The sequence below is a fragment of the Cavia porcellus genome, unplaced genomic scaffold (assembly GCF_034190915.1).
Source record: "Cavia porcellus strain 051 isolate PalLab524CR breed Dunkin Hartley unplaced genomic scaffold, mCavPor4.1 scaffold_3, whole genome shotgun sequence".
In the NCBI taxonomy this organism is placed as follows: domain Eukaryota; kingdom Metazoa; phylum Chordata; class Mammalia; order Rodentia; family Caviidae; genus Cavia; species Cavia porcellus.
Genome location: NW_026947486.1, coordinates 54,620,155 through 54,764,333, shown reverse-complemented (window position 1 = coordinate 54,764,333; position 144,179 = coordinate 54,620,155). Strand labels below are relative to the sequence as shown.

At 36.5% G+C, this 144,179-nt stretch overlaps 1 pseudogene; it reads right to left on the bottom strand.

The window, feature by feature from the left end:
* Positions 1-66,526: 66,526 nt before the first annotated feature.
* On the bottom strand, positions 66,527-68,443 carry LOC100719231 (eukaryotic translation initiation factor 4B-like; annotated as a pseudogene).
* Positions 68,444-144,179: the final 75,736 nt, after the last annotated feature.

The following is a 144,179-nucleotide window of genomic DNA, read 5'->3' as shown; positions in this document are numbered from 1 at the left end:
AAGGCAGAGACTTAGGTATTCAGGCATGAGACAAAGATCTAATTATAGGCATTTAGGCCACATACTAGAATCTCATATACAAAAAATAATACAATGAAGCATAAGGACATCAACAAAACAGCTTAATCTTGAGCATGTGAGCTATTGTCTGGCCAAGGGCACCTGATTTTTCTCCTCACTATAATTGATCTCAGAGTCTGAGGTAACCCTGAACTGAAATTCAAGAGTTAAAAGTCCCAGAAAAATGTAGTTGCAAGGAACTCAGTACATCATTCCTCCCTGTGGGATAGCAAATGTTACAGCCATCTGTTCATTTCATTTGTATTTAGGTTAATCAGATCTAGCAGTAAAATATTCCCAAAATTCTTCCAGAAAAGCATTATTCTTGTGGTTTCAAACTGTGTACTTTATTGGTCTGTAATTGAGCTTGTCTTAACATGGTACACTTATACATGATCCTGCCAGTCTGATTGTCTGTCATTCCACAGTAGGGTAGTGATTTCATGGAATATCAGCATCTGCAACAATACTGGAGTTTTTAATCATATAAAAGAATTTAGGCACTTCCTTTTTCCCTGGATGAATTTAAGAGGAAGAAGGAAAGCCATTAGGAAGTACCTAAATCAGTTAGGGAAGGAAAACTAATTACATAAAACTTGACTTCTGCAATATATGTTACCTTGTGGCTATGCTGAAGCAATATATTCCCTTAGCCCTTCTCCTGCACACCACCTGGAAATTTCATTTGCTATAGACTGAAGCAGACTGCTTAAAGTCATTGACAACAAGAAGTCTATGACATTTTTGGATTTGGTCTTTAGTTACTGTGTATTTGATTGTAGTTCTCAGATATTTAGTGTAGAATCTGGGAGATGCTTCAAATGTGTTTTAATAATAAACAAAAGTAAATTGAACTTACGAGTGGTTTATTGTGTGCCATGCTTACTCAGTGTTTTACAGATAATATAGCAAAATTAATGATATAGAATATAATGAGATTTATAATTTAATATCTGAACAAAAGAGTTAAGGAATAAGCGTCCAAAAGAAAATTCAGACATCATTTTTCCCAGTGTTGTGGGTTGATATATATATCCCCTTCAAAAAGATTTTTTAAGTCCTCATCTCTGGTACTTATGAATTTGACCTTATTTGGAAATAGTCACTGAAGATATAATCAGGTTAAAATTACGCCATACTGAATGCTGGTGAAATCTAGCCCAATGTCACTGTTGTCATTAGGCAGAGGGAAGATGGCAGCCATGGGAAGACAGAGGCATGGATTAGAGTGAGTCTGTCACAAGTCAAGGAAAGCTAGGGCTATAAGAGGTTGGATGAAGGAAAGAAAGATCCACCTCTTGATCCTGTGGATGAAGCATAGGTCTGCCAACACCTTGATTTTAGAATTTTAGCCTCCCGAATAGGATTTTGTGGCTTCAAGACACCTAAGTAGCCCTAGGAAATTAATAAACCAAGTTTTGTGTCTCTTGTCAGGATTATACTCAAATTATATTTTAGTGTCTGCTTACCAATTTTAAAAATTACTCACTACTGATCAGTTCTGGAGTTTGATTTTTGGGAGAGAATGCCACAGAGACCTCAACTACTATATTAAATTTATCCCTTTTCAGGAAAACTGTGTTTTAGTAGCTAGAAGCTATTAACAATGTTTCCTAGGTGAATGAATGAATTTTTGGAGCTGCTGAATTTGTAACTGTGTGAGAGTGTATTTATTTATGTTAGAAAGATTTCAGATGCTGAAAGAAGGAAGTTACACTCTTAAATGTCTCTGGTTATATTCACTATTAACTTCAATGAACTAAATGTTTATGACCTCATATTCATGTGTTGAATATCTGATTTTTATAATTAGATTTCATATGTTGAAATCTAAACTCATATGTTTAAAATCTAAACTCAGGTTAACAAAGGTGGGATGGAGCTCTTATGAGTAAAGTTAGCACCCTTAAAAAACAAGGAATAGATATAAACAACTTATGTAAAAACATAGCAAGATAATAGTGGTTTACAAACCAGAATGAGCATCCTCACCAAAACTAAACTTAATATGACAGCACCCTGATCTTAGACTTTCACAATTCAGCATTGTGAGATAAAATTTTACATGGCTTAAACTGCCTAATATATGATATTCCATGAAAAAAGCCTGAGCTGTGACAGTAGCTGTTTCAAAATGGCTGAATAAAGTGCATAGAATGAGTCAGATGGTTTGCTTCTTAGCCAGGTTTCAAATTCATTTGTGGTGATCTGTGTCATATCATACTTCTAGCAAAGGTTTCATTTATAAGATGTTATACATTTTTGTACAGATTGTGTTTAAATCTTTGCAATAATAAGCAAACATCTTTGTATCTGTCTATAATAGATTTAATAGCATGTGCATATCAGTAATCAATTTCTCGTCATTCTTTTCAAAGTTTGTTATGGGAAAAGTTTTAACAGCATTAGAAAAAATAGTTGAGTTTACATTACAAATGCTAGGCCTGTTTAGGATAATAGTAAGAAAAAAAGTAAGTAGTTAGTAATATCACTTTTCTTGGAAAATGCAGAGACAGAAATTTAAAGCATCATCCTAAAGAAATAATGCCTTGCTATATGCTGACTTTTAGCCTTATGCTCTAAAGTAGCAAGTATTTTAGTGTAAAACATATAAGAAGTGCAATAGTTAATTTGGATATGAACTTGAGTGGACTAAGAAATGCCTAGAAGGTTAGGTGGAGCACAGTTCTAGATGTGTCTGTGGATGACTGACACATAGATCTCAAACTGAAAAGTGAAGGCTCACCCTGGATGTGGGTTTGTAGTGTAGATGGAATAAAAAAGGAAAAAAATATTTTTCCTTCTTTAGAGGAACTCCATTCCTTGTCATTGTTTTTGGGTATTTCTTCAGCTTCCACAGCAGACTCTTCAGTCCTCCAGCATAGACCCTTTTGCTTTCTAACAGGGACATGCATTGGACTCTGCAGTGAGCTCCAGGCCTTTGACTTTTGACTGGATTCTTTGGCTCTCCAGTGTACAGACAGCTATTTAACATTTGTCCATTCTTCCATTCCTGACTCTGCAGGGAGCCTCTGTAAGCTTACTTTATGAATCATAGCTATGACTTGTGTCTAGATGTCCCCTCAAAGTTTCATACTGTCATAAGTGGGCTTTTTCAGAAGTGGCTGGATCTAGAGTCTGTGACTCAGGGATTGATTCATGGTGTGGTGCTAGGCTTAAGAGTATCAGTGCTATCAGCACTAAGTAGTCTGAATAAGATATAAGGGATAAAAAAAACTGCGATCATCCCTAGCTTGCTACTTTCTGCCTTTCTGCCTGTCACGAAGAGGAAAAGCTGTCCCAAGATTTTATATATATATATATATATATATTTCTCCTTCTATGAGTATTCACTCCTTACATTATCACACAGATCTACAAAGGTGACCCATTTACTCATTCAGAATCAATAAAGAGAAGTTTCAGAAAGTCAAAGTTTGAAACTTTTTTGTAGATTTTTCAGAAAGACATTATAATTATTTGGAAATTGTGCAAATATCTCATTTACATTCATCTTTATAACATATCAGTGTATCCAAAAAACAAGCAGGAATTAAAGTACATAACTTATCAGGATTTAGAAGAAATAAGTGAAAGCCTTTATGTATCTTGGATGCCTGCAAATGTGGCACCCAGTGACTCAAGATATCTATATTTTTTGTTGAGCATTATTGGTAATTAGATCACAAACTCAATATTTTCAAACAGCAATGACAAAGTAATATTAGTAGATGTTATTACAATGTTATATTTTTGTATTTTGTTTTTATAAGGTTAAGTGAATTACTGTGTCATGTTAGAAAAGATATCAACTTAATTTGTTTACACTTAGAAAAAAGTGAAAATCAAGTGAATTGAGGCATTCAGAAGCCCAGGAGTGGGTTTAAGATTGTCTGGAAGCTAGAAATAAGTAGTGGAAGTGGGACAAAAATTTCAGCGCACAGGGTTGGACAGTATGTCTAAATAATGGTACATATTCTGTCTCTCTCTTGTCATTACTTAAATCCAGCAAGTAGACAGAAGCTATATAGACAACTGTCCAGTTGTCTAAAAACTTACCGCACATTTTTAATGTGAGGATCCTGGTTCTTGGTGAATACATATAAGTGTTGATTATAGAAGGAGCATATACACACATGTTCTTTGGTCTAGTGTATTTCAACTAATTTAATTAAAATATAAAGTTTAGTTTTGCCATATATTTTATTATTGAAGAAATTAAAAAATATGTCAGAGATATTATCTTCCCAAGAAAGACTTAATTTTAACTCTTGTTTTGTCAATGCTGAAATCAATGAGTTGGCTTACAATTATAGAGTATCAAACTTGAAAAGGAACAGAGTAACAATCAATTTTGCCCTTTATTTTATACTTACATTAATTATTTTGATAAATTATTGAGTGTCTATCATGTATTAGGATTAATAATAGATATTAGAGAAAAATGGTGAAAAGATATAATTGTTGTCCCCCAGAATCTCATAGTCTAGGACTGTACTCCTTAGAATTTAATGTACATAAGATCAGTTGAAGTATTATTTTACAGTGTAGATTCAAATTTAATAGGTACAAGATGAGCCTGAGATTCTGCATTTCTAATAAGATTCTAATTGATGCCTATGTTGGTGGTCCACTTTGAGAAGCAAGGATTGAGAGGACAAACATGAGAAAAATCTTATACGATATAAAGACAATGTTGATTTCTGACTCAGACCGGTGCTTCTTGTATTTGTATTGCTTTGAACATTAGATTTTAATATTTGACTTAGATGTCACCCACATATTTGATGTTCTAATAAGTTTTAGACTTAATTGTTAATTTAATGATAAGAGTTTCAAATTTCTGCTTTCATTGCATCTCACAGATTCCAGTAAGTTGTATCTGTATTTTAATTTTCTTGTAGTTCTTGTGTAATTTCTTCTTTAATTTTCCATATTAACCACTGGTTGCTCCCAATTGTATTATTCAATTTCCATGTGTTTTTGGAATTTTTGCAGTTTCTTTTATCATTAATTTCTAGTTTCATAGTGCTATGATCTGATAACATATATGGGATAATTTCAATTCTTTTGCATTTGTTTAAATATGTACTATAGGCTAGTATATAGTCTATTTTAGAGAATGTGCCATGTACTGCTGAGAAGAATGTATAGTCTTAGGCTGTTGGATGGAAAAGTCTGTATATGTCTATCAAGTCCATCTATTCACAGGTGTGATTCAATTATGTTGTTTCTTTGCTGATTTTCTGTGTAGTTGATCTGTTTCTTGGTGTCAATGTTGTGTTAAGGTCTCCTGTTATAATTGTGTTATATCTAATTTGATTTTTCACTTCTATTAATAGTTGCTTTGTATAACTGGGTCCTCTGGAATTTGGTGCATATATATTTAAGATTGTTATCACTTTCTCTTGAAGTGTTCCCCTAAGTAGTATGTAATGAGCTTCTTTTGTCTCTTTTGATCATTCTTGGTTTGAAGTTCACATTGTCTGCAAACAGAATAGCTACCCCCACTTTTGTGTTGGGTTCCTCTTGCATGAAGTCTTTTCCCATCCTTTGACTTTCAGTCTGTGGATTTTCTTTCGAGTTAGATAGGTTTCTTGTAGACAGCATATGATTGAGAGTTGCTTCTTCATCCATTCTGTCAGTCTGTTTCTTTTAATTGGTGCATTGAGTCCATTTGCATCAATGGTTATAACTGTTACATATTGATTTATTGTTGACATGTTATCTTTCTGTCATTGCATCTTTCTCTTTCCATTCTGTTTAATTGTGTGCCTTGCTTAGTTTTTTTACCCTATGTGTATCTAAATTGTTTTTCAGTATTCTTTGCAGGATTGACTTGGTGATTATGAAGTTTTTCAGCTGTTCTTTGTCATGGAATTATCTTATTTCTCCACTGATTTTGAAGGACCGTTTTTCAGGGTGCACCATTCTAGGTTGGAAATCATTTTCCTGTAGGATTTGAAATACTTCACTCCATGCTCTTCTTGACTTCATTGTTTGTGTTGAGAAGTCTGCTATGATTTTGATAGATTTTCCTTTATAGGTGATCTGTCTTTTCTCTCTGACACCTTTTAATATCCTATTCTTACATTGGATTTCTGGGATGGTGACTATAGATGTCTGGGTATAGTTTTATTTTGTTTATGGCTATTTGGAGTTCTGTATGCTTCAATAATCTGAATGTCAGTTTCCATTCTCATGTTTGGGAAATCTTTAGCTATTACTTCTGTAAATAGCCTCTTGATAACATTTGTGTTGTCCCTTTCTTTTTCATTTATCCCTATCAATCTTATGTTGTTTTTCTTTGCATCATCTTGCAGCTGTTGAATTGTCATTTCCTGATGCCTTGTTATTTTTAAAAGATCTTTCCTTTCCTCTTCCCTAGCTGCAATCTTGTCTTCAAGGCCTGGAATTCTATCTTCACTTTCATTGAGGTGGTTTTGACAACTTTCAATGGAATTTTTGATTTCCTGCATATCTCTTTGACTGTGCTTCATGTATTCTGTTTGTTTCTTATATTGTTCATCCAGGGATTCTATCTTTTTATTTTGTTGCTCTAATGTTTTTTTTTAAATTTTATTTAAAAGAAAAAAGAGAAAAACACAAAACAAAACAAAGTGGTGTAAGGGTACACGTGATACAGAACTACAAAAAAAAAACCAGTAAGAAATCACCAGTTAATAGAATACATATTATCATCTTAGAAATAGCTGCTCAAATCACAGTATCAAAGAATACAAAGTGGACATTCAAACAGTGAGACTGCAAACAGCTGTGTTCAATGATCCAACCAAAAACATTAATATGGTCAGCTATTTAACACCCCTAAACACACTTGCTGTTGTATCCTTTAGAGCTCTTTTTTTCCCCTCTCTTTTTTACAACAAAATTTACACATTTTGGGTTTTATTATTCCTTAGTTCTTATTACTTTTTTTTTGGGGGGGGGAGAGAATAAAGTCAAATATGGCAAAACAAAGCTGCTCTAATGTTTTAACTGTGTCTTTTTTAGATGTGTTCAGCATCTCTTTTTTATTACTTTTATCATTTCTTCTTTTTCTGGGAGATTTTTTCTAGCTTTAATTCCTTAAAACTTTCCAGAGTTGCTTCTTTATTTTAGTTGCTATTATTTCAGGGTATCACATATATTTTCTTCTATGTACATGGCTCCTAGGCTTTCTCAGGGTGGGCTGGAAGTTTGAGATTGCCTTTTGTTTTTTGTTTTGTCATTTTCCTATATTTCTGTGTTTTAATTATTGTTCACAGGCTTCCCTTGGGCCTATTGGAAATTGTCTCCTATACCTTCTGCTCCTGGGACTGAATGGAGGTATCTGATCATGTTCCAGTCAGGCCCACATTACCTCGTTTGCCACCTCCAGTGTTCCAGGAAGTGGTGTGGACACCTAACTACTGTGAATGATGGCCCAAAGTTCTCCCTGGGCAAGGACCAACGTACTGGAACTCACTTCATTTGCTCTCAACTCCCTGATTCAAGAAGGCCACTGGGTGTAATCTATTCGGGCCACAAAACCTCTCAAGTCTAGTCTAGTGTGCTGGAAGCTGGGTGTGACCTTAATCACTGGGAGCAATGATCTTAAATTCTGTCAGGGTTCATGATGTTGATCAGGAATTCACCCCTGCTGGAGGCCCAGTTCCCTCCTCAGGCAGCACAGTTCCCTGAATTGAATCTTTATGTTTTGTTGATTTCAGGTAGCATGGATCTGTGCAAGCTCTCTAATGTCCAGTTATATGAATTCTTGACAGCAAAACAATGTTTAAAGTTCATAGAAGTTACTAACACTATTTTGCCATACATTAGAAAAATAGTGACAGCTTTTCACTGTAATTTTAGATTTATAATTCCTCATAGAATTGATTCACTGAATAGTCTATACATTATTTCCTCAGTATGTCTAAAGTTACTACTAAAGATTTCATTATGGAAAGACAATCAAGATTTTACATTTTATTTTGAAAGTTTTCTACATATATCTCAGGGTATTTCCATTTTTAGCATATTTTGCCTATGGATGACTTAGAAAATTACAGTAAAGACAAGTGAGAGAAGAAAAATCAATTGGTCAATACAAGTCACAGCAAAATTAACCCACTGATAATAGTTAAATTCCTGGGTGAATTTTTTTCTGAATTTATTGTGAACTTGACTTAAATGCATATCAGTCTATAACTGTATCAGTTATTTGGAATTTCCTCTATCTCCCTGGATATTGCACTCATATTTTCCATTTTCTTTTCAAAATGTATTTTAAAATCTTTGCATAAACCTCCTGATTTATGAACAGATGTTAATCTCAGATTTATATGTGCTAAAGTTTCCACTTTAAATCTATGGGGATCAATATAATGAGTATTTTGACAATATAACAGTACACTTAGTTTTTACAGAATGTGCTGATCATGTATGGCCCAATTATTCCGTTCCTTTAGCTATTCCTCTACTTGGATGGCTAGTGTTTTTCTATAGACTAGTGCATTTCCTCATTCTAAGAGACAGACTATGAAACAGAAATCTCACAGATCCTTCCACCCTTTGCTTGGTTCTTTAAGTTTTGGCACCTCCGTTTCTATCTCTGGTGGCTGTTGAGGAATTTGTAAAAAACTCTACCCTCATAGACCCTGAGATAATTCTGGCAAGATTTACTAACTAATTTTTCAATAAGAGTAAGGAACGCTGCTAGGATAAAATTGGAGCAGACAGATTTAGATATTCTTAGTGTATCTCTAAGTATCTCAGGCTTTCAGAGTTGTTAAGCAGTCTGGTGTGATATAAAGTTCTCAGAAACACACACACACACATACACATGCACACACACATGCACACACACACATGCGTGCGTACACACACACACACACACACACACACACCACTACAGTGAATCCTGAGCCACATTTCTTTTTTAGATTGAAAAAATGGTCTTGCTAAGTCACTAAGTTGCCCAAACTGGACATAAACTTTCAAACCTTCTGTCTCAGATACCCAGAGTGTTGTGACTTATGTGTATATCACCACAGACACTAAAGACATTTTTCTTTTAAAGTAAAAACTTCTCAAAACCTTTAATATGTTCATCTTCATTGAATTTTTCTAAGAGAATATATCATGAGCTGGGTCATAGATGTATTTGACCACAGGAATCTTTGTACTATAGGACCCTCAGCATACAAATCTCTGAAGAGTATACCTCGGCAAGCACTAACAGAACATTCTGAAGGTAGCAAGAAAATACTATACTTGCATGACTCACCAGAGACAGGTGTCATTCTACTGAAATAGCTGGACTGTGTTGTGCACCAAAATCAACTGAAGAGAAAGCCTCTTCAGGATTCAGGACCAATATCTAGAGTGGTAAACAGTAAAGAAGGAGCCTCTCTGAGAGTTGCTGTCTAGCTGCTAGAATATAGCAAAGTGAGGAAGACAAGAATGAAGTGGATCCCCTGGAACCAGGAAAAATCTGAATTATGAATTGAAGCCACAGAGAGAGTGAAGATAGAAACTGCAATGATGAAGAAGAAGGTAATCAATGGTGCCTTTTCCTGAGACAGGACTCACTGCATAAGAGGAGCAGTTCAAACTTGTAGACATACTGTGATGAATGGTGGCCCTAGAGACCTCTATGGAGAGATGTGCAGTGTAGGGGAGCAGCAGACATGGAGGACTGCACTAGCTCGTGGTGAGTGTTGAGGGCTCTTCCCACGTGAGACAGCAATTGGCCTGGAGCCATTGTGGAGACAGACCAGGTGAGCTCAGAATTCAGAACTGCTCCTGGCTCCATCTAGCATCTTCCAACTAGGATCAGACCCACAGAAGTTGCTGCAATGGTCCAGTGAATCTGGTCTTGGCCACGAAGTGCAGGCTCACTAAAGTTATCCACTATTCCACCAAAAAGCTACTGTTGCCTTGCTGGGATAGATTGGCATGCATGAGCACTCTGTCTCTACATGTTTTCTACCAGTCAAACTAGAGATAATCCTGGAAATGGGCTTTTTTGTCTTTATTTTTTCCTTTCTCATGATATGTTTGTTTCTTCCTTCTTGTTTTTTTTCTTCCTCCTTCATTGTCTGATACTGTTTTTATATTAGTGTTAATGAGCTTCCTAACTCTTTGTGGTTGTGGCTGTGGTTGCTCTGTTCTTCTTTTTATCTCTTCCATCTCTCTTTGCCTATCCCAGAAGGCTGGTTTAGACTACTGCACCAGTTTCCCCAGGTTGACACGATTCCCCTTTGTCCTCCAATCTTACTTATAGTCTCTTCCTTTTCTTCTACTTCTCTGTCTTTTCCTTCACTGATTTTAAATTGTAACACCTAAGGGCAAAACTGACATAGTACGGATTTGTAAACTGCATATAATTTTCTGGTTTGTTTTAAATTTTGTCATATAACCATAAATCTAGTTCAAACATTTAAAAGTGACAAACTAAGAGTTAGTTCAGTTTGTCATATTCTAAGCTGTGTTTGATGCTATTGGTACCACTATAGCCAAAATTGACATAATTGTTCCAAACAGTTTTTGGTCTTAATTTTCCATGACTGAGATTGACTAATGGTAACTGAAAATACTGTGAAACAGTGCCAGAGGACTTGGGACTGGGCCAAACATGAAAAGCTTCTCATCTCCAACAAATCAAAGAGGTAAGACCCTCCAACATAATCAAAACCCAAAAACTACCCCTGGAAGATACCTCACATCAGTAGTCATTAAATAAGGGCATTCAATGCTAGAAATAAAGCAACCCACCATAGGAAACTTACAAGGATCACCTCAGAAATTAAATTTAAAAAAATAAAATGAGAAAAATGTTAATCAAAATGCCACCTCAGACATCCAGTTCACCTCAGAGAAACCCAGGCGAAATTGAGGTGGGACTATTTGAAAGCTTCTCTTAAGTGTAAACAATAAAACAAGTGAATGAGGCTCTGCAAAACATCAAATTAGAAATAATCCCTCAGATAATTATGGAGATGATGTCCAAAATAAAGATCAAGTTTAATGATGCTAGAGCTGATAGAAAAAAATATAGTATTTTAAGAAAACTATGGAAGCCATGAATACTCAGCATAAGAAAGAAATAGACTCCATAAGGCAGAACAAGGAGATGTTTAAGAGAATAAGAATTCCTTGAAAATATTCACAGCAAATTAGGCCTATGTAAGCACAAGTTCTCAGATATAAAAGACAGGCTTGCAGTTAATGATCAGGAAAAGAAAGATTTCCAAAAGTCAGCAAGGGACCATGAGAAATCAACCCAGAAGCTGTTAGATGAGACAAAGAATATCTTAGGATTGGTAGGAATCACTGAAAAATCAGGGTATACAACGGAATTTATTGCAGAAAACTTCCTTGGTAGAGAAAAAGAAACTGACTTACAGGTAAGTGAGGCATATAAAACCTCAATTAGCCATGATAAAAAATAATCTACAGCCAGTAGTATCAAAGTCAAGGTTCTAGAAATTCAGCTTAAGAACAGAATCTTAAAAGCCATTAGGGAAAAAAAATCCCCTATAAAGGAAAGGCCATCAGAATCACAGCTGACTTCTCAGCACAAACTCTCAAATCAAGGAGAGATTAGATTGAAGTATTACAAGTTCTAAAGGAAAACAGTCTTCAACTCAGGATATACCCCCAAAAAACTATACTTAAAAATTGATGGAGAAATAAGATACTTCCATGACAAAGAACATCTGAGGAAATTTATAGTCACCAAACCAGAAATTCATAATATTCTGAAGGTTATTCTAAAAAGAGATAATAAGGACTACAACTCTATGAACTCCAACAGAAGGAACCAACCAGGCAAAGCAATTAGATGGAGGAGAAAAAAAAGGAGGAGCAAACCACAGGAAGATAACATGGCAAGGATAAGTCAACATATATCAGTTATAACCATCAATGTTAATGGTCTCATTGCTCCAATCAAGAGACACAGACTAGCAAAATGGATAAAGAAGCAGGATCCAACAATATGCTACACACTGGAATCAGCTAAAGATGTTTGTAAAAATGCAGGCTTCTAGAATACATGTAATCTCAGCACTCTAGGAGGCTGAGGCAGGAGGAACACAAAAACAAGTCTAACCATAGCAGTTTAGCAAGAGTTTGTCTCAAATTTAAATATAAAAATAGGTGGCAATGAGGACGTTGTTCAGTGCAAAGGCTTTAGATTCAATCCATATTATATCTGGAGGAGGCAGGGGACCAGATTTCTAGACTTTGATTTCACATGTTGAAATGGGGACATTATGAAAATCTTTTGATGCAAGGGCAATTATGTAGGGATGAAACTTTACATTCACTTAAGTCTCCTTTAATACTCACTTGCCAACCACGAAGTCTTTGAGTTACTATTGCTGTAATATATTGATGCAACTTGCATTTTTTATTATGTGGCACATAACCAAAGGAAAAGACAATGTCCTTCTCTTGATGAATCTAAACTTGAACTTTCTGTCTTGGCAACGACTATTATTCTCTACATATTCCAGTGGTATGTTGTACTCCAGGGCACTTCTTATGCTGTTCCCCTTGCCTAATGAATCATTTTCCTAGTTTCTCACCCTGACTAATTTGTTTTCTGTTGGGTATGAACACGTATGAATTATTTGAAATGGGAATATGATATGTAGACAGTTAAATGGATAATGGTTGAGACTGGTAAGCTATGAGTATTTGTGGATAATTGTTGGGGGAATGAATGGTATTTTTACTCTGAAATAAATGCCAAAGATAATATAAAATTCCAGGGCAGGGTTATAAGGACTTAGATGGTTCAGAAAGTTACAGAAATACAGTAATTCAGGAAGGGGTTATTATGAAGCAGGTGAAATTGTATCCCGTTTTCAAGACATTATTTTTTCCTCATTAAATTAGACTAATCATTAAAATTGATTTGTTGGTTGGTTGGTAATAATCATTCCTTTTTATTCTTTGCCTACATGAGTCCTTCAGTATGCATTGGTAATGATTATTGATTACTGACTGGGTGGGAAAGTCTGTTCTACCAGGTAGAATTACAACTTTGGATATCAATCAGAATATTTATTGCTAATTATTCTTAAAATAAAAGTAAATACTACTGGAATCACTGACTTCTTTTAAACTTTTATCTAAAGGAAACAGCATGACTTGCCATTTCCCTAATTCACATTCGGTGCTTTGTTTTTTGGTATGAGGCCTAACACCTGCCTTAGCTGTCACATAGTAGACAGATTACCATCATCATGTTTGATAGTTGTGAATAATTCTATTTAAGATTTTAGATGTATTAGACTTTTCTTTCTTCTAATTTGAAATCTATTTCTGTAGAAAAGAAAATCTATTGAAGTTAGTTATGATTCATTTTCTTAGTTACTTTTCTCATTGCTGAGACAAAATACTCAACACATAAAGTGAAGGGGTAAAAATATATTTTGGCTCACAATTTGTAGAGATTTCAGTCCAAAATCAGCTGGCTCCAAGAAGGATGGTATGGCAGAGGGGGCATTGAAGATAGGAGATAGGAGGCAGCAAAAGCAGCAAGCAGCAAGCAACAGCGGCATCCTTCTTTCTGTCCCTTGTATCCTATCCATGCTGCAAGCTCTTAGGGCAGTCAACTCACATCCAGGTGGGACTTCCTATTATCTACCCCTAGAATTATGCCAAACCAATCAGTGGAATAATTTAATAATCACACATACTTAATACCAACATCACACACTCTATATTGAGCCACCTCTGAAAATCTCCACCTCTTACCTAATGAGGCTTTGGGGAACATTTAGACATAAGCCACAACATTCATGAATGTCAGAATTTGTTTTGTAAGGGTTTGTGAAAACAGAAGAAATAGAGAAAATAGGAAAGAAAGCTACCATAAAATACACAACAAGTAATTAATTTGCTATAGACATAAGAAAACCTACAGAGAAAATGAGAAATAATATTGTACATGAAATGTATTGGTGTTGCTATTGCTAAATGTTTGATAGTGAAGAAAGTCATTTTAACTTGATCTAAGCTTAAACTTCCAATTGAATTTATAACATGGGAAAATTAATAGGCAGTTCCTGGCAGTTCAAAAACAGTATTTTGGCTCAGAGTCTAATTTTCTCTCTAAATTTGGAAAACCTGGCTCTGGATAGAGACGAAGCAAAGAAAAATCATGTTGCAATACCAAAGACAGCAGATTTATGTCTCTTATTTCAAGCAAACACAGATTGTTATTGTTTATCAGAAAGCTATTTCTTTGGACATAATCCTATCTTATAGTGACTACAAAGTCGACTCTAATTATTAGATGGTTGATGGAAACAGCTGCATGATATTTTCCTGTGTGAAAAAGCAAAAATATAATAAGGAATAACTTTTCAAAGACTTTCAAAGAAAAGTAGTATGCTTACAGAATCCAGAGATTAATATTCTTGGTTAATAGACCCAGAAGGGCTGTGCAAGAATTTTTTTTTCTTTTTTAGTAATAGGAACCTGTGACTTTTGACTAGGGCTACCTATGACTTATGTGTTCAAAGTTGGTACCTCCTTCAACAGATATAAAGTATCATCAGTTTTCTTTTTCTTTTTTTTTTTTATTTAAGAGGAAAAAGAGAAAAACACAAAACAAAACAAAGCAGTGTAAGGTTACATATAATACAGAACTACAAAAAAAAGCATAACAGTAAGAAATCACCTGTTAATAGATTACATATTATCATCTTGGAAATAGTTGCTCAAATCACAGTATCAAAGAATACAAAGTAGACATTCAAACAGAGAGACTACAAACAGCTGTGTTCAATGATCCAAAAACATTAATATAGTCAGCTATTCAACATCCCTATACACACTTGCTGTTATATCCGTTAGAGCTCTTTTTTCCCCTTCCTCTCTTTTTAAAACAAAATTTACACATTTTAGATTTTATTACTCCTTAGTTCTTATTACTTTTTTGGGGGGGGAGAATAAAGTCAAATATGGCAGAACAAAGCTGTCAGTGAAAACCAAGGATAGACTTAGCACATGATGTAGAACAGAGTATACGGTTATTAACAATAGTTATCAACGTTGTCTCTTGTTTCCTTAAAAAGATTTGTCTATCTCATTAGATATTATAAAGTTGCACAAAACAGTAGAGAACAAGACCAAAAAAACTTAGACATTGTAAACATTACAGACTTCCAAAGGAGACAATAGTCAAACCAGAATGGGCATCTTAGTGAATCTTACTGCCTTCAAAGTAGTTGCCTATACCCTCAGACCTGATACTATCCCACAGAATGGAACAGAGTCTAATCAGTCAAAACAAGATCGTGGGAGCATTACAGGACTTCAAAACAAGTTAATAGGAAATCGAAAAGAGTTACTATTATATATCCTAATTTTTTAAACTTTTCCCTTAATTAAAATAAACATAAGAAATAACTAAATAATTTTTTTAAAGAATAATAGTTACCATAGTGTCTGTCTTTTTCCTTGAGATATTTGGATAAAACTTCATATACTATAGCTTCAAATATTTCCATATCAAGAAGCCCGGAATAAAACCTTTCTAATTAATAAGTGAAAATTTTATAAGGCTTCAAGGCCACATAATGGGGAATCATGATTGCCACATATTTTCATATATTTGAATCATTACTTACATTAGGGAAACTATTCGGTATTCATACATGCGAGATTGATTTATTTCACTTATGAGTATGGTCTCAAGCTGCGCCCATTTATTGATAAATATCTCAATGTGATCCTTCTTTATAGCTGAATAATATTCCACTGTATAGAAATACCACAACTTTTTTATCCATTCCTCAGTTGATGGACACTTGGGTTGTTTCCAAGATCTGGCGATTACAAATTGTGCTGCTATAAACATAGGTGCACATAAATCACTGTGGTATGATGCTTTCAGTTTTTCTGGGAATATGCCTAGAAGTGGAATAGCTGGAATAAATGGGATTTCCAATCCCAACTTTTTGAGAAACCTCCAGACAGACCTCCACAAAGGCTGTACCAGTCTACACTCCCACCAACAGTGCAGGAGAGTTCCTTTTTCCCCACATCCTCTCCAGCATTTGTTGTTGTTGGTTTTCTTGATCCTGGCCATTCTTTCAGGAGTGAGATGGAATCTCAGTGTGGTTTTAATTTGCATTTCTCTGATGACCAATGATGATGAGCATGTTTTCATATATTTATTTGCCATTTGCATTTCTTCATCTGAGAATTGCGTATTCATCTCAGATGCCCATTTTTGGATTGGATCTTTGAATTTTGGAGGTCTGAGTTTTTTTAATTCTTTATATGTTTTAGACAAGAGGCCCTTGTCTGAGAGAGAGTTCACTAAAATCTTTTCCCAGTTTGTGGGTTTTCTTTTCACTATGCTGGAGATTTCTTTTGACATGCAGAAACTTTTTAATAAGAAGTGGTCCCAGTTATTGATTCTGGGAAGTATTTCCCGTGCGGTTTGAGTCCTGTTCATGAATTCTCTACCTACTCCTATGTCTCCAAGGTTTCTACCCACTTTGTCTTCCAATAGATTTAGTGTTTCTGTTTTAATATTCAGATCTTTGACCCATTTAGATTTTAATTTAGTACATGGTGATAGACATGGGTCTAGCTTTAGTTTTCGGCAAATGGAGAGCCAGTTTTTCCAGCACCATTTATTAAAGAGACTGTCGTTCTTCCAGTGAACTTGCTTGGCTCCTTTATCAAAGATAAGGTGGTTGAGTGTGTTTGTAGTTGTGGTTGTATCTTCTAATCTATTCCATTGATCTTCACCTCTGTTTTGATTCCAATACCATGTTGATTTTACTACTGTTGCTTTGTAGTATAATTTCAAGTCAGGGATTGTGATGCCTCCTGCTTTGCCTTTGCTGCTTAGAATTGCCTTTGCAATTCTAGGTCTCTTCTGGTTCCAGATGAAATTTAGGAGTGATTTCTCTAGATCTATAAGGTATGTTGATGGTATTTCTATTGGGATTGCATTGAATCTGTATAAGAGTTTTGGGAGAATGGCCATCTTCACAATGTTTGTTCTTCCTATCCATGAGCAAGGGATGTCTTTCCATTTTCTGAGATCATCTTCAATTTCCTTTTTCAGTGTATTATAGTTTTCACTGTATAAGTCTTTCACTTCTTTCGTAAGAGTAATTCCTAAATATTTCATTTTTTTGCTTGCTAATGTGAATAGTCCAGTTTCTCTTATTTCCCTCTCTGTAATTTTGTTGTTCGTGTATAGGAATGCTATTGATTTCTGAATATTGATTTTGTATCCAGCCACATTACTGAATTTATTTATTGTATCTAAGAGTATTTCAATGGAGTTTAGGGGGTCTTCTATGTAGAGTATCATGTCATCTGCAAACAATGATAACTTAACTTCTTCTTTTCCTATCTTTACCCCTTTTATTTCTCTTTCTTGCCTAATTGCTCTGGCTAGTACTTCCAGTACTATATTAAATAGGAGTGGTGATAAAGGACATCCTTGTCTTGTGCCTGATTTTAAAGTAAAGGCTTTCAATTTTTGGCCATTTAGAATGATGCTGGCTGTTGGTTTGTCATAAATGGCCTTTATTATATTGAGGTAAAGACCATCTATTCCAATTTTCTGTAGAGTTTTTATCATGAATAAATGTTGGACCTTATCGAAGGCTTTTTCTGCATCTATAGAAATGATCATGTGATTCTTATTTTTGGCTTTATTGATATGGTGGATTACATTTATTGATTTGCGTATGTTGAACCATCCTTGCATTCCTGGGATGAATCCCACTTGGTCATGGTGTATAATCTTCTTGATGATTTGCTGGATCCTATTTGCCAATATTTTATTGAGGATTTTTGCATCTGTGTTCATTAGGGAGATCGGTCTATAGTTCTCTTTTTTAGTTGGGTCTTTCTCAGGTTTTGGTACTAGAGTAATATTTGCTTCCAGGAACGACTTAGGAAGGATTGCTTCCCTTTCAATTTCATTGAACAGTTTGAGGAGTGTCGGCATTAGGTCTTCTTTGTATTTCTTGTAGAATTCTGCAGTGAATCCATCTGGGCCTGGGCTCTTCTTGGTGGGTAAGGACTTAATTACATTTTCAATTTCAGTAACAGAGATTGGGTTATTCAACAGTTTTACATCCTCTTGATCTAGCTTTGGCACTTCATATGCTTCTAAGAATCTGTCTATTTCTTCTGTGTTATCAAACTTTTGAGAGTAGAGGTTTTCGAAGTAGGTGTTGATGATCTTCTGTATTTCTATTGGGTCTGTAGTGATTTCTCCGTTTTCATTTCTTATTGCATGAATTTGAGCTTTTTCTTCCCTTTTTTTAATAAAGTTGGCTAGGGGCTTATTGATTTTATTTATTCTTTCAAAGAACCAACTCTTTGATTTGTTGATTCTTTGGATTGTTTTCTTAGTCTCTATTGCATTGATTTCTGCTCTGATTTTTATAATTTCCTCTCTTCTTTTGGCTTTGGGCTTGACTTGCTCTTCTTTTTCTAGCTGTTTGAGGTGTAGCATCAAGTTATTTATTTGTATTCGTTCTGTTTTCCTGATGTGGGAACTCAGTGCAATAAATTTTCCTCTCAGGACGGCTTTCATTGCATCCCACAGGTTCCGGTAAGTTGTATCTGTATTTTCATTTTCTTTTAGGTATTGTTTGATTTCTTCTTTAATTTCCTCTGTGACCCACTGATTACTCAAGAGTGTGTTATTCAGTTTCCATGTGTTTTTGGGATTTTTGCAGTATCTTTTATCATTAATTTCTAATTTCAGAGCGCTATGATCCGATAACATGCAAGGGATGATTTCAGCTCTTTTGCACTTGTTTAAATATTTTCTGTGAGCTAATATATGGTCTATTTTAGAAAATGATCCATGTACTGCTGAGAAGAATGTGTATTCTGATGTTGTTGGGTGGAACATCCTGTATATGTCTATCAAACCCATTTGTTCACAGGTATGATTCAGTTCTGTTATTTCTTTGCTCATTTTCTGTCTGGTTGATCTGTCCCTTGGTGTCAATGGCGTATTAAGGTGTCCTGTTACAATTGTGTTACTGATAATTTGAGTTTTCATTTCTGTTAATAATTGTTTTATATAACTTGGTGCTCTGGAGTTTGGTGCGTATATATTTAAGATAGTTATCTCTTCCTCTTGGAGTTTTCCCCTTACAAGTATGTAGTGACCTTCTTTGTCCTTTATGGTCATTGTTGGTTTAAAGTTCACGTTGTCTGCAAACAGAATGGCTACTCCTGCCTTTTTCTGGATTCCTGCTGCATGAAGAATTGTTTTCCATCCTTTGACTTTCAGTCTGTGAGTATCCTTCTGGGTTAGATGGGTTTCCTGTAAACAGCATATGGTTGGATTTTGTTTCTTGATCCATTCTGCTAGTCTGTTTCTTTTGATTGGTGCATTGAGACCATTTACATTAATGGTTATTACTGTTAAATGCTGGTTAATTGTAGGAATGTTATCTCTCTGCTGTTGCATCTTTATCTTTCTGTTCTGTTTAATTATTTGCTTTGCTTAGTGGTTTTTTCCTTTGTGTATCTAAACTGTCTTTCAATATTTTTTGCAGGGTCGGTTTGGTGTTCATGAAGTTCTTCAGCTGTTCTTTGTCATGGAAGTATCGTATTGCACCATCTATTTTGAATGATAGTTTTGCAGGATATATCAGTCTTGGTTGGAAATCATTTTGCTTTAGGATCTGGAATATTTCACTCCATGCTCTTCTTGACTTTATCGTTTGTGCTGAGAAGTCTGCTGTGATTCTGATAGGTTTTCCTTTATAAGTGATCTGTCTTTTCTCTCTGACAGCTTTTAGTAATCTATTCTTGTGTTGGATTTCTGGGATGGTGATTATTATATGTCTGGGTGTAGTTTTATTTTGGTTATGAGTGTTTGGAGTTCTATATGCTTCACTGATCTTGATGTCAGTTTCTGATCTCATGCTTGGGAAATTTTCAGCTATTACTTCTCTAAATATCCGCTTGACATCCTTTATGTTGTCTCCCTCTCTTTCATTAATCCCTATCATTCTTATGTTATTCTTCTTTGCATCGTCTTGCAGTTGTTGAATTGTTGTTTCCTGATTCCTTGTTATTTTCAAAAGATCTTTCCTTTCCTGTTCACTAGCTGCAATCATGTCTTCAAGGTCTGAAATTCTATCTTCACTTTCATTAAGGCGGTTTTTACAACTTTCAGTGGAGTTTTTTATTTCCTGTATATCTCTGTGCATCTGCATTATGTATTCTGTTTGTTTCTTATATTGCTCATCTAGGGATTCTATCTTTTTGTTTAGTTCCTCCAATTTTTTATCTGTGTTTTCTTTAGATATATTTAGAATCTCTTTCATTTCTTTTATCATTTCTTCTTTTATCTGGGAGATTATTTCGAGTTTGAATTTCTTTAAAGCTTCCTGGAGTTGTTTGTCAACTTCAGTAGCTATTATGTCCGATATATGAGGTGGATGGGATATATTTTCTTCTATATACATTGCTCCTAGGGTTTCCTGAGATGGGCTGGAGGTTTGAGGTTGTAATTTGGTCTTTCGTTTTGTCATTTTGTATATTTCTGTGTTTCAAGTGTTATTTGAAAGCTTCCTCAGGATCTGTTGAAAATCCCCTTCTATGCTTGGAGCTACTGAGCCTCTGACACCGCACTACCACAAGCCATTGGGCCTGCAGAACCAGTGTCCCTCCTCTGCCTGCTCAGAACTCCGCAGTTCCAGACAAGCTGGGCCTCAGGGACACTGTGCGCCCACCTGCCCCTTGGAAGATCCACAGCTCTTCAATTGCAGCCGGGTTAGGGTGCTCTCCACAGGCCACAGTGCCTCAGGAGCCTGTGATCCCTCCCTGCTTGCAGAGATATCCACAGTCCTCTAGGCAAAGGAAGGGACTTCTGCAGGCACTCCAGATCCGCCCAGCTCCTCCTCTGCAGGCAGATGGCTAGGCGCGGCTGGGCTCGGGGGTTAGTGTAGGCCCGCCCATCCGTCAGGAGCTCAGCAGACTTCCAAGTGTAGCTGGGGGGGGGGGATGGGGAGGCAGCTGTAGTGTCCTCTAACCCACTGCTCCACTTCACTGCACCCAAAAGCCTGGGGGGTCCGGAACAGTCTGAGATTTGGGCAGACTGTGCTGGGCACTCACCACAGGCTGAGGTGCCTCAGGAAGCTGCGATGCCTCCCTGCTTGCAGAAGTATTCAGTCCTTCAGACAAAGGAACGGGCTTCTGCAGGGACTCCGGATCCGCCCAGCTCCTCCTCTGCAGGAGATGGCTAGGTGCGGCTGGGCTCGGGGGTTAGTGTAGGCCCGCCCATCCGTCAGGAGCTCAGCAGACTTCCAAGTGTAGCCGGGGGGGATGGGGAGGCAGCTGTAGTGGCCTCTAACCCACTGTTCCACTTCTCTGCACCCAGAAGCCTGGGGGGTCCGGAACAGTCTGAGATTTGGGCAGACTGTGCTGGGCACTCACCACAGGCTGAGGTGCCTCATTAAGCTGCGATGCCTCTCTCAGTTTTCTTTTTCTAAAGAGTGCCTTAAGAAATCACATTTGTATCCCAGTAACCTTAATGTATAAACTAACTTTCACTGCCTTGTATCCTCAGATGAAATGTTTTCATCAATTTATTCTGTCATTTAGTAGAACAATTCAGGATAGAGCACACTGTTTAGTGGTAGATGATACAAATTATGTTCTGGAGAAGGAGATGCCTCACAATGAAGTATAGCTTTTGTCTTCTCTGAAGTGGTAATGCATTTCTTCTCTCTCTCTTTTTTCTTACAAAAAATCCAGATTCAGTTGTTTTCATCTAGTTCCCAAGTCATGTGAAGTGAAAATATTACTTTTGCAAAAACCATTGAACCACTTTTTTTCAAGTAAGAGAAAAGAAAATTAAATAGACATCTACTTCAATAAATTTTCCCTATGTTCTATCATTTGATTTCCCTTTTGTATTCTGTGGCATTTTATGTGCAATGTGTAAAATATCATTATGCTTATTATTTATTTCTTTATTCTTTTTATTTACTCATATCTCTCTTAGGTGCCATTCTAAATAATAAACTTATAAAGAACAGGGATTCTTTTATATTTTGTATCTTCTGTGGCCCCTGGAAAACTGCTGTATATATACTATATTTGCTTAATAGAAAAGATGAGAATAATATGCTTATAAATGCTCATGGGTAGCACCTATATTTGCAGAGGATACTTGAATAACTATTTGACATCTAATAGAAAGAAAGAAGTCCTTTGGCTATATTTTCTTGATAGAGACACTATATAGGAGCTCTGTGATTTGCATACGTTAGTATTTTTATGCAAATCATATGTTAGAAATAATGAATTGACACTTAGAGATAAGAATTATTTTTTAAATAACTTGAAAATGCAGCAAGGAAAGCTTCAAACCTTAGAAATATTAAAACAGGACTACATCCAGAATATTATAAATAAAAATCTCTAACTGAAGAGGTTATGACCAAGATAGGTCCATAATTTTTAGGTTATTAGTGATGGTGTCTGATGATGCAAGTGAGGAGCTGTAACAGTTGCTCCATTTCATGGTAGCTAGTAGTACTGTGTAGAGAAAATACAAAAAAAAAAAAAACAAAAACACAGCGCTATGTTAAGTCTAGGAGGAAAGGAATTTTGGAAGATATGGCCAGCTCCTGATTATCTATGAATAGAAAATTCACAACACATGATTCATTTTAAATTATACAACTGACTAGTTTTCTCCTGTTATCCTGTCTTTCACAATTTCCTTCTGCTTATTTTGTGATCTTGGGGAACTTCTACATGTTTGGCTAACAAGAATAAATAAAATACAAACAGGAATAAAAAATTTTGGAGGAAATAACTGCATAAAATGAGAAACAGATCAGATAGATATAATACAGTGTAGTACAAATAGAAAACTGCTGGCTGAGGAAGTCACTACCATCCACCTATTTGAGTTCGGGAAACACCCCAGGGCCAATGCTCTTCCCATTATTACATGAAACTAAGTCAAAGTGAACTCTGGAACAAACATACTTGTTGAAAACCCCTAACTCAGGATACCACAGAACTCTATTAATCATTCCTGTTTGTCTTACCTAGAGACCCAGTGAGAAGCTGCTGGGCTGGGGTATACCTCCCTAATTGAAAGCCTAATCTCAGCTGTCTGCTTTTGGCTTTCCCCATCATCTTAGCACCACTTTTCTATTTGTACCACATTGTTGATTTTTGTTGGCATAGATCTTCCATGTACTTGCTTTCCTGTTATCATGAATCAATAGAGCTGATTTTCATTGGCCATGGGATGTATTCTTGCAATTCTTTGTTCACTGTACATAAGAGCCTGGAATCCAAACAGGTGGTTGTGATCATGTGTCCATTTAGGATTGTGCACTATGAAAGTGATCCTCCCAAAATAGGCAAACAACTTTATTTGCACAGTCTTCAATTCTCAATGGGGCAACAAAAATTGGAAAATTTTGTAAAGAAAATTAAGTGCTAGTCAATGTTACTACACACATTAGACAGAAACTGGATTGCAAGGGACATCATATATTTTCAGTCTGCTTAATAATCACTGAATAGTGTGTAGGGAAAAAAGTTTTAACAATCAACACAGTATACTGATAGATAAAACATTTGTTAAAGTATATATTAATGGATTCTCTGTTCTAGGCCTAATATAATATTCACCAAAAGTAGAGAGAAAGATAACCTCATAGAATTTGACATTGAAGGGCTAAGGAGAATGGTAGTGACTACAATTCTGCTATTTACATGTATTTATATTTTCTAAAATACATTGATAATGTGATTTAAAACTTTTTTTTGGTTTTGAACCTCTAATAAAAGTAAAAAAGAATGCAAAAAGGACACGATGTTGAAAAGAGTATGATATGAATCTTATTAGAGGTTCAATTCTGATATAGTGCAAATTTTGCTCATAATATTTTACATTTTTACAAAGTGAAATAAATTGGCAAAAAATTCTTCAGATTCACAGTTTTTTGGCTACATTTTTCTAATACAGATTTACTTCCAGTTTAAGAGAAAAAAACACATGTTGTTTGTTCATGATCAAGTATATTTGAAAGATTCACGTACTACTTTCAACTAGCAACCTCTAGTTTTTGTAAAAGACATTATTTTCACTGAAATATATTTTCATATAACTGATCATTTATTTTAATTTTCAAAAAATGCATAAAGAATCATCCTAAAGATCACAGTGATCCATTTAATTTTAAACAAAGTTCCTCTAGAAATTAGCTTCAGAAACCTAAAATTTACTCCAAAAATATTTTCCTCAAAATGAAATAAGCAAAGCAACCCCATCCGAAATGAAACCACATGGACTTCAGTGCTGGTAGGTTGGGCAGTCAGCACTTTTGTCCTGCTTACTGTTGACTTTTGTTTCAAAGGAATCTTTGCATCCACTTAAAACAAATTTTTGAAAAGTCTATATTGCAAAATACACACAAGTTAATTATTTTTAATAAAAATTACTAAACCCACAAAACTGGAATATCAAATGATTCAATTCAGTGGAAGGCCCAACTCTGGTGATACTTGGTGACTAAGAAATATTACTGAAATCTGACTTCCTGTGGCACTGAAACAAATGGAGCATCTCAGACATTGAAAACATTTCTTAAGAAGATACAGGACTTAGATTGCTTTTCATGTACATTGGACTTTAAGTTTAAAACTTGATATTTTCAAATTAGGCCTGACATAAGTCTGCATTAGGTGAATACATTGTGCTTACTACTCATCAAAGTTTTATAAAGATAATGTGGGCAGGGGGCTTCCGGGAGAACATGGTGGACAGATAGCAGCAGCTATGGAGGCTCTCTGAAAGAACCAGCTTAAAATTCAGGAATGGTGCAGAGTAAGGAATCATAAGCAAGTGGAGATATGCCCTGCTGACCCAAGAATGAACTGGGCCGAGAGAAACCAACTTGGAATGCAATTCTGGTGCTATAACAGGAACAGAAAAGCCTCAGTGTGGAAGCTAGAGCCTGCGGCATTGGAAGTCACAATTTGGGTTTCTTGCCACGTGGTGGCTGCGTCTACATCGCCTTGGCAGGGAGACAGATGCACGAAAGCTCTGAGGACGGGAATCGGTGAACGGAGTTGAGAGCAGGACGGGCGGGGAGCCATGCATCCACCTCCGGTGAGTGAGGGAAAACTGGGACTCTCCCACAGTCCAGGAGACTCCAACTGAGGACATTCTGGGACTGGGCAGACTTGCAGGAGTGGGGCGCTGCAGCGACTTCAGCCATGTATCCCCCTCTCAAGCAGGATTGGTGAGAAGTGCCTAGCCTACGTGACGCTGCTGGCCAAGACCCAGTAGGCTAGCACAACCCAGATCCCAGAGCCTGAGGGTGGCCTGGAGGGGCGGGCCCCACATAGGCTGCCTGGTCTGCAACTTCCTGGTGTGCTGTGGTGGGCGGGAACACCTAGCCAGTGCAATTCGATCAGGCTGTGGCTGACAGGGAGGGAAACTGGGCCTCCTATATATGCTTGCATATATAAGGAACAAAGAATATGGGAAGAGGGAGCAACAAGAAAGGCCCTTCGGCCCCCAATCCTGAGAAACAGGCAATAGCGGATACAGCACCAATAGACATAAAGCGCCATCTAGAGAGCCTCATAGATGAGTTCAGGAATGAAGTTATTAATGACCTGAAGCTAGAAATAAGCAGAATAGTTAGAGAAATGCTAAGCACCACCCAAGAAAAAACAGATGGTGGAATGGAAGAACAGAAAAAGAGGGGAGAATTGTTTGATGGAGAAAATAGAGAAAGCATAGAATACGTGAAGCAGGTTCAAAGAGACTACCAGGAAAATAAAAACTCTATCAAAAACTGGCATAACAGCTTGAAAGAAACTAAGGACAGACTATCTAACTGGAGGGCAGATTTGTAATATGGGAGAATGAAATGAAAAACTTCTTAAAAATAACAAAGAAACAAACAGCAATAATACAAAGACTAGAAGATGATAAGAGGATCCATAACTTAAGAATTAAGAACATAAAAGAAGTAGGGACACAAAAAAATGAACTACAAAAGCTACTCACAGAAATAATCCAGGAGAATTTTCCTAATTTAGCAAAAGCTAAAGATACTCAGTTGTATGAAGCATACAGGACCCCAGCCACCTACAACTCAATCAGAGCAACACGCAGGCATATAATAATAAAAATTCCAGAAATTCAATACAAGAACAGAATATTAAAAGCTGTCAGAGACAAGAAACAGACCACTTACAAGGGAACACCCATCAGAATTACAGCAGATTTCTCTGCACAAACCATCAAATCACGAAGAGCATGGGGGGAAATAATTCAAGCTTTGAAAGATAATAATCTCCAGCCAAGATTGATATATCCTGCACAACTATCCCTGGAAATTGATGGAAAAACAAGGTGCTTCCAGGATAAAGAGGAACTAGGGGAATATGCAACCACCAATTCAACTCTACAGAGAATACTGCAGGATATTCTAAAAAAGAAAAATACAAAGAATCCAGAAATAGTGGCAGAGAGACCACAATGAATGGAGCAGAAAACAAAATGAAGAAGACAAACTGACAACTAATGACAGAAAAAGATCTCAACAGAAATGAGGCAGAGAAGATTGGATGATAGGAACAGCTATTTTGGAGAAAATGATGTCTTAATAGGTAATACTGATTTAGTATCATCTTGTTTTGAAGTCTCATCAAGCTTTTGTTCTTCTGTCTCCATTGGTCTAAACAGGTTGTATCTTATTGGATTTTATTATGTATGATAGTATAAGCAAAAACTTTTAAAGACAAGGAGATTATACAGAAACCATTGTTCATTTTCTGTTAGTTGATTTTAAATACCCTGCAATGCTGTCATTCTCTTAAAATACCTGAAACAATCAACCTCTAAAGAAAAATGTTTTATTTTGTCTCATGATTTTGGAGGATCTGTTTCATGGTTCTTTGGTTCCTTTGATTTGAGCCTCTGGTTTCACAGCATAGTGAGAACACGTGGGGGAGTAAACTTATTCTCACAGCAGAACACAAAAGAGAGGAAGAAAGATAAAGATTCTAAAGTTGCCTTCAAAGGCATTCTCAAGATGTTATAAAACTACCCCCTGAGCCCTACTCTTAGCATCAAGCTGAGAACTAAGCTTTTAATACTTAGCCTTCGTGGGAATAGTCCAGACCCAGACTGCAGCAACTTGATTTTTTTATATCAACTTGATCGAATTAAGTAATGTCTTTCATCCCAATAAAGCATTATTCTGGGTGTGTCTTTAAGGGTGTATCCAGAGAAAATTAGCTTATAGGACTGAATGGTCTAGGTGAGGAAGACTTCTCTACCCTGTGTGCATAGGCACCATCCAGTCACCAGATAAACAAATACAGAAATCTTATTGATATCTTCTTTGAGAGCTGATACATGCTCATCAACTTCCTTAGACATCCGCAATCCAGACTCTCCGGCTTTTGTGTTCTAGAACTTATGCCAGCAATCCTCTTTTGTGAGTCATTATGCTTTCAGCCTTGAACCATGAATGACATCATTAGCTTTCCTATCGCTGAGGTCTTCAATCTTGGACTGAGCCATTATGATCAGCATGATAGACCCTTCAGCCCACAGACAACATTGCATGGGACTTCTCACCATATTCATGTGAGCCAATTATCTAGAAAACCTCTCTCTCTCTCTCTCTCTCTCTCTCTCTCTCTCTCTCTCTCTCCACATAGAGAGAGAATATATACAGAATACAACCTATATGTAGTTATGCATATTGATCCTATATATATATATATCCTATATATAGCTATACATATAGATCCTATACATGTCACATATATAGCTATACATATATATCCTATGTATATATATCCTATATATAACTATACATATAGATCCTATATGTTAGATTAGCAAGGACTCCAACAAGGATGATGAAAAGAAATTTTCTTATGGCATTTAATTTCATTTAACAGAAGTCTGGCAAAGAGCAAAAACTATTTGTTTTGTATCCATATGACTACAAATCATGTTCCAATGACAAATCTCAAAGATATAAAACTCTAAAATAACTACTTAGAAGATAATGATTCACATTTTATTATTTTTCTATTATTTTTCACACTATTATTTTTCTTACTATTTTGATGTGAAATTTTGTTTTATTTTCTTGCAAAATTAAAAAAACTCATTTGGTACTATTTTCTGTCTAATAGAGATGCCACCTTTAAGGTATATATGTTGAATAGTTAATTTCTTTCAAGAGATTCTTCCCTCAGCACCCCCAGGCAGTTGGCATGGTTAACATTCTCTGTGTGTAACAGTGACATCTTTAACTGTTACACTGTGTGGTACCTTTCAGAGTGGACTACCCTTTTGCAGTCTGAAAGCTAGTTAAGTCATTTAAGAATAAAAGTTCACTTAATAACTGGTCTCTTTCAAAATAAGTAAGGAATATGCCTTTTTCACCCTTTTGTATGTTCACTTTCAATATCATGTGTGAAGCTAGCAGCAGGGAAAAGAGATAGCTTGCAAAGGCAACTGCAGTTCTAAAAGCAAAAAAAAAGGGAGTCAAAGTAGCATTTCATTTTACAATGTCTGGCCAAAGCAGCAAGATCTACTTGAATAACAACAGTTATATCTTGTAGTGAGAATAAGATATTCCTACTTGGTTGAATTAATTCAGAATTAGGGATAAATTAAGAAGGGGGTAATTATATCTGTCAATGGGGTTTATTAGCCTTTCCAAACAAGATGTCACATTAGGCACACACCTATACACTTATACAAATGTGTGCAAGTGCGCGCACACACACACAAGCTCATATATAAATTGCTTCAAATGGTACTATATTTTCAACTATATTTTCCTCAAAATATACAACAAAGAGTATCATCTCTTATCTGACCTTCACCTTACTGAACTACTCCATGGTTCAATTCTTATCTTTTCTCCTATCATTTGTCCTTCAGACGAAAGCCACAACAGGAATAGCTATCAAACAACCCTATTAGTCCTTCAGATCTTTATTTCTGGTTAGTGGCTCAGATGCTCTTATTTTTTAGTTATATAATAACAGGCAGAGAGAGAGAAACAGAGATCTACGTGTAAGTTATCAATCATTAGTTCAATCCCCAGTACCAAAACAAAAATCTACAAGTTTTGAGAAATTATAGGCTTCATGAAAACAGTGTCCATGCCCCATTCATCATGGCATTCTGTCTACAGTAGGAAGATATGTCTGTTTTATACAGTAAGTATTTCAACATTTCTGGTTCAACAAAACTAAATGACTAAATAACAATTAATATAACTGTGTCTCTGTTTGGAAAAGAAACTTCATGTTTTAGCATTTGGATACATATGCAAATGCCTGTGGAATCACTCAGTGCAATCCACTTCAGTACCGGAAAATTCAAAAGAAGAAGTAGGACCTATGGTTACAGTGTCGTGGAGACCACAAATTATTATTTGAGGCTAGTCTCCAGAGTCCTTAAAAAAGACTTAATGGTCTCATGAGGCTGTGATACTTGAGGGCAAGATCTTCATAAGTTTTAAATCATCACCACCTTCTGAGTCATCTGAAGTGATTCTCATCAATGCCAGATCTTTACTAACTGCTATTTTGTCTTTTGCTCTTTCTTTTTGCCATTCATTGTAATGCCTGGCAGGAGTCCATGGCAGGAGTCTCCAATATGTGGTATCCTAGCGCAGAGGTCTCTAATATCTGGCATCCAATGTGGCCTGAACTCATAACAATTTAGTGTTTCAATGGCATTCAGATCTTGCACGATGATTCTGGAGATGGCCAGCATGGAACTACTTTTGACATGAGTAAGAATTTTGCTGCAATTAAAACAAGGGGAAATCCCTTTCTTTGAAATCATTGCTTTAAAAAGTTTTTCTTTGCAACTTTCTTTAAAATCTCTTTTAAATAAGGCAAAGTACATAGTGAAAGCTCAGTGTGAACAAAATTCTGCAGGAAATAATTAAATACAACCCTAGGTTCTGACAGGTGATAAGTTTGGATATAGAAAATTGGGACAAAATGGGATAAAAATTTAGATTGCTCATAGTAGAGGAGAAACTGTTTCTCCTGAGACCTTCTTAGCTTGGATCTTGGTAAAATCTGTTAAGTACTAGTACGCCCAATGTTTCCATTTTAGAACAGAAGGGCAAAGGAGAAAAATATAAACAAAAAGAAAAACTGCCTTCTGTGCCACCAGCTTCTGGGGAGTGGTGGTGAGACTTTTAAAGATATTCCTCAGCCTGCACCTCCAGACTATTTAAAAATAAAACATTCTGAAACTCGTATGTCTAAATACAAACAGACTATTAAAAAAGTGGCTATGGGACTTGGAATATTGCTCAGCAGCACAATGCCTGTCTGTCAAGTGCAAGACTGTTAAATCAATCCCCAGTACAAAAGAAAAAAGTAACTATGCAAGAAGATGTTCCAGGAACTTGTTGTTTCCCAATGGTGATTAGAAATTATCTTAATAATCAAAATCAGCTCATACCTAAACATTAGGTGCTTGGTTTTAAGCTGCTTATAGAATTAAAGTAGAATATCATAAATGATGGAGCTCAGGAAGCATTCACTATAGATTCAGTTGTGGGAAAATATCAAATGATTCCATAAGATTTTAGACATTTTATTCATGCTTGCACCTAGTCATTGACTTTAGTTCACTAAGCAATAAATGAAGTTGGCAGCAGATCAGGATGATAGAAATAGAGAGATAGAGCCAACATAACAGCAGAGGTCTTTTTAGATAGGTGGTCTTTGCAGATAAATCACAGCATATTCTGTATACTAATAAATCTTATAGGGAGACTCTTCCTTGGCCCACATCTCCAGAATTTTTAGAAACTGACATGGTCTGCCCAAGATGGAAGTAGAGTCATCTCTGGGGTGGCAGTGACAGAGGCAGTGATGGTGGTGTAGGACCTATACCAGAGAGAAAAATATAGCTGTGGTTGGCCAGCAACAGAGTCATGTAACAGAAAAACAGCTTCCCCTTCCATTCTTCCTTCAGTTGGACTGGACACGATGGCACATGCCTACAGTCCCAGTTACAGGAGAGACTGAGGTAAGAGGAACACTTAAACACTGGTATTATTTACACTGGAACTTAAATTATGTTAAAACCAACAGAGTTACTGAGCTTATATAGGTCAGTCTATGATCCCTAAATAATAAGTTACAAATATTAAGATCATTGGTGCCAAAACAAATAAAAAAGAGATATCAAGCCCTCTTTCAAAGAACTAGAAGTCAGTAGTTAAGTGCTAAGCAAGGCTTCTTTCTATTTTTTTAAGGACGATAAAATCAAGGAAAATAAAACAGAATAAAACTGATTAAAATAAACCAGTATATGTGATACAGGACTGCAAAATCTTACAAAATCAACAATAGTTACCATAATGCCTTTTGTTGTCCTCAACATAGTTGCAGATACGTTCAGACATAGTAAAAATCAAACAGAACACAATAGAATAGAAACAATAAAAATGAAACAATGAATGCAATAAAAGACCTCAAAACAAACCAACAGTAAACCCAAAATAGCTACTATAACATGTCTTGCTATCTTTCAAATAGCTGCTCATACCATAAGACTCAAACAAAACAAAAGAGAATAAAACCCAACCCAACAAAGCAATGAAAATGATATGGTTTCCAAGAGGGGATCACCTCTTTGTGAGGTCTGGTTCTCTCTTTCCACAGTCTATGAGTGGCACTGACTCGAGAGGCTTGGATGTGGCTTTCCCCACTCTAGCAGTGGCCCCTGCATGACAGTGGTTTACAGGTGGGAATCACCTCCTTGTAAGGCCCAATTATCTTCTCCTACAGTCCACAAGTAGTGCTAACTCAAGGAGAGAGGCTTTGTTGTGGCTGTCCCCACTCAGGCAGTGGCTCCTGCATGGCGCTGATTTCCAGGTGGGGATCACCTCCTTGAGAGGCCTGGTTCTCTCCCCTCACAGTCCACAAATGGCACTGCCTCAGAACCAAATGTTGACTTCTAATGAGTGATTATAAATACAGAATTAAATCTGTGACTTTCTTAACTGCAGCACAGATATTGGGGTATGCATATTTGTAGAGTGGGTTTAAATAGAGTCCAGCCAGCACTGCTGTAGAGGTGACTGGATAGAGAACCCAAAATGTCTTGAAGATATATTGCCTAGGGCCAAGATTTCTTGGAATATTATCTGCCTCTATCTGTCCCCAGAGGTGATTAACTCTCTTTTGAAAGCTGGAATTTTAGAAGCTTTCGTTCAGTCATATATTCAAAAGTAAGACCTGTATAATATAATTAGAGATCTATTATTTTCTGTTTTACTCTCTTTCAAAAGGATAAAAAGCAGCTACTCAGGTCCTTTGACTTCATCTTCTGTTTGGCAGTAGAGATGGAGTCAATTATAACTTGTTTTTAAAGGCATGCTTTGCTAAGGACTAGAGATCTACCCTAGGAAAGTTCTTGATTTTGTGTTTCTGCACCTTATATTTTTAGGATTACTTATTGTGCCATACATGAAGTCACTCTTCTGTCTCTTATCTCCCTTGCTCCTAAGAAATAATACAATTTACAAAACTGTTTGCTCCAAGGCAATTCTCTTTTCTGTGACTACTAAATTTCAGGTATAAGCCTCCAGAATGGTGAGTTCCCCCTCCCGGGAATCCTTTCATAATAAAACTGATCTTCATCTTTCTTTGGGCTACATTCTAAAAAAGTGGTCTAGATTTAACCCTGAAGCTCTCAAAGAGTAAACATACAAGTTATAGTCCTAGTTTATCTACCTTTTCCTCCTTAGGCTGAACTGGAGATTAACTCCACTCTCCCCTCCTACCTTCAGAATGATGCTGACTGGTTTTTTATAGCACAGGGAAAACTGACTGATTTATATAACACAGATAAGTTCACTGATTGAACAATAGCAGGTTTAAACAGAAACAGGTATCTAAAAAGAGGCACAACCACAATCACCAGAGGACTACCTATCTTGTCATGATTTCTCACCAGAAAATCTTTCATACTGACCACTATTCTCACAAGTAATCTCTTTGTATAACCAAATCTGACTTGCTCACCTCCCCCACCTGAAATACTTAAATTTACCTTTAATAGTCTGTCCCATTAGTGGGAACATTTACATGTGATTATCAAAACAGTGTTTTGTCCATCAGTTGTCACTATTCAACAACAATGGCTATCCAAAGCATCAATGAATAGCCTATATAGCTGAATATTGCAATGAGATAAACCATCAGCTTAAGATCAATTTTAAAACCTGTCTTTGTTTTCATAGGTGTTAATACTTCTGATTCCTATTACAAGAGATGTCTGTTAATTCACCTAAAAATTCTGACTAGTCTATGTACAGTTTCAAGTTTAAAAAGTATAAAAAGCATTATAATTCAGTTGGATCAAACAGATTTGAGTGAATTCTGATTTTATAAACAAATTTTCTTATGTGTATTTTTATTCATTTTTCAGTCCAATATATATACAGGTATTTTATTTGAGCTTAGTTTTTTTTTCCCTTTTTGGATTTTTGAGATATTTTTCCATAATTTAAGTTGGCTTATAAATAAATGTCATTAAAGTTAAAAAGCTGTTCCATTCAAGTTGCCAGCTGGTCAAAATGATGATAAAACTGTTTTTATGAATGTAAATTGTTGTCTGTGCACAATGATTTGAGACTCTTTCATTTGTGAAAATAATGTTCGTTTTTATGATCTGGTTCCCATACATTGTCAAAATTTTGTTACAATAAGTAAATGGGGATTCTTTAGGCTTGGGAGAATTATTGGACAGTACTTCCCTTGGTGAATAAAGGAGCAGCTGACTGGAAAACACTTATTCCAGCCTTTTTCCATTGTGGGGCCCCAGTGGAGTCTGCTTGTGAGAGATACTTCAATAAGCATCTTTAAATATATTATTGTGATATGCTTACATTGGTCATTCTGAAAACATTAAGTTTTCTATAAATAAAAATATAATGTTTTTTGTTTAAAAGATGCTCTTGTACAAAATTAAATTAGAAAAATTAATTTTCCATTTAGCTATGAAAATTCATTATTGTTAATCTCATGCTGTGTTAAATGTATTTGTGTTTTTCAGATGTACAGGTCTTTCAAAATGTAAAGCTGAAATTGTTTATAGTGACAAGATTTCTCTTTTATATTCAGATATCTGTCTTTCTTTTGTGTGCCAGTTTATTTATTTATTTATTTGTCACCAGGAATCAAACTCAGGACCTCATACTTGCTGGGTAGGCACTGTACCACTAAGCTACATCCCTGGTCTGCTCCAGTTAATTAAGTTATATGTCAAACCAACATGAGACCACTTGTCAAGAAAGGGGAACGTCTATGATATCTTTGTTAAAAATATGTTTTTATTCTTTGAGATGCTTAGTTATTAAACAGTCCACACAATTTCACAGATTTCTTCCATAGCGTTTCATTAAAGGGCAACAAAGTAAATGAGAGCTCCTTAGGTGCTAGATAGAGGTGATAGACCAAAAATGCTATTATATACTAAAATGGAGATTTACATGTGTATGAAAATAGTGTCATCATGGTTTACATGTTGAATATTGTGTATGATATTTGATCTCAAATTTTCTTTATGAATTATAACTGTTGTCTGTTAACACTGCAGGAGTTTGACTAGAGCAACAGCAATGGTTTGTAAGGCATTAGAGTTTTATTGCTTTTATATTTCAAATTCATTGCTATCAAGGTAAAATTATAATAATTAATCTCATAGCTCCCACTGTAATGCTAATGTCACTGATTTTCTCTTCTGGGTACTTCAACAACTAAGGTTTGGAGACTAAAGCTAAAATGTCAACTAGGCTAAGAGGACAGCTAAGATTTTGGCCCAGATTCTCCAAGTTCATTGAGGACTCACGGCATGAAGAAACATTTTCTGAGATATCCTACAACTCTAGTTAGTTATACAACCTTCTCACCAAGGAGCCTGATGGGCCCCAGGAAATGGGAACAGAATGAGCATAGTGCCAAATGATTGTCATTAGAGGGAAAATTCTTCCATAGAAATCAGTTGGTCAAGCAAAAACCATGATGACTGATTCTGACAGAAGAGGGAAGCTCTATACATTGTTCCAAAGTGAATCATGAAGATAGTTACTTGACTTTTGTTAAGTAGCAAGAGGTTAATTTTAATTAGTATATCTTTTAATTTAACTTAGCTTGAACATCCTGCAGAAAATTGTAACTCAAAGATTCATAAAACAGTGTCATAATAATAAGGTAAACGTAGGAAGGGGCTCCAATCACTAACTTTTTCTGGCATTTTCCAGCTAGACCACTCAGTGACTACTGTTATGGGTCATTAAGAAAATCTACAGTAAAATCTACTAAAGCTTTAAATCCTTCTTACAGCTAAAACTGGAGAAAGACATAACTTGATAAAAAACTTAGTTGAATATTGTGGCACACACTAATCCCTGTACTCAGGAGGGTGAAGTAGAAAGGTCACCATGAGTTTAAGGCCAGACTGAGCTACATAGTGAGTTTCAGGCCAGTCTGGACTACAGGGCAAGATTCTGTCTCAATAAAATAAACCAAAAATCAAAATATCAAAATGAAACACAGCCCCACAAAGCAAAATCAACATAGCAGACTTATGTATAACCTCTTTCTGTATATAAGAGCCAGAAGACTACAGTCCTTTTCCAGATCCTGAAGAACAGTTTCTAGACTTAGCTCTTCCCCCAACCTGCCTTTGCATTCTAGTGTTTATGATTTGATTATACATGCTCTAATTTCTCAGAAAATGTGTTTATTCTGTCCTGGAGACTGTCAAACTACAAGTGATCATAAAGATCAAACCAACAACAAAAATGTTATAATCCTTTTACTGAGACCCACATGATCAAACTTGTCAAGGAAGTTTATAATTGCAAAAACACAACATGACATTTATCTGAGGCACATTAGATTAGCTATCTGGAGAAGGTCCCTAAATCTGGTCACCGCTATACTGACTTGTTAGAGATCATTATAAAGCAGCTCTGAGCAGGATTTAAAATTAATTAACTGGCTTTTTATGTTTATCTGTTCCTAACCCTAGGGGCCTTGCCTAGAGATGGGCAGTGAGTTCATAGTAAGTGAACTATGAGTCATTGGTCCTAGCTGAGATCTGTAGTGGCCTGTGATGCCAGAGATGCTTCAAAGAGCAAGATAAGGCCACAGATGAGGACAGCTGGCTTCAACCCCATTTAAGTAGATCAAGAATGCAGTTGCAGGCATCTCACTTCTACTGTCTAACTTCCAACACAAATATCCTCACAGACATAAGACAGTTCTCCTAAATTGATATAATTTACTACTGGGACAAGTCTTGAAATGACTCTCAAGGTCCTGCTCAGTTCCCATGCTTTCCTCAGTATCTCCTCTCTTTGTTTGAAAACCTAATAAATATGGGCCTCCCAGAGAAGCTCTTTGTCTAAGCCCCCAGAGTCTCAAACTCTACTAGAGGGTTTTGATTCTTACTGGAACCCTAAAATCATACTACTTGTCTTATTTATTTAAGCCTTTTATGTACACTTGTTTGGGAGATTGGGAATCTTAACCAGGTCCCCGATACTGACCCTTCCCAGCCTGAAGCAGCTAGATGAAAACATCCATTCTTCCCTAACCAAATTTAGGGATACTTCTTCAAACGGGGGAATATTACAGGTAGCTATGCTATTTAGAAATATTGTAGGAAGACAGATATGGTGGATCTTTGGAAAGGTCAGTCCAGAAGGCAATTATGACTGGAGGTGCATTTGCTGAAGTTCAGGCTAAATGCAAAAAACCAAACAAATAAAAAAAGCAATATACCCATATGCTCAATTGTATTTACAAACACAATTACAAAAATGAAAAGAGGAATATGATTATTTCCATGTGCTATACTTACATTAAATTTTAATACTTGGTTGCAGAAAATAAACATCCTTCATCAGTACTTTATTGTCCAAAGGACAAATCTGAGAGGCATGACTATGGCTCAAGTCATATAGAAAGACACCCAAAGAGGAAAATGGCATGGCTCAGTGTAGTTAACAACATGGAAGCAAGGATGTGCTTGTGTGGTAACAGGCAATAGAACACCATTATGGCTGCTTTACTGGAACATGTGTCCATGGAAACAGGAACATATCCAGTCCCACGGCAGAGCCTGTTCCAGTTTGGCTATTCAGTGCAAGCATTCTCAAGGATGGCCCTGGAGAAAAATGTCCAAAATCACAAGTAATGAGATCCATGAAGGCTGTAAAGTCCATGACATTGGAATAACTAAAGAAAACAGTACAGGAGGCTCACATGCCTGTGACAGAACAGGGCCTTTCACAAACTTCTGAGAATATTTTTTGGCTCTGCATCATCAGAGCCTGTACACTGTTTCAACTGCTGCAATAACAAAAACAAAAAGGGTGAAATGATGGGGATCACAAATTATAAATTGAGGCTAGAACTGAAAGGCCCTACCTTAGTGGTCCTGTGATGATGTGATGCTCCAACTGAAACCCTGTATTACTTATATTGTCTTACTATCACTTTATGATCCTTAGAACCAGAAAATATGAATAATCCAAAGCTTGGCATTTAAGACTTTCATATTAAAGTCATCCTACCACCTCTCCTTATTGTGAATCTGTTTTGATATAAAATAATGGAAATATATTTCCTGCCTTTCTTTAATGTTTGAATTTCAAAAGCAAGAGATGGAGAACAGGATACAATTGCTAGGGCTTAACTAACAGTTTTTCATCAAACAGAGTAGTATAGCAGTATTTATTTTCCTGTTTTTACTCATGACTTCAGTCACAGAAGAGTGCTAGCTTTGGATTTTTAAAACATATTTTTTTTCTTTCTTATGTTTGGAAGATGCTACATGTATCTTTTACATAGTAGAATGAGGTAGCTTGATTTTAACTCTTTGTGCACCATCTGTTATTAGTGATCCAAGAGTAATTAAACTGCCATTTTGCTCGTGATTGATCACTTTTGTATTCAAAAGAATGACATTTCAAGACACTATGCATTTGCTTTATGTCTTCATAAGTCATCTACATAGAGGATGCTAAATAGGAAGACATAATAATACCATCATGTGTTTATTATAGTTCTGTTTAATTTGCTGTAGGATTATATTCCAAATTGATTCTACACAGAATTCCCTGTAACAACCAACTAAGTAGCCTCCTTACCTAAGAGTTTCAGTAAGCCCCACTCTTTCTCACATCTCTATTAGACATTTCTTCACCTTTGTTAAAGGGATATCGCTGTCTTCAAAATCCTTCAGCATCTCTCTATTATCTACTGAGACTCTTTTGTCTTACATTCAAAGCCCTCTTTGATTTGGCTCCAGTTCATCACAGCAGTTTTACTTGCCACTGACATCCTTGTTTGTACTTACATTTTGACTAAACACACATACTTTATATGCCTCTTGATCCCACAAAGAGATATATACTCCTATCTGTTTTTTACCACCACCATTGATTTTGTTCATACCTACTCATACTTGGAGGCAGAAATCTACCCAGATTTTCAGGGTGATTTTAAAATTCCCCATATTTGAATCCTTTCTCATTTATTAGTCTTATTTTCTCTATTATTTTCTCACATAATTCCTTAATCTGGAACCTACTTTAAAATTGCTAAAGTGTACTGGACTTTCTGTTGCATGCTATTTGCCACTAAGATTTTTTGGATAATGAGACAAAGCTCACCATTCGATCACCAAACCATTGTATGCTAAATATTTTTAAATATCCATACTGTTCTAGTTAGCATCTTAGCCATCTTTTCTTAATTTTTTTCTTCAATTTTATTTTAAAGAGAATAAAACAAAATGACAGAACAAAGCAAATCAGAACAAATAATATAAGTAACACAGTTATTTCACCACAATACAACCAGATATTAACAGTAACGACCATAATGTTTCTTTTCTTTGAAATACTTGAGCATACCTTCAACACAATAATATCAAACATAACAAAATAATATAGAACCATTCAAGAGAATAAAAGTATTACAGGACATTCAAAACCAAATAACAGAAAAAAACAGTGGCCACTATATTATATCATGTTCCATAAAAATTTGTTTATACTATCACACATATTAAAATCCAATAAGATACAACATTATAGAACCAATAGAAATAGAACAAAAGCATGGTAGGATTTCAAAGTGAGATGATATTAAATCAGCAAGGCTGCCATAATGTCTTGTTTTCTTCAAAGGAGCTATTCATATGATCACACATAATGAAATCAAATAAAATAGAATAAAACCATTTCATCCAATGAATAAAAACATTATAAGACCTCAAAGCAATGTAATTGGGAACCATGATTACCATAAAATCTTATGTACTCTTACCATTTCTTACACTAGGGAAACTATATGGTATTTATACATCTGAGTTTGATTTATTTCACTTATGAGTATGGTTTCAAGGTGAATCCATTTATTTATAAATATCTCAATGTGATCATTCTTTACAGCTGAGTAGTACTCCATTGTATAAAAATACCACAACTTTTTTTTATCTATTCCTCAGTTGATGGACATTTTGGTTGTTTCCAAGATATGGCTATTACAAATCATGCATCTATAAACATGGGTGCACTTATATCACTGTGGTATAATGTTTTCAGTTCTTCTGGGAATATGCCCAGAAGTAGAACAGCTGGGTCAAATGGGACCTCCAATCCCAGCTTTTTGAGGAATCTCCAGACTGACTCCACAGTGGTTGTACCAGTCTGCACTCTCACCAACAATGGAGAAGAGTTGCTTTTCCCCCACTACCTCTCCAGTATTTGTTGGTAGTCTTATTTATTTTGGCCATTGTTTCAGGAGTAAGATGGAATCTTAGTGCAGTTTTAATTTGCATTTCCCTAATTACTAATAATGCTGAACATTTTTTCATGTATGTATTTATTTGCCATTTGTTTTTTTTTTATTTAAGAGGAAAAAGAGAAAAACACAAAACAAAACAAAACAGTGTAAGGTTAAACATAATACAGAACTACAAAAAAAAACATAACAGTAAGAAATCACCTGTTAATAGATTACATATTATCATCTTGGAAATAGTTGCTCAAATCACAGTATCAAAGAATACAAAGTAGACATTCAAACAGAGAGACTGCAAACAGCTGTGTTCAATGATCCAAAAACATTAATATAGTCAGCTATTTAACACCCCTAAACACACTTGCTGTTATATCCGTTAGAGCTCTTTTTTTTTCCTCCCTCCCTTTTTTACAACAAAATTTACACATTTTGGATTTTATTACTCCTTAGTTCTTATTACTTTTTTTGGGGGGGGGGGAGAGAATAAAGTCAAATATGGCAAAACAAAGCTGTCAGTCAAAACCAAGGATAGACATAGCACATGATGTAGAACAGAGTACAAGGTTATTAACAATGGTTATCAACGTTGTCTCTTGTTTCCTTAAAAAGAATTGTCTATCTCATTAGATATTATAAAGTTGGACAAAACAGTAGAGAACCAGACCAATAAAACTTAGGCATTGTAAACATTACAGGACTTCCAAAGGAGACAATAGTCAAACCAGAATGGGCATCTTTGTGAATCTTATTGCCTTCAAAGTAGTTGCCTATACTCTCAGACTTGATACTATCACACAGAATGGAACAGAGTCTAATCAGTCAAAACAAGATCCTGAGAGTATTACAGGACTTCAAAACAAGTTAATAGGAAATTGAAAAGAGTTACTATTATATATCCTAATTTTTAAAATTTTTCCCTTAATTAAAATAAACATAAGAAATAACTAAATAATTTTTTAAAGAATAGTAGTTACCATAGTGTCTGTCTTTTTCCTTGAAATATTTGGATAAAACTTCATATACTATAGCTTCAAATATTTCCATATCAAGAAGCCCAGAATAAAGGCTTTCTAATTAATAAGTGAAAATTTTATAAGGCTTCAAGGCCACATAATGGGGAATCATGATTACCATATATTTTTACATATTTGAATCATTACTTACATTAGGGAAACTATTCGGTATTCATACTTGCGAGATTGATTTATTTCACTTATGAGTATGGTCTCAAGCTGCTCCCATTTATTGATAAATATCTCAATGTGATCCTTCTTTATAGATGAATAATACTCCATTGTATAGAAATACCACAACTTTTTTATCCATTCCTCAGTTGATGGACACTTGGGTTGTTTCCAAGATCTGGCGATTACAAATTGTGCTGCTATAAACATAGGTGCACATATATCACTGTGGTATGATGCTTTCAGTTCTTCTGGGAATATGCCTAGAAGTGGAATAGCTGGAATTCCCATTTATTCTAGCTAGTCCACTTATTTGCCATTTGTATTTCGTCATCTGAGAACTGTGCATTCATCTCAGATGCCCATTTTTGGATTGGGTCTTTGAATTTTGGGGGTCTGATTTTTAAAAATTCTTTGTATGCTTTAGAAGTCCTTTGTCTGAGGGACAGTTCACTAAGATTTTTTTCTCAGTTTGTGGGTTTTCTTTTCACTATGCTCGAGATTTCTTTTGACATGCAGAAAATCTTTAATAAAATGTGATCTCAGCTATTGATTCTGAGAAGTATTTCCCATGCAGTTTGCATTGTGTTCATGAATTCTCTACCCACCTTTATGTCTTCAAGATATTTACCTAATTTTTCTTCCAACAGATTTATTTTTTCTGTTTTAATATTTAGATCTTTGATGCATTTAGATTTTAGCTAGGTGATAGGCATGGTGTTAGTTTTTGTTTTCAGCACACAGAGAGCCAATTTTTCCAGCACCATTTATTAAAGAGATTTTGTCCTTCCAGTGAACATGTTTGGCCCCTTTATCAAAGAAAGGTGGATAAATGTGTTTGTAGTTCTATCTTCTAATCTATTCCATGGATTTTCAGGTCTGTTTTTATTCTGGTAACATGATGATTTTATTACAGTAGCTTTGTAGTATAACTTCAAGCCAGGGATTGCGATGACTCCTGGCTAGCCTTGGCTGCTTAGAATTGTCTTTGCTAGTCTAGAGCTCTTCTGATTCCAGGTGAATTTTAGGAGTGATTTCTCTAGATCTATGAGGTATGTTGATAGTATTTTTATTGGGATTGCATTGAATCTGTATAACAGTTTTGGAAGAATAGCCATTTTCACAATATTTTTTCCTCCTATTCATGATCAAGGGATGACTTTCCATTTTCTGGGGTCCTCTTTGATTTCTTTTTTCAGGATATTATAATTTTCCCTGAATAGATCTTTTACTTCTTTTTTAAAATTTTTATTTAAAGAAAGACAAAACGAAAGAGAAAACAGGTAGAAGTAATACATACTTTCAAAGAAAAAATGAACTGTAATAAATCACTAGTTGATGTTTACATACTGTCCTCTTACAAATAATTGTTCAAGATACAAAAGTGGAACATATAAATGGGAATTCAAACAACCAGAGTGCAAATACTTCTCTTCAACTATCTAATAAAAATGTAGTAATATGGTTATCAATCCTATACACTAAAACATACACACATTTATCCATATCTTCATTATGTTGAGATTAAACAAACCAAAGCAGACTAAAATCAATCTCAACAAAGATTAATAGTATTGCTGGATTTCACCTCATGACATTCTGGAATCAACACTGGGTACTGTAGCGCTTTTTTTCCCTTCAAAGTATTTGTTCATTTCATCATGTGCCAAAAGATCAATTCTCGTAAACTGTTTATAGGTTTTACTCAAGCATGAGTCTTAACATGTAATTCTATCCTTTCTATATTAGAGGGAGAAACAGAATAAAGCAGGACAGAGCAAAACATATTCCTATAGACACATAAAACTAAAATGACATATAAAACTGCTGTACAAGGAGTTCTACCATGGTTCTGTGTTGTCTCTTGTTATCATCAATATAATTGACTCTACTATAATTGAATATATCAATACTTAACAGTATTAATAGAAATACAACTTTGTAGATAGTGTAGAACTACAAAAACAGGTAGTAATCAAACCAGAATGGGTATCAAGTGAATCATTGTCATTTTCAGTATAGTTGTCTATACTCTCAGACTTGATACTATCAACCTTAACACTTTTGAATAAAATCTGTTGATAACAAACAGCAATCAAACAAATCAGATTTAACTAAGATCATTCATGATGTAACAGTATAAGTTATACAGGGATCTATATAAAGTTAGGAGATTAAAGATGATTACTGTGCTATATCATGATGTTTTTGGGATAGCTGTCTGTGCCCTAAGATCTAGTGCTTGTATACAAACTGGGATGTAATAAGTTCTATCTAAGCAGAGTGGTGTGAGTAATATGGTTTTTAATTCCTGATACACTATTAACAATATCTTATGCTCTCTTATTAAAGGCTAATTCCTTCTCTTTCACTACCCCAGGGTATACTGTGCATTTTTAGGTCTCCCCAACATCCTCGGTTTTAAATTGAGGGAGACAACCTGCTATTTACCTAAATGGTTCTGAACCTTCTCACTCCTGGTCTTGATCTCTAGTTGTATTTTTTACCTATTAAAGCCTGTCTTTCCAACCTATACATAAATACTAGTCCAGTTGCCCCTATTACTCCGTGGTTCCCTATCACATAGAGTACTGTTTTCTCATATTTGATTTTTGGTCCATATACACTTTTTCAGGTTAATTATATTTCCTGTAAAGAGCATCACGGTGGACCCGACCTCTTGATCCACTTTGCCTGTGATTCTCTCTCTTTTTCCTTAAGTTAATGTATCTAGGCCATCTGTATTAGAAATTATATCCAATCTTCTCTACCTCATTTCTGTTGTGCTCTTTTTCCACTGTTAGTTGTCTGTTTGTCTTCATCATTTTTCTTTCTGCTCCATTCACTGAGGCCTCTCTGCCACTGTTCCTGAAATCTTGGTATTTTTCTCTCTCTTTAGATTGTCCTGCAGTATTCTCTGTAGAGTTGGATTGGTGGTTGTCAATTCCTCTAGTGCCTTTTTATGTTGAGAGCATGTTGTTTCTCCATTAATTTCTAGAGACAATTTTTCAGGGTACATCAATCAGGGTGGAGGTTATTTTCTTTCAGGGCTTGGAATACTTCGCTCCACGCTCTTCTCGGTTTGTGCTGAGAAGTCTGTCATAATTCTGATGAGCTTTCCCTTGTAAATAATCTGTTTCTTGTCTCTGACAGCTTTTAATATTCTGTTCCTATATTGGATTTCTGGGATCTTGATTATTATATGCCTTGGTGTAGCTCTGTTTTGATTGTAGGTGGTTGGAGTGATGTATGCCTCATATATCTGAATGTCATTTCCTTTTCCTATGTATGGGAAGTTTTCCTTAATTATTTCTGTGAATAGACTTTGTAGTTCCTTTGTTTGTACCCTTGCTTATTGATTCACATTCTTTATGCATAAGTTATAGATCCTCTTGTTGTCTTCTAGCCTTTATGTTATTATTGCTTGTTTCTTGTTTTTTTAAGAAATTTTTTCTTTCATGATCCCGCATTGCAAATCTGTCATCCAGTTTGCTAATCTATCCTTAGTTTCTTTCAAGCAGTTTTGCCAGCTTGCAATGGAGTTTTTAACTTCCTGGTAATCTCTTTGAACCTGCTTCATGTATTCTATGTATTCTTTATATTCTTCATCAAACAATTCTCTCCCTTTTTTATTTTCCTCCATTCTTCTGTGTCTTTTTGAGAGGTGTTTAACATTTATTTTATTCATCTGTTTATATCTTGCTTTACTTGGTTAAATATTTCATTTTGGAACTCGTCTATGAGGTCCTGAAGATATCTCTTTATGCCCACTGGTGTTGTGTCTCATATTACATGTTTGCCATCTTCAATCTCCTTTGCATTTACCTTTCCTGGATCAATGTTCTCAGGGTTGGGTGCTGCAGACCCTTTCTTGTTGTTTCCTCTTCTCATATTTTTTGTTCCTTCCATACAGTTGTATATAGGAGGCCCCAGTTTCTTTCTTTTTTGGTTACGGTTCATCTGAAGTGCACTAACTAGGTGCTCCTGCCCACTGCAGTGAACTATGAAGGTACAAACAGGGGCAGTGTATGCTGGGCCCTCTCCTTCAGGTCAGTCAACCTGCTGAGGGCTTCACTGCATTGGGGTGTGCTACCAAGTGTAGGGACTTGGGTTGGGCTAACCAATTGGGTCTCAGCCCATGGCGTGACCCAGGCCAAGCACACACCACCAATCCCACTTGAGAAGGGAGCAGCTGACTTAAGTCACCACTATTCCTTGTTCTCTCCCATCTCCCTGACCCCAGAATCTCTTCTGTTGGAGCCCCTTTTCCTGTGGATTTGTTTTATTCCCATCACTCACTGCAAGTTGATGCAGGTTCCCTGCCAGCTCGGCTCTCCTTTCAGCTCCCCAACCCCTGATCTCAATGTGAGTGCATCTCCAGTAAGTTGAAGCGGCAGGCTTTCAGGTAGCTTGGTAAGTCTCAGCTGCATGAATTCAAGCACTGCAGTGGGAGCACCAAGCGTTTAGCTGTTCCAGTAGTAGCAATGAGACTGTATGTTTAATTGGTTTATCAATCTTAGTTTGTTCCTGGGTTGGGAGGATCTATCTCCCTCTGTTTGGGATTCCCCACACTATATTATTTTTGGAATCCAAGTTGACTTTCTCAGGGAGCCTCTGTAGCCTGCTGTTATTTATCCACCATCTTTACCAGAACTCCGATCTTTTATTTCTTTCATCAGATTAATTCCTAAGTATTTCATTTTTTTGGATGCTATTGTGAAGGGTGTGCCTTCTCTTATTTCTCTCTCAGTGATTTTGTTATTAGTGTATAGGAATGCTATTAATTTTTGTGTGGTGACTTTGAATCCAGATATAATACTGAATTTTTTTATTATATCTAGGAGTCTTTCAATTCTGTTTTGAGGGTATTCTACATAGAGTATCATGTCATCTGCAAATAATGATAATTTAAGTTCTTCTCTTAATATCCTTACTCCTTTTATTTCTCTCTCTTGTCTAATTTTCCTGGCTAGCATTTCCAGTACTATGTTGAATAGGAGTGGTGATAGAGGACATCCTTGTCTTGTGCCTGATTTTAAGGTAAAGGCTTTCAGTTTTTGGTCATTTGATATGATGCTGGCTGTTGGTTTGTCATAGATGGCTTTTATCATATTGAGGTAAATACCATGTATTCCAATTATCTGTAAGGTTTTTATCATGAATATGTGTTGAACCTTATCAAAAGCTTTTTCTGCATCTAAAAATGATCATGAGATTCTTACCTTTGGCTCTATTGATATGGTGGATTATATTTATTGATTTACATATGTTGAACCATCCTTGCATGCCTGGGATGAATACCACTTCTTCATGATGTATAATCTTCTCGATGATTTGTTGCATCTTATTTGCCAATATTTTATTGAGTGTTTTTGCATTTATGTTCACTAGGGAGACTGGCCTATAGTTCTGTCTTTTAGTTGGGTTTTCCTCAGGTTTTTGTACTAGAGTAATATTTGCTTTCATGAATGACTTAGGAAGAATTGGTTTCCTTTCAATTTTATTGAAGAGTTTGAGTAGTGTCAGTAGTAAGTCTTCTTTGTATTTCTGTAGAAATCTGTTGTAAATCCATCTGAGTCTGGGATCTTCTTTGGTGATAAGCATTTAATTACATTTTCAATTTGATTAATATAAATTGGGTTATTCAGAAGTTTTACATCTTCTTGATTCACCTTTGGTAATTCATATATTTCTAGGAATCTTTCCATTTATTCTATGTTCTCAAACCTATGAGAGTAGAGCTTTTTGAAATAGGTGTTGATGATCTTCTGTATTTCCACAAAGTCTGTAGTGATTTTACTATTTTCCTTTTTTTTTTTTTTTTTGCCTTTTTGCCTTTTTCCTTTTTATCGATACCAGGGATCAAACTCACAACTGCCTGCTTGCAAGGCAGGCACTTATGCCACTGAGCTAAATCCCCAGCCCCTATTTTCCTTTCTTATTGCATGCATTTGAGTTTTTCCTTTCCTTTTAAAAATAAGTTTGGCTAGGGGCTTATCAATTTTATTTATTCTTTCAAAGAACCAACTCTTCATTGATTCTTTGGATTATTTGATTAGTCTCTATTACATTAGTTTCTGCTCTGATCTTTATAATTTCCTCCCCTTGGCTTCCTCTTCTTTTTTCTAGACATTGGAGGTGTAGCATCAGACTGTTGACTTTTTTCATTCTGTTTTCCTGATATGGGAATTCACTGCAATAAATTTTCCTCTGAGCACTGCTTTGATTGCATCCCACAGATTCTAGGAGGTTGTATTTATATTTATATTTGTTTGTAGATTGTTGAGCTTCTTTAATTTCATGAGTGACCAATTGATTGCTCAAGAGTGTATTATTCAATTTCCATGTGTTTTTGGGTTTTTGTAGTGTCTTTTATCATTAATTTCTAGTTTCATGGCACTATGATCCAATAACATGCATGGGATAATTTCAATTCTTTTTCATTTTCTTCAGTATGTTCTATGGGCTAGTATGTGCTTTGTTTTAGAGAATGTCTCATGTACTGCTGAGAAGAATGTATAATCTGATGTTGGACGGAACACTCTGTATATGTCTATCAAGTCCATTTGTTCACAGGTGTGGTTCAGGTCTGTTATTTCTTTGCTGATTTTCTGTCTGGTTGATCTGTCCATTTGTGTCAATGATGTGTTAAGGTCTCCTGTTATAATTATGTTATTGCTTATTTGATTTTTCATTTCTGTTAATACTTGTTTTATATAGCTGGGTGTGACCAAATTTGGTGCATATATATTTAAGTTTGTTATCTCTTCCTCTTGAAGTTTTCCCCTAACTAGTATGTAGTGACCTTCTTTGTCTCTTCAGGTCATTCATGGTTTGAAGTTCACATTGTCTGCAAACAGAATAGCTACTCCTGCTTTTTGGGGGGGCTCCTGTTGCATGAAGTGTTGTTTTTTATCCTTTGACTTTCAGTCTATGAGTTTCTTTTTTGGTTAGTTGGGTTTCTTGTAGATAACATATGGTTGGATGTTGTTTCTTGATCTATTCTGCCAGTCTGTTTCTTTTAATTGTTGAATTGAAACCATTTACATTCATGACAATAACTGTTAAATACTGGTTTACTGTTGATAGTTTATCCTTCTGCTGTTGCTTCTTTACCTTTCCACTCTGTCTAATTGTTTGCCTTGCTTAGTTGTTTTTACCTATGAGTATCTAGAATATCTTTCATTATTCTTTGCAGGCTTGGTTTGGTGATCACAAAATTCTTCGGCTGTTCTTTGTCATGGAAATATCTTATTTCTCCATTCATTTTGAAGGACAGTTTTGCATGGTACATCAATCTGGGTTGGAAGTTGTTTTCCTTTAGGACCTGAAATACTTCACTCCATTCTCTTCTTGACTTCATTGTTTGTGTTGACAAGTCTGCTGTGACTTTGATAGGTTTTCCTTTATGGATGAACTGTCTTTTCTGCCTAAAACAGCTTTTAATATTCTATTGGATTTATGGAATAGTGATTATTATATATCTGGGCATAGTTTTATTTTGGTTATGGCTATTTGGAGTTCTATATGCTTCCCTAATACTAATGTCAATTTCCATTCTAATCTTTGGGGAAATTTCAAGCATTACTTCTTTAAATAGCCTCTTGATATCATTTATGTTGTCCCCTTCTTTTTATTTTTCCTTATCAATCTTATGTTATTTTTGTTTGCATCATCTTGCAACTGTTTAAATATTATTTCCTGATTCTTTGTTCTTTTTAAAATATATTTCCTTTTCTCTTCACTAGCTGTCATCTTGTTTTTGAGGTCTAAAATTCTGTCTTCACTTTCATTGAGGAGGGTTTGCCATCTTTCAGTGGAATTTTTGATTTTCTGTATATTGCTTTGAACCTGCTTCATGCACTCTGTTTCTAATATTTTTCACTCAGGGTTTCCATCTTTTTGCATTGTTCCTCTAATTTTTTTTACCCATGTCTCCTTTAGATGTGTTCTGCATTTCTTTCATTACATTTATCATTTCTTATTTTTCCTATTATATTGTTTCTGATTTGAGTTCTTTTATAGCTTCCCAGAATTGTTTCTTTATTTCAGTTGATATCATTTCAGGCATTTGAGGTGTATGGCTTATTTTTTTATGTACATGGCTCCTAGGCTTTCTTGGGATATGCTGGAAATTTGAGATTGCATTTTCTTCTTTTGTTTTGTCATTTTCCTTTATTTATATTTCCAAGTTTCCAGCAATGTTCTAAAACTTCCCCCAGGCATGTTGGAAATCACCTCATGTGCCCTTGGGTCCTGGGACTAGATGGAGGTCACTGAGCATGGTCCTGTCAGGCCTGGGGGCCTCCAGTTCCTCCTCCACTGGTCTGGGACACTGGGCAGTGTTGTAACCACTAGTATCGATGGTCCAAAACTCTTGCCAAGCCAGTACAAGTGTGGTGGAACTCATCTCTTGTGCCCTCAGCTCCCTGGATTGAAAGAACGTCATGAGGCTTGGTCAAGTCAGGCCCTCAGGACTCAAGCCTCCTCCAGTGTTTCATGAAGCTGAGTGGGCTCCTAGTCACTAGTAGCAATGGGCCAAAGCTCTCTCCAAGCCAGCACAAGTGTATTGGAACACAGCTTGCATGCCCTCAGCTCCCTGGATTGCCATCTTTTCTTAATTTGGGCTGGAAAAATAGTACTTTAAGACTGGTGCTTTTCATCATCAGAGATGTAATGTTTATCATGTATGGAAATAATGTTAAGCTTACCATTGGAAAACAATAATCTAGAATACAATTTTTGTCTCTAAATCAGTGATTATATTTGGCATAGCATAGCATGAGAGTTGTACCCTCAGACATTTTAAAAAATGACCAACTTATCAATTTAGCTACTGAAATGTATGTCTCTGTATGAGGCAAAGCCTTATATTAGTGATGGCAAATATCTTAGAGACTAAGTCTCAAAATGCAATCAAATGCCCACTTATTTATCATAAAGTGCCTACATTGCAATGCAATCTGATGCTCAGCTGCTGTTGCAACTTGTCTCACTTGCCTACAGGTTAACCATCACTGCCTTAGATATATCAATGCAACCGTGCTGGCAGCCTGATATAAGAGTTTCTTTAACTTCAAGCAGAATTTTCACAACTTCCTGAACTCAAGTATCAAGTACCACTGATAACTGTCTCCCCCAATACAAGATGTTTAGCATTTCTTGACTCACGTAACAGCAATTATCCTGGCTACATATATAAAAGCTTGGATCTACCCTTCCTGTTCACTTGGTGAGTTAATTTGGCAAGTAAGCATCAGATTTCTGTTACTGTCACAAGTGTGATTTTTGCAGATGTGATGTTCAGACAAGTCACTGTTTTGAAGGGCAGCTTCTCTTGGAGGGGGAGTAAATGTATACAACACTACTGTCATTGCAATTTGTGGTTTAGAAAGGGCTAAAAGCCTCTTGGGAAATAAACACATATAGCAGACATTCTTTCAGCATTTTTAATAGAAAAGCCATACTTTTGTCTAAAAGGAAAGGTTTACAAGATTAGTCATTTGTGGCTATGTTAGCAGCCTCTTGTGGGGGAAAAAATAGCTAAATGATCCTGAACTTGTGGATGGTCTTGAGGTAGGATAGAATAAAAAGATAGGTAGAAAAAGACAAATAAATCTAACTAAAAATATTGTATTTTGAATAAAACTGCAACTTCCAGCATCCCATCAAAGTTATCTGTTATGGTTTGCATTTGAGTGGGTCCCTAAGTCACATGCAGTCATGGAGGTGGCTAAATCAAGTGTTTATGGTTGGTTTGTTGTCTAGTGCTGGTATTGGTGGCGTGAATGCTACACCCACCCAGGGCTGGATAATCAATATACATTATAGGGCAGGAAGGAGGCATGCTTTTTCCTCTTTTGATCTTTTCACTCTTGTTTTTTGCTATTGCCATGAAAGTTTGCCCATCAGCCACACCACCCACCCTGGAGCCAGCAGAGTATGGACTGAAATCTCCAAAATATTGTAACCAAATAAACCTTTCTTTGCTTCACTTTAGGCATTAGGTATTTTGTCTCAACAAGAGAAAAGTAACTTAGACATTACCTAAGGTGATTCAGATCAGCATTTCTTTGGTTATATTTAGGCTCCTTCTTTACAAGAACTATCTCATCCAAAAATTGTCAGAAATACTTAAGTCCATAAATTGGCCTAATTAAAAAATGTAAAGAGCAAAAATCTGATCCTGAGATAAAGGAGCAGTTTAAGAGAATTCAAACAATGTCTGTTACCTAGCTCCCAAAATTGCCCATACATTTATCAGGTTTTGGGTTGCCTAAATCTTCTACAGGTATTTTCTAGGTTTTCTCTGTCCTGAACAAAGGATTGGTCAAGACAAGTGAGAAACATAGAAAGGTTTAATGTTCATTGTAGAGTGAATCTGGGAAAACTAAAAGAAGGAAAAGAATTACACTCTACACTGTGAAAGTGGAATACTGTGGATGATACAACAAAGTAATAGAGCTCAACGGTGAATGTCTTTTTATATCTCCCACAACTCAGGCTGAGGTCAGGTCTAGGCTGACCTACCAAAAACTTGCTTGAGTTCTATGAGAATAATTGAAAATAGCACTCTCAGATTGGTTCTACATGCAGGCTTCAAGAACTGTTCTGAATATGTGTCTTCAGACTTTGCAATCATCAGATAATGTCCACTTCTCCAGTCAGTATTCACCACCCTAATCTCCTGCCTTAATTCTTATAGAAGGGCCAGTGCTTTTCTTGGGATTGTGTGGGCCACCATTTTCTGGAGTTCAACTTTCAAAAGAATCATAAATCATAAATATGTTCGGTTCCAAGAAATAGTGTTTCTCATTTCCCTGAACACTGATACTTGACTCTTGAGTGCACTTACATCTCTTCCTAATAAATCTTTGCCATGAGTCTCACTGAAACTCCCTAAAAATTTCTTTTGTGATGTGAGTCAGGAAACCTACAACTTATTCAAAAACTTATTCTACAAAAAGGTTGCTTAACTTCCTTAATGCAGCTTTAGGAACTTCTCAGACCCAACCTGGTGACAGTTGGATAGCAACATCTGTCACCTATTGGCTTTTGATGTGACACAGTTGTTTTGGTTGTCTACTGTGGTATCAACTTCCTTATCTGCTGATCCACACATCTTCTCCAAAGCTGTGCCAAATTGTTTTGAGATACAACTCCTTATCCATAGTAGTTTTGATTGAAGAGCTTCAAACTAGGTATTAAGGAATTCAGTCACACTGGGCATTATATACAAAGGCAATTTCGAGTGATATAGACCTAAAGGATTATTCTAGAAACCTGCCAAATTATAAATGCCTTGTAGAATGAACCACCTATTGCTCATTCATTCAAGATCCACATTTGTGTCCTGTCTTAATGAACATGTGAATTATTTAGCAATTTTAGTAGAAACTTTTAACTTGTTCATAAACTAAACAAGCAAAAAAATCAATTCTGTGGACTACTTACTTTTCCCTTAGCATTTTGCTCACATAAATGTGTCAAAATTTGTGAACCATGAGTTAAACAAATGCAAATTTTAAATTAGGAATTCTCTAAAACTTTATTTACTTTTTATGATTTTGAGTTTCTCTAGGAGGAACATAGAATGTGCAGTGTCATTCAACTGTGTTTGATTATGAGACCCAACTCCTAGGCTCACTCTATAGAACTAGCTCTTTATTTCATTAAAAAAATATGGCAGTGGACTGAATATTGATTAACAACAAAATCTGTCAGCAGCAAAGCTGTTGAAGAGCACAGTTCACACAGACAATTAGTTTTGTTTTCTTCAATGGATTGGACTTTATATATTGTAACATTCTGTTCTTGGATTAATTAGCAAAATTGAAGCTAGCAAGATCTTGCATATTTTTGTTTCAGGTTATTCTGAGTAGTTTAATTATAATTAGATAAATAGTACAAAATAAGACTTCCCTTATAGAGCATTGCTTCTTTGAGTTTTCTTTTGGAGTCTTACATAAGTAACAATAAGGAGGGCTACGATATTTCTGAATGGACATATGGAATTTTCCAAGCTTGATAGGCATAATAAACTGATTTTTCTTCTGGATATAATAGTAATATTGAGTCTGATGCAAATGGCTCCTCCTTTCTAGCTTATGCATTCATTTAATAAATATTTATTGAGTGTTTACCTACACTATATGCCTAGCACTCTTTTAGGTGTTTAAGACAATTGTTAAAATTGTCCATGTTCATAGGATTTCTATTCTGTGGGAGAAGATAAACAGTCAAATACATTCATAAACAAATACCATGTTAGAATACATGAAAAATAGACTATACAAAAGTGTAGTTTAAAATTAAAGGTTCTAATCTCAGATATATTTCCTCTATAATAAAATTGCATATTATAAACGTATACTAAAAAGAGGAGGTGAGAAATAAATGAAAATGGAGGTAAGTCAGTATAAATCACAGGAATTTCAAGAACTTTGAGTTTAAGAATAGAAAAATTTTACATCTCCTGAAACAACTGAACAAATAGTATTGATATAGGGGAATGAAATTCCTAACCTACTATATATCTGGTACAAGTTGTGTTCTGTAAAATTGAAGAATGAATATTAGGCACAACAGAGATTAAGAGCAGAATATATTTATTGAAAGAAAAAAAGCTTCTGTCTGAGGGACAGAGGGGGTCCTGAGCAGGTTGTGAAAGACTGCCTGTTTAAGGGACTTTTATAGAGTGAAATCATGAGGTTAAATGGGTCCAAGTGGGGAAAAATGGGAACTTGCAAGTTGGGCATACGATGAAATAGAACTATGGTTAACCAATAAGATTAGTTGCTCAGATAAAATTGATTAGACTGGGAGTAAATGGGGAAGCGAGCCACATACTAAGCAGGCTTGCTTAACAGCAGTGATTCTTCCTATAGAGGGTTGAAATGATGACTCTTGACTTCCTCAGGGTGATAGAAAACTACTTGGACTATTAATGCTTAGGATGTGGTTACATTTACTTTACCTTTTGTCTTGAGATATGGCCCACAGCAGAAGGTGCCTGTCTCCTCAGAGGTAACAAAGTATCTGAACTTTTGCACTGGCTCCTTTGAGGGCTCAGCCCTGTCTGACTGCCTATAATATTTTTAACTAACTCAGTTGCCTCTAACTGTATGTTTTATTTAGATCAGTGATCATCAGAATGTGGTTACATACCTAGATAATGAGAGATAAGCTAGCAAGTCATTCTGCTGAGTTTGTGATATAAGATGTCCTGTCCCCAGACACACAATTCCTGCAGGTTTTAAAGTGTGAAAGAGTTTTGTCCCAGAATGAATTACAGGACATTATAATGGTGGAAGACCAAAGCAAGGATGTCACTTCCTCCTTCTTCCCCAATTACAACTTCCTTTTTCCTTTCCCAGTGCACATGAAGAAAATTCTAATCAGCTCCTTGTGCATCAGCAATGACCACCCTAAGCATCATATCTGGTCAAAGGTTACATATTCCCCATACCCCCATATTCAGGCAAAGGAGAAAACTGAATCGCTGTTGGTTGTTGACTCCTCTCCACATCCTTTCGATAAAAGGCCACTTTTACTTTTTCTTATATTCTGCTCCTTTATTGTACCAGAAAACTAACAATTTGGTGCCAAAACCCTGGAATTGGTGCCAAAATTCCTGGGAGTTACTCTCAGGTCGAGCTCCCCTGCCTAGGAACCATTTGTCCTTTCTGTTGGACCTGTTTGTCACCACTAGTGTGCATGTAATGCCAGCCTATCTCATTTAACCACAGATGAGTCACCTTCCGTCTGGGGTTTTCTGTTTCCATAGGCTGGGCCGACACCAGGTAACTCCATTGCCATTCCTGGACAAAGATAGCAGTTCTTGTGTTCCTTGGACAGGACATCCCAAGGCAGAGCTGTTATCCCTTTGTCCTCTGGAACCACAACCCATGCTTTTGGTGATGGCCAATGAAAATGGGTTGGAACATTCCATGTCACACTTCCAAAATAGGTGATGACTTCTTTTGATAAGTGTGATCCAGGACAACTTTCATGTTCCTTGGGGGGAACTAAAGCTGTTATGTCCTGAGGCAAAGTTGTTCTTTTGGCTCACTTTTAATGTAGTCATGGTGAACACTATTTCCTGCTCCCCAAAAAACAACTCTGAGGTGTCTGGTTCATAATCTTGGTGCTCTTGGCTTATAGAAAGCTATAAACATAATAATAAAAAAACTAATCTGTTACTGCCAGGTAGCTTGGCTGACCTACCAGCTTAATGGCAGCCCATGGCCTAAGGGGGTACCATTTGACCCCTGTATCCTTCAAAATTTGTATAACTTTTGTTATATTGGCAGCAAGTTAGCAGAAACCCCCTATGTACAGGCCTTCCTTACCCTAAGGATGTCTTCTTCTCTCATTCAGTCGTGTATGGCAGCCCAAATATTTCTAGCTAATTCTACTATACCAGTAACTCTTCCTTCTTCCCCACTGGGCCCCTTAGATGATGTTCCTTCTGTCTTTCCTCCCTTTCTCCATATCTCCAATACCAAACCCTACAACTTTCTCAGCCACAGATTTCTGTGCCCCCTGTGCTATCTTCTCCCTCTTCCTCAACCCCAGTGGCCTCTAATCATTCTCTTAGTTTCTCTCTCTAGTCTCAGATTTCTCAATCCCCTCCACTTGAGCCATCTATTTCATTGGATGGCTCTTCTTTGTCTCTACTCCTGCTTTGCCATTTTCCCTGCTGCCTCACCATACTTGGTCTTATGTGCTTCACAAGACCAAGCACAAGACCTGTCACATAGCAGGCCACATGATCCCAGCAGCCATCTTGCTGCAGCTCACATGGAAGACAGCTGTCATTTTTCAGCCCTCCACCATGTGACAGTGCACTGCCATCTTGTGACAGATCACAGGGTCAATGGTCCCTCATCATGTGATCAGCAGTAGCCATCTTATTGCAAGTCACATGATGACCAGTCATCATCTTGTGCTCTGTCACTGTGTCACCAGCAGCAGCTATCTTGCTGTGGGTCACATGGTAATCAGTCACCATCTTGTGTTTCCCTGTCACATGATGATGAGCAGTCATTTTGTATGGATCACCCAGTAATTGCCCACACACACTTGCTGGGCAGTTGGCTGCTTGGCGGCCATCTACACCTCCCACTCCACAGCCTTCTCAGATTCAGTCCCTATTTATCCTTCAGGAATAGGCTGGCCCCAAGGAACTAGTTTGTATTCATGTTCCTTTTCCCCCTCTCTTACTTATCTCAGATTAGCCATAAATTAGGTTGCTTCTCTGTTGGCTCATAGACTTATATTAGAGAATTTGAATTATAGCTAATTATTATGATTTACATTTCAAGGATATTTATGTGATTCTGTCTTTTTCCTTTTTTATTTGTACCAGGGATCGAACTCACAATTGCCTGCTTGCAAGGTAGGCGCTTATGCCGCTGAGCTAAATCCCCAGCCCCTATTAATGTGATTCTGAACACCACCCTCAGAGCACAAGAATGAGCTCAGCTGTGGCAAGAGCTTGAGAAGAAGCTGATCACAGACATAAGGCAAATGCCACTAAGAATGACCCTGGGCCTACTGTGGTGCCTGAACAGGATCCTAACTGTAATTACCAAAATGGAGAAGGTTCGCATGAAATACATATGATGATTGAGTGTGTAATTGTGAGTCTTAATAAAATAACTCACACTAGAACACTAACAATACCAAACATTTAGAACAGGTCCAAGACGCTAATGAAAATCCAGCTGTGTTCCTAACTTACCTTAGGGAAACCTTAATTAAGTTAATTAATGTAAACTCAGACTCTCATGAAGGGACAAGTGTTATTAACTCTTATTTTATTTATCAGTCTGCTGCTGATATTCATGCAAAATTACAAAAGGCTGAACTTGGACCTAAAACTCCACAGGGAGAACTTCTTAATATGGCTTTCCATGTTTTCAACAACAAAGCCCAAACTCAAAAGAAGGAAAAAGAGGCACAAAAAATGGAAATTGCTAAATACTATTCTGATCCTTTAGCAGTGGCACTTGAGGCTCCCAAGACAGGAAAACCAAAACAAGTCAGAGGAGCCTGAACCTCTCCTGGACCACGCTAAAAATGCAACAGAGAAGGACACTGGACAAGAGAATGTCCTAACTCATGTGTTCCTTTAGGGCCTTTCCCCCATTGCAATGTCAAGGGCCATTGGAAGAGCGACTGTCCTAATCACCAGAGAGCAGTTAAGCTTTTCTCTAACTCCTTGCCCTCACAGGAGATCTTGCCACCATTGGATTCATCACTGACTGATCTACTTGGACTTGCTTTTGAATATTGACAGGATTTGTGGCCCACAGCCCATAATAAGGTATCCTTGTCTTGTCACAGCCCCAAGTCTCACTGGAATTCTCAGGTAAGAAATTCTGTTCTTGTAGATACGGGGGTGACATATAGTGTTCTTTCTGAGTTTTCAGGCCTTTGTATTATGTTCTCAGTCTCTGATGTGGGTGTTGATGGCCAACATACACAGCCTCTGCGGACAGGGCCTATTCCATGCAGGTTCCATACTGTCTTCTTTACCCATAGCTTTTCTAGTAATTCCAACATGTCTCACACCCCTTTTAGGCAGGGCTCTTCTTCAAAAGCTTAACTTCTTTACCTTTTCCCTCCCCACAGCTCTGGTCCTCCAAACACCCTCATAGTGCACCACAAAGCCATCCCCTACTCTCCCTTATTCTCTGGTTGATCCCATAGTTTGGGGTACCCCCAACCCAACTACAAAGCTTTTAAGGGCTGCTTATCAGAACCCACAGACTCTACTATGCCTATATATGCCTCCTTTCATAAACTGAAAGAGGTTCTCCTAAGGGTTCCAGCCCTTACCTTTCCTGACTCCATCCAACCCTTCACTCTACACTATTTCTCAGGGTCACAATGATGTAGGTGACACAAAAGGGACATTCACCTCAAGAAGTAGCATACTTGTCAAAGCAGTTAGACAACATAGTAAAAGGATGGGCACCTTGCAGCTGGAGCCCTACTAACACAGGGAAGCTAAAAAGTTTACATTAGGACAATCTTACAGTACACTCACCTCATCATCTAAGTGAGCTTGTCTCACCTAAGACACTCCCTGCCCTGATGACCCCTTCCTACCTTCAACAGGAGCATCTAGTACTCTCTCAGGACCATTATATCTCTATTGCAACTAGTAGTCTTCTTAACCTGGCAACTTTGCTTCCCACCTCAGAAAGCTACCCTCACCATGACCATATTGAGGTCTTATAGATGGATGACTCCCACCCCTTTTCTCACATTAGTAGCACATTTTTTTCTGTTTAGCCTTTGACACATGCATCATAGATGGCAGTTAAACAAGCTCAGGCATGCAAAAGAGAGCAGTGTATACAATAGTTAACCAGGCAAATGTCATAGAGACTAATCCACTTGAGACATTATCCCAGAGGACATAACTTATCACCCTTACACAGGCTCTTATACTAGCAAAGGAAAATACATATATATATATATATATATATATATATATATATATATATAAAAGTCTGTATAGGGCCTGTGATCCTACATGGAAACAGTTGTGTAAGTCAGTGATGATAAGTTTTGATCCTGGAAAATCTATCCATTTAGCATTTTACACTCCCATGCCTCTATCTGGCAAGAAAGGGGTTTTATCATCACTCAGGGAATCCCCATCATTAATGCACCTCTTATCTTTAAACTCTTAGTAGCAGCACAACTTCCAAAGCAAGCAGCAGTTACACATTGTAGAGGGCACCAGAATTCCACAGATCCCATTGCTCAAGGCAATGGCTTTGCAGATACACAAGCCAAGTTATCTGCACAAACGCCATATCCTTCTCATCTTTTCCCATTAGTCCCAAACACTCTATCTCAACCTAATTTTTCACCAAGCAACTACAATTACTTCATAGACCAGGTTACACACAAAACACTCAGAGATAGATTTTCCAGGATCAAAACTTATTCTCCCAGCTCAAGAGGCCTTAGACATCATCACTGACTTACACAACTGTTTCCATGTAGGATCACAGGCCCTATACAGACTCTTAGCCCCAGTAGTTACACATCCTTCCCTGAGGGCTATCATTCTTCAGATTACTCACACCTGTGCTAGGACCTCTCTTCAGTGACACCTAGTACCCCTTCCTTTCTACACACCCCTGGTCAGGATGGGCAGGTAGATTTTACACATATGGCCCACCACAAAACTCTTAAATATCTTCTCACCTTTGTTTGTACTTTTTCAGGATGGATACAAGCCTTTCCCACAATCAGGGATACTGCTGATATAGTTACTAAAGTTCTGTTACAAGAAATCACCCCAAGGTTTGGACTACCTCAGAGTAGTCAGTCAAATAATGGTCCAGCCTTTATTTCTCAAATTACTTAACAGATATCCTCAAGCTTACACACCACCTGGCACCTACATATTCCAAACAATCTACAGTCCTCAGGAAAAAAAAGAAAAGACAAATGTCTTCATAAAAACACACCACAAAAAACTTATTTTAGAACTATACCAACCTTGACCTCAACTTCTGCCCCTAGCCTTAGCCAAGCTCAGGGCACTTCCCCAGGCTCCTACATTTTTAAGCCCCTTTGAACTCATGTATGGCCAACCATTCCTGCTCCACAATCTTCCTACCCCCCCTCAAGGTCTCCCTCCTCTTGTTGACTACATCCCAATCCTCTCCTTCCTCTGACACTTGTTATGACAACATGCTGATCTCTGCCTTCCCCAGCCCTCTGAGGGGACTAAACCAGATGTTCCTATTATCCCCAAAATATCTAATTTATCTCAAATTTTCTACATCTACAGGACTACAACCAAGGTGGAGTAGCCCCTACTTGGTCTTCCTGGAAAACCCAACAGCAGTCAAGGTCACTAGGATGCCATCCTCTTTCCACATCACTCAAGCTAAGCAGTGCTCTCATAACGCTGAATCTATACATCCTGAGTGATCATCTCATCTTCTATCTCCCACCCATCTCTGTCTTACAAAGGCCTGACAGCCACAACTTTCAGGCTAAATCATGTTTTATTTTTCTATTTGGTTCCTGATCCCTTACATTCTATTAATTATTTTTTACAGTAGTACTCTGGGTAGTCTTTCCTAAAGACTCCCACATTATACATAAAATTGTCTTCATGCTGTTCTACATAACAATTATCTTAGTTCTCTCTACCCTCAGCTGTTTAGTTAAACATGAGACCCTTGTGGGTATAGGCTCTTGTCTCCCATACAGTGACACAGCCATGGCCCTCTTCATGCCTACTCCATAATTTACTAAACATGATTCAACTGTCAGGCCTTATATTTCTCATGCTTCTTATTCTTTCCAGCTCAACTCCTGAACCAAGGACAAATCTTACCCACCTATACTTTTAACTTTTACCCTTTCAGATGGGAGAATAATTACCTCTTATAACTTAACCCCTCCCAATCCCATGCTTATTTTTCAGATTCTACCTCACCATGGACCTGATGGAATGAAACATTTGGATCAAGGGCACTTATCCTTCTACCTCTCTTGGGTCCTTTAAATATGATAGTGACCTGCCTCCTCATAGCACCTTGTGTTTTTGTTTCTCCAAACCAGGATGTGAGCATTCATAAATGATAAACTTGTCCTAACTGAAACACCTGGTATTAGCTTCTACATGGGCATCAATCATCATCCTGTCAACCTTCCTGAACCCCAACATGGTGCCCCCTTTCAGCAGGAAGTGGTAAGAGCGAGTCTTTACCCTTTTCCCAACATGAAAAAGCTGGGAATGAAAGAATAAATTACAGGAAATTATAACAGTGGAAGCGCAAATTGGAGATGTTTACCCAATGGTCACTCCCTCTTTCTTCTCTGATTGCAACTTCCTTTTTCCTTTCCCAGTGCACATGAAGAAAATTCCAGTTTCTTGTGCATCATTAATGCCTGCCCTAAGCCCCACATCCAGTCAAAGGTTACATATAACCCATACTCCCATATCCAGGCAGAGGAGAAAGCCAAATCACTGTTGGCTGTGGGCTGCTCTCCACATCCTTCAAATAAAAGGCCACTTTTACTTTTTTTATATTCTGCTCCTTTATTGTACTGGAAAACTCTAATCAAATGATGTCAGATAATTGTCAGGTTACGAAAAATTAGGATGCTAATGATACAAGGGAATGAAACTCCCAACCTATTAGATGTCTTATATGAGTTTGTGTTCTCTAAAACTGAGGAGTGAATTTTAGGAACAATGGAAGTTAGGAGCACACTATATTTATTGAGAGGAAAAAAAAGCTTCTGTCTGGGAGAGAGACAGAAGTGGTCCAGAATGGGGTGCCAGAGATTTGATCTTTTCTAGATACTTTTATAGAAAAAAAACCACGAGGTGAGATGGGTCCAAGATAGGGAAAATGTGGGAACTCATATGGGCATGTGGTGAGACAGAACTTTAGTCAAGCAATAAGATTGATTATTCAGGTAAAATTGACCAAATCGGGAACAAATGGTGTGGATGTGGAGAAAGAGGGTCTTCAAGTAAGATAGAAGAAAAAGAGGTAGGTAAAAAAGGGACAAGGAAAAATCTTAAGTTTAAAAATAATAAATACTGCTGCAGTACACAAGGTTGGTTAAATTTTTTCCTCTTCTCCCAGAATACAATAAGCTTGAGCAATTTCCTTTAACCTACAAACGGATTTTGGTCACTCTCTTCTTATTTTTAAACGATCCTGTTTCTCCTATAAATAGATAATATTTTCACTTGTAAAATGAGCTTTCTCCTGTGAATGGATTATAATCTTTCGTGCGTGAGGCATACATACAAATACTCAGACTACAGAACCATAAATTCTGCAGATTTCCACTGTCAAAGACACACAGTAGCTCTCTTGTATCTCTTGAGGACCTACAGTCTATTTCTTTGACTGTGTACTTCTTTACCTTTTGCCTAATGAACACGTCCCATGCTTCTTACTGATGCATCCTTGTTAAGGGAATGACATAGGAATTCCAAATGGTATAAGGGAAATATTATAACCCCCAATTCACCAGATGTTCCATACTCACTGTTCATATTCTCCCCCCCAAATTAAAGCATGAATCCTTAGAAACAAAAGAGGTTAATAATATTAAATATTTATTGAAGGAAAGACAGCTTCTGTCTAAAACAGACAGGTTGGGACCCAGAAAGTGGGTTGTCCATGAACCCACTTCTCATAGGAAGTTTTAGAGAGCAAAATCATGAGGTGGGTACAAAATCATGAGGTGGGTATGAAGTGCTACAAAACTGGTCACCCAATAAAATTATAAGCATAGTTATTTAGGTAATATTGATCCAATGGGGAAGCTATCACATAGCAAGTGTACATGGAAATAACAAGGACCTTTCATTGGGGGATGGATCAAGTGGGTCTTGGTCTTGCACCCAGGTTCCACTCAGATGCCTATTTAGAATATTGATCATTATTATTTATCCTTTGGGAAAGTATGCATGTGTAGTCATTATATCATTGTCTTATTGCCTGGTCTACAATGAATGAGCTTCCACCCACAGTTGTAACGTGTTCTTATCTGAAGCACTGAATTCTTCAAGGTTCTGACTCTGTCTGACTGCCTATAATATATCTACCTAACTTAGCATTCTAAAATACTACCTCAGTTGCTATTATATTGGTATCTTCAGTGTTGAAGGGGATAAGATGTGATAGGTAAAATTTTTTTTTTTTTTTTTTTTTTTTGTCTTTTATCGGTACCGGGGGTCGAACTCACGGCTGCTAAGAGATAGAGATGAACTGTGTGAAAATTCAACTTTTGTTTTTGGTGTGTTCTTATCAGTTTTGGGGTCTTAAAAACTCATTGCAGTTTCTTGGCATTCTAAGAGAAGAATTGTACAAGACATTCAGAGAAAGTAGCAAGAATGCATATGTTTTGAAGGTAGAAACAAAGTAACTCTGCAGAGTGGGAACAGGATGGTGAAAAGACCACAAGGATAGTGACAGAGCACTTTTGTATCTGGAAATCTTAGATTGTTTCTCCCTCATGCAAATAAGTGAATTGGGATGGTTGCCCTCTCAGAAACTTAGTTGGCCTAACATCAAATTCAAGATGTCCTATCATTCACTTGCTGGGTTTCACATCAGATATAAATGGTGAATTGAAAATGGCACTTTTCTGACTGGTCCCACTGTGCTTAGGTACTGAGATCATCTTGGATCCTGTGTTCTGTGTATATGCCCTGAATGTCAGGACTTCCACAGATTACACTGATTGGCTTGCCTGGATTTGCACAAGCCTTAATCTCCTATTTCATTATTTTCTTATATTTAACATTATTTTTTATATTTTCTTGTACAGCAAGATTAGATAAAAATAATATACAGTCAGAAAGGGATTAGGTCCTCAAGGAAGTCAGTACAAAAAATAAAGACATACTCTGGTTTCTCTTCAGATCATATAAATCTTTCACCTTTTACAAAAAAATAAAGACATTAGAATTGTACCTGCAATTTGAGAAGATCTAGGCCTCAGGAAAGAAAATGAATATTAAGGCCTGACTTCCTCCTGGATACAAATAACAATTTGAGATTATAATGTAATTAGCACCACCTAGTCCAGTGGGCCCAGATAGGCATCAGATCCATAGGTGGGTCACCAGAACAACTGGAACTATGCTCCCTTCCCTTTTCCAGGAATTCCTTTGATCTTTTCATATACCCTTGCTACATGATTCATTTCCATATTGTGTCAATATTAGCTAAGTGGCTATTCTTGTAATCCTATAGGTTGATTGTACTTTGACCTGTATTGTGACTTTGCTGTATAAATTATCCTGTACAAAGACCAAATGATCATTCCAGTGAAACACACTGCTATACCATCAGTGTCATAGGATGAAGTAAGTTTTCAGGTTGATCAATATTTTTGACACTACTGCCTTATAATCATGCAAATCCCAGAATGCATCCCTTTATCCATCCAGAGACTAGACAAGGGCCACACATTGGTTCCACAGGAATAATGAGGGCCATTAGAGGCTTCCTATCTAATTCCAGGGTGCTTAAACCAGTCTTCAATCTGTAAATTTATGATTTGTATACATTGCTCAAGGGGTGTCTATCTCAAATATTAGGTAGTTAGGCCAAGAGAATAGTAATAGTGATTTTTTGTTCTCAATATAAGGAGGCATTCTACTAAACCATTCTATAGTGGTAGTCAGCTACATATAATCATCCCATACATGAAAGTAGCCATCTTGAAATTTATGATTGTTGGCTCCCCTGATAGGACCATTATTCTTGCTTAAGAGTAGTTCTACTAGAGTCTGTATAGAGCCTTCAGTGGCATTCTTATAAAAAAGTCTGACTGTGTCTAGAATCATTTGTGTCAAAGCTAGCTTCCAGGTCACTTACTTATACTGTAATGATGGAAAAAACTTTGAATTATGGAGCTATCTTGTGTCTCATTAATGAAGTCTTGTAGTGTATTCCAATCATCACCTTGAAATAAAGAGACCCACTAAGGGAGTCCTGAGGTACTTGATAAGGAAGACAGTCATACACCCAACAAGATATTTGTCATAATATCTTGTCATAATTCATATGACAAATTCATTTGTCATAATGAATCTCTATTCCTGTGCCTGCACTAGAAAAATATTGGATTCTTAAAGTAGTATAAAAGTAGTTAGTAAAATAATCAGAGAAATACTTTAGATTACTTGTCTGAAGGCTTTGTTTTCCTTCTGAACCAGAACATTAAGTCCATGTGTTCACAGAAGTATTCAAGTAGTTATTCACATTCAGGGACAGTCTCAGGTTCCCAGGGCTTGAATCCAGTGTGGTGTATCCAGGAGTCCAGGCCTGCTTCCTTTACAGCTAACAGAGTTGACAGAATTATAGAGTATAGTTCTTTTCAAGTTGGTCCTAGGGAAGTAGATGATAATGGAAGAGACTTTACTAGCTCTAAATCTCTGGGATTGAATATGGGACTTCTGTTTTCTTTAGGCTGAGCTTCCATTAACTGTTTTTTTTGAAATATTTATCATTTATTCTATCAAGCTAAAAACAACATCCCCTCCCACAAGCAGAAAGCCACACACTGACCTAGGCCATATTATAACCCAAGCATTGGTGTGGGACTTCAGTGAAAAGTTATAAAAACAAAATAAACCCCCAGCTCCCCCAGTTGAGGTTGTAAGAAAAGCTTCCATGTAACTGTCCCTATTTCTCTATTTATTCATCACCAAAGATCAACCTAGAGCATTCTGATCTATAAAAGGGGTCAGAGCAGGAGGGAAGGAATGAATTAAAACACATCAAAGAACTGATATTTTTTTGAGAAAAGCAGTGATTCTTCATGTCACAGCATCCAGTGGCTGAGATAAAATGCCTAAGAGGCCGTATCTTTAGATCTAGAGACTAGTTTTAGGGAGGTTAGAGCAGCATGAAGAACATGAGATTGTTAGGAGTCTGAAAAAAAATTTTTGTTTTGTTTTGTTTTTTGAGCCAGTCTCATTACTATATAGTCCAGACTGGCCTTGAACTCACTTTGTAGCCCACGCTAGCCTCAAACTTGCAGCAATCCACCTGTCTTAGCCTCCCAAGTGCTGGAATGACAGGTGTAGGCCACCATGCTGGGCCCTAAGAGTCTGGATGTGTTAAAGCTTCAAGGTTTCCAAAGAATGTAAATGTATTTAAACTTTCAGAAATGGTAAGAGAAAGGGCACAACCAAGACACAAGAATGGGAATTCCCATGACCCCTAAGTGCTTCCTGCTCTAGGAAATAACCATTCATGTGTTTATCAGGTCACACCACTTCCCCCTACTACCTGGTGCAAAATAATCCATCACCTCCCTAAATCTCTCCTCCAAGCACAATTTCCCCATTATTTTGGTCCCCAAGCAATTGTATTCTTCAGTGGCCTGTAGACACACTCCCAACTACCCCCCTAGGGGGTAAACACTAAAGGCATTTCCCCTAGGCTGGCTCCATCAACTCAGAATAAAAATAAGAGGAAGGGTTGGCAGCCTCCTGGAGACAAACAATTTGAAAGAGAAAATCTACCTTTCCAAGGATGGAAAATTCATTCAGATAATGCTTGAGAACTCATATAAGCCACAACAAGAATGAAAAGGTAGAAACCTCACCGTTCCTTATCCCTTCCCTACTGCTCAACCACTCCAGACATCATATCACTGTCATTACCATTTTTGCTAAATGGAGGCCCCTAGGCACTAATCACACAAGCAACTGCATGGTATCCTAAGAACACACCACAACTTTTCCATTAAAAAGCTGTAGTCTCTGTTTCTGACTATAATGGTGATTCTCCGGTTGCTTCAATACTTTAAAAGGATGCAGCAGCATGCAAAAGAATTTCATTTAAAAAAAAAAGTTAAGAAAAGTCTCCAGGAGATGGTGAGCTTTATTTTGCCTTGACTGGATAGAAGTTTGATTTGCTCTTGAATTCCAGGGTGGAGAAAGACTAGGAGAAAGCAAAAGATGTAGAGGTCTATTCAGTGTAGTCTTCTCCTTCATTATCATCTTCACCATCCATGCAGAGAGCAGCATACTTGCTTGCAGAACCGAACTTGGAGGCTGGATTTTCCTAAGTTTCCTTGGCTCAGGTGCAGATCTAGAGTCTTGATCCTTTTTGCCATCTTTCCTATCTGACTCCTTCCAATGGTCTTTGTTCCCTCCATCTCCTGGACCACGGATGGAGTTCCCAGTTTGGCTTTTTTGGGTACTCATTCCATTATTTTCATCTTTCCTTGCTGGTCCTTCCTCAGAAGGCTGAGCTGGAACTAGTTTCCCCCCACCACTTGTAGGAGATTGGTGCTCTAACCCTAACCCTAACCCTAACTTCACTTCACCCATGCATTCTCCTTCGGTGGAGGGGCTGGCATTACTTTTAGAGGCTGATCAGGTTTGGGAGGCTTAGAAGTTGGAGAGTGACAGTCTTCCTCCTTACTGAGTGTTTCATTTTCTAGAGACTTCTCACTCTCTCTTCTTCGGGCATTTCTGCCAGATGGGGCTGAGGTTCCAGTCTGTGATGACTCACTTCCTGTCCTTGATCTTTCCCATTCCTGAGTTTCTTCACTTCACCAGCTTGGGTGTCTTTCCGAGGCCGTCGTTCTAGTTTTGGCTCATCCAGCTGACGTTGCAGCTTCTCCTGCTCTTTTTGTAGCCGTTCTTCCACTTCTCTTTCTCTGGCAGCCGTGTCAACAGGCTTTGCCCCTCCAAAGATAGAAGCCGCTCGACTTGACTGGGAGGTACTAGCAGAAGAATCATCTTCCTTAGGAGTACTCCGAGGCTTTAGGTTCAGTTTGGGTCTTTGGGGGGGACCTCTGTCATCACGCCTATAGTCGTCCCATGAGTGATCATCTCTGGAGCCCCAAGGTCGATCATCTCGTCTGTCATATTGGTTTTCATACCGGTCTCCTCCTCCTCTGTAATCATCATCTCTACGATACCCACTACCAAAGGCTCTTCTGCCACTGCCTATTCTGGAATCATAGCCTCTATCATAGTCTCTGCTGCCTCGGTCATCATATCGATCTCGGCCTCCATATCGATCCATATCCCAGCGTGGGCCATCCCGATAGCCAACCCGATCCCGATACCCATCACGGTACCGGTCTGAATCATAACGAGCTCGATACTTGTCGCCAAAGCTATCACCTCTTCTTGGTGGATAGTCATCAAAGCTGTCTGTGGCAGGACGTGCCCTCCATTCTGTGTCTGTTTTGTCAGAATCTTGATTTCTATATTGCCCACAAGAATGATCATCCCGGTCTTTATCCTGTGCTTGATCAGCAACATCCACTCGAATTCTCCTGTTACCTAGAGACTCTTCATTGAGACTCAGGGTACTGAGCAGGGAATCCAGGTCCTCAAACTCAGCATAACCAAAACCTTTCAACCTGTCTGGATTGCTGGGTTCACGTGGCAAATGCACTGCACTGATATTTAAGCCTCTAAAGAATTCCTTAATAGAGTCTTCTGTCACTTCATAGGGCAATTTTCATAGAAAAGCAGTGTAGGGTGGCGATTTGGGAAGATGCCTCCAGTTGATATTGGGTTCCCAAGCAGCCCATGGAGCAGTGGGAAGGATGGAACGGTCAATTGGAGGTGCCCTATACACATCATCATCATTACTGTGCCAAGTGGTTGAAACATCTCCTTCCAGGTCATCTGTTTCATCAGCCCAGCTGACTGGTTTGGGAACATAGGTGGTTCTTCCACTAGTTCCTCCATCCTCAGCCAGAAAGTCGGTTAGGGAGATAGTCTTCCCCTTCTTATTCTTTTTTGCTGAGGCCGCCATGTTAGGAGAGGGAGAGAGAACCCAAAGCAGCTTCCATTAACTGTTGAAGAATCTTTTGGAATTTAGCCAGTGAGGTGACATCTTTTAGGAATATCTGTTTCTTTATTGAAGAGAAAGTCATTAGTGAAAAAGGATTCCATAAATAATTTAAAAAAGACTGAGGCCTAAAATTTGAGGTGTATATCTTACTTGATAAGACTTAGAGGTAACAAGTGAAGCCACTGAAGGTAGGTTTCCTCAGCTATTCTTGAAGATATTTCTTAAGGTCTCATTGATTTTCTCTACCTTTCACTATGATTTTGGCTTCCAGCACAATTGTGATAGAGAAGGCTCAGTGCCTGAGAGACACTTTGTGTCACTGTTGGTTTAAAATTAGTCCATTTTCACATTTTGAGCTGTAAGAAAGTCCAAATCTGGGGATAATTTCTGAAACCAAATGCTTTACTATCTCTTGTGCTTTTTCTGTTCCAGAAGGGGTGGGCTCAAACCAGTTAATGAGCTATATACTCAGCCCAATAGATATTGGAGCCACTTACTGTCTGTATATGGGTAAAATCAAGCTGCCAATCATATCTCAAGAATATTTTATCATGCCTTTGTATATCTGCAGGGGCTATAGTCTGGTTAAGATGATTGTTCTTTAGGAAGAGCTCACAACTTAACTATTTCACTGTCTGAGAAAGTCCCTTTATTTAGAATAACACTGAAGCAATCTGTTGGGTTTTGACACTTCCCAAGTGAAAGGCTTGATGTAAACAGTTAATAATTTTCTATCAGTTAGCACCAGGCAGAAACAACCTACTGTCATCTTGTTGTAACCATCCCAGTGGAAGAAACTGAAACTCATGGGAGACAGCCCAATCAGTTTCTGACTAAGAATGATCAAGGGGCCTTTCACAAACAGGAGAATTGAAGGAAGGGGCCTTGAGCAGCTTCTTTTGCAGCTATGTCAGCCAATTTGTTACGTTGAAATACTTCATCAATTCATTTTTGGTGCCCTCCACAATGAATTACTGCTACATTGGAGGGCACATAAATGCATGATAACATTATATCTCTCTCCTTGTGATAATTTATGGGAGATCTATTGACTATTAGATAACTTCTCTCTCTCCATATGTCTGCATGATCATTCAGCACCAGGAAACCATACTTTGAATTACTATAAATACTGGCTTTCTTTCCTTCACTGAGTTATAAATTTTTTGTGAGAGGTATGAATTCTGTTATCTTGGCAGTGGTCCCAGGGCCAAGTGAGGAACTTTCAAGTGTTCAATATAGAGTCACTATTGCATACTCTGCCTTGCTTGTCCCATTTACCATGAAGGAGCTGTAACTACAAAAGTGAGTTAAATAAGGGTTGGTAATGGGTGTATCTAACAAGTCTTTTCTAGTTGCATATATATATATATATATATATATATATATATATATATATAATTACTTGCTCACAGCCATCTGTTTTGGCTTCAAATTCCTCCTTTTCTGGTAGAGATGTGGCAGGGTTTAACAAGAAAAATTTCTTTATCTGTGCAACTGAGCCTTCTAGAAGAAAAGCCTGATATACAGGAAGTTGGTTGTTTCATAACTGTAGGCTCATGTTGTGATTTGTTTAAATGTCCCTCCAAAGCTTCATTCAGTCATGAAGGGGCAAAGCCTCATTCATTTATGAGTGCTTCATTGTCTATTGCTTGGTTTGGTGGTGTGAGTGTTTCACTGGCCCAGGGTTGGAGCCAGGATATAATGTATGGCGGGAAGAAGATGTTTCTCTCTCACCAGTTTATGCTTTGCTGTTTGCAGCACTCATGAATGGCTGCCCTGCCATGCCATTGGCATGGAGCCAACATGTCTTGGAGCCAACTGAGGATGGACTAAAACCTCCAAGAACTGTAAGAAGTAAACTTTTCCTTACTTCATTTTGGGTGTTGGATATTTTGTCCCAGCAATGAGTAAAACAGTAATTAAGACAGCTCCTTTAGGAAGACAAAATTTCTGCCACATTATGAGAGTTATATACAGTGAGATCTTTTCCAAAAGTCAGTTTGGATATCTGGTACCAGAAAAATGGTGGGAGTCATAGCCCTAAAGAATATAGAGTATCTATTTTCTACTATGGTTAATTCATGACTCAAATACCCTATGAGCTATTCAGTAAGCCTGGATCATGAACAAGCACTCTCAAAGCCTTTCCCCATGCTTAATCAACATATAGATCAAAAGGGTGTCCTCTAAGGGAGGCTCAGTGTTGGGGTACAGATTAAGCTATGGGAATGTAGTTTGGGAATCAGGTTCCTAGTTTAAAATATAAGTGTATGCCTTTTGCACTTCTGCAGTAAGCTGATAGAAAAGTTGTGTGATCTCATCATTCCCTGCTATCCAAAAACAAGAAAAGCCTGCAATTCCTTGGAATGCTCTTAGCAGTTTCATGGTTTGGGATTGTGGGAAGAAACATTGTTTTAATGTTTTCGTCCTCCAATCTTCACATTCCCTTAGATATGTAAGACACAAGTATTTTACTTCAAGGCTGCAAAATTGTGTCTTAGATCTTGAGACCCTGTAATCCCTCTCTTCTAGAAAGTTTAGGAAATCGTGGTTGCCCTGGCTAGAGAGGTCTTCTGAAGGTATAAATAAGACCATATTATCTACATATTGCAGGATTCTGGCTTAGGAAAGTTCAAAACATGCCAAGTCATGGGAATGAAATTGTTCAAAAAGATGAGTACTATTTATGAACCATTGAGGAAAGGCAGTCCACATTAGTTGAGTGGCCTGGTCATGAGAATATTCAAAAACAAAAAGAAACTAGAAATCTGGATGTAAAGTAATACAAAGGAAAGCATTTTTAAATCTAACACTGGAGACCAACCAGCATCTTCCAGAATCTGGGAAAGGAGAGTGTGTGGATTATGAAACACTAGTTGGATTGGAACTACTGCCTCATTTACCAACTGAAGGTCCTGTAACAACCTCAACTTTGCATTAGATTTTTGAACTCCCAAGATTATAGTGTTGCAAGGGATGTTACAGGTGTAAACAAACCTTATTCTCTTAAGTTTTCAATTAGAGACAATAGTCCTTTTATAATCTCAGGTCATAAAGAACACTGTCTCCTATGAGGGAAAAATAGAGGGATCTTTAAGATATATTTGCACCAGGCCAGCTCTTTTTGCTTTCCTGATTTTATCTTTAGTTGCCCATACTTCAGGATTTATATTCATATCCACAAGAGGGAGGCAGTGTACCTGGCCTGAGTACTTACCTATTAAGGTATTCAGACAAGATAATCTATCTCTCCCCAGAAAGGGAACTGCAGTATCAGGTATAATCAGAAAAGAATGGGAGAAGAGAAAGCCATCCCAATTACAGCATTAAGGTTGTGAGAAATAGTAAATTATCTCCTCAAAAGTGACTCCTTTCATTGAGGCATAATGGCAGAAAGGAAGGCCAGGATGGAAAAGAAAGACTGAGACATTGGCTCCAATGTCCAACAACAGATCATTTTCTTTTCCCTTTGTAGTTGTGATTGCAAGGGGCTTCTACATAAAGATAACAGCCTGGCCAGAAGTCCAGTTTGCTGGGCCAGCTCCTAAGATGTGTTTGATTCATGAGACCTACAGCTCAAGGGGAAGTCTGATTTCTAGTGGTCATTACTGCATGCAGGGCATGGCGCAGGGAGCCTCTTGTGTTGGTTCTTATTACAGTACCAATTAAAGTGTTCTGGTTTCCTATAACAGTAGCAGATGAGTTTAGTCACTGAGGTATTCATGGAATCTTGGGAATGAAACTGAATCTATTCTTTTAAGGCTGCACCTAGATTGCTGCTTTGTCTTTTTTATTATTTTTTTTTATTTAAAGAAAAACACACAAACCAGAAAAAAGGTAGAGACAATACATGATTTCAAAAAATAAACAGTAAGAAATCAATAGTTGATAATTACATATTGTCTTCTTAGAAAAAGTTCTTCAAGTTACAAAAGTAAAGCATACAAAATGGACATTCAAATAGCAAGACTGCAAACAGTTCTGTTCAACTATCCAACAAAAATTTACTAAAATGTTTATCAGTCCTACACACTTAAACACACATGCAGTTATATCCTTTAGAGCACTTTCTTTTCCTCTCTTTTTTATGATAGCAATTACACATTTTGGGTTTTATTACTCCTACAGTTCTTATTACTTTCTACACGAGAGATGCAATGTGATATTTATAAATATTATTCTTATTTATTTCACTAATGAGGATAGCTTCAAGTTGTTTCCATTTGCCAATGAAGGCCTCAAGATCATCGTTTTTATAGCTGAGTAATATTCCATTGTATAAAAATATCACATCTTTTTCATTAAAGCTGCAGTTGATGGGCATCTTGGTTGTTTCCAAGATTTAGCTATTACAAATTGTGCTGCTACGAACATGGGTGCACATATATGACTGTGATATGAACTTTTCAGTTTTCTAGGTAAATCCCCAGGAGGGGAATAGCTGTGTTGAATGGAACTTCCAATCCTAGTCTTCTGAGAATTCTCCATAGTGATTTCCATAGTGCTTGCATCAGTCTACACTCCCACTAACAATGGAGCAGTGTTCCTTTTTCCTGAAACCTCATCAACATTTATTATCAGTTGTTTTCTTGATGGCAGCTATTCTTTCCAGAGTGAGATGAAATCTCAATGCTGTTTTAATATGCATTTCTCAAGTGACCAGTGATGGTGAACATTTCTTCATGTATTCATTTGCCATTTGTATATCTTCAATTGAGAACTGTGTGTTCATGTGAGATGCCCATTTTTGGAGAGGGTCTTTGAATTTGGGGGGTTTGATGTTTTTCAATTCTTTATATGTTCTGGATATAAGTTGTTTGCCTGAGAGGTTGCTGGCTGAAATTCTTTCCCATCTGTGGGTTTTCTTTTCACTCTGTTGGTGATTTCTTTTGAAGTGCAGAAACTTTTCAATAATATGAAATCCCAGTTGTTGATTCTTTGAAGGATTTCCCATGCAGTTTGCATTTTATTTATGATTTTTTTGCCTATCCCTATGTCTCCAATATTTCCACCTACCTTGTATTCTAGTAGATTAGTGTTTCTGTTTTAATATTCAGGTCTTTGATCCATTTAGACTTTAGCTTTGTGCATGGTGGTATACATGGATCTAGTTTCAGTCTTTGGAATGTGGAGAGACAATTTTTCCAACACCATTTTTAAAGAGGCTATCCTTCTTCCAGTGAACATGTTTAGCCCCTTTGTCAAGTATCAGGTAGCTGAGTTTTTTTGTAGTTGTGCTTGCTTCTTCTAATCTGCCTTTGATCCTCAGGTCTATTTCTTTGCCAGTACCATGCTTATTTTATCACTGTGGCTTTGTAGTATAGTTTCAAGTCAGCAATTGAGATGCCTCCTGCCTTGTCTTTGTTATCCAGAATTGCCTTTGCTATTTTTGACTCATTAATCTTTGTACTGTTTTTATAGTTTCAATTGCATTGATTTCCGCTCTAATCTTTATAATTTCCTCTCTTCTATGAGCTTTGGGTTTAACTTGCTCTTCTTTTCCTAGAAGCTTGAGATGAAGCATTAGGTTGTTTATTTGTGCTCATTCTGTTTTCTTGACATGAGAATTTATTGCTATATATTTCCCTCTTAATATCACTTTCATTGCATCCCACATATTACAGCATTTTATTTATGCATTTTCATTGAATTGTAGGTATTCCTTTATTTCTTCCTAAATTTCATCTGTAGCCCACTGGTTGTTCAAAGGGTTGTTATTTAATTTCCATATATTTGTGCAAGTTTTGCAATTTCTTTTGCCATTAATTTCCAGTTTCAGTGTGCTACGGTCAGATATTACGCATGGGATAATTTCAATACCTTTGCAGTTACTTAAGAATATTTTATGGGATAATATATGGTCTATTTTGGAGAATGTCCCATGCAGAGCTGAAAAGAATGTGTATTTTGATATGGTTGGGTGGAACACTCTGTAAACATCTACTAAGTCCAATCGCTCCCAGGTATGATTAAGGTCTATTATTTCTTCTTTGACTTTTTGTCTAGTTGATCTGTCTCTTTGCAACAATGGGATGTTCAGGTGCGCTGTTATAATTGTGTTCTTGTGTATTTGTTTTTTCATGTCCATTAGTATCTATTTTATGTAGTTGGGTGCTCTTATATTTGGTACATATATATTTATAATTCTTAGTTCTTCCTGCTGAATTTTTCCACTAATAAATGTGTAGTGACCTTCTTGTTGCTGTTCTGGAGATTGTGGTCATTTTTATCTCTATTTAACATGTCTTTCAGTACTCTTTCTAGGGTTGATTTGATGGACATGAATCCCTTTAGTCATTCTGTGTCATGGAAGTATCTTGTTTCTCCATTAAATTTGAAAGATATTTTTTCTGGGTACATCAGTCTGGGTTGAAAGTTGTTTTCTTTTAGTACTTGAAATACCTCACTGCAAGCTCATCTTGACTTGAAGGTTTGTGCTGAAAAGTTTACCGTGATTTTAACAGGCTTTCCTTGGTAGGTGAGCTGCATATTTTCTCTAACAGATTTTAGTATTCTTTTTCTATGATATATGTCTTACATCTTAATTTTTATATGTCTGGGTGTACATTTATGCTGGTTGTGACTGTTTGGCAGTCTGTATGTCTCACTTATTTGTATATCAGATATTTTCCCTATATGGGAGATTTTGTGCTATTACTTCTATGAATAGTTTAGTTATGTCATTTGCATTCACTCCTGTATATTCACTGGTGCCTATTAGGATTATATTATTTCTCTTGGCATGGTTGCAAAGCTACTGGATTGCCATTTTATGCTGGTTTGTTGTCTTTATTTATTTATTTTAAATTTTATTTTAAAGAGATTAAGACAAAACAGGACATAACAGAGCAGATCAGAACAGAACAATGTAAGCAAAACAGTATTTCACCAGAAGACAACCCATAATTAGCAGTAACTGCCACGATGTCTCTTTCCCTGAAATAGTTGAGTATAACTTCATATACAATAGTATCAAACATAACAAGATAGTATAAAAACATTCAAGAGAATGAGAGTATTACAGGGATTTCAGAGCCAAAAAGCAGAAAACATACAATGGCTCATTTTCCATAGAAAATTTGTTTTTACTTTCACACATAATATAATCCAATAAAGTACAACATGATAGAGCCAATGGAAACAGAAGAGAAAGAGCATGGTAGGAGTTCAGAGTAAGATGATATTATATTAATGCTGACTATTATAATGACTTGTATCCCCCAAATTAGCTGTTCATACCATCACAGATAATAAAATAAAAAAAAAAAACCCAGGACAATCACATTACAACTGCAATGATTATAAGGCTTCAAAACAATGTAATGGGGAATCATAATTACCCTAAACTCTTATGTAATATTACTATTACTTACACTAGGGAGACTATATGGTATTTATACATGTGAGTTTGATTTATTTCGCTTATGAGTATGGTCTCAAGTTGCTCCCATTTCTTAGTAAATATCTTAATGTGATCATTCTTTATAGCTGAGTAGTACTCCAATGTATGAAAATACCACATATTTTTTATCCATTCCTCAGTGATGGACACTTAGGTTGTTTCCAAGATCTGGCTATTACAAATTGTGCTGCTATAAACATGGGTGCACATGTATCACTGTGGTATGACGTTTTCAGTTCTTCTAGGAATATGCCCAGAATTGGACTACCTGGGTCAAATGGGACCTCCTATCCCAGACTTTTGAGGAATCTCCAGACTGACCTCCATAGTGGTTGCACCATTCTGCACTCCCACCAACAGTGCAGGAGAGTTCCTTTTTCCCCACAGCTTCTCATGAATTGTTGTTGGTAGTTTTCTTGATCCTGGCCATTCTTTGTGGAATCTCAGTGTTGTTTTAATTTGCATTTCACTAATGACTAACAATTATGAACATTTTTTTCATGTATTTATTATCCATTTGTATTTCTTCATCTGAGAACTGTGTATTGATTTCAAATGCCCACTTTTGGATAGGGTCCTTGAGTTTCAGAGATCTAATTTTTTTTTAAATTCTTTATATGTTTTAGACAGAAGTCCTTTGTCTGAGGGACTAAGATTTTTTTCCCAGTTTGTGGATTTTCTTTTCACGGTGCTGGAGATTTCCTTTGACATGCAGAAACTTATTAATAAGATGTGATTCCAGTTACTGATTCTGGGAAGAAGTTCCCATGTGGTTTGATTCCTATTCAAGAATTCTTTACCTACTTCTATGTCTTTGAGATATTTACCTACCTTGTCTTTCAACAGATTTATTGTTGCTGTTTTAATATTCAGATCTTTGATCCATTTAAATTTTAGTTTAGTATATGGTGATAAGCATGGTTCTAGTTTTATTTTTCAGCATATGCAGAGACAGTTTTTCCAGCATCATTTATTAAAGAGACTGTCATTTTTTCCAGTGAACATGTTTTGGCCTTTTATCAAAGATAAGGTGGTTGACTGTGTTGGTAGTTGTGGTTGTATCTTCTAGTCTATTCCATTGATCTTCAGATCAGTTTTTATTCCAGTACCATGTTCATTTTATTACAATACCTTTGTAGTATAATTTCAAGTCAGGGATTTTGATGCCTACTGCCTTGCCTTTGCTGCTTAGAATTGCCTTTGTTATTATAGGTCTCTTCTGGTTCCAGATGAATTTTAGCAATGATATCTCTACATCTGTGAGGTATGTTGGTCATATTTTCATTGGCATTTCATTGAATCTGTATAGCAATTTTGGGAGAATGGCCATTTTCACAGTATTTATTCTCCATACCCATAACTTGGGATTTCTTTCCATTTTCTGAGATTGTCTTCAATTTCTTTTTTCAAGGTATTAGAGTTTTCCTTGTATAGATCTTTTACTTCTTTCATGAGATTAATTCTGAAGTATTTCATTTGTTGGATGCTAGTGTGAGGGTGTGGCTTCACTTATTTCTCTCTCCATAATTCTATTGTTAATGTACAGAAATGCTATTGATTTTTGAGTATAGATTTTGTACCCAGATACATTGCTTGAACGTCTAGGAGTCTTTCAATAGAGTTTTGGGGGTCTTCTATGTAGAGTATCATGTCATCTGCAAATAATGATCACTTAACTTCCTCTTTTCCTATCTTTACCCGTTTTATTTCTCTTACTTATCTAATTGCTCTGGCTAGTATTTTCAGTAGTATATTGAATAGGAGCAGTGATAAGGGACATCTTTGTCTTTTGCCTGATTTTAAGGTAAAGTCATTCAGTTTTTGGCCATTTAATATGATGCTGACTGTTGGTTTGTCATAGATGGCCTTTATCATATTGAGGTAAAGACCATCTATTCCAATTTTCTGTATGGTTCTTATCATGAACGAGTGTTGGACCTTATCAAAAGCCTTTTCTACATCTATAGAAATGAACATGTGATTCTTACTTTTGGCTTTATTGATATGATCAATTACATTTATTGACCTGCCTATGTTGAACTATCCCTGCAGACCTGGGATGAATCCCACTTGGTCATGGTGTATAATCTTCTTGATTATTTGCTGCATCCTATTTGCCAATATTTTACTGAGGATTTTTGCATCTGTGTTCATTATGGAGATTGGCCTGTAGTTCTCTTTTTAGTTGGGTCTTTCTCAGGTTTTGGTACTAGAGTAATATTTGCTTCCAGGAATGACTTAGGAAGGGTTTCTTCCTTTTTAATTTTATTGAAGTGTTTGAGGTGTGTTGGCATTAAGTCCTCTTTTTATTTCTCATAAAATTCCACAGTGAATCTGTCTGGTCCTGGGTTCTTCTTTTTAGGTAAGGGCTTAATTACATGTTCAATTTCATTGGTAGAAATTGGGTTATTCAGCAGTTTTGAATCTTCTTGACCCAGGTTTGGTACCTCATATGTTTCTAGCAATCTGTCCATTTCTTCTGTATTATAGAACCTATGAGAGTAGAGGTTTTTGAAATAGGTGTCGATGACCTTCTGTATTTCCACAAAGTCCTTAGTTATTTCACCTTTTTCATTCCTTATGGCATGGATTTGAGCTTTTTCTTTCCTTTTTTGAATTAAGTTGGCTGGGGGTTATCAATTTTATTTATTCTTTCAAAGAACCAACTCTTTGATTCATTGATTCTTTGGACTGTTTTCTTAGTCTCTATTGCATTAATTTTTGCTCTGATTTTTATGATTTCCTCCTTTCTTTTGGCTTTGGACTTGTCTTGCTCTTCTTTTTCTAGATGTTTGAGGTGCAGCATTAGGTTGTTTATTTATATTCATTCTGTTTTCCTGATGTGGGAACTTAGTGCTATAAATTATCCTCTGAGGACTGCTTTTATTGCACCCAACAGATTCCAGTAAGTTGTATTTGTATTTTCATTTGCTTGCAGGCATTTTTAAATTTTTTCCTTAGTTTCTCCTGTGACCCACTGATTGCTCAAGAGTGTGTCATTCAATTTCCATGTTTTTGTCGGGTTTTTGCAGTTTCTTTTATCATTAATTTCTCATTTTGTGGCACTATGATCTGATAACATGCATGGGATAATTTCAAATATTTGCATTTATTTAAATATGTTTTGTGGGTTAGTATGTGGTCTATTTTAGAGAATGTCACATGTACTGCCTAGAAGAATGTATATTCTGATGTTGTTGGATGGAACACTCTGTATATGTCTATCAAGTCCATTTGTTCACAAGTGTTCTGTTATTTCTTTGCTGATTTTCTCTCATGTTGGTCTGTCCCTTGGTGTCAATGGTGTGTTAAGGTCTCCTGTTATACTTGTGTTATTGTTAATATGGTTTTTCATTTCTATTAATTCTTGCTTTGTATAACTGGGTGCTCTGGAATTTGGTGCATATATATTTAAGATTTTTATCTCTTCCTTTTTTAGTTTTCCCCTTACCAGTATGTAATGACCTTCTTTATCTCTTAAGATCATTCTTGGTTTGAAGTTCACATTATCTGCAAACAGGATAGCTACTCCTGCTTTTTTGGGGGGTTCCTGTTACATGTAGTATTGTTTTCCATCCTTTGATTTTTAGTCTATGAGTTTCTTTTTGGGTTAGATAGATTTCTTGTAGACAGCATATGGTTGGACATTGTTTCTTGATACATTCTGCCAGTCTGTTTCTTTTAATTGTTGACTTGAGACTATTTACATTAATGGTTGTAACAATTATATATTGGTTTACTGTTGACATGTTATCTTTTTTCTGTTGCATCTTTATCTTTCCATACTGTTTAGTTGTCTTTTTTATTAGTTTTTTCCTATGTGCAGCTAAAATGTCTTTCAATATTCTTTGCAGGGTTGGCTTGGTGATCATAAAGTTCTTCAGCTGTTCTTTGTCATGGAAGTATCTCATTTCACCATCCATTTTGAAGGACAGTTTTCCTGGGCACATCAGTCTAGGTTGGAAGTAATTTTCATTTAGGATCTGAAATACTTCACTCCATGGTCTTCTTGACTTCACTGTTGGTGTTGAAAAGTCTGCTGTATTTCTGATTGATTTTCCTTTATAGGTGATCTGTCTTTTCTATCTGACAGCTTTTAATATTCTATTTTTATGTTTGATTACTGGGATGGTGATTATTATGTGTCTGGGCGTAGTTTTGTTTTGATTATGGTTATTTGGAGTTCTATATGCTTCACAAATCCTAATGTCAATTTCCATTCTCGTGTTTGGGAAATTTTCAGTAATTACTTCCGTGAATAGTCCCTTGATATCGTTTGTATTTTCCCCTTCTTTTTCATTTATCCCTATCAATCTTATGTTGCTTTTCTTTGCATCATCTTGCAGCTATTGGATTGTTTTTTCCTGATTCCTTGTTATTTTTAAGAGATCTTTCCTTTCACTAGCTGCAATCTTGTGTTCAAGATCTTAAATTCTATGTTCACATTTGTCCAGTCAGTTTTGACAACTTTCAGTGTAATTTTTGATTTCCTGCGTATCTATTTGAATCCGTTTTATGTATTCTTTTTGGTTCTTATATTGTTCACCTAGGGGCTCTATCTTTTTGTTTTGTCTTCTGATTTTTTAAAAATTTTATTTAAAAGGAAAAAGAGAAAAAACAAAACAAAACAAAGTGATGTAAGGGTACAAGTAATACAGAACTCAAAAAAAAAAAAAAAACCAGTAAGAAATCACCAGTTAATAGATTACATATTATCATCTTAGAGATAGTTGCTCAAATCACAGTATCAAAGCATACAAAGTGGACATTCAAACAGTGAGACTGCAAACAGTTGTGTTCAATGATCCAACCAAAAACATTAATATGGTCAGGTATTTTGTCTTTAAGGTTTCTACCCAATTTGCCTTCCAATAGATTTAGTGTTTCTGTTTTAATATTCAGATCTTTGACCCATTTAGATTTTAATTTAGTACACGGTGCTAGACATGGGTCTAGCTTTAGTTTTTGGCAAATGGAGAGCCAGTTTTTCTAGCACCATTTATTAAAGAGACTGTCGTTCTTCCAGTGAACCTGCTTGGCTCCTTTATCAAAGATAAGGTGGTTGAGTGTGTTTGTAGTTGTGGTTGTATCTTCTAATCTATCCCATTGATCTTTGGCTCTGTTTTGATTCCAAAACCATGTTGATTTTACTACTGTTGCTTTGTAGTATAACTTCAAGTCAGGGATTGTGATGCTTCCTGCCTTGCCTTTGCTGCTTAGAATTGCCTTTGTTATTCTAGGTCTCTTCTGGTTCCAGATGAATTTTAGGAGTGATTTCTCTAGATCTATAAGTTATGTTGATGGTATTTTTATTGGGATTGCATTGAATCTGTATAACAGTTTTGGGAGAATGGCCATTTTCACAATGTTTGTTCTTCCTATCCATGAGCAAGGGATGTCTTTCCATTTTCTGAGATCATCTTCAATTTCTTTTTTGAGTGTATTATAATTTTAACTGTATATGTCTTTCACTTCTTTTGTAAGAGTAATTCCTAAATATTTCATTTTTTTGCTTGCTAATGTGAAGAGTGTATTTTCTCTTATTTCCCTCTCAGTGATTTTGTTGTTAGTGCATAGGAATGCTACTGATTTCTGAGTATTGATTTTGTATCCAGCTACATTACTGAATTTATTTATTATATCTGCACCTGGAAGCCTGGAGTGTCTCAAACAGTCTGGGCTTTGGGCAGAGTGTGCTGAGCACTCACCACAGGCCACAGGGCCTCTGGAACCTGCGATGCTCCCCTGCCTGCTGAGACATCCACAGTCTTCCAGACACACGGGTAGGAGGATGCAGGCGCCCCAGATCCACCCAGCCCCTCCTCTGCACACCGATGGTGAGGCGCAGGAGCCCCAAACAGGCTGGGCTCTGGGGATAGCCTGTCTTCTGATTTTTTGAACTGTGTCTTCTTTACATGTGTTCAGTATCTCTGTCATTACTTTTATCATTTCTTCTTTTACCTGGAAGATTATTTCTCATTTGAATTCCTTTAAAGCTTCCTGGATTTGCTTCTTTATTCCAGTTACTATTATATCAGGTATTTTAGGCATATGGTATGTATTTTCTTCTGTGTATATGGCTCCTAGGCTTTCTTGGGATGGGCAGGATGTTTGAGATTGCATTTTATTCTTTCATTTTGTCATTTTCCTATATTTCCATGTTTCAAGTATTGTTCCAAAGCTGGTCATGTTGGAAATCATCTTGTATGTGCTGGGATCCTGGGATTCCTGTGGTAGCATAGCTCCCTCCTTGTGCAGAGAGGCCCCTGGATTAAAAGAAGGTTGCCAGCCTCATCGCAGGTAGGCCTAAAGCCTCCTCAAGCCACACGGCTCTGCCCTGTGGCAGCAAAGCTTCCCGGACAGAAAGAAGCCACTAGGAATGTTCCAGGCAAGCCTAAATCCCACTAAGCCCAAACTAGTGTGCCTGCAAGCGGGGGGTGTTCCCAAAAACCTAGAGCAAGGATGTCAAACTCTCATGGGGATCAAATGTTGTATAACCATCCACCTCGTTGGGTGACAAAGTTCCTTGGGCTGAAAGAAGGTTATCCCTATATTCTAGGTAGGCCTCAAACCTCTGCAGGGCTGCTCCCTCCTCCAGGTGATGGCAGTAGTGCTGGTCCCTGGTAGGGCCTGAGCAGATTCCTGTGGTGCAGTCCAGCTCCATTCTCCAGGCCAGGCAGCTGTGGTGTGCTCTCTGGGCAGAGAGAAATTTGTGGGCAAGGATGGACCAGGTTCCTATGGCTCAGCCCAGCTCCCTCTTTCAGGTGGGGCAGCTGTGGCATGCTCTCTGGACAGAAGGTCACAGGCAAGGCCAGAGCAGGTTCTCATGGCTGGCTCACTCACTCCTTCAGGCAGGGCAGCTGTGGCATGCTCTCCATGTGGAGAGAAGGTCATGGGCTGGAGCAGGTTCCCACAGCTGGCTCAGCTCCCTCCTCTAGGCAGAGCAGCTGCTGCATGCTCTCGGTTTGTTGTTTTTATAAGTTCTACCCTTTCATGGTTGCTATCTGTGATCCTGTCTTCAAAGTCTGATATTCTGTCCCCAGCTTCATTTAAACAGTTTTGCCAGCACTGAATAGAGTTTTTTTGTTTGTTTTTTGGATATCTCTTTGAATTTTTTTCATGGATTCTGCTTGCTTTCAGCATTGTTCATTCAAAGTTTCAATCAATTTCTCATGCTCCTGTATGTTTTTTATCTATGTCTTCTTCATCTATGTTGAGCAACTTATTTACTAAGGTTTTTATTTCTGTCTTTAGATAAGACATTATTTCTAATTTGATTTCCTCTATAGCTTCATGGATTTGTTTCTTCACTTCATTTGCTATCTTTTCAGAGATTGCTGGTGTACGACTTTTATAGTCCTCTATTTCAATGTTGCCCTTCTTCTGATGGACTAGATATTTGAGATTTCATTTTGCCTTTTCGCTTTGTCATTTTCACCTTTTGGTAAACATTTGGACTTTCAATAAGTGTGAGTTTTGGGGTTCTGCTGTGCGGTTGATGTTTGTCCATTTGCTGGGTTCCACAATGTAGAGGAGACACAGTCACCTGAATTCCTCCTAAAGGTCCTGTTTTTAGTCCTATATTCTTTCTTGGCTAACTAGCCTAGTAGTATCAATGTAGGTCAAGTCTTCATTTTTGCTGTTGCTATGTCTTCAGATTGTTGCAGGTCACCAGCTCTTCCTGTCTATAGTGTTTGTGTCAGCTGAGGCCCTACTGTGTCACTGGAGGTCTCATAAGCTCTTTTAATTTTCTGCAAGTTGGCATAGGCCATATTGGTACACTCCTCAATCTGTCTGATGTTCTTGTTTGGAGAAGGAGATTACCCACTCTCTTGCTAGGTTCATCAAGGTCTTATAGTTGGCAAAAGTTTCACCTCCACTCCTATTTACCCACTGCAGACATATATTTTAGGGATATTCTCACCATACTGACTGGAGCCTGCTGAGGTCTTCTGTTTGGGTGAGGAATTCCTGAGGCTCCCATCCAGCCAGCAGTGTAATTCACAGTCCTGGGAGAGTGGGTTACTAGTTCCAAGGAGTGGATGAGTTCCCCAAGGGATGGCCCAAAGTGGCAGTCCAAAGCAACCCAGGCCTATGGGGGCAGTCCACATGTTCCTGTGGAGGGGTGGGGCCAGCAGCAGTAGTCTCAGTAAGCTAAGTCTTGCAGGGGCTTCTCAGGTGATCACGGCTGAAGGACAGGCCCAGCGTCAGCAGTTCCAGGTGACCCAGGCCTGCTGGACCAGCTCATGTGTTCCTGCTGAAGGGCGGGTCTAGTGGCAGCAGTCCCAGGTGGCTTGGACTTGCTGGCTCTTCTCAGGTGTTTAAGACTGAGCACTCAGTATGGGGGAACTCTCTTCCTCACCTGGGGGACAGGCTGTGTTTCCCTGCCGGGACTAGTGAGTCAGGCCAAGGTGCGGATTCCTGTCCCAGTCTGGCGGAACTCTCTTCCTCACCTGAGGGCCAGGCCGTGGTTTCCTGGTGGGACCAGTGAGTGGGGATGAGGCACAGAATCACATCCCAGTCTGAGGGAACTCTCTTCCTTGCCTGGGGGCCAAGCCATGGTTCCCTGCCAGGAACAGTGAGGCAGACTGAGGTGCGGAATCCTGCCCCAGTCTGGCAGAACTCTCTTCCTCATGTGGGGGACAGGCAGCAATTCCTGGAGGGGACCAGTGAGTGGGGCTGAGGCATGGAACTCCATCCCAGCCTGGGGGAACACTCTGCCTCACCTAGGAGCCAGGCCACAGCTTCCTGCCACAAACAGTGAGTCCGGCCTAGCTGTAGAACCTGTCCCAGCCTGGCAGACCTCTCTTCCTCACTTGAAACAACATTTGAAGCTCGAAAATATAGGAAAATGACAAAATGAAAGACCAAAATGCAACCTTAAACATCCAGCCCATCCCAAGAAAGCCTAGGAGCCATGTGCATAGAAGAAAATACATGCCACATTCCTGAAATACCTGAAATAATCGTAACTGAAATAAAGAAGCAACTCTGGGAAGCGTTAAAGAAATTCAAAATAGAAATAATCTCTCAGGTAAAAGAAGAAATGATAAAAGAAATGAAGGAAATGCTGAAAATACCTAAAGAAGACACAGCTAAAAAATTAGAGGAAAGAAACAAAAAGATAGAATTCCTGGATGAACAATATAAGAAACAGAATATATAAAGTAGATGCAAAGAGATATACAAGAAATCAAAAATTCCACTAAAAGTTGTCAAAACCACCTCAATGAATGTGAAGATAGAATCTATGACCTCAAAAACAAGATTGCAGTCAGTGATCAGGAATGACACAAAGAGGAAAAACATAAGCTTGATAGGGATAAATGAAAAAGAAGAGGACAACACAAGGATGTCAAGAGGATATTTAGAGAAGTACTAGCTGAAAATTTCCCAAACTTGCAATTGGAAACTAATATCAAGATCCACAAAGCATATAGAACTCCAAATAGCCATAACCAAAATAAAACTACACCCAGACATATAATAATGACCATCCCAGAAATCGAACAAAAGAATAGAATATTAAAAGCTGTCAGAGGGAAAAGACAGATTACCTATAAAGGAAAACCTATCAGAATCACAGCAGACTTCTGAGCACAAGCAATAAAGTCAAAAAGAGCATGGAGTGAAGTATTTCAGATCCTAAAGGAAAATGAATTCCAACCTAGGCTGATGTACCCTATAAAACTGTCCTTCAAAATCGATGGAGAAATAAGATACTTCCATAACAAAGAACAGCTGAACAACTTCATGATCACCAAGCCAACCCTGGAAAGAATACCTAAAGCAGCCTAGACACATTTAGGAGAAAACCACTAAACAAAGTGGACAATTAAACAGAACACAAACATAAAGACGCAACAGCAGAAAGATAACATGTCACTAATAAACCAATATATAACACTTATAATGATTAAATGGTCTCAACGCACCAATTAAAAGAAACAGACTGGCAGAATGGATCAAGAAACAAAATCCAACCATATGCTGTCTACAAGAAACCCACCTAACCCAAAAGGATACTCACAGATTGTAAGTCAAAGGATGGAAAAGAATACTTCATGCAACACGAATGCCCCCAAAAAGTGGGAATGGTATTCTGTTTGCAGAAATGTGAACTTCAGGCCAATAATGATCAGAAGGGATAAAGAAGGTCACTGCACACTAGTTAGGGGAAAACTCCAAGAGGAAGAGATAACTATCTTAAATATATATGCACCAAATTCCAGAGCACCCAGTTATATACAACAAGTATTAACAGAAATGAAAAACCAAATTAGCAGTAACACAATTCTAACAGGATATCTTAACACACCATGGACACCAAGGGACAGATCAACCAGAAAGAGAATCAGCAAAGAAATAAAAGAACTGAATCGCACCTGTAAACAAATGGACTTAATAGACATATACAGAGTATTCCACCCAACAAAAACAGAATACACATTCTTCTCAGCAGTACATGGGTCATTCTCCAAAATAGACCATATATTAATTCACAGAACATATTTAAATTAATGCAAAAGAGTTGAAATTATCCCTAGCATGCTATCGGACCATAATGCTATGAAATTAGAAATTAATAATAAAAGATACTTCAAAAATCCCACAAACACATGGAAACTGAATAACACACTCTTGAGTAATCAGAGGGTCACAGACGAAATTACAGACGAAATTAAACAATACCCACAAACAAATGAAAACACAAATACAACTTACCAGAATCTGTGGGATGCAATGAAAGCTGTCCTCAGAGGAAAATTTATTGCACTGAGTTCCCACATTAGGAAAACAGAATGAATACAAATAAATAACCTAATGTTACACCTCAAATATCTAGAAAAAGAAGAGCAAGTCAAGCCCAAAGCCAAAAGAAGAGAAGAAATTACAAAAATCAGAGCAGAAATCAGTGCAACAGAGACTATAAAAACAATCGAAAAAATCAATGAATCAAAGAGATGGTTCCTTGAAATAATAAATAAAATCAAAAAGCCCCTTGCCAACCTTATTAAAAAAGGGAAGAAAAACATCAAATTCATGCAATAAGGAATGAAAGATGTGAAATTACTACAGACCCTATAAAAATACAGAAGATCATGAGAACCTATTCTGAAAACCTCTACTCTCAAAGGTTTGATAACCCAGAGGAATTAGACAGATTCCTAGAAGCATACAAAGTACCAAAGCTAGGTCATGAAGATGTAAAACTACTGAATAACCCAATTTCTATTAATGAAATTGAAAACATAATTAAATCTTTACCTACAAAGAAGAGCCCAGGCCCAGACGGATTCACTGCAGAATTCTACAAGAAATACAAAGAAGACCTAATGCCAACACTCCTCAAACTCTTCAATTAAATTGAAAGGAAAGCAATCCTTCCTAAATCATTCCTAGAAATGAATATTATTCTAGTACCAAAACCAGAGAAGGATCCAAGTGAAAAAGAGGACTACAGACCAATCTCCCTAATGAACACAGATGCAAAAATCCTCAATAAAATATTGGCAAATAGGATGCAGCAAATCATCAAGAAGATCATACACCAAAACCAAGTGGGATTCATCCCAGGCATGCAGGCATGCACGATGGTACATTATACATAAATCAATAAATGTAATACACCATATCAATAGAGCCAAAAGTAAGAATCACATGATCATTTCTATAGATGCAGAAAAAAGCATTTGATAAGGTGCAACATTCATTTATGATAAGAACCTTGCAGAAAATTGGAATAGGTGGTCTTTACCTCAATATAATTAAGGCCATCTATGACAAACCAACAGCCAATTTCATACTAAATGGCCAAATATTGAAAGCCTTTACTTTAAAATCAGGCACAAGACAAGGATATCCCTTTTTACCACTTCTGTTTAATATAGTACTGGAAATACTGGACAGAACAATTAGACAGGAGAGAGAAATAAAAGATGTAAAGATAGGAAAAGAAGAAGTTAAATTATCATTATTGGCAGATGACATGATACTCTATGTAAAAGATCCCTAGAAATCCATTGAAAGACTCCTAGAAATAATAAATAAATTCAGGAATACTTCTGAGAGACCATGGCAGATAGATAGCAGCAGCTATGGAGGCTCTCTGAGATACCCTGCTTAGAATCCAGGGATGGGGCATTTCGAGGAGTCCTAAGCAAGGGGAGATATACCCTGCCAACCCAGGAACAAACTAAGCTAAGAGAAACCAACTGTAAACGTGATCCCAGTGCTATAACAGGGACAGATAAAATTTCAGCTTGGAAGCTGTATCCCGCGCCTCTGGAAGCCATGATTGGAATTTCCTGCTACCACTGCTGCATCCAAATCGGCATGGTAGGGAAAGAGATGTGCAAAAACTGTGAGAGTGGGAATCAGTGAACAGAGTTGAGAACGGGACTGGCACGGAGCCCTGCATCGAACTGTGGTGAGTGAGTGGAACAGGGAACCTTCCATAGAGTAGGAGGCTTCATCAAAGTCATACTGGGACCGGGCAGACTTGCCAGAACAGGATGCTGCAGTAACTTTAGTTGCATATCCCCCTCTCAAGTGGGATTGGTGGGGAGTGCATGGCCTGGGTGATGCTGCTGACTAAGACCCAATAAGCTAGCCCAAACCAGGTCCCAGCGCCTGGAGGTGCACCCTAGCGGTGAAGCCTTTGGTAGGTTGACCTGGAGGGGCGGGCTCAGCAGAGGCCGCCCAGGTCTGTGTCTCCCTATTACACTGCACTTGGCAGGAACACCTAGCTGGTGCAATTCAAACAAACTGTAACAGACAAAGAGAAACAAAACAAAACAAAACAAAACAAAACAAACAAACAAACAAAAAAAAAAAACGGCCTCCTGCATTTGCTTTTATGGAAGGAACAAAATGTATGGGAAGAGGAAGCAACAAGAAAGGGTCCCCAGTCCCCAACCCTGAGAATACTGATCCAGGAAAGGTGAATGCAAAGGAGAATGAGGAAAGAAATCATGCAATATCAGACACAGCATCAATAGACATAAAGTATATCTCCAGAGCCTCATAGATGAGTTCAAAAGAGAAGTATTTAATGAAATAAAGCAAGATATAAGTAGCATAGTTAGAGAAATGCTAAGCACTGCCCAAGAAAAAACTGATGGTGGAATGGAAGAACAGAAAAAAAGGGGAGAATTGTTTGATGGAGAAAGTAGAGAAAACACAGAATATGTGAAGCAGGTTCAAAGAGATTACCAGGAAACTAAAAACTCTAACGAAAGCTGGCATAACAGCTTGAAAGAAACTAAGGATAGGTTACCTGAACTGTGGGGCAAATTTGTAATGTGGGAGCATGAAATGAAAAACTTCTTAAAAATAACCAGAAAACAAATAGCAATAATACAAAGGCTAGAAGATGATAAGAGGAGCTATAAAATAAGAATTAACAATGTAAAGGAAGAAGTAGGGACACAAACAAATGGACTACAAAAGCTATTCACAGAAATAATCCAAGAGAATTTCCCTAATTTAGCAAAGGTAAAGATACTCAGATGTATGAGGCATACAGGACCCCAGCCACCTACAACCCAAACAGAGCTATACCCAGACATATAATAATCAAAATCAGAAATCCATTATAAGAACAGAATATTAAAAGCCATCAGAGACAAGAAACAGATCACTTACAAGGGAACACCCATCAGAATTATAGCAGACTTCTCGGCACAAATCATCAAATCACAAAGAGCATGGGGGGAACTAATTCAAGCTTTGAAAGACAATAATCTCCAGACAAGATTGATATATCCTGCACAACTGTCCCTAGAAAGTGATGGAAAAACAAAATACTTCCAGGATAAAGAGGAACTAGGGGAATTTGCAACCACCAATTCAACTTTACAGAGAATACTGCAGGATATTCTAAAAAAGGAAAATACCAGGATTCCAGAAACACTGCCAGAGAGGCCACAATGAATGGAGCAGAAAGCAAAATGAAGAAAACAAACGACAGAAAAAGAGCTCAACAGAAATGAGACAGAGAAGATTGGATGGTAGGAATAGCTATTTTGGAGAAAAAAGACATTATAATAGCTAGTGCTGATTTAGTATTATCTTGTTTTGAAGTCCCATCAAGCTTTTACTCTTCTGTCCCAATTGGTCTTAACAGGTTGTAACTTATTGGATTTTATTATATGTGATAATAATAAACAAAAACTTTTGTAGACAAGGAGATTATAAAGAAACAGTTGTCCACTTTCTGATATTTGGTTCTAAATACCCTGTAATACTGTCATTCTCTTGAATGGTTTTACATTGTCTTGATATGTTTGGTGTTACAGTATATGAGGTTATACTCAAAGATTTCAAGGAAAGAGACTATGGTCTACTTTTATGTCAGGATATCTTGTGGTGAAACACTATTTTGCTTAAATGGTTATGCTTTGACCTGTGCTGTTTTGGTTTTTATGCCCTCTTTTATCTCAATCTCCTTTTTTAGCATTTACTTTTTTTATTTTTATCTTTTTAATTAAGGGAAAAATAAATAAAAATAGCAGGATACATTATAGTAACCCTCTTTGATTTCCTATTAACTTGATTTGAAACCCTGTACTGCCCTCACTAACTTATTTTGACTAATTTTCCCCTATTCTGCTTTGCTTGATAATATCAAGTTCAAAAGTATAGGCAACAACTGAGAAGCCAATAAGATTCATTGTGATGTTCATTCTGGTTGACTATTATCTTCTTTTAAAGTCCTGTAATGTCTCCAATGTTCTGGTTTTATTCTTTACTGTTTTGCTCAATTTTAGTATAACTGATTATATAGGCAATTCTTTTTAAGATAGCAAGAGGCAGTATGGTAACCACTGCTGATCACCTTGTATTTTGTTTTTACCTTATCTATTATGTCCATTCTTTTGATTTGACTGGCTGTTCTGTTATGTCACATTTGGTTTTACTCTCTTCAAAAAAAGTAAATGTAGGAGTAATAATACCCAAAATGTGTAATTGTCATTGTACAAAAGAAAGGAAAAGCAAGTGCTCTAAAGGATATAACTGTATATATTTTTAAGTGTATAAGATAGATAACCATATTACTGAGTTTTGTTGGATCATTGAACAAAACTATTTGCAGTCTCACTATTTGAAAGTCCATTTTATATGCTTTAATTTTGTAACTTGAACAACTATTTCAAAGATAACAACATGTAATCTATTAACTAGTGGTTTCCTACTGTTTATTCTTTCTGAAATTCTGTATAACTTGTACTCTTTTTCTGTTCTTTTGTTGTTTTTTATCCTTAAATAAAATTAACAAACAATAAATTCAGTAATGTAGCTGGAAACAGAATCAATACTTAAAAATCAATAGCATTCCTATACAATAACAGCAAAGTCACACAGAGAGAAATAAGAGAGGCCACAGCCTTTAAACTAGCAACCAAAAAATGAAATATTTAGGAATTACTCTCATGAAAGAAGTGAAAGAACTATACAGGGAAAATTATAATACACTGAATAATGAAATTGAAGATGATCTCAGAAAATGGAAAGACATCCCTTGCTCATGGATAGGAAGAATAAATATTGTGAAAATGGCCATTCTCCCAAAACTTTTATAGAGATTCAATGCAATCCCGATAAAAATACCATCAACATACCTCATAGAACTGAAGAAATCACTCCTAATATTCATCTGGAGGGAGAAGAGACCTCCTAATATTCATCTGGAGGGAGCAAGGACAGTTCTAAGCAGCAAAGGCAAGGCAGGAGGTATCAAAATCCCTGACTTGAAGTTATACTACAAAGCAACTGTAATAAAATCAACATGGTACTGCAACCAAAACAGAGCCGAAATCAGTGGAATAGAATACAAGATACAACCACAACTACAAACACACTCAACCACCTTATTTTTGATGAAAGGGCCAAACATGTTCACTGGAAGAACGACAGTCTCTTTAATAAATGGTGTTGGAAAAACTGGCTCTCCATATGCCGAAAACTAAAACTAGACCCATGCCTACCATCATGTACTAAAATAAAATCTAAATTGATCAAAGATCTAAGTATTAAAACAGAAACACTGAATCCATTGGAATACAAATTGGGTAAAAACCTTGAAGACATAGGGGTAGGTAGAAAATTCATGAACAGGACTCAAACCCCACGGGAAATACTTCCTAGAGTCAATTATTAGGATTGCCTCTTATTAAAAAGTTTCTGCATATCAAAAGAAATCTCCAGCATAGTGCAAAGAAAACCCACAAACTGGGAAAAGATCTTAGTGAACTGCCCCTCAGACAAAGGACTTCTGTCTAAAACATATAAAGAATTTAAAAAAAATCAGACCCCTAAAATTCAAAGACCCAATCTAAAATGGGCATCTGGGATCAATAAACAGTTCTCAGATGAAGACATACAAATGCCAAATAAATACATGAAAAAATGTTCACCATCACTGGTCATTAGAGAAATGCAAATTAAAATCACACTGAGATTTCATCTCACTCCTGAAAGAATGACCAAGATCAAGAAAACCAACAACAACAAATGCTGGAGAGGCTGTGGGGAAAAAAGGAACTCTCCTGCACTGTTGGTGGGAGTGTAGACTAGTGCAACCATTGTCGAGATCAGTCTGGAGATTTCTCAGAAAGCTGGGACGGGAAGCCCCACTTGACCCACCTTTTCCACTTCTAGGCATATTCCCAGAAGAACTGAAAGTATCATACCACAGTGATATACGTGCACCCATATTTACAGCAGCACAATTTGTAATAGCCAGATCTTGGAAACAACCTAAGTATTCATCAACTGAAGAATGGATAAAAATGTTGTGGTATTTTTATACAATGGAGTACTATTCAGCTATAAAGAATGATCACATTGATATATTTACAAATAAAATGGATGCAGCTTGAGACCATACTCATAAGTGAAATAAATCAAACTCACATGAGGAAACTGAATAGTTTCCTTAGTGTAAGCAATGATAAGAATACATAAAAGAGTGTCGTAATCATGCTTCCCAGTCGTATTGGTTTGAATCCATATAATGTTATCACTCATTAAATGTAATGGTTTTAACCTAGGTTGTTCGATTTTAGTATTGGTGATAGTACGAATAGCTAAGCTAGTGCTGAATTAATATCATCTTGTTTTAAAGTCCCATCAAGCTGCTGTACATCTGTTTCCACTGGTTTTAAAATGTATCTTAGTACATTTTACTATATGCGATAGTATAAACAAAATTTTTTATAGGCAAAGGGATAATATAGAAACCATTGTTCGTTTTCTGTTAACTGGTTCTAAATACTCTGTAATTCTTTCATTCTCTTGAATGGCTTCACACTGTCTTGATATGCTTGATGCTATAGTATATGAAGTTATACTCAAATAATTCAAGGAAAGAAGCACTATGGTGACTACTATTATGTTTGATTATCTGGGGGTGAAACCCAATGATGCTTAAATTTTTCGGTTCTGACCTGTGTTCTTCTGTTACAATGTCCTCTTTTATCTCAATCTGAATCCTTTTTTAAAAAATTAATCTATTTTTTCTTATTTTTTTCAGTTAAGGGAAACTAAATCAAAAAATAGGGGGATATATTACAGTAACTTTTTATTTTCCTATTAACCTTACTTGAACCCCAGTATTGCTGTCCCCATCTTGTTCTGTCTGACTTTACTATATTCTCTTTTGTTTGATATAATCAAGTTTGAGGGTATAGGCAACCACTTTGAATACAATAAGATTTACTATCATGCCCATTATTGTTTGACTTTTATCTTCTTTTGAAGTCCTGTAAGTTCTCCAGTGTATGTTTTATTGGTCTTTTTCTGTGGTGTTTGGATCAATTCTATTATACCTGATGATATAGGCCACTCCTTTTGAAAATAGCAAGAGGCACAATGGTAACCATTTTTGATCACCTGATATTCTATTTTTGCATCATGTACTATGCCCATCCTTCTGTTCTAACCGACTCTGTTTTGTTCAGTCACGTTAGGTTTTATTCTCTTCAAAAAAACGTAATAAGAACTGTGGGAGTAAAAAAACCCAAAAAGTGTAATTGTCATTGTAAAAAAAAAAGAGGAAAGGAAGGTGGTCTAAGGGGTATAACTGCATGCATGTTTGAGTGTGGAGGATGGAAAACCATATTACTGAGCTTTTGTTGGAACATTGAACGGAACTGTCTGCAATCTCACTGTATGAATGTCCACTTTATATGCTTTAATTTTATAATTTGGACAACTGTTTCTACGATGACATTATGTAACCTATTGACTAGTGATTTCTTACTGTATATTTTTTTCTTGAAATTCTGTAGTATTTGTACCCTTTTCCTGCTTTTTAAAATTTCCTTTCTTTTTTTCTCTTTAAATAAAAAAAGACTGAGCACTGCTTTGCCTTGATTTCTTTGTTTTCTATACTTGGCCATGTCCTCACCTTGATTATAAATACTCAAGATACAATTCTCACTAAAGCATTAAGCGAGCTATTGAAAGTAAAAGCCCTCTTTTCTTCATGTTTGAGGTGAACTGGGTAAATTTGTCTTTAATAACAATCTTTAACAGTGTGTTTCTACTGAATCAGGAGCCAGGTGTGTATGTTATAAGCAATCTAAGAAGGCAGAGTAGTTCTTATCTTATTCCTGATGAATAGATGACAATTTAAAGTAATTGAAAAGCTTAGTTATAATCTTTCTTAGACCTTCAAGGATACATGTCTGAAGATGTTTCCTATTCTGTTCTGCAATCTAGTTGGTAGATCAATGCAGATCTTCTATATGGACTGCTTGAGCTCCAGTTGGAACTGGCTGTTATTCTGGCTTTCTTCCAGCTTATTAAATTTGACAATATGAAATTCATCTCCAAACATGTTAGTAGGTGTAATCATGCTTGCTGCTTATTAGAAGACAATGTTTGATTTAAGAGTAATGTTACATGTTTCTAGTCTAGTTCATGGGTCTGAGTAAGACAAGTAAGGTCTGAACAATTATCTTAAAGGCCTGTATATATTTATCAGGGTCACCTGAAAACTTTCCCAGATCTGGTTTCACCTGTTTGAGGTCACTGAGGAAAAGTATCTGTGGTCACAGAGAAGGCTATATTCTCCACCTGCAATTCTCCACCTGCATCCTACAAAGTATATTGTCTTAGGAGTTTGAACAGAATCAGATAGAAGTGCATACAGAGAAGTAATGACTTCAATTAGAGTTGGCTTCAAAGTCTTATCCTCAGGGCATGGAGAAAAAAATAAGGGGAACTTCAGGCCCAGTTATGGTTCATGCATGAGATTGTGTTTAAGGGTCAGAGCAGTCTACTTTTCTGACACATTGCTTCTACACTTTGAATACAAGTCAGAATTGTTTTTCAGTTTAAAGAATGCTGGAATGTAAAGTATCTTTGAACATAAAGTCTCTCTTACAATAAACTCTAATTGTAAGACAGTATCATGATCAGTACTTCCCTCTGAATTCCACTTTGCCTCTAAGAAATAAGCAGGCTATCCATAGGTTCAGAAAAAAATATTAAACAGCTGTTTCTCAAAATGTGACCACTGAACAAATTTCAGTGCTTAAGAATGCAATCCAAATGAATGAGAGAGTTCAACATTGAATTTTCCATGTTCAGAGTAAGGGGAAAAATAAGGCATATCTTTTAATCTCTACTTGATTTTCATATGCTCTCAAGGCTTTTCTTTCTCCAGAACAGGTGGGTGCTACATGGAGAGTGACCAGAATATGGGTCCTACTGGAATAGCTTCATTTACAAACTCACACATACTTCTTCTGAAACTCACATTTCTAACTTTGGAGTGTGTATCGGAAAACACAAGCTGCAATTATTTTCCATTATAACAGCCATATTCCAGGAGGGAGGCACTGTTAACAAAAATTAAACTAATGATCAAGAGTCCTGACAAATTGCTTTCCAAATTTTTGAGAGAGAAAAAAATCAGAGATCTGATTGGAAGTGCTTATATTGTTTAGAGCTTCCTTTCTAAATTTATTTTTAGACTCTGAATCAAGAAGTCCTAAAATCCCATCCTGCATAAGAGAGATATCACCTGCAGCGATAGATAAAGACTAATAATGGCTCAAAAAATTCCTGCCTTTGGTCCCTAGCACATAGAAATCTCTGATCCATATTATGCCATTTGCCTAATTACCTAGGCAATCTCCTTTAGCAACAAGATAAAGCTAGGTATTCCTCAAAATCTACTCTAAAGATTTCTATGGTTTGATACCTGCAACACACTCATGAAACTGTCATATTAAAACCTGTCTGGCAACTACAACTTATCCATTAGAAAAGTACATGTACCAATTTTATCCCTTACCTATACACATAGATTATGAGAATGAGACTCAGGTAAGGAGAGGGCCATGAGGTTGTGGCCTGTTTGAGAGTGTGAGGGACTGAGAATGTAAGAGGAAAAATAAATCTTTAGGCTGTTTCAGTTCAAGCCTATAGACTTTACTAAGTCTATAATATCAATCTATCACCCCAACTGGTTACTTGTATCTGCACAACTTGGGATATGATTCTGGTCACCCATAAAGGGGAGCCACGGCATCAGGTGGACTGAGTTTATGTACTTTTGTCTGGAAAGATAGGTTGAAAGACAGAAATACTTCCCTGAATTCAATGTGTTTTCAGCTTCTCACTTATTGTGCTTATGGAAATAGCTCCCTCTGCTGTCAACCAAAGGTTGGTTCTTTCCACTGGGTCTCAGGTTCTGTTTCCCATACGCCCAGGATGGGAAACTGAGCTCAGGACACTGAATGGGGAGTTTTCCTTCATATGTGTCCTCCTGGATGAATGAAATTCTGAAGTCTCATCAGCCTCTGAGACAAGGATATGTTTTCTTATCTAAAATGGTTTCCTGGCTTTGGTGCATTTTTGTGGAAAAATGGTAATTTTCTATGGGCTCAACTTGAATTTTTAGAAAGGCTAAAACATATTGGGATTAAATCTTTTTAGCATCTCTCTCTCTCTTTCTTTTTCTCTGGACTTTACTAGAATTATGCCTCCAAAAAATGAAAGCAGAATATGACAGGAAAAAATCAGAAAACAGGTACCTCTAACACACTTCAGGTGAGTTATCGAGACAATCTGCCACGAATCATCACCTCAGTCTCAGAAGATGAAAGCAAGGAATCTCAAGAGCTACAATTGGCTCTTCATTAGTGAAGGATCTAAAACTTAAAAGATTTAAAAGTAAAGTCTATAGTAAAGTCTTAGTAACATCTATGGGCTTTAAAAGATTTAAAAGAACCTAAGGCAGAACAGCTTGACATTCCCTTCTATGAGTGTGGAGGGAGGGATTAGGCCTGACTTCCCAATGAATTCTGTCCTCCTGGATTTAAGGATGGTAGTAATACTAATTTTTTTAATTGTCTGAGGTAGCCCTGTATTCATCTTTGAAGCATTTCTTCCCCTACATAAGTAAGTTCTTCATAATTATTTTTAAAAATTACCTTGAAGATATAGAAAGTATGCATGAAAAATGAAGTTCACTAGGTGAAGCTCCAACATTATGTTTAGCCACCGCTGCTGTCTAAAATAAGACAACATACCATCAAACAAGTAAAGCAACTCAAGCAAGGAATATAAGCAAATTCAGTAATAGTAAGTCGGAATGCATTGTACAAAACAGGAATACAAGGTCCTACCTGGAAAAGTAAAATGTCACACCCAAAACACCATAATCTTCCCATGTTCTCAACATTAATCAATCATCATTCTAATAAAAAGACAAGGCATAAGCAACTGACAAACAAAAGAAAATTTTTGTTTACCTTAATGAGACACAATCCAGAATCTAGTCAAAATGTTTATGAATGCCATTAAAACAAAAGTAAAATCTTACCTCCTTCCGTTTTCTCAGTGGGAGAACCTCCATATGGTTAGGAGAAATATAACTCTCTACATGCTAGATGTCAGATGTGTTGAATTCAAAACCTCTGAAAATGAAGAATGAATTCCAAAGAACCACAGAGGTTCAAAGTAGGAAAGATTTATTGAAGGATAGCTCCTGAGACAGGAAAAGTCCTGAACATACATTGGCACAGAGGTCACTTCTTTAAGAATATTTTATAGGGAAAATCATGAAGTGGGTAGAAAATCATGAGGCAAGTACAATATGAATCAAACTATAAAAATCATAAGACTATCAGTATTTTTAGAGAGAAAAAGCAAAACAGAAAAAAAGGTAGAAATAATTCAGAATTTCAAAAAAAAACAGTAAGAAATCACTAGCTGGTAAATCATATATTGTTATCTTAGAAATAGTTGTTCAAGTTACAAAATAAATCATTAAAAGTGGATACAATCAAAGAATAACGGTTCAAACTATTCTGTTTGATAAATTAGCAAAAACAGTAGCATAGCTATGTATCTTGCACACTTACACATACAGTTATACCTTTTTGAGCATTTTCTTTCCCTTTAATTATTACAATATCTATTATACATTTTGGATCTTGTCACCCATTCAGTTTTTTATTATTATTTTTTATACTAGAGAGATGATACAATATTTACAAGTGTGAGTCTGATTTATTTCACTTATGAAGAAAGTCTTAAGTTGCCTCCATTTATCTAAAAAACCTCAAGATCATCCTTTTTAATAGCTGAATTTTATCCCATTGAATAAAAATAACATATCTTTTTCATCAATTCTGTGGTTGATGGGAATTTTATTTGTTTCCAAGATTTAGCTATTACAAATTTTTCTGTCATCAATATGGGTGCACATATATCACTGTGATATGACATTTTCAATTTTTCTGGGAAAATATCAAGGAGGGGAAGAACTGGATTGAATGGAACTTTCAATCCTAGTTTTTTGAGGAATATTCATACTGAGTTCCACAGTGCCTGCACCAGTCTACACTCCTACAAACAGTGGAGAAGTGTTCCTTTTCCCTCGCAGCGACACAAACACTTGTAATCAGTTGATTTCTTGATGGCAGCCATTCTTTCTGGAGTGAGATGAAATCTCAAAGCTGTTTTAATTTGCATTACTCAAGTGAACAGTGATAGTGAACATTTCTTCATGTATTTATTTGCCATTTGAATATCTTAATATGAGAAATGTGTGTTCATCTCAGATACCCACTTTTGGAAAGTCTTTAAATTTGTGGGCCTTGATGTTTTTTAATTCTTTATATGTTCTAGATATCAGTTCTTTGTCTGAGGGGATGCTGGTTAAAATTCTTTCCCATTTTATGAGTTTTCTTTTCATCTATTGATGATTTCTTTTGAAGTATGAACTCTTTTTAATAATGTGAGATCCCAGAAATAATTCTTTGAAGTATTTCCTGTGTGGTTTGCATTTTATTCATGAATTCTCTGCCTACCCCTATGTCTCCAAAATTTCTACCTACCTTGCCTTCCAGTAGATTTAGTATTTTGGTTGAATATTTACATGTTTTATCCATTTTTACTTTATTTTAGTGTGTGGTGATAGGCATGGGTATACTTTCATTCTTTGGCACACAGACAGCCTATTTTTATGACACCATTTATTAAAGAGGCCGTCCTTCTTCCAGTGAACATATTTAGCCTCTTTTTCAAATAAGAGGTGGCTGAGTGTATTTTCAGTTGTGTTCACACCTTCAAATATGTTCCATTGATCCTCAGGTCTATTTCTTTGCCAGTACCATGCTGAGTTTGCCTCTGTAGTTTTGTAGTATAGTTTCAAGACAGGATTTGGGATGCCTCCTGCCTTGTTTTGTTGCCCAGAATTGCCTTTGCTATTCTAGGTCTCTTCTGTTTACAAATGGATTTTAAGAATATCTTCTCTAGATCTGTAAGATATGTTAGTGATATTTTGATTGGGATTGCATTAAATCTGTATAATAGTTTTGGAAGTATGGCCATTTTCAGTGTTGGTTCTTCCTAGTCAAGAGCACAGAATACCTTTCCATTTTCTAATATCCTCTTCAATCTCCTTTTTTAGACTAGTATAATTTTCAACATGTAGGTTGTTTCTACATTGTTAGATTGATTCCTAAGTATTCCATGATTTTAGATGCTATTGTGAAATTCAATATTTCCATAATTTCTCTCTCCATGAGTTTTTGTTTGTGTACATGAATGCTATTGCATTCTGAGTGTCGACTTTGTATACATCTACACTGCTGAATTTATTTATTGCCTCTAGTAGTCTTTTAATGGAGTTTTGGGGACTTCTATGCAGAGTATTATGTCATCTGCAGATAGTGATAATTTAAATTCTTCCTTTCCTATCTCTATTCCTTTTATTTCTCTCTCTTATCTAATTGCCCTGGATAATGCTTCCAGAGCTATATTGAATAAGAATGGTGATAGTGGACACCCTTGTCTTGTTCCTGATTGTAGAATGAAGGCTTTCAGTTTTTGTCCATTTAATATACTATTGGGTGTTGGTTTGTCATAGATGGCCTTTATGAGATGGAGTTAGGTGTGATCTATTCGAGTTTCTGTAGGGTTTTTATTGTAAACAAGCATTGGAGTTTATCAAAAGCTGTTTTTGTGTCTACTGAGATCTTGTGGTTTTTGATTTTGGCTCTGTTGACGTGGTGCATTACATTTATTGATTTGCACATGTTAAATTATCCCTGAATTCCTGGAATAAATCCCACTTGGTTGATGTATAATCTTCTTGATGACTTGCTGTATTCTATTTGCCACTATGTTATTGAGAATCTTTGCATCAATGTTCATTAGTGAGACTGGCCCATAATTTTCCTTTTTGGTTGAGTCTTGCTTTGGTTTTGGGATTGGAATACTTGCTTCCAGGAATGAGTTATGGATGATTACTTCCCTTCCATCTTCATTGAAGAGTTTGAGGAACATTGGCATCAAATCTTCTCTAAATTTCTTGTAGAACTCATCTGTGAATCCATCAGGACCTAGGCCTTTTCTTGTTGGTAAGTTTTTAATCATATTTTTAATTTCAATAGTTTATATTGGGTCATTCAAAACTGTCATATCTTCTTGATTGAAATTTGGTAGTTCATATGTTTCTATGTCCATTTACTGTGTTTTCCACCATATGTGAGTAGAGATTTTCAAAGGAGATATTCATGATATCTTGAATTTCTGAAATTTTTTAAAAAAATTTTAAAGAGAAAAAAAAAAGCCAAACAGAAAAAAGGGTAGTAATAATACAGAATTTCAAAAAAAAAATAAACAGTAAGAAATCAGTAGTTGATAAATTATATACTATCATCTTACAAACAGTTGTTTAAGTTACAAAATAAATGCATACAAAGTGGACATTCCAACAGTGAGACTGCAAACAGCTCTATTCAACAGTCCAACAAAATTTTAGTAATAAGTTCATCTATCTTACACACTTGAACATAAATGCAGTTTATCCTTTAGACCGCTTTCCTTTAGACCACTTTCATTTCCTCTTTTTTTAAAAATAGCAATTATACATTTTGGATTTTATTACTCCTACAATTCTTATTACTTTTTACACGAGAGACACAATGTGATATTTATAAATATGATTCATATTTATTTTACTTATAAGGATAGTCTCAAGTTTCCTCCATTTACCTATGAAGGCCTCAAGATCATTCTTTTTTATAGCTGAGCATTATTCCATTGTATAAAAATACCACATCTTTTTCATCCACTCTGCAGTTGAGGGGCATTTGGTTATTTCCAAGATTTAGGTATTACAAATTGTGCTGCTATAAACATAAGTGCACATATATTACTGTGACATGACATTTTCAGTTTTTCTGGCAAAATACCTAGGAGGGGAATAGCTGGATTGAATGGAACTTCCAATCCTAGTCTTCTGAGAAATCTCCATACTGATTTCCGTAGTGGCTGCATCAGTCTACACTCCCACCAACAGTAGCACAGTGTTCTTTTGTCCCCTGTAGCCTCACCAACATTTGTTATCAGTTGCTTTCTTGATGGCAGCTATTCTTTCCGGAGTGAGATGAAATCTCAATGCTGTTTTAATTTGCATTTCTCAAATGGCCAGTGATGGTAAACATTTCTTCATGTATTCATTTTCCATTTGTATATCTTCATCTGAGAACTGTGTGTTCATTACAGACGCCCATTTTTGGAGAGGGTCTTTGAATTTGGGCGGTTTGATGTTTTTCAATTCTTTGCATAGGATATAAGTCCTTTGCCTGAGGGGTTGCTGGCTATAATTCTTTCCCATTCTGTGGGTTTTCTATTCACTTTATTGGTGACTTCTTTTGAAGTTCAGAAGCTTTTCAATAATGTGAGATCACAGCTGTTGATTCTTTGAAGTGTTTCTCAGGCAGTTTGCATTTTGTTCGTAAATTCTCTGCCTACCCCTATGTCTCCAAGTCTTCTACCTAGCTTGTCTTCCAGGAGATTTAGTGTTTCTTTTTTAATATTCATATCCTTGATCCATATGGACTTTAGTTTTTTGCATGGTGATATGCATGGGTGTAGTTTCCATCTTTGGCATGTGGAAATCTAATTATCTTTTGAATTACTATGAGATCTGTAGTAATTTCCCTCTTTTAAGTCCTCACTTCATGGATTTGAGTTTTATTTCTTTTTATTGATAAGGTTCATCTATTTTTTTCTTTTTATTGATAAGGTTTATCTATTTTTCTTTTTCTCTCAAAAAACAGGTTTATCTATTTTGCTTTTTCTCTCAAAATACCAGCTCTTTGATTTGTAAATTCTCTGTGTTGTTTTATATCTTCAATTGCAGTAATTTCTGCTCTGATGTTTACAACTTCCTCTCTTCTATGAGCTTTGGCTTTGACTTTGCTTTCTTTTTCTGGATTCTTGAGATGTAGCATTAGGTTGTTCATTTGTTCTCATTCTGTTTGCTAGATATGAGAATTTATTGCTATGTATTTCCCTCTTAGGACACCTTTTGTTGTGATCTACAATTTTGCTATGTTGTATCTGCATTTTCATTGAATTGTAGGTATTGCTTAATTTCCTTTTTAATTTCATCTGTAACCCATTGATTGTTCAGAAGCTTGTTATTTAATTTCCATGTATTTATGCAGGTTTTCCAATTTTTGACATTAATTTCCAATTTCAGTGCACCATGTTCAGATAGTATGCATGGGATAATTTCAATCCCTTTGCATTTACTTAAGAATGTTTTATAGGCTAATATATGATATACTTTGGAGAATGTTCCATGCACAGCTGAACAGAAAGTATATTCTGATGTGGTTGGATATTTACACTCTGTAAATATCTATTAACTCCATTTCCTCACAGGTTTGATTTAATTGTGTTATTTTTTGCTGACTTTTAATCTAAGTGATCTATTTTTTTGTGACAATGGAGTATTAAGGTCTTCTATTATAATTGGTGTTCTTCTGTATTTGGTTTTTCATGTCCATTAGTATTTGTCTTATACAGTTGGGTGCTCCTGTATTTGGTGCATATATATTTATGATTGTTAGTTCCTCCTCTTGAATTTTTCCACCTACAAGTTTATAGTGACCTTCTTTATCTCTTTTAATCATTTTAGGTTTGAAGGTCACATTGTCTGCAAAGAGAATATCTACCCTTACTTTTATCTGAGTTCTTGTTGCATGGAATACTGTTTTCCATCTTTGACTTTTAATTTATGAGTTTCCTTTTGAGTCAGATGTGTTTCTAGTATACAGCCTATTGTGGCATCCTGTTTATTGATCCATTTGGCCATTCTATTTCTTTTAATAGGTGAATTGAGGCCATTTACATTAATAGAAGTAACATATGTACTGGATTTAGAATGTGCTTCAGTACTCTTTCTCTGGTTGCTTTGGTGGATATGAATTTCCTCAGCTGTTCTTTGTCATGAAATTATCTTGTTTTTCCATTAAATAATTTTTTTTATCAGTAACAGGGATCAAACTCATGACCATGCGCTTGCAAGGCAGGCACTTATGCCACTCCCAGCCACTCTCCATTAAATTTGAATGAAAGTTTTTCTGGGAATATCAATCTGGGTTGAAAGTTGTTTTATTCAAGGGCTTGAAATATGTCTCTCCAAGCTTGTCTTGACTTGAGGGTTTGTGCTGAAAAATGTGCCATGATTTTGATTATCTATCCTTGATAGGTGAGTGGTGTTTTTTCTCTAACAGCTTTTAATACTGTCTTTAAGCTGCACATCTGATATCTTAATTATTATATTTCTGGGTATAGATTTATATTGTTTTTGATTGTTTGGCATTAGATATGCCTCATTTATCTGCATACCAGATTTTCCCCCCATGTTTGGGAAATTTTCTGCTATTTTTTCTGTGAATAGTTTACCGATATCATTCATGCTGACTCTTGTATCTTCACTGATGCCTTATTAGTATTATATTGTTTCTCTTGACATCATCTTGAAGGTTCTGAATTGTCATTTCATGCTGCTTTATTATTTTTAAAGTTTTATTCTTTCATGATCACCAGCTTTGATTGTGTCCTAAAGGTCCGAAATTGTATCCTCAGCTTCTTTAAACAGTTTTGCCAGCTTTCAATATATTTTTTATTTCTTGGATATCCCTTTCAGTTTGTTTCATGCATTCTGCTTGTTTTCTGTATTTTTCATTCAAGGTTTCTCATGCTCCTGTACTTTTAAAAAGAATCTATTTGTTCTCTAGTATGTGGAGCAATTACTTTATTAAGGTTATCGTTTCTGTCTTTTACTTTATTAAGGTTATCGTTTCTGTCTTTTACTTTATTAAGGTTATCGTTTCTGTCTTTACCTGAGAAACTATTTCTAATTTGATTTCCTCTATAGCCTCATGGATTCGTTCCTTTATTTCACTTGCTCTTTTCAGAGATTTCAGAGGAATGACTTTTAAAGCCTTCTATTTCAATGTCTCTTGTACTCATTCCTGAAGGACTAGATGTTTGAGATAATATTTTGTGTTTTTTGTTTTGTCATTTTGTCCTTTTAGGTTAATATTTGGTCTTTCAATCCCAGTAGTCTCAAATGTCAGTAATGTGTAGTCTTTGTGTCCTACTCTGTGGTTGATGTTTGTGAAATTGCTGAGTGCCACAATGACGAGGAGAGCCAGTCACCTGAATTCCTTCTGCAAGGCCTGTTCAGTGAGTCTTGTATTCTTCCTAGTCTGACTAGCTTATGAGTACTGATGTAAGTCAACCCTTAATTCCCATTGTTAGTATGTCTTCAGGTTGTTCCTGGTCACCGCATCTCCCTGTCTATAGTGTTTGTCTCAGCTGGGGCTCTACAGTGTCACTGGGTGTCTCATAAACTCTTTTAATTTTCTCCAGGTTGAAGGAGGCCTTATTGGCACACTTCTCAACCCATCTGATGTTCTCTGTATGGAGTAAGTACTCACTCACATTCTTCCTAAGCTCATCAAGGGCCTACAGCTGGAGGGAAATCTCACCACTGCTCCTGTCAGTCCACTGAAGACCTCTATTTTAGGGGCAAACTCACCACACTGAGGGAAGCCTGTTGAAGTCCCCTGTCTGAATGAGGAGGCACTGAGCACCCCATCAAACCAGCACGGCCAATCCACTGCAGTCCAAGGTTCTGGGAGGAGGAGTTGCAGCCAAAGATCAACAGCAATACTAGGTCCAGGAGGTGGGGGGGGGGGCAAGCGCAGGATGGCAGTTGCAGAAGTGGTCTGTCCTCTGTTTTGGAGGTCCAGATTCAAAGAGCAGGATGGCACTTGCAGGCAAGCAAGTGCAGGAACATCCTGCCCTCTACATTGGAGGTCCAGGGTCTGAGAGTACAATGACACTGGCATGTGAGTGGGTGTAGGAGTAGCCTGCCATCTGCACTGGAGGACTGTTCAAGGGTGGGGCGGTGTCGGTGGGTGGGCAGGTGAGGTGTGGGAGAAGCCTATCCTCTGTGCTGGTGATCTGGAGTCCAAGGGTGGGACAACCTAAACCTGGTCTAGATTTAATACTGAAGTTCTCAAATAATAAATATAACTTTTTTAGCCCAACTTTATCAGCCTTTTTTTTCCTTTAGGCAGTACTATAAATTAATTCATTTTACTTCCCTATCCCTGCAATATTGCTGTTCTGCAGGGCAGACTATTTTTCTTTTTAGCACAGATAAGGTCATTTATAGAACAAAACACATTCTTGGGGTACCTTATAAATTCAACAACAATTTTAAATAGAAACACATACTAAAGTATAGCCACAGACCCTGTCTCCAGAGGACTGTCTCTCTCTCACCATGATTTCTCTCTAAAACACCTTGGCAAGCTGGCCACCATGTTCAGAGATGTGCTAAATAAGGTTTTATAAAAGAAATTCTTCAGATAAGTGTGGACCATGGGTCACAAGATCATGAGAAAGGAAGCCTGGTGCATGGTGAGAGTGGCTAGCCTGGTTCTGGTCCCTTCCTTACACCTCTTGTTCATTTCTTCTGGTGCTGCACAGGCTTAGTTCTAAGAAATGCTTTAGACTGGGCTCTAAATAAGAGGGATAGCCAGGGATAACTTCTTTCCCCTTATTTACTTTCAAGAAAGGAAGAAACTGTCATCTGCAGCAGGGCAGATTGGAGGCTTGGCAGGCATTCTTCTCCTACTGTTTGGAATACATATTTATCCCCTAAAAGTGTCACCTACTCTGTTTCTCCACAAAAACCTGGCCAGAGACACTCTGAGAATAAAATAGTTGAAATTACATTTAACAATCTGTCTCTTTAGAGAAAATAGTTATATGTGGCTATCAAAACAGCAGTTTTGGCCATCAGCTTTCTCTTTCAAACAATCATAGCTATCAAAACAAGAAGACTGTATAGATAATTATTTCAGTTACATAAATTGTCAGCCTAGGATTCTTAAAAACAGCTTTCACAGATGTAAAGGGGTTTTTCCCTTATGATACTTATTACAAAAAGTATTTATTCATTGATGATCTATGAAAATTACTTTTTATTTTATTAATAAATGTGTACAGTTTATGTACTTTACTATCATCTCAGAGCATGGTTACATATACATACCACAACTTGTTTCTTTGTTGTTATTGTTAATCCCCTCCCATTCCCCTGTGTCCTATTTCCTCTAATTCTCCTATCTCATTTTTCATTCTTGTTAATATTATTGACCTTAGCTCATTGTATGGCATATAATATTTACATTAGTTGAGGTTATTAGGTTCCTTTATGTGGCATATCTTTGTTTTACTTATTTTTCCCTTTCATCTCCTCACCCTGTACACTTTTTCCCTTGAACAACTTCCCTATTGTGAGAGATCCATCTCCTCATCCTCTTCCATCTATCTTTTATTATTCTCCTTGTTTGTACTTTCCTACATCAATTAAGAGATATCATATGGTATTTAAGCATGTGTGTCTGGCTTACTTTACTCAACATTATAACATTTGATTTCCTCTATAGCCTCATGGAGGAGGTGCACCTAGTTTTTTTTTTTTTTACAAATGTCTTAAATCTAGAATTCTTTATAGTAGAGTAGTATTCCATTATACTTGAATATTACATTTTCTTTATCAAATAATCTGTTAATGGGCATACAGGCTGTTTCCAGGATGTAACTGTTACAAATTGTGCTGGTATAAACGTTGGTATGCATGTATCTGTGTAGTATAATGTGCTAAGCATTTGGCGGAAGATACCTAGCAGTGACATCATTGGATCATATGGAATTCCTAATTTTATTTCATTGAGAAATCTCCATACTGATTTCCATAATGGTTATGCTAGTATACACTTCCACCAATAATGAAGAAGTGTTCTTTTTTTACCACAGCCTCAGCAGCTATGATGCTGTTTGATTTCTTATAGATTGCCATTTTTTCTAGAGCAAGATGGAATATTAGCTTTGTTTTAATTTGCATTTCTCTGCTGGTCAGGGATATTAAATACTTTTTAAAATGTAAGAAGAAGTTGGCAAAATATTTTTCCAATTCTGTAGGTGTCTCTTTACATACTGATTGGTTCTTTTGTTGTACAAAAGATTTTTAGCCTGAAAAAAATCTCACTTATTGATTCTTATTTATTGTGCAATTGAGGTTGTTTTTAGAAAATTTTTCCTATACTTGTATCTTCAAGTGTTTTACTTATTTTAGCTTTCAGTAGGCTTAATGTTTCTGTTTGGATGTTTAGAACTTTGATCCACTTTTAACTTAATTTTGAATATGGTGAGAAATAAACATCCCATTTCAATCTTCTGCACACAGATAAGCAACTTGCAGAAAAACTTATTGAATAAGTTCTTTCTTCAAAGCATGGTGTTTTGGCCCCTTGACAAAAGTAAAATAGATGAGTGTTCCAGTGACCAATGTATCTGCTTTTTTCCACAGCCATTTTTAATAATTCTGTTGCTTTGTAGTATAGCTTTAAGTCAGGCATTACTATGCCTTCTGCTTTTCTTTTCTTGCCTGAATTCTTTTTGCTATTCTAGGCTCTTCTGGCTCTATATAATTTTAGGATTTTTTCCAAGATCCGTAAAGCATGATGTTGGTATTTTGAGTGGGACTGCATTAAATCTGCATAACAGTTTTGACAGTATGATCATTTTGCTAATATTGATTATAGGAGCAAAGGACATCTTTCTATTTTCTGATGTATTATTTGACCTCCTTTTTTTAGAGTACTGTACTTTTCTTTTTAGAGGTCTTTCATTTTCTTGATTGGGCTCATTCCTAGATATTTTATTATGCTTGGAGTTACTGTGGATGAAATTGTTTACATAATATCCCTCTCATCCCATTCATTGTTGGTGTACACAAATGCTAATAATTTTTAGTGCTGATGTTATATCTTGCTACATTGCTAAATTTCATTATTAGCTGTGAGATAATTAGAGTTCTTTCTGTTCTATATGTATCTGTCTCAGTTATTTTTTACTGATCACTGAGACAAAATACCTGATGCCCGAAGTTGGGAAAGGAAAGGTTTGTTTCTTACAGTTTTTGGAAGTTTCAGTCCATACTCAGTTGGCTCCAAGGCAGAGTAGCATGGTGGGGCCACAGTTCATGGTGGCTGCATACAGTAAGGCAGTAACCGGAAAGAGAGCAAGACATGCCTTCTGCCTACCATTACATCACTTCCTGGTTCTACCCCTATGTGGGAGTGGCACTGGAACCATCAATCCAAGCACTATACAATGAACCAATCACAGATGAATAATGTAAATACATGAGGCCTGGGGGCCACTGACATAAACCATGACAGTATCTATTTATTTTGCTCTCTTGCCTAATTGCTCTGGCTAGTGTTTCAATTATTATATTGAATAGAAGAGGTGACAGTAGATATCTTTTCTTTATCATGATTTTATTTTTTTGTAGTTCTGTATTACTTGTATCCTTATACTGTTTTGCTTTGTTTTGTTTTTTCTATTTTTCCTTTTAAATAAAAAATTTAAAAAATACTTCATGAACAGGAACCCCCAAAAAAGTGGGGGTAGTTATTATGTTTGCAGACAATGTGAACTTCAAACCAATAATGATCAGAAGAGACAAAGAAGGTCACTACATACTGGTTAGGGGAAAACTTCACGAGGAAGAAATAATTATCTTGAATATATATGCACCAAACTCCAGAGCTCCCAGTTATATGAAACAAGTATTAACAGAAATAAAAAACCAAATTAGCAGTAATACAATTAGAACATGAGATATTAACACACCATTGACACCAACGGACAGATCAAACAGACAGAAAATCAGCAAAGAAACAAAAGAACTGAATCACACCTGTGAACAAATGGACTTTATAGACATACAGAGTATCCCACTCAACAACAGCAGAATACACATTCTTCTCAACAGTACATGGCTCATTCTCTAAAGTAGACCATATATTAACACGCAGAACATATGCAAACAAATGCAAAAGAGTTGAAATTATCCCTTACATGTTACCGAAGCATAGCACTATGAAATAAAAAATTAATGATAAAAGATACTGCAAAAATCCCACAAACACATGGAAACTGAATAACACACTCTTGAGTAATCAGAGGGTCACAGACGAAATTAAAGGAGAAATTAAACAATACCTACAAACAAATGAAAACACAAATACAACTTTCCGGAATCTGTGGGATGCAATGAAAGCTGTCCTCAGAGGAAAATTTATTGCACTGAGTTTCCACATCAAGAAAACAGAAAAAATACAAATAAATAACCTTATGTTACACCTAAACATCTAGAAAAAGAAGAGCAAGTGAAGCCCAGAGCCAAAAGAAGAGAGGAAATTATAAAAATCATAGCAGAAATCAATGCAATAGAGACTAATAAAACAATCCAAAAAAATCAATGAATCCAAGAGTTGGTTCTTTGAAACAATAAATAAAATCGATAAGCCCATAGCCAACCTTATTTTAAAAAGGGAAGAAAAAGCTCAAATTCATGCAATAAGAAATGAAAAAGGCAAAATCACTACAGACCCTATAAAAATACAGAAGATCATCAACACCTATTTTGAAAACCTCTAATCTCAAAGGCTTGATAACACAGAAGTAGACTGATTCCTAGAAACATGTGAAGTACCAAAGTTCAGTCAAGAACATGTCAAACTGCTGAATAACCTAATTTCTATTATGAAATTGAAAATGTAATTAAGTCCTTACCTGAAAACAAGATCCCAGGCCCAGACGGATTCATTGCAGAATTCTACAAGAAATAAAAGATCTTTTCTTTCCTGTTCACTTGTTTCAGTCTTGTCTTCGAGGTCTGAAATTGTATCTTCACATTCATTGAGGCAGTTTTTACAACTTTGAATGGAATTTTTGATTTTCTGTATATCTGTTTGCATCTGCTTTATATATTCTGTTTGTTTCTTATATTGTTCATCCAGAGATTTTGTCTTTTTTTTTAGTTCCTCCAATTTGTTAACTGTGTCTTCTTTAGCTATGTTCAGCATCTTCTTCATTTCTTTTATCATTTCTTCTTTTACCTGAGAGATTATTTCTAGTTTGAATTCCTTTAAAGCTTCCCGGAGTACCTTCTTTATTTTGGTTACTATTATTTCAGATATTTCAGGCATATGTCATGTATTTTCTTCTATGTACATGGCTCCTTCGCTTTCTTGGGATGGGCTGTATGTTTCAGATTGAATTTGTTCTTTTGTTTTGTCATTTTCCTATATTTCCGTATTTCAAGTGTTGTTCCAAAGCTTCCCCTGGACCTTTTGGACATTGTCTCCTGTGTCCTGGGCTCCTGGGACTCCTCTGGTAGTTTAGCTGCTTTCTTGGGTAGTGAGGTCCCCAGATTATAAGGTTGCCAGGCTCCTGTCAGGTAAACCTAAAGCCTTCTCAAGCTACACAGATCCCCCTTCTGGCAGCAAAGCTCCTCTGAGTGTAAGAAGGCCTCTTGGTGTGGTCCAGGCAATCCAAAATCCTGCTCAGCCCAATCTAGTGTGCCTGTAAGCCCAGTGGGCCCCCAACCCCCTTGAGCAAGGGTCTCATACTCTCCTGGGGATTGGATGTTGTGTAACCATCCAGTTCCTTAGATGGCAAAGCTCTCCAGGCTGATAAAGTGTTCCCCTATGGCCTAGGTAGGCCTTAAACCTCCTCAGCAGGGCTGCTCCCTCCTCCAGGCTGTGGCAGTAGTGCTGGTGCTCTCAAGGTCCAAAGAAAGTCACAGGCAAGGCCAGAGGAGGTTCCTGCAGCTGGCACATTTTCCTCCTTCAGGTGGGGCAGCTGCCATGCCCTCCAGGTGAGAGAGGACAGTCAGCAAGGTTGCAGCATGGTCCTGTGGTTATGCCCAGCTCTGTTTTCCTGGCGGACAGCTGTGGTCCTCCGGGTGAGAGAGGACAGTCAATAAGGCCAGAACAGGGTCCCCCTGCCTGCCCCAACTCACTCCTCCAGGCAGGCAGCTGCGATGTGCACTCTGGGTGAGAGTGGGCAATGAACAAGGCTGGAACGGGATCCCGCACCTCAGCCCAACTCACTCCTCCAGGTGGGCAGCTGCGGTGTGCCCTCTGGGTGAGTTTGTTCATGATTTTAAAAGGAATGATTATAATTTTCCCCATTTATGGAAATGACTGCTATTGGTTTGTCATATGTAGCTTTTACCATGTTCAGATGTGGTCCTTCTATACCAATTTTATTCAGGGATTTTATCATGAGAGTATGTTAGATTTTGTCACAAGCATTTTCTGCATCTATTGGTATAATTGTATAATGTTTGACCTTGCTTCTGTTTCTGTGATGTACAACTTTTATTAACTTATGTATAATGATCAATCATTTCATCTCTGGGATGGAAATTACTTGATCATTATATATGATCTTTTTGATAATGAAATGAATTTTCCTCATAAAACTGTTTTCATAGTAACTCAGAAATTTTGAAAAGTTTTACTATCATTGGCATTAACTTCCAGAAACTTTAAAATTTCTTCTTTGATTTCTTCTGTGACATTTTTGTTGTTTAGGAGTATATTGTTTATTTTCCAGGAGTTTTTGCATTTTTCCAAGTTTTTTTCTATAATTGACTTGCATTTTTATCACACAGTGGTCAGTCTGCCTGCATGGGGTAATTTCTTTCATATTTACTTAAGCAGGATTTAGGAGCTATCATGTGATGTATTTTGAGAAAAGTGTCATGTACTGCTGAAAAGAATGCATACTCTTTTATAAAAGGGTGGAATACTCTGTATATATCCATTAAATCCATATGTTCCTTTGAACCTGCTTCACGTATTCTATGCTTTCTCTGTTTTCAAAGGGACTACCAAGATACTAAGAAGTCTATAGAAGACTGGCATAACAGCTTGAAAGAAACTAAGGACAGACTATCTGAACTGGAGGGCAGACTTGTAATATGGGAGAATGAAATGAAAAACTTCTTAAAAATGACAAAGAAACAAACAGCAATAATACAAAGACAAGAAGATGATAAGAGGATCCATAACTTAAGGATTAAGAACATAAAAGAAGAAGTAGGGACACAAACAAGTGAACTACAAAAGCTACTCACAGAAATAATCCAGGAGAATTTTCCTAATTTAGCAAAAGGTAAAGATACTCAGATGTATGAGGCATACAGGACCCCAGCTACCTACAACCCAAACAGAGCAACACCCAGGCATATAATAATAAAAATTCCAGAAATTCAATACAAGAACAGAATATTAAAAGCTGTAAGAGACAAGAAACAGACCACTTACAAGGGAACACCCATCAGAATTACAGCAGATTTCTCTGCACAAACCATCAAATCACGAAGAGCGTGGGGGGAAATAATTCAAGCTTTGAAAGATAATAATCTCCAGCCAAGATTGAGATATCCTGCACAACTGTCCCTGGAAATTGATGGAAAAACAAGGTGCTTCCAGGATAAAGAGGAACTGGGGGAATTTGCAACCACCAATTCAACTCTACAGAGAGTATTGCAGGATATTCTAAAAAAATAAAAATACAAAGAATCCAAAAATAATGGCAGAGAGGCCACAATGAATGGAGCAGAGAACAAAATGAAGAAGACAAACTGACAGCTACTGACAGAAAAAGAGCTCAACAGAAATGAGACAGAGAAGATTGGATGATAGGAACAGCTATTTTGGAGAAAACGACATCTTAATAGGTAATACTGATTTAGTATCATCTTGTTTTGAAGTCTCATCTAGCTTTTGTCCTTCTGTCTCCAATGGTCTAAATAGGCTGTATCTTATTGGATTTTATTATGTACGATAGTATAAGCAAAAACCTTTTAAAGACAAGGAGAATATACAGAAACCATTGTTCATTTTCTGTTAGTCGATTCTAAATTCTCTGTAATGTTGTCATTCTCTTGATTGGTTTTACATTGTTTTGATATACTTAATGCTACAGTATACGAAGTTGTACTCAAGGATTTCAAAGAAAGAGACAATATGGTAACTACTTTTAGGTTAGGATTATCTGGTGGTGAAACACTATTCTGCTTAAATGGTTATGTTTTGATCTGCGCTGTTTCGTTGTTATGCCCTCTTTTATCTCAATCTCCACTCCATTATTTACTTTTTTATCTTTATCCTTTTAATTAAAGGAAAAAAATAGCAGGATATATTATAGTAACCCACTTTGACTTTTCATTACCTTGATTTAAAGCCCTGTATTACTCTCACCATCTGGTTTTTAACTGATGTTCCCCTATTCTGTTTTGCTGGATAGTATCAGGTTCGAAAGTTTAGGCATCAGCTGTGAAGATGATGAGATTCATTATGACGCCCATTCTTGTTGACTTTTATCTACTTTTGAAGACCTACAATGTCTCCAATGTTTTGGTTTTGTTGGTTTTATTCTTTACTGTTTTGTTCAATTGTATTATAACTAACGATATAGGCAATTCTATTAGAGGTAGCGGGAGACATTATGGTAACCATTGTTGATCACCTTGTATTATGTTTTTACATTATCTATTATGTCCACCCTTTTGACTTGACCGATTCTGTTCTGTTATGTCACATTTGGTTTTACTCTCTTCCAAAAAAGTAATAAGAACCGTGGGAGCAATGAAACCCAAAATGTGTAATAGTCATGGTACAAAAGAGAGGAAAAGAAAGTGCTCCAAACTATATAACTGCATGTATATTTAAGTGTATAAGATAGAAAATGATATCACAGAGTTTTATTGGATCAATGAACAGAACTGTTTGCAGTATCATTGATGGAATGTCCACTTTACAAGCTTTAATTTTGTGACTTGAACAATTATTTCTAAGATGACAATATGTAATCCATTAACTAGTGATTTCCTACTGTTCATTTTTTTTTCTGTAAATCTGTATAACTTGTACTCTTTCCTTGCTTTTTTTTTCTTTTCTCCTTAAATAAAATTAAAAAAAAAAAGTAAATATAAAAGTTCTATTTGGTCTCTTAATTCCTTCCTAGTATAGAAAGTTAAACACACTGAAGCCACAGCTATACAGCTGTTTCAGTATGGGGGAGGGGCATGAGGCTAGCCAGTGGCTTTGGTCCCCAGTAAGTTTAGCCCTGATGGACAATTGCTTTTTTTTTTTTAACCATTCATGCCTTTAAAGCCTTTCTTAAACTGTTAACCAAAAATCTCATGGAGGCTCATTTCTTGTCCCATAATCGCTTTTCACTTACCGAGGTCCAGCTGCGTGGTAGGCTCCCACGTGGGTCCTGTATTCTCCTTTACTTGCTCTACTGTAGGTTCCAAAACAAGGTCGCTCACTAAGTCCCCCATTCTCGGGGCCGACGTTGGGTGGTCACTTGACCTGGCCTGCGGGTAAGTCCACAGAGACACTAGAGAGGGAGGGGAGAGGAAAAGGAAACAAGAGACACAAACAGTGGGGACAAGTTGAGGAAGTCCTATTAAATCTCTCTGTATTCAAGAAATGAGTATCAAATATATAGGGTATTGAGAAGGAGGGATTTGGATGCTGAGACATCAGCAGGTAACTTAGCAACACTGGCAAGACTGAGGTTTATTTAATAGCAATCTCCTCCTTTTATACCTTAAAAAAATGAACTTATTTTTTCTTATTTTTTAATCAAGGGAAAAGTAAATTAAAAAATAGCGGGATATATTATACTAACATTTTGTTTACCTGTTAACCTGATTTGAACCCCAATATTGCACTCCCCATCTTGTTCTGACTGATTTTACTACATTCTGTTTGGTTTGATAGTATCAAGTTTGAGGGTATAGGCAACCACTTTGAAGGTAATAAGATTTACTATGATGCCCATTATGGTTTGACAATGATATTCTTTTGAAGTTCTGTAAGGTCTCCAATGTAGGCTTTGTTGGTCTTGTTCTATACTGTTTTGTTCAATTCTGTTATACCTGTTGATATAGGCAACGCTTTTTAAGATAGCAAGAGGCATACTGGTAACCATCTTTGATCACCTGGTATTCTGTTTTTGCATTATGTACTATGTCCATCCTTCTGTTCTACCCGACTCTGTTTTGCTTTGTCACATTTGTTTTTTTTTTTTTCAGGTAAAAAAAGTTATAAGAACTGTGTGAGTAATAAAACCCAAAAAGTGTAATTGTTATTGTAAAAATGAGAGGAAAAGAAAGTGGTCTAAAGGATATCACTGCATGTGTATTTAAGTGTGTAGAATAGAAAACCATATTACTGAGTTTTTGTTGGATCATTAAACGGAACTGTCTGCAAAAAAAAAAAAATCCATATGTTCAAGGGCATGGTGCAGCACAGAAATTTATTTTTGTTTGTTCAGTTGACCTCTTTATAAAAGTAAGCTGTTAAAATCCCCTACAATGATTGCATTAGTATTTACTTATCTTTTAATTTCAGCAGTTTTTGTTTCATTGTTAGTTCCCCCAGTATTTGGTGCATATGTATTTTAAACAGTTATTTCTTTTTGTTGGATTGTTCACTTAACTACTATGTAATGACCCTCTTCGTGTCTTCCAAACATTTCTAACTTGAAGTTTACCTTGTCTGATTTTAGAATTGCTACCACTACTTGTTTTCATGGTACTAGTGCATGAATGTTGTTTTCCACCCTTAAATCTCTAGTAAGTGCATGTTTTTTTTTTGTATTACATAAGTTTCTTTTTATTTATCACAGTATGTAGACAGGCACTTTTATTTCTCTTATGGAATTATCACTGTTGTAGTCAGGGGCTGTCAGGAGAACAATTACATACAGGACACAGAATTTATAATATTATTTTATGATGGTCACCGAGAGTTAAATACAAGAAAGTGCAGAAAATCTCTCCACAACACAAAAGACCTAAAAAAATCCAGCTGAGGCCCTGGTTTCCACAGCAATTTCCTACATGAGTCCAGCTGAAAACCTAGAGCCCATGCCAATGCCTCTCACAAGTCCAATTAGAGCTTTAGAGGCTACCAAAATGACTCATGCAATTTTGTTTCATGGATGTGCATTAGAAAGCCTCAAAAGTCACCAATGGAAGCTAGAAAGTCTATGCCAGTGGGGTGAATGATCTGTGCCAGTAGGTTGAGAGATCTATACTGGAACCAAGAAATGACGCTCAAAATAAAAATCTGGGCTCCTCTGAAAATTATCACAGCCATTCTCAGTGACACAGAGGATCCAGGCTCCTCCAGTAATGAGAATAATTGAGTATGTATCAGGAAGACAACATGATAAACTTCTGGAGATTAAATAGCACACACCTTCCCCTTCAGAGCCAGGAAGCAATGCTCAACTAGAGGACCAGAGTTCCTCCAAAGTGAGCCACAGCCATTCTCAGCAACAAGGTCCTGAGATCCTCTGATGATAATAGCTGAGTTCATATAGGGGGATCCAGCAACATAAGCTACTCCAGGAGAAGCAACAGCTGTAAACAACAAAACTTAGGTGAACCCTGGCTACTCTTCTTCACCATGTTTCCTTTTTATGCTGGCAACTGCCCTCAGGTGGGCCTTCCATGCTCAGCACCACACTGATTTAGTTGATTAAGTTGATCACCAGTTATAAATCCACAGCAATCATATTAAAATGCTAATTGAATTTTTACTAATGTGACATATTTTCTGCTCGTAATAAAAATCTATTACTTCTTTGGTATAGATTCTGGGTAGTTATTTTTTAGAAAGCATTTTGTTATGTTGTTCAGTCTGGTCTTGAACTCACTTTGTAGCCCAGGTTGGCCTTGAACTCGCTGTGATCCTCCTGCCTCAGTGTCCCAATTTCTGGGATTAGAAGTGTGTGCTGCCACACCCAACTAAATGAGTTTCTTGAATGAAATAGCCTTTTTGGTTCTGAATTGTTGATACAGTTTATATCTGTTATTTGGAGAGTGGAACTCATTAACATTAAGAGATGTGTCTGACATGTTATTTACTATCATTTTCTTCTTTATTTAGTGGTGTATCATTTGTTTTTTCTTTTCCTGATGTTTGTTGTTGCTGTTTATGCATTGACTTGCCTAGTTTCTTCTGTGTTTTTAACCACGTCCAATTCATTGTTTCTGTCAAGAACATTCTTAGGTACTTTCTCTAGAGCTGGTTTTGCACTCATATACATTCTGAGCTGATTTTTTTTCGTGGAAATATCTTATTACTCCACCTATTTTGAAGAATAGCTTTGTTGTGTATGTTAATATTTTTTGGTAGTTATTTACTCTTAGAGTTTGAAATACTTGAAAGTCTTCTGGTCTTTAAGGTTTGTATACATTCTGCTGAAGCAAGCACAATCTTTATGGTTTGTGTTGAGAGGTCTGCTGTGATTCTAATTGGCTTACCTTTATACATGATTTTTTTGTGTTCTTGTGGTTGTTTTTAAAATTCTGTTTTTCTACTGGTTGCCTGGTAATTTAATAAAGATATTCCTTGGTGGGCTTCTGCTACAATTATAGTTGTTTGGTGATCTATAAGCACTGCTTACTTGTATTTTAAACTCTTTTATTTGGGAAAATTTCCTTTATGAATTCTCTAAGCATGACAGGGAATACATCTTGCTATCTTCCAGTTTTTCCTCTAACCCTGATTAGCCTTAGATGGTCTTCTTGCTGTCATCTAGTAGCTAAATAGTGTTCTGTTTTTCTCTTATGTACTGTTTTGCTTCTTTGGTCTTTATCATAATTCATTGTTATATTCTCAATATCAGATGGTCTTTATTCACATTGGCCATTTATGTGATGCATGAAATGTATTCTGTTTTCTACTTCAGGTATTGCTGTCTGGTATTGTTTTGAAGACTCCATATCCTTGTTGAATTAACTGTTGAACTATTTTGGTTAGCTCACCAAATTCTTTATGCATTTTTCCAAATTTCACAATAGGTATATTGAGTGACGTTGCTTACAATTTTGGTTCATTTCCTCTTTGAACTCATCTATTTTCTTGATGCTTTCTATGAACATTTCATAGATTTCTGCTACCTGGTATTTTCTTGTCACTTTGTGACCCCTCTCTCTGCCTTGGAAGAGTTGGGGGATTAGTTGGGAATATTCTATTTTCTTGCTTCTCTGTTCATATATCTATTTTTAAATTATAATTTGTCCCCTTTATTTCTTCTCTTATTTATTGGGGGTACTACAGGTTGGTGACTAGAGAAATGAGGAGAGTCTGGCTTACACAGAGATGTCTAATAGGATATTGCCTCCCCACGAATGATTTTCAGCTTTGTATGTCCATCACTAGTATTTATTCCTTCTGCTATTTACTGTAAGTGATTTTGACTCTGGCACTCTGTGTTGCCAAAATAATTATTTCTGGTTATAACATCATCCATAGATTCTACCATATAACACTTGTATTTGATAGTCTTTACAGTAATACTTTCCCCCTTTTGTGTGTTCTCTGTGCACACTATATCAGGTTATAATTTTTGGTTGTACTATAATGTGGTGATGTAGGCTGGGAACAGTAGAAAGTGGTTGAATAAGGAGTATTAGATACTAAGGGGGAGATTTGAAGGTGGGTAACAGTGGAAGAAGAGAAGAAAAGTTTAATGCAGGGTCTGAGTTTTGGGAATACTTATAGTTGAGTTCAACAGCTGAGATTTGGAGACTGGGGCTAGAGAGATGACTGAGCTAAGAGAACAACAAATGTCTTGCCTGTGGCCCTCCAAGGTCAACAAGGCCCCAGGTTATGAGGGGACATTTATCATAGGGTTATACAACTTTGGTGAGCTCTCCAACCTCTTAATCAGGCAAATTGTTGGACACCAGAAGACAGTAGTCTACTAATGCACAGCATGCCAAAAAGCATGTTCCACAGAGAAAGAAATGCTTCCTATGATTTCATTAGAAGCTATGTGGTCAGGCAAGACTGCCACATCCTAGAGGCTGACAATGACAGGGCATCTCAGTGGCTCTGTACATGGTTCCAAAAGTACTGTCTAATAAGCCTTAACCAACATTGATATATCACAAGAATTTTATTTTATTATACATGTCTCACTTTCATTTGGTATTAAACACTGCATACAAAAGTGTAACCAAAAGATGAATAAACACAATATCATATAATAAAGGCTTTATATAGAAAGAGAGCTCCAATAACTGACTCCTGATCTCACTTTTCAGGTACAATTGTAGCTGACCACTCTTATGGTGTAATTAGTGTAGAAACCTGCACTGCAAGCTATGGAAAGCTCAACAAAAATGCTTAAATTCCTTAGCTAAATTGTCTTTCAAAACTGCAAATCCTTTCATCTCCTTACAGCTAAAACTAGAGGAACTTGTATACTAGCAAATAAAACTTTTTTAGATAAATAATTCACATCAGGTAAAATAAGATCATAAAACAGTAACATGAATATCAGTTATGGATAACTTTCACAAGTAGACAGTTCTAGAACTCAGCTTGTTACATCTGCTAATCCAGTCCCTCAAAAACAGTGTCTAAATGCGGTTCTTTCCCCCAAATTTGTTTTTCCATTCTAGTGATCAAACTTTGGTCATATATGCTTTAATCTCTTGGTAAAGTTAGTGTATTCTCCCCCAGAAGTTACCAAACTCCGACTAATAATGCAGATATTCCATGCTCATTTTACCAATATTCAATAAATTGAACTTGTAGAGGGAGTTTGTAACTTCTAAACTGCAATGTGTCTTCTATCCAAGGCCCTTGTGGAGAAAACTCCTAATTGCAGTTTTCCTTACAGTTACCCTTTTCAGCTTGAAGCAGATAGACTGAAACTTTGTCCATTATCCCCTATATGTAGCAAGGAATAGTTCCTCAAAGGAGGAAATTTTATACTCAGCTAAGTTAAATCAAAATTAGTATACAATCTGAGAGGGACTAGGCTCTAAAAGAAGTCACTAGGAAAAAAGCCATGAGACTTGTGACTGGAGGCACATTTGAAGAAGACCACGCCTTAAGATAAAGACACAGTCATCACGCCATCATTCCTCCCTAGGTGATAAGCAGTAAGTTGGAATTATATTCTAATTAGAAGCACTTCACCTAGGAGGTTCAGTTAGGCAGCAGCTGCCTAGGTGGGTAAACAGAGCATCCAGACCAATCTCTTCCCTAAAATGTCTGTTCTTTCCATGTACCCTTGCTAGAAACTTTTCTCTATTGTATCAATACTAAGTATCATATATACTTGAAATCCCATAGCTTGATTATATTTTGACCCACTTTGCATCCACATTGTGACTTTGCTGTGTGAATTACTCCTGACAAAACTCTGGGTGGCAACCAATTCAGGACCCCTCCTGTTTCTCAGGAGTTATCTCTTGATAAGTCTTTCCACATTTAAAACTCAATTGTCTTGATTTTACTATGGTTGCCTTGTAGTGTAACTTCAAGTTGGGGCTTGTGATGCCTCCTTCTTTGCCTTTGCTGCTTAGAACTGTCTTTGCTATTCTAGGTTTCTTCTCGCTCCAGATGAATTTTAGGAGTGATTTCTCAAAATCTATGAGGTATGTCAATGGTATTTTTATTGGGATTGCACTGAATCTGTATAACAGTTTTGGGAGAATGGCCATTTTCACAATATTTATTCTTCCTACTCATGAGCAAGGAATGTTTTTTCATTTTCTGAAATTGTTTTCAATTTCTTTTTTCAGTGTATTATAATTTTCCCTGTATAGGTCTTTCACTACTTTTGTTAGAGTAATTCCTAAATATTTCATTTTTTTGGTTGCTAGTGTGAAGAGTGTGACTTTGCTTATTTCACTGTCAGTGATTTTGTTGTTAGTGTATAGGAATGCTATTAACTTTTGAGTATTGATTTTGTATCCAGGTACATTACTGAATTTATTATATCTAAGAGTCTTTCAATGGAGTTTTGAGGGTATTCTATTCAGAGTATCATGTCATCTACAAACAATGATAATTTTATTTTTCTTTTCCTACCATTACCCCTTTTATTCCTCTTTCTTCTCTAATTGCTCTGGCTATTACTCCCAGTACTATATTAAATAGGAGCAATGATCAGGAACTTCCTTGTCTTGTGCCTGATTTTAAACTACAGGCTTTCAATTGTTGGCCATTTAGTATGATACAGGCTGTTGGTTTGTCATAGATGATCTTTATTAGATTGAGGTAAAGACCATATATTCCAATGCTCTGTAAAGTTCCTTTCATAAATGAATGTTGGACCGTGTCAAAAACTTTTTCTGTATCTATAGAAATGATCATGTGATTCTTACTTTTGGCTCTAATGATATGGTGGATGGTATTTATTGATTTATGTATGTTGAAACATCTCTGCATGCCTGGGATGAATCCCACTTGTTCATGGTGTATAATCTTCGTGTTGATTTGATGCATTTGTACTTCATATGTTTCTAGGAATCTATCTATTTCTTCTGTGTTATCAAACTTTTGAGAGTAGAGGTTTTCAAAATAGGTGTTGAGGATCTTCTGTATTTCTATAGAGTCTGTAGTGATTTCATCTCTTTCATTCCATATTGCATGAATTTGAGTGCTTTCTTTCCTTTTTAAAAACAGGATTGGCTAGAGGTTTTTCACTTTTATTTATTCTTTCTAAGAACCAACTCTTTGATTCATTGATTCTTTTGATTATTTTCTTAGTCTCTATTACATTAATTTTTGCTCTGATTTTTTATAATTTCCTCCCTTCTTTTGGGCTTGACTTGCTCTTCTTTTTCTAGATGTTTGAGGTGTAACATCTGGTTATTTATTTTTATTCATTCTGTTTTCCTGATGTGGGAACTCAGTGCAATAAATTTTCCACTGAGGACAGGTTTCATTGCATACCACAGATTCTGGTAAGTTGTATTTGTACTGTCGTTTGCTTGTAGGTATTGTTTAATTTCTTCTTTAACTTCCTCTGTGACCCACTGATTACTCAAGAGTGTATTATTGAGTTTCCATGTATTTGTGTGATTTTTGCAGTATCTTTTATCATTAATTTCTGATTTCATGGCATTATGATCTGATAACATGCATGGGATAATTTCAATTCTTTTTCATTTATTTAAATATGTTCTGTGACCTAATATATGGTATATTTTAGAGAAAGTCCCATGTACTTCTGAAAAGATTGGGTATTCTGATGTTAATTAATGGAACACTCTGTATATGTGTATCAGTTCCTTTTGTTCACAGGTGTGATTCAGTTCTCTTATTTCTTTGCGTATTTTCTGTCTGGTTGATCTGTCCCTTGGTGTCAATGGTGTGTTAAGGTCTCCTGTTATAATTGTGTTACAGCTAATTCAGTTTTTCATTTCTGTTAATACTTGTTTTATATAACTGGGTCCTCTGGAATTTGATGCATGTATATTTAAGATAGTTATCTCTTCCTTTTAAAGTTTTCCCCTAATCGGTATGTAGTGACCTTCTTTATCTCTTCTGATCATTATTGGTTTAAAGTTCACATTGTCTTCAAACAGAATGGCTACTCCTGCTTTTTTGAGGGTTCCTGTTGCATGAAGTATTGTACTTTGACTTTCAGTCTGTGAGTATCCTTTTGGATTAGATGGGTTTCTTGTAGACAGTATATGGTTGAATTTTTTTTCTTGATCCATTCTGCCAGTCTGTTTCTTTTAATTGGTGCATTGAGACCACTAACATTAATGGTTATGACTGTTATATGTTGGTTTATTGTTGACATGTTATCTTTCTGCTGTTGCATCTTTATCTTTCTGTCCTGTTTAATTGTCTGCTTTGCTCAGTGGTTTTTCCCTAAGTGTATCGAAATTGTCTTCTAATATTCTTTGCAGGGTTGGCTTGTTGATCATGAAGTTATTCAGCTGTTCTTTGTCATGGGAGTATCTGGTTCTGGAATAAAAACAGAGCTGAAGATCAGTGGAATAGATTAGAAGATACAACCGCAACTACAAACACACTCAACTACCTTATCTTTGATAAAGGGGCGAAACAGTTTCACTAGAAGAATGACAGTCTATTTAATAAATGCTGTTGGAAAAATGGCTTTCCATATGCCAAAAACTAAAACTAGACCCATGCCTATAACAATGTACTAGATTAAAATCTAAATGGGTCAAAGATCTTATTAAAACAGAAACACTAAATGTATTTGAAGACAAATTGGGTAAAAACCTTGAAGACCTATAGATAAGTAGAGAATTCATGAACAGGACTCAAACCATATGGGAAATACTTCCCAGAATCAATAACTGGGATCATCACTTATTAAAAAGTTTCTACATGTCAAAAGAAATCTCCAGCATAGTGAAAAGAAAACCCACAAACTGGGAAAAAATCTTAGTAAACTGCCCCCAGACAAAGGACTTCTCTCTAAAACATATAAAGAATTAAAAAAAAATCAGATCCTCAAAATTCAAAGATCCAATCCAAAAACGGGCACCTGAGATGTATACACAATTCTCAGATGAAGAAATACAAATGGCAAATAAATACATGACAAAATGTTCGTCATCATTAATCATTAGAGAAATGCAAATTAAAACCACACTGAGATTCCATTTCATTCCTGAAAGAAAGGCTAGGATCAAGAAAACCACCACCAACAAATTGTGGACACACTGTGGGGAAAAGGAACTCTCCTGCACTGTTGGTGGGAGTGTAGACTAGTGCAACCATTGTGGAGGTCAGTCTGGGCATTTCTCAGAAAGCTGGGATTGGAAGCCCCATTTGACCCAGCTATTCCACTTCTAGGCATATTCCCAGAAGAACTGAAAGCATCACACCAGAGTGATATATGTGCACCCATGTTTACAGCAGCACAATTTGTAATAGCCAGATCTTGGAAACAACATCAGTGTCCATCGACTGAAGAATGGATAAAAAGTTGTGGTATTTTTATACAATGGAGTACTACTGAGCTATAAGGAATGATCACATTGAGATATTTACAAATAAATGGATGCAAGTTGAGACCATACTCATAAGTGAAATAAATCACTCACACGTATAAACACCGAATCGTTTCCCTAGTGTAAGAAATGATAAGAATACATAAAAGTATGTGGTAATCATGATTCCCAATTATATTGGTTTGAAGCCGTATAATGTTTTCACTCATTAGTTGTAATGGTTTTAACCTGGGTTGTTCGATTTTAGCATTGATGATAGTACAAATAACTATTTTGAAAAAAAAACACATCATAAAAGCTAGTGCTGATTTAATATCATCTTGTTTTGCAGTCCCATCAAGCTGTTGTTCATCTGTTTCCATTGGTTTTAACATGTTGTATCTGATTATATGTTACTATATGCGATAGTATAAACACAATTTTTTATAGGCAAAGAGATAATATAGAAACCGTTGTTCATTTTCTGTTAGCTGGTTCTAAATACCCTGTAATTCTTTCATTCTCTTGTATGACTTCACACTGTTTCGATATGTTTGATGCTATAGTATACGAAGTTATATTCAAATAATTCAAGGAAAGAGACACTATGCTGAGTACTATTATGTCAAGTTGTCTGGTGGTGAAACACAATGATGCTTAAATTGTTCGGTTCTGACCTGTGTTGTACTGTTACTATATCTTCTTTTATCTCAACCTCCCACCTTTTAAAAATTAATTCATTTTTTCTTATTTTTTAATTAAGGGAAACTGAATTAAAATATAGCAGGATATATTATAATAACTTTTTTGTTTTCCTATTAACCTGATTTGAACCCCAGTATAGCTCTCCCCATCTTTTTCTGTCTGTCTGATTTATATTCTGTTTTGTTTGATAATATCAAGGTAGAGGGTATAGGCAACCACTTTGAAGGCAATAAGATTTACTATGCTGCCCATTATGGTTTGACTATCATCTTCTTTTTGAAGTCCTGTAAGGTCTCCAGTGTAGATTTTATTGGTCTTGTTCTGTACTGTTTTGGTCAATTCTCTTTTACCTGATGATATATTCAACTCTTTTTAAAATAGCAAGGGGATTAATTGTAACCATTTTTGATCACGTGGTATTCTATTGTTGCATCATGTACTATGCCCATCCTTCTGTTCTAACTCACTCTGTTTTGTTATGTCACATTTTGTTTTATTCTCTTCAAAAAAAGTAATAAGAACTGTGGGAGTAATAAAACCCCAAAAGTGTAGTTGTTATTGTATAAAAGGGAGGAAAAAAAAGTGGTCTAAAGGATATAACTGCATGTATATTTAAGTGCGTAGGGTAGAAAACCATATTACTGAGTTTTTGTTGGATCATTGAACAGAACTGTCTGCAATCTCACAGTATGAATGTCCATTTTGTATGCTTTAATTTTGTAATTTTGACAACTGTTTCTTAGATGACAATATGTAATCTATTAACTAATGATTTCTTAGTGTATATTTTTTTCTTGAAATTCTGTATTACTTGTACCCTCTTACTGCTTTTTTTCCCTTTCTTTCTTCTCTTTAAGTAAATAAAAGTTGTGGTATTTTTATATAATGGAGTATTATTCAGCTATAAAGAAGGATCACATTGAAATATTTATAAATGATTGGGCACAGCTTGAGACAGTACTCATAAGTGAAGTAAAACAACTTCACATGTATGAATACCGAATACTTTCCCTAGTGTATGAAATGATATATATACATAAAAGTATGTGGTAATCATGATTCCTCATTATATGGCTTTCAAGCCTTACAAAGCTTTCACTCATTAATTGGAATGATTTATTCTGGGCTGTTTGATATTATTGTCTGTTTGAAGAAAACAAGACATCATAATAGCTAGTGCTGATTTAATATCATCTTGTTTTGAAGTCCCACCAAACTGTTGTTCTTCTGTCTCCATTGGTTTTATCATGTTGTGTCTTATTGGATTTTTTATATGTGATAGTATAAACAAAATTTTTTATAGGCAAAGAGATAATATAGAAAGCATTGTTTTCTGTTAGCTGGTCCTAAATACCCTGTAATACTTTCATCCCCTTGAATGGTTTCACACTTTCTTGATATCTTTGATGCTATAGTATATAAAGTTATACTCAAATATTTCAATGAATGAGATACTATGGTAACTACTATTAATTCAAGTTATCTTTGGTGAAATACTGTGTTGCTTAAATATTTCTGTTCTGACCTGTATTTTTATGTTGTTGTGTCTTCTTTTATCTCAATCTCTCCCTTTTTTAACATTTAATTTTTTATTATTTTTTAATCAAGGGGAAATTTTAAAAAAATTAGCAGACTGTATTATAGTAACTTTTTTGATTTCTTGTTAACTTGATTTGAAGCCTTGTACTGCTCTCACCATCTTGGTTTGACTGATTTTACTCTATTCTGTTTTGTTTGATAGTATCAATTTGAGGGTATAGGCAACTACTTTGAAGGCAGTAAGATTCACTATGATGCCCATTCTGGTTTGATTATTATCTTCTTTTGATGTTCTGTAATGTCTCCAATGTTTAGGTTTTATTGGTTTTGTTCTGTACTGTGTTGTTCAATTTTATTATAACTGATGATATAGGCCATTGTTTTTAAGATAGCAACAGACATTATTGTAACCATTGTTGATCACCTTGTATTCTGTTTTTACACCATGTATTATGTCCATCCTTTGTTTTGGTTGACTGCTTTTTTTTCACATTTGGTTTTATTCTCTTCCAAAAAAATGTAATAAGAACTGTGGGAGTAATGAAACCCAAAATGTGTAAATGTTATTGTAAAAAAGAGAGGAAAAGGAAGTGCTCTAAAAGATACAACTGCAAGTGTCTTTAGGTGTGTAAGATAGATGACCATTTTACTAAGTTATTTTTGGATCATTTAACACAACTCTTTTCAGTCTCACTGTTTGAATGTCCACTTTGTATGCTTTAATTTTGTAACTTAAACAACTATTTCTAAGATGACAATATGTAATCTATTAACTAGTGATTTGTTACTGTTTATTTTACTTTTTTGAAATTCTGTATTAGTTGTATCCTTTTAATGTTTTGGTTTTTTTTCTTAAATAAAATTAAAAGAAAACTCAATTGTCAAACCAACAAACAAAAAAACAAACAACTCAACTGTCCCTTGGAATTCATTGTTCAGTTTCAGGGGACATGAATTCTATGCAGCTGACTTCTAGCAAGTTAGAAGTTATATTTCTCCTATATCATCAGGAGTCTGTTTCTTATGATGATTTTATGTGAAATTGCTTGAAACACTGCATTGGTCTACCCTTTTATGTATTTCCCTAGAGAGAAAATTTTAATTTCATGTGATGCAGGAATGGACTATTTTGAACCAAGAGAGTACTTAATGAGGTGTCTATGCATCATACCGTGGTCCTCTTAACCCTTCTCATCTCTTTTAGAGGAAGCTAGCACCTCATGTTTTAAGCTCTTTTCATATGTGAGCATTTAACTTTAGGGACTTGGGAACATTTAACAGATGAACAGAAAAATACATAAGGCTTTGGAGATTTACAGAAGAGGAGAGAGTAAAAGAGAAAAAATAGAATAAGGTACACTTCAGAGAGTAAGGGTTGGGGAAAACAGTTAAAAAAATGAAAAGTCTTTGGCTAGATTTTACTAAGTCCCAGTTATGACATCGTTTTTGTCTCCTGTCCTGGTTTGCTAAGAGACAATGTCATTGGACAGGACCTGAAGGGTTTCCTTAAGATGAAAAAATTGATTAATCTACCATACCCTTAAAATAGTTTCACAGGTTCACTGGCTATCATCACAGAAAAAGAATTTTCAGGATGTTGTAGAAAGCTAAGCTAGGTAGAAATATTATAGCAGTTGCACAGGGGTAAGCCCTTAAAGGAGTATGTGCAGAAGATAAGAACGCTTCACAACTGTCATTCCTTGAAGTCTAGACCCCAAGAAAAAGATGAAATTACTGCACCTACATATTTCCCCAGGGAGTAAAAAAATAATGATCAGTACTCTAAGTAAGTATTAATCACCTGGGTGGGGAACCCAGACACTTTTGACTCATCAATTCCAGGAAAGGTCCTTATTCTTTACATATACACTTGTTACATGATGTGCTCCTCATTGGATCAATATTACTTAAGCCACTAGGCTTATAATCTTATTGGGTGCCCATAGTTTTGTCCCATCGTATACTCACCTCATTGTTTGTACTCAAATCATGATTTTACTATGTAAAACTTCCTTTGAGAAGTGTGATCATGGAATGCCCACTTTCTGAGTCCCCTCCTGTCTGTCTCAGGCAGGAGCTGTATTTCTCTTAATAAATATTTAACATTCTTAAACTTCTTTGTTCCTCATAACCCATTCTTTGATTTTTGGGGGATACAAAGAGTGCATATGGGACACTTAGCATGTTGGGAGTTATAATATTTCCCTTATATCATTTGGAGGTCCTATATCATCCCTATAACACTAGGATAGAAGAAATAAAGGTAGGTAGAAGGTGATAAGGTGATCAGGATTTTAAAATTGTACTTAACTGAAAAGCTGAAGCTTCACAATACAAAAGTTATTCAAACTCAGTTTAATTTTTCTCTCTTCTCTCAAAACACACTAATTGGAGACAATTCCTTTTTATTGTCAAATGGTAGGACTGATCATGTCCTCTCTATTTCACCTGTAAATAGACCACCTCTTTTTACTTAAAGAAAGGACTTTTCCCTATGAATGTACTGTTAATTTTCTAAGAGGGTCACACAACCCCAACCACAACTGCAACTATAGATTGGCAAATTACACAAATTTCCACCCAAAAATTATTTAAGTACTCCCAGCTTCAAATTTTATCATACATCTTTTTCTTGAAAGCTCATTTTCTATTTGCTTGAATTTCTGCCTAATAAATTCCTTCATTTCTCTTGAAATGTTGTGGGAATTCTGCTGAGAAAAAGTAACATTTTGTTGAAAATTTCAGGAAGGACCATTTATTTGCCAGTGAGGAAACTCAGAAGACCAACTTCCCAGGAGCTTAACTCTCCAAACTTGGATGGTTCGGGATTTTTGAAGGCTTTATAGGAGATACATGTCATCATTTGTTTTTTGAAAGGCAAAAACATGGGCTTACAGAAACAGAAAGCAGGTTTATAGAGATAAATTTTGGGTTTACAGAAGGTGGCAAACCAGCAGTTATCTGGGCTTTCTGTGGATATTTCACTGATTTATTTATGGTTTCAGTTTCCCTGAGAGAAATGGGTGGGTCTCTTCAAGCTCCCTGCTTCAAAATGTCCTGAAAATTCTTTTTCTGCAGTACAAATCAGGGAACCTCAATTTTACAGGTAGAGTGGGATTTTGAATATCCTAGTGTTATAGGTAGCTGAGATAATTAGAAATATTATAGATTGTTAGACAGGGCTGGGCTCATGAAGGAGCCAGTGCAGAAGATCAGATACCTTACAGCCTTGGAAGAGACAGAAAACTTCAGCTGTGGGCCAGACCTCAAGACAAAAAAAATCTAACAAGTATACCCACATCCTAAGGAATGATATTTTAAATAGGTCTGAGGAAGCCAGGATTCACTTACCTAACCCATACAGCCAAAGACCCTGTTCTGCATTCATGCCCACTTGGTATATTACTCACCTCCCCATTTTATCGCAATTTAGTAAAATTTACCTGAGTAATTACACTTGACATCTTATTGGTTGGTCATAGGAAGCCAGCTAATGCTTGCCTTCCATGCAAGTTCTCATTTCCCCCCACCTTACATCTGTCTTACCTTGTCATTTTGCTCTATGAAAATCCCTAGAAAAGACATAAACTCAGCAACCCACTTGGGATCCCTTCTTTCTTTCTCTCAGACAAAAGCTTTTTTTTTCCTGAATAAATATGTTCTGCTCTTAACTTCCACTGTTTCTAAAATTCTTTCTTAGATTTTAGAGAACAAAAACTCATGCTGGACATTTAGTAGATGGACAGTTTCTTTCCACTATATCACTAGGGTCCAAACCAGTGACATAACTACTATAATTTTCTTTTTTCTTTTTTTTTTTTGGTCTTTTTCTTTTTTATTGGTACCAGGGATCGAACTCACGACTGCCTGCTTGCAAGGCAGGTGCTTATGCCGCTGAGCTAAATCCCCAGCCCCTAACTACTATAATTTTCAGTTTCAAGTCCCCTGTGGGGATTTATAAAAGTGCTTGGTCATTATTGTAAATCTATAAGCACATCAGATTACAGGAAAAACAGAGTATAGTATATTAACCTCCAATGAAATCATCCTCCAAGCAGGTGCAATTTTTCCTTGATAGGAACTGAATTGACCCCAGGAGATAATGATGTCTTCCAGGAATTTGCAGAGCCAATCCTGAGACACTGATCATCCAGACCATGGCTTGACTATATTTATGCTCTCAGCTATGGAAAACTCTTAGCTTTGCAAACTTTCTACTCTTTGTCATTGTTCTATTTCCCTATAAAATATCAATGCTCTGAAATAAATTTTCATATTTTATGTAATACGAATAGATATGAATAAAGAAAATATGAAGTTCTCTTCTTGTTTCTATGAAAAGTAAAATAAAATTTCATAAAAATATAGAATAGCAATATCCATGCACTGTACCACAATCTTAAAAGAATAGCCAAAATGTTACTGAGAGTACAAGCCATAGACAAAAAGATTCTATTAAAAAAAGAAACAGAGAATATCACAAAACTTTATTTTTAATGAAAAAAGGAAACAGTATAAAAGACACAAGATGTGTGTTGTCAGCCCCCTCCAAGACAGATTTTGAGCCTCGATATGTCATGCCTTTGAACCCCCTAAGCTTCTTTATTGCCCTACATCACTCCTCATCAGGTAGGTAGCCAAATTTGGTAGGTTGGGACTTCAGGAGCTACTATACAGAGATAAATTAGATGGAAATTAATAGAGGGATCTGTCTCTTGCAGAAATCATGTGCAGATTTCCCTATAGATAAACAGCAATTGTGTTATAGACAGCTGAGTTAGATAGAAATATTATAGACAGTTAGACAGGGGTAGGCCCTTGAAGGAGTTAGTGCAGAAGATGAGATACCTTGCAGCTCTGGGAGAGACAGACACCTTCCTGTGTGCCAGATCTCAAGACAAAAGATAAATCAAATGCACTCACATACTTCCCAAGGATAAGCACCAGGAATTGATATTCTAATTTTTAAAATTTTATTTTAAAAAAGACTAAACAAAACAGAAAATGGGTAGAAATAATACATACATTCAGAGAAAGAATAAACAGTAAGAAATCACTAGTTGATGTTTACATGCTGTCCTTTTACAAATAGTTGTACAAGATACAAAAGTGGAACATATAAAGTGGGAATTCAAACAGCGAGACTACAAACAGTTCTGTACAATTGCCCAACAAAAGCTTAGTAATATGGTTGTCAGACCTATACACTTAAACATACATGCAGTTATCCATATCTTCATTTATATTGAGATTAAACAAACTAAAGCAGGCTAAAATCATTCTGAACAAAGAAAAATATTATTGTTGAATTTCGATCAACATTGGTTACAGTAGATTTTTTTTTGTTTTTTTAAATTTTATTTAAAGAAAGACTAAACAAAACAGAAAATGATTAGAAATAAAACATACCTTCAAAGAAAGAAATAAACAGTAAGAAATCACTGGTTGATGATTACAGATTGTCCTCTTACAAATAGTTATTCAAGATACTAAAATGGGGCATATAAAGTGGGGATTCAAACAGTGAAACTGCAACCAGTTCTGTTCAACTATGCAACACAAACTTAGAAATATGATTATCAATCCTATACAATTAAACATACATTCATTTATCCATATATTCAATTATGTTGAGATTGAACAAACACAAGCAGGCCAATATCACTCAGAACAAAGAATAATACTATTGCTGGATTGCACATTATGACACTCCAGGATCAGCACTGGGTATTTTATTATCTCTTTTTCTTCAAAGTATCTGGTCATTTCATCATGTGTCATAAGATCAGTTCTCATAAACTGTTTATAGATTCTACACATGCATGAGTCTTAACATGTATTTCTATCCTTTCTATATTAGGGGGAAAAACAAAACAAAACAAGACAAAACAAAACGTATTCCTATAAACACATGAAATGAAAAAGACATATCAGATCAATGTACAAAGAGTTCTACCATAGTTTCTGTGCTGTCTCTTGTTATCTTCAATAGAATTGGCTATATCATCAGACATAGTATAATTCAACATACCAGTACAAAACAGTATTAAGAAAAATACAACTTTGTATATAGTATAAAACTTCAAAAGTAGACAGTTATCAAACCAGAATGTGTATTGTAGAGTCTTGTCATCTTCAGTGTAGTTGCCTATACTCTCAGACTTGATACTATCAATCATATCAGTTTTGAATAATATCTGTTGATACCAAACAGCAATCAAACAAACCAGATTTAACTAAGATCTGTTATGTTAAAATAGTATACGTCATACAGGGCTCCAGATTAATGTAATAGGAAATTAAAGACAATTACTGTGCTATATCCTGACATTTTGGGGATAGCTGTCTGTGCCCTAAAATCTAATGCAAGCAAACAAACTGGGACAGAATAAGATCTATCCAAAAAAAAAAAAAAAAGAATAAGTTCTATCTAAGCAGAGTGGTGCAATTAATGTGGGTTTAAAATCCTGATACACTATTAACAATATCTTCTGCCATCATTTTTAAGACTCTCCCTCCTCTTTCACTTCCCCAGGGTACACTGTGCATTTTTGGATTTGACCAAGACTCTTGGTTTTAAATTGGGGGCAGGGGGGGGCAACATGCTATTTACCTAAGTGGTTCTGAACCTTTTCTCTCTTGGACTTGATCTCTGATTGTATTCCTTTTCCTATTAAAGTCTGTCTTTCCAACCTATTCACAAATACTGGTCTAGTTGCCCTTATTACTTCTCTGGTTCTCTGCCACATAGAGCATTGTTTTCCCATATTTGATTTTCAGTCTGTGTTCTGTTTTTCATGTTCATTATATTTCCTATAAATAGCATCTCATTGGACCCTGCATTCTGATCTACTCCACTTGTGGTTCCTTTTTCTAAATTTAGTGTATCAAGGCCACCTGTATTAGAGACTATAACCAACCTTCTCTGCCTTATTTCTGTTATGCTCTTTTTTTGCCATCAGTTGTCTGCTTATCTTCTTCATTCCATTTTCTGCCCCATTCATTGAGGCCTCTCTGCCACTGTTCTTGGAATCCTAGTACCTTTCTCTCTCTCTAGAATGCCCTGCAGTATTCTCTGTAGAGTTGGATTGGTGGTTGTGAATTTCCCAAGTTCCTCTTTTTCTTGGAAGCATCTTGTTTCTCCATTGATTTCTAGAGACAGTTTAGCAGGGTATGTCAATCTGCGTTGGAAGTTATTTTTTATTTTTCAGGGTTTGGAATATTTCACTCCAGGCTCTTCTTGACTTGATGGTTTGTTCTGAGAAGTCTGCCATTATTTTGATGGGTCTTCCTTTATAGGTTATCTGTTTATTGTCTCTAACAGCTTTTAATATTCTGTTCTTATATCAAATTTCTGGAATCTTGATTATTGCATGCCTGGGTATAGATCTGTTTTGGTTGTAGGTGGCTGGAATTCTGTATGCCTCATATATCAGGATATCATTTCCTTTTCCTATGTTTGGGAAGTTTTCCTTAATTATTTCTGTGAGTAGCCTTTGTAGTTCCTTTGTTTGTACACCTGCTTCTTCATTCTCAAGTTATAGATCCACTTGTTGTCTTCTAGCTCTTGTATTGTTACTGCTGGTTTCCTGGTTAGTTTTTAAAAGTTCTCCCTTTCATAACCCCACATTGAAAAACTGTTTTCCAGCTTGGATAAAGTATCCTTAGTTTCTTTCAAGCAGATTTGCCATCTTTCCATAGAGTTTTTAGTTTCTTGGTAATCTCTTTGTATCTGCTTCATGTATTCTATATTTTGTTTATATTCTTCATCAAATGGTTCTCTCCTTTGTTTGAGTTCCTCACTTCTTCTGCTATCTCTTTTATTAATCTTCTTATATCTTGCTTTGCCTGACTAAATATTTCACTTCTGAACTCATCTATGATGTCCTGAAGATATTTCTTTATGTCCACTGGTGCCATGCCTGATATTGCATGTTTGCTGCTCTCATTCTCCTTTGTCCTGGGTCAGTGTTCTCAGTGTTGGGACCTGGGGACTTTTTGTTGTTGGTTCCTCTTCCTATCTTTTTTGTTTCTTCCAGAAGGCCCCAGTTTCTTTCTTTGTTGGTTACTGTTCTTCTGAAGCACACTGGCTAGATGACCCTTCCCACTGTAGTGTGTTAGTGAATTGCAAACAGGGGCAGCCTATGCTTATTGCTCCCCTCAGGATCAGTCCAGCTGCTGTGGCCTGCACTGTATTACTGTGCACCACCTCCCCTCGGGCTCAGCCAAACTTCTGGGGCTTCACTGCCTTAGTGTGCATCACTGCCATAGGGAATTGATTGCGGATAACCTATTGGGTCTCAGCTAGGTCGCGTGACCCAGGCCTAGCTCACTCCACCAATCCTGTTTGGGAAGGGAACAACTGACTGAAGTCACTGCTGCCCCTTGTACTTGCCAGTCCTGCCCGGTCACAGAATGTCATCTGCCAGAGCCCTCCTTTCTGCTCCTTTCCTGTCACTCAACACAGGTTGATGCAGACTCCCCGCCAGCTCAGCTCTCTGTTTGGCTGGCCGACTCCCTACCTCAGTGTGAGTGTGCCTCCAGTGAGTCAAAGCAGTGGGACCTTAGATGGCTCAGCAGGTTGCCCACTGCTGCAGGAGCACTGAACCTTTAGATGTTCCAATAATAGCCCTGGGACCATATGTTTGATTGGTTCTTAGTTTCTTCTTGGGATGAGAGAATTCATCTCCCTCTGTTCAGGGCTCCCTATTCTGTATTATGTTGAATTGTAAGTTGACTATCTTAGGGAGCCTTTGTAGCCAGCTGTTATCTATTTGCCACCTTTTCTCAAGGTCCCAGGAATTGATAGTCTAAATAGGTCTCTATCACCCTGAGGAAGCCAGGGGTCACCATCATAACCCCTTACAGGAAGAATCATTGCTCTTTAAACATGCCAGCTTGCTATGTGACAGGCTTCCCTATTTGTCCCTGATTTAATCAATTTTCTCTGAGCAACTCATCTTATTGGTTGATCATAGTTCTGTCCACCTCATGTCCACCTGGTGAGTTCCCATGTGCTCTGCATCTGGGACCCACCTCACCTTGGGGTTTTGCTCCATAAAATTCCCTAGAAAAGGGAGACTCCTTGGCAATCTACTTGTTATCACTTCTTTCTCTCAGATAGAAGTTTTCTTTCTCTTAATAAAGATATACTGCTCTTAAATGCTTCTGTTCTTAAAATTCATTCTTGGACTTTAGAGAACACGAAATCATACCATACACCTAGTAGGAAGGGAGCTTCTTTCCCCTATATTAATTTGAGATTATACTACAATTTGCAGCACCTAGTTCAGTGAGCTTGGGTATCAAAAGCACTGGTGGGTGACCAGATCATCTGGATCCACTCCTCTCTAAGAATAGATTTGCTCTTTCCATATATCCTTGCTACATGACTTATTTTCCTACTGGATCAATATTAGCTAAGCAACTATACTTGTAATACTATATGTTGATTCCTGGTTAACCCATCTTTTACTCACACTGTGATTTTGCTGTTCAAATTATTCCTGACAAAGAGTATTGGTAACCAGCCATTTGGGACCCCTCCAGAAATCCAGGATCTATTCTCTTTATTTACAATAAAATCATCCTAATTTTCTCTTAATTTTATTGACTTCAGTTTTCTACATTGTGAGACCACAAACTCAGCACATCTTATATCTAACAGGTTGAGTTACTTTTCTTGTTACAGTTCTAGGGATTCTGCCTCAGAATTCTGATAAAATTATGTTTCAGCAATATTTAACTTGAAATCTTCATTTAGACATATATCTGAATATATCCAATTTTTCTCTATACCTTCTATAGCACATTTACAATAATGTGTATAAAATTGTTTTTAAACTCAAATTTGTTTGCTCTTCAATACAATTGTACAATAAGAAAAAGTAGGCACCCAGGCAGGCCTAGATTTGGGCCTCTCCTGCGACTCTGCCTTTTCCATAGAACACCTTGTGGCACCTGGGAACTCCAGCCAGAAGCATGCCCAGGGCCGGCCTAGACCTGGGCCCTTCCTGCAACTCCCACAGTCTCCGCAGATGACCTTGTGGGACCAGGAAACTCCAGCCAGAGCTCCCACCCTTTATCTCAGAACCTAGACTACAGCAGATTAACTGTGCTAGCTTGAGGGGAGATTCATTGACTGCCTTACCCAAACAGAAGATCTCAGCAGGCTCCAGTCAGTGTGGTGTGTATGCCCCTAAAATAAAAGTGTACAGTGGATAAATTGGGCCAGTAGTAAGGCTTCCTCCAACTAACTGTAAGACCTTGGTGAGTCTGACAAGTGTGTGTGTGACTCCTTCCTGCACATAGAAAACATCAGGCAGAGTGAAGAGTGTGCCAATAAGGACTCCCCCAACATGGAGAAAATCAAAAGGACTTAAGAGACATGCAGACACACAATATGGACACAGTAGGGCCTCAGCTGACACAAATCTATAGACAGGGAGGTTTGGTGACCTGGAATAACCTGAAGATAAAGTAGTAGCAGGAACTAAAAGTTGACCTACATCATTACTACTGGGCTTGACAGTCCAGGAAGAATATAGAACTCACCAAAGAGGCCCTGCAGTGGGAAGTCAAGTGACTGGCCCCCCTATCCATTATGGACCCAGCAATTGGATAAACATCAATCTTACATTAGGACCCCAAGATATACACTACTAACAGTTGACACTAGTGGTATTAAAGAACCAAATATTAACTCAAAAGGAGAAAATGGCAAAATGAAAAAGCAAAATGCAGTCTCAAACATCTAGTCCACCAGAATCAAGTGCAGGAGACATTGAAATAGAGGAATTCAAAAGCAACATACCAGAAATCTCTGATAAGATAGTGAAATAAAAAAATCCATGAGGCTATAAAGGAAATCCAATTAGTCGTACTCTTCCATGTAAAGATAGTAATAATAACCTGAGTAAAACCTGACATCTTATCCTCAGCTTCATTTAAATGGTTTTTCTAGCTGTGAATAGAATTTTTTGTTTCTTGGATATCTCTTTGAGATTGTTTCATGAGTTCTGCATGTTTTGTATATTGCTCATTCATGGTTTTGATCAGTTTCCCGTGCTCTTGTACTTTTTTCTCTATTTCTTATTTAGCTGTATGAAGTGATAATCTAGCAGTTTCAAGATGGTGCCAAGAGAAAAAAATATAAGATTAATAGGTATTAGTGAAGATGCAGGAGTCAATGCAAATGACAAAACCAAGTATTCACCAAAGTAATAGAAAATTTCCCAAACATGGGGAAAAATCTGACATGCAGATATGTGAGGCATATAGAATGCCAAACAGAAACAACCAACATAAATCTATATCCAGACATTAAGGTAACAATAATTAAGGTCTCAGACATACAACCTAAAAACAGGATACTAAAAGCTTTTAGAGAAAAGACACAACTCACCTCTTAAGGAAAGCCAATTAGAATCACAGCAGACTTTTCAGCACAAACCCTCAAGTCAAGACAAGCTTGGAGTGAGGTATTTCAAGTCCTGAAAGAAGACAACTTTCAACCCAGACTGATGAACCCATAAAAACTATCACTTAAATTTAATGGAGAAACAAGATACTTCCATGACAAAGACCAACTGAAGAGATTCACATCCATCAAACCAACTCTAGAAAGAATATTGAAAGACATACCAGATAGAGGTAAAAATGACCACAACCCCCCAAAACAACACCATAAAGAAACCATCAGGCAGGACAAGAAATTAAACAATGGGGAAAAGCAGAAAGCAAACAACTGCAACATGACATGGCAAAGTTGATCCAGTACATATCAGTGATATCCATAAATGTAAATGGTCTCAATTCATCTGTCAAAAGAAATAGGTTAACAGAATTGATTAAGAAACATGATCTCACAATATGCTGTTTACAAGAAATCCATCTGAACCAAGAGGAAACTCATAGACTAAAAGTCAAAGGATGGAAAACAGTAATCCATGCCCCCAAAAAGCAGGGGTAACTGTTCTATTCACAGACAACATGAATTTCAAACCTGAAATGACTAAAAGAGATAAACAATGTCACTATGTACTTCCTAGTGGAAAATGTCAAGAGGAAGAACTAACAATTATAAATATATATGCACCAAATACAGGAGCACCCAACTATGTAAGACAGATACTAGTGGACACAAAAAACCAAATACACAAGAACACAATTATAACAGAGGTCCTGAATACCCCATTGTTGCAAAGAGATAGATCAACTAGACAAAAAGCCAGCAAAGAAATAATAGAACTGAATCATACCTGGGAGCAATTAGACTTAGTAGATGTTTACAGAGTGTTCCACACAACGACATCAGAATACACATTCTTCCCACCTGTGTATGGGACATTGACCAAAATATACCATATATTATCCCATAAAACATTCTTAAGTAACTGCAAAGTTATTAAAATTATCCCATGCATAATATCTGACCATAGCACCCTGAAATTGGAAACTAATAGAAAAAAATTGCAAAACCTGCATAAATACATGGAAATTAAACAACAACCTTTTGAAGGCTACAGATGTGGGCTACAGATGAAATTAAAGAAAAAATAAAGCAATACCTACAATTCAATGAAAATGCAGAAACAACATACTATAACCTGTGGGGATGCAATGAAAGTGGTCTTAAGAGGGAAATATATAGCAATAAATTCGCATGTCAAGAAAACAAAATGAGCACAAATAAACAACCAAATGCTTCATCTCAAGCTTCTAGAAAAAGAAGAACAAGTTAAACCCAAAACTCATAGAAGAGAGGAAATTGCAAAGATTAGACAAGAAATCAATGCAACTGAAACTAAGAAAAGCAATACAAAGAACTAATGAATCAAAAAGCTAGTTTTTGAGAGAATAAACAAAACTGGCAAACCTCTAGCTTGAGATACCTCAGACTCCGGAATAAAATCCAAGGAAGCAAGAAATTGGGAGCAAAGGCTTTATTCCAGGCCTGGCGATGTAGCCCCCTCAGGATCGACCCAGAGACTGTGTGCCTGATAGACTAAGGGTGGGGTATTTAAAGCTAAAAATCACAAGGCTGTTGAGATAACTCTGACTTCTGGGATTCTTGGTACATTCCATTGCACTCTGCAGTTAAACATTTCTTGGAGAAACAGCACATTTTACCAAAATCATGTGGAAGGGGCATAGGGGAGTTACAAGAAGCTGAAACTTAAGCTTTTATGGGAAATAGAAACTTAACCTTATCGGGGTGGCACATACAGAACAAGATGGAGGTGCATTGGCTACAGTTAGGCTATAACATAGCTATTCTCATAAAGAAAAAGAAAGAAAAAACCCAAATTTATGCAATAAGGACTGAAAAGGAGGAAATTACTACAGCTCCCATGGAAATTCAAAAGGTCATTAATACCAGTATGAAAAATCTCTATTCACATATAGTGGAAAACACAGAGGAAATGGACAGATTTTTAGATACATATGAACTACCAAGCTCAACCAAGGAGATACAGCAATTTTAAATAACTCAATAGCAGCTATTGAAATTGAAAACATAATTAAAAACTTACAAACAAAGAAAAGCCAAGGTCTTGACGGATTTACAACTGAATCCTACAAGAAATTTAGAGAAGATTTGATGCCACTACTCCTTAAACTCTTCAATGAAATTGAAAAAGAAGGAGTCCTACCTAAATCATTCCTAGAGGCAAGTATCACTCTCAAACCAAAACCAGAGAAAGACCCAACCAAAATGGAGAACTAATGGCCAATCTCACTAATGAACATTGATGCAAAGATTATCTATAAAATACTGGGAAATAGAATGCAGCAAATTATCAAGAAGATTATACATCACAACCAAGTGGGAGTTATTACAGGAATGCAGGGATGGTTTAACATACACAAATCAATAAGTGTAATACACCATATCAACAGAGCCAAAAATAAAAACCACATGATCATCTCAACAGATGCAGAAAAAGCTTTTGATAAAGTCCAACACATGTTCATGATAAAAACCCTTCAGAAACTTGGAATACACAGTGCCTACCTCAATGGTATAAAGGCCATCTATGATAAATTGATGGACAACAACATCATACTATATGGCCCAAAACTGAAAGCTTTCACTTTAACATCGGGAACAACACAAAGATGTCACTATCACCACTCCTATTTAACATAGTTCTGGAAACAGTAGCCAGGGTAATCAGACAAGAGAGAGAAATAAAAGGAATAAAGATAGGAAAGAAAGAAGTTAAATTATCACTATTTGAAAATGACATGATACTCTATTTAGAAGACCTAAAATACTCCATTAGAAGCAATAAACAAGTTCAGCAGTGTAGTTGGATACAAAGTCAACGCTCAAAAATCAATAACATTCCTGTACAAAAACAAAAACTCACTGAGAGAAAATATGGAAATATCGCCCTTCACAGTAGCATGTAAAAATACGAAATACTTAGGAATCAACCTAAGAATGTAAAAGTCCTATATGCTGAAAATTATGCTATGCTCAAAAAGGATATTGAAGAGGATATTAGAAAATGGAAGAATATTCCTTGCTCTTGGCTAGGAAGAGCCAACGTTGTGAACATGGCCATGCTCCCAAAATTGTTATACAGTTTTAACACAATCCCATTCATATCTCACAGATCTAGAAAAAACACTCCTAAAATTCATTTGGAAACAGAAGAAACCCAGAATAGCACAGGGGATTCTGGGCAACGAAGGCAAGGCAGGAGGCATATCAATTCCTGACTTGAAACTATATTACAAAGCCACAGTGATAAAATCAGCACAGTACTGGCAAAGAAATAGATCTGAGGATCAAAGGCACAGATTATAAGATGCAAACACAACTAAAAAGACATTCAGCCACATGATATTTGACAATGGGTCTAAACATGTTCACTGGAAAAAGAATAGCCTCTTTAACAAATGGTGCTGGAAAAATTGGCCTTCCACATGCTGGAGACTGAAAATAGACCCGTGACTATCACTGTACACTAAGATAAAGTCAAAATGGATCAAGGATCTAAACCTAAATCTTAAAACAAAAACACTAAATCTACTGGAAGACAAGGTAGATAGAAGTCTTGGAGACATAGAGGTAGGCAGAGAATTTCATGATCAGAATGAAAACTGCATGGGAAACACTTCAAAGAATCAACAACTGGGATCTCATATTATTGAAAAGTTTTTACACTTCAAAAGAAATCACCAACAGAGTGAAAAGAAAACCCACATAATGGGAAAGAATTATAGCCAGAAATTCCTCAGGCAAATGACGTATATCTGGAACATATAAAGAATTGAAAAACATCAAACCTCCCAAATTCAAAGGCCTTCTCTAAAAATGAGCATCTGAGATGAACACACAGTTCTCAGATGAAAATGTATAGACGGCAAATGAATGCATGAAGAGATGTTCACCATCACTGGTCATTTGAGAAATGCAAATTAAAACAGCATTGAGATTTCATCTCACTCTAAAAAGAATAGCTGCCATCAAGAAAACAAATGATGATAAATGTTGGCGAGGCTATAGGGGAAAAAGGAAGACTGCTCCACTTTTGGTGGGAATGTAGACTATTGCAACCACTATGGAAATCAGTATGGAGAATTCTCAGAAGACTAGGATTGGAAGTTCCATTCAATCCAGCTATTCTCCTCCTAGGTATTTTCCCAGAAAAACTGAAAAGTCATGTCACAGTGGTATATGTGCACCCATGCTCATAGAAGCAAAATCTGTAATAGCTAAATCTTGGAAATGACCAAGATGCCCATCAACTGCAGAGTGGATGAAAAAGACATGGTATCTTTATACAATCAAATATTACTCAGCTATAAAAAGGATGATCTTGAGGCCTTCATAGGCAAATGGAGTCAATTTGAGACTATCATCTTTAATGAAATAAATAAGAATGATATTTATAAATATCACATTGTGTCTCTAGTGTAAAAAGTAATAAGAACCGTAGGAGTAATAAAACCCAAAATGTGTAATTGCGATTGTCAATAGGAGAGGAAAAGAAAGTGCTCCAAATAACGTAACTGCATGTGTGTTTAAGTGTGTAGGATTGATAACCATATTAGTAAGTTTTTGTTGGATAATTGAACAGAACTGCTTGGAGTCTCACTGTGTGAATGTCGACTTTGTATGATTTACTTTTATAACTTGAACAACTTTTATTTCTCTCCTAAGAGGAGAATATGTAGTTTATCAACTAGTGATTTCTTATTGTTTATTTTTTTGAAATTATGTATTATTTCTACCCTTTTTCTGTTTTGTTTTTTCTCTTTAAATAAAAAAAGAACATGTACTATTTCAGCTTGATAGACCTGTGACTATCACTGTACACTAAGATAAGGTCAAATGGTATTCTATTCAATTTCTTGTTTATTACAGTGAGTGATTAAAATGAATTATTCTGATTTAACATTTAATTCTATTTTTTATTATTTATTCAAGATATTTATTGAAAGGGTTTTAGAGAATTAACGTGTTTGTAGTGAAAAGGTATGTTTTGTAGATTAGATTAGATGTAATTGTTAAAATAATATTTTGTATGTATCAGGTTCCCAGATAATTTCTGTCTAAGAAATGATGAGAGTCTTCAAAATATTTTAAGATTTTTTTAATTTTTGATTTTTTTGAAAGGAAAAATAAACTTAATAATAAAAATAATAGAAAATTTCAAAATAGGATTAAAGGAGAGTAACTATTGTTAATATATTGTGTAGTATTATCTTCAAAGTAGTTCCTCATTTAAAAGATATAAGCATGAAAAACTCATGAAACTATATAGGCACAAACCTTCCTTTACAATGAACTAATACCAATAGTGGTATTGATTTAGGGGAGTGCAACTCCTGACCTACTATGTCCCGGAGCTCATGTCCTTTAAAACTGAAGAATGAATTTTAGGAACAACAGAGGTGAAGAGGTGAAGAGGTGAAGAGTGAAGAGTGAAGAGTGAAGAGGTGAAGAATATATTTATTGAGAGAAAGAAAGCTTCTTTCTGAAGAGAGACAGAAGGGGTCCCATGTGGGATGCCAAGGACTCTGTCTTTTTAAAGGGCTTTTATAGAATAAAACCATGGGTTTAAGTTGACGAACAACTGGGAGCTCACAAGGCAAGTGGACATGAGGGGGTACATAACTATAGTTAGCCAATAACATCAATAGCTTATTGACCTTATTGTAATCAAATCAATTGATTACATTAGGGACAAATGGGGAAGTAAGTCACATAGAAAGCAGGCATTCTTAAGGAGCAGTGACTCTTCCCTAGGAGGATGGGAACTATTTAGAGTATCAGTCCTCAGGATATGGGTACATTTGTTTGGTCTTTTGCTTGAGGCATGGCCCCCAGCAGGAGGCATCAATCTTCCCCACAGTTCCAGGCATCTGCACTGGCTCTATCAAGGATCTAGCCCTGTCTCACTGCCTATAATATTTCTAACTAACTCAGCTGCCTGAAACAGTATAACTATCTTGTCTATTTTGTGTGTGTGTGTGTGTGTGTGTGTGTGTGTGAATTTCTTTTGCTTATTTTT